The sequence below is a fragment of the Pseudophryne corroboree genome, chromosome 4 (assembly GCF_028390025.1).
Source record: "Pseudophryne corroboree isolate aPseCor3 chromosome 4, aPseCor3.hap2, whole genome shotgun sequence".
Taxonomy (NCBI): Eukaryota; Metazoa; Chordata; class Amphibia; order Anura; family Myobatrachidae; genus Pseudophryne; species Pseudophryne corroboree.
Window position 1 is genome coordinate 918,487,845 of NC_086447.1, and position 119,621 is coordinate 918,607,465.

Here is a 119,621-nt window from a genome sequence, read left to right on the forward strand (position 1 = left end):
CATACTTGGACGATCTCCTAATAAGGGCAAGGTCCAGAGAACAGCTGGAGACAGCTTTAGCACTATCTCAAGAGGTGCTAAGACAACACGGGTGGATTCTGAATATTCCAAAATCCCATTTAATCCCGACAACTCGTCTGCTGTTCCTAGGAATGATTCTGGACACGGTTCAGAAAAAGTTTTTCCTTCCAGAGGAAAAAGCCAAGGAGTTATCCGATCTGGTCAGGAACCTCCTAAAACCAGGAAAAGTGTCAGTACATCAATGCACAAGAGTCCTGGGAAAAATGGTGGCTTCTTACGAAGCAATTCCATTCGGCAGATTCCATGCAAGAATATTCCAAAGGGATCTGTTGGACAAATGGTCAGGGTCGCATCTGCAGATGCACCTGCGAATAACCCTGTCACCAAAGACAAGGGTGTCACTTCTGTGGTGGTTGCAGAAGGCTCACCTATTAGAAGGCCGCAGATTCGGCATTCAGGATTGGATCCTGGTGACCACGGACGCCAGCCTGAGAGGCTGGGGAGCAGTCACACAAGGAAGAAACTTCCAGGGAGTATGGACGAGTCTGGAAAAGTCTCTTCACATAAACATTCTGGAACTAAGAGCAATCTACAATGCTCTAAGCCAGGCGGAACTTCTCCTGCAAGGAAAGCCGGTGTTGATTCAGTCGGACAACATCACGGCGGTCGCCCATGTAAACAGGCAGGGCGGCACAAGAAGCAGGAGTGCAATGGCAGAAGCTGCCAAGATTCTTCGCTGGGCGGAGAATCACGTGATAGCACTGTCAGCAGTGTTCATCCCGGGCGTGGACAACTGGGAAGCAGACTTCCTCAGCAGACACGATCTTCATCCGGGAGAGTGGGGTCTACATCCAGAAGTCTTCAACATGTTAATAGACCGTTGGGAAAGACCAATTGTAGACATGATGGCGTCTCGCCTCAACAAGAAACTGGACAAATATTGCGCCAGGTCAAGAGATCCACAGGCAATAGCTGTGGACGCACTGGTAACTCCTTGGGTGTACCAGTCAGTGTATGTGTTTCCTCCTCTGCCGCTCATACCAAAGGTATTGAAGATCATACGGCAAAGAAGAGTAAGAACAATACTAGTGGTTCCGGATTGGCCGAGAAGGACTTGGTATCCGGAACTTCAAGAGATGCTCACGGACGAACCGTGGCCTCTACCTCTGAGAAGGGACCTGCTACAGCAGGGTCCCTGTCTTTTTCAAGACTTACCGCGGCTGCGTTTGACGGCATGGCGGTTGAACGCCAGATCCTAAAAGGGAAAGGCATTCCAGAAGAAGTCATTCCTACCTTGATTAAGGCACGGAAGGAAGTCACCGTGAAACATTATCACCGCATTTGGCGAAAATATGTAGCGTGGTGCGAGGATCGGAAGGTTCCGACGGAGGAATTCCAACTGGGTCGTTTCCTACATTTCCTGCAATCAGGATTATCTATGGGTCTCAAATTGGGATCCATTAAGGTTCAAATTTCGGCCCTGTCAATATTCTTCCAAAAAGAATTGGCCTCTGTCCCTGAGGTCCAGACTTTTGTCAAGGGAGTACTGCATATACAGCCTCCTGTGGTGCCTCCGGTGGCACCGTGGGATCTAAATGTAGTTTTAGATTTCCTCAAATCCCATTGGTTTGAACCATTGAAAAAGGTGGATTTGAAATATCTCACATTGAAAGTGACTATGTTACTAGCCCTGGCCTCTGCCAGGAGAGTATCTGAATTGGCGGCTTTATCTTATAAAAGTCCTTATCTAATCTTCCATTCGGATAGGGCAGAACTGCGGACTCGTCCGCATTTTCTCCCTAAAGTGGTATCAGCATTTCATCTGAACCAACCTATTGTGGTGCCTGCGGCCACTAGCGACTTGGAGGACTCCAAGTTGTTGGACGTTGTCAGAGCCTTAAAAATATACATTGCAAGGACGGCTGGAGTCAGAAAATCTGACTCGCTGTTTATATTGTATGCACCCAACAAGTTGGGCGCACCTGCTTCTAAGCAGTCGATTGCTCGTTGGATTTGTAACACAATTCAACTTGCACATTCTGTGGCAGGCCTGCCACAGCCTAAAACTGTAAAAGCCCACTCCACAAGGAAGGTGGGCTCATCTTGGGCGGCTGCCCGAGGGGTCTCGGCATTACAACTCTGCCGAGCAGCTACGTGGTCGGGGGAGAACACGTTTGTAAAATTTTACAAATTTGATACCCTGGCAAAGGAGGACCTGGAGTTCTCTCATTCGGTGCTGCAGAGTCATCCGCACTCTCCCGCCCGTTTGGGAGCTTTGGTATAATCCCCATGGTCCTTTCAGGAACCCCAGCATCCACTTAGGACGATAGAGAAAATAAGAATTTACTTACCGATAATTCTATTTCTCGGAGTCCGTAGTGGATGCTGGGCGCCCATCCCAAGTGCGGATTATCTGCAATACTTGTACATAGTTATTGTTAACTAATTCGGGTTATTGTTAAGGAGCCATCTTTAAGAGGCCCTTTCTGTTGTCATACTGTTAACTGGGTTTAGATCACAAGTTGTACGGTGTGATTGGTGTGGCTGGTATGAGTCTTACCCGGGATTCAAAATGCCTCCCTTATTGTGTATGCTCGTCCGGGCACAGTACCTAACTGGAGTCTGGAGGAGGGTCATAGGGGGAGGAGCCAGTGCACACCACCTGACCTAGTAAAGCTTTACTTTTTTGTGCCCTGTCTCCTGCGGAGCCGCTATTCCCCATGGTCCTTTCAGGAACCCCAGCATCCACTACGGACTCCGAGAAATAGAATTATCGGTAAGTAAATTCTTATTTTAAATTACCTGCTCGTTGCATTGGGTTTCATGATCTTGGTTCCATGCACGGTGCCAGGGTTTTCATGCTCAGGGTGTCGTGCTCGTTGCCAGGGGTTTCATGCGCTGGGTGTTATGCTCGTTGCCAGGGGTTTAATGCGCTGGATGTTATGTTCGTTGCCAGAGGTTTCATGCACTGGGTGTCAAGCTCGTTGCCAGGGGGTAATGCTTGTTGTCAGGGATTTCATGCACTGGCTTTCATGGGGAGTAATGCAGCCTAAACCGCTCCCCGCTGTTTAGTGTGCCGCGGGCACCGCTGCCTGATCCCCCGTTGTTGCTGCTGCCGCCGCTGCACCAGGGTGGCAGGGCTGCAGGGTGCCACCGGCCCCGGCCAGCGCTATGTGCTCCTGCGGGTCCCAGCACCTCCTAGACGCTAGAGGTCAAGTAGACATCTAGCATGTCTCCTCCATGGTGGCTGCCATTTTGGAAGGGAAATTTAGTAGATTGACATGCGGACGACTAGTCCGCATGTCAATCTGTTCTGAACCAGTGGCGGCGCCACCGCAGCTCTGCGCCTCCAAGCCTCCACAGTGGCTGCGGGGGCAGTAGTTACGCTACTGGATATAGGCATTGATACATAAGAGTAGGTGTTATCTATTGCATAGTTGTCCACCAGATTGCAAAGGTTCTTGGTGGGCTGCATATGATGAACCAGGGTCAGGAGGAAGGGAAAGTAAAGAAAGAGAAAATAATTTGGGGGGTATTTGTGGACTGTACAGAGATGTAACTGGATAGGAAAGCTTATGAAGATTATGTGAGCGGTTCCGGAATGTGATAAACTGTCTGAAGAGGTGAGTTTTTGAACTTGAAGATTTGGAGACTAGAGGAGAGTCTTATGGTGTGCGGGAGGGCATTCCACAGAGTGGGTGCAGCCCAAAGAAAGTCCTGCAGTCATGTGCATGGGAACAAGTAATGAGTATAGATGAGAGATGTAGATCTTGTGCAGAACAGAGAGGCCGGGTTGGGAGATATTTTGAGATAAGATAAGAGATGTACATAGGTGTAGTTTGGTTAATGGCCTTGTGTGTGTGTAAGTATTTTATATTGAATACGGTAGAATACAGGTAGCCAAAAGAGGGACTGACAGAACGGATCTGCAGACTGTGAATGTCTAGAAATGGCAGAAAGGCATTCAGGCATTGACACGGCCCAATACAGATGGTGACACATCATGGGAGGATAGGTAGATTTGAGTTTCATCTGCGTACAAATGATACTGAAATCCAAAAGAGCTGATTAGTTTACCAAGAAATGAGGTATAGACTGAGGAAAGCAGAGGACCTAAGACTGAGCCTTGCGGTACTCCAACTGAGAGAGGTAGCGAAGAGGAGGCTATCACATACAGCCCTGTGCCTATCCTGTACCAGCCACATGGCTACCACATACAGCCCCATGCCCACCATATACCAGTCACATGGCTATCACATACAGCCCCATAGCTACCACATACAGACCCATGCCCACCGTATACCAGTCACATGGCTATCACATACAGCCCCATGCCCACCATATACCAGTCTCATGGCTACCCCATACAGCCCCATAGCTACCACATACAGACCCATGCCCACCATATACCAGTCACATGGCTATCACATACAGCCCCATGCCCACCATATACCAGTCTCATGGCTACCCCATACAGCCCCATAGCTACCACATACAGACCCATGCCCACCATATACCAGTCACATGGCTATCACATACAGCCCCATGCCCACCGTATACCAGTCACATGCCCACCATATACCAGTCACATGGCTACCACATACAGCCCCATGCCCACCATATACCAGTCTCATGGCTACCACATACAGTCCTATGCCCACCATATAACAGCCACATCGTCAACACATAGTCTCATGTCCACAATATAACATGTACACGTTATTGTTAACTAGAAGCAGCTGATGACCCCATACCAGTGGTGCAAGTAGAAAAAATGTCTTACAGGTACTGTGTGCACACGCCTTCGAAAAAATGGATGTGGCCAAATGCCACATGGGGCGTGGCCAATGAAAATTAGGGCGTGATACACATATGGGGGAGGGGCAGATACACATATGACCCCAATAGTGCCAGATACACGTTGCCCCACAGTGCCAGATATACATTGCCTCACTGTGCCAGATACAAATTGCCCCACAGTGCCAGATACACATGTCCCCACAGTGCCAGATACACATTGCCCCACAGTGCCAGATACACATTGCCCCACAGTGCCAGATACACATTGCCCCACAGTGCCAGATACACATGTCCTCGCAGTGTCAGATAGACATTGCCCCACAGTGCCAGATACACATTGCCCCACAGTGCCAGATACACATTGTGCCAGATACACATTGCCTCACTGTGCCAGATACACATTGCCCCACAGTGCCAGATACACATTGCCCTGCAGTGCCAGATATGCCCCCAGTGCCAGATACACTTTCCCCCCAGTGCCAGATAATTTACACATGTCCCCGCAGTGCCAGATATCCCCCAGTACCAGATATGCCTCCAGCACCAGGTAATTATGCACCCCCAGTGCCAGATATGCCCCCAGTGCCAGGTATACATGCCCCCCCCCCCAGTGCCAGATATGCCCCCAGTGCCAGGTATACATGCCCCCCAACAGTGCCAGATATGCCCCCAGTGCCAGGTAATTATGCCCACCCAGTGCCAGGTATACATGCCCCCCACAGTGCCAGATATGTCATGGAAACATGTTTGGGTTTGCACAGCCTGTGGTGGACATGCCTGGCTGGCTGGTTGGCTGCTCATCCTGGACGCCTGTCCTGCTGTTATTTACAGATACTTGAGCTGAGAACAAATGGGGGTCATTCAGATCTGATCGTAAGATCAGTTTCTCAGACATGCGGGGGGGGGGGACGCCCAGCACAGGGCTAGTCCGCCCCGCAGCTCCCTAGTCTGCCCCGCAGCTGCTGCGTGCCACGATGAGATAGATATGAGATAGACAGATAGATAGTTAGAGTATATAGATACGGTAGCTATCTATCTATCTATCTATCTATCTATCTATCTATCTATCTATCTATCTATCTACTGTATCTATATACTGTATCTATCTATCTCATATCTATCTATCTCTCTATCATCCATCTATTTATCTATCTATCTATCTATCTATCTATCTATCTATCTATCTATCTATCTATCTACTGTATCTATATACTGTTTCTATCTATCTCATATCTATCTATCTATCTACTGTATCTATGTACTGTATCTATCTCATATCTATCTATCTATCTATCTATCTACCGTATCTGTTAGGAGCGGCGGCTCGCGCCAGCACCCAACCATTGATAAGCAATGGTCCCGGCGCGTTGCGTCCGCCGCGCCTCCTCCTGCTCCCCGCTCGGTGCCTGGCAATGCCAGGACGTTGAACGCTCTGAGCCGCCGGGTCCTTGGCAATGGAGACGCCACAGGCGGACCGCGTTCCCCGTTGCCATGTAAGTAATTATCACCTGGCAGCATGTGGTCGTGCAGCAGGGTAGCTGCATGACATTATCTACTTAGGTGCTCCTTAGCTATTGGTGCAGACACCTGTTATATTCTCCCTCAGTGCCTTACACTGACGCCGGTGATAGCTTCCTGTGAGCTGTTCCTGCTCTGGAGAATTCCCTGTTCAGTGTTCTGTTATCTGGTCTACCCTGTTCCAGTGATCCTCAGTCCTGGTGTTCGGCAGTCGGTCATTGGAGTCCTTCCAGCCCTCCAGTCGTCTGTAGCCTGTGCCTGTTATCTCAGGGTTCTCGTTCACTTGAGGTTACCTTTCCGGTGTTGTGAGTAGCGGCTTCTGCCACGTTTTGCGGCCTAGGCCGTAGTATTCTTTTGTTTTATTTGTTGCTGGTGTTTTGGCAGAGGTTTCCACCCTAGCTGTCCTCCCCGGTACACGACGGTGCCGTGTAGGGTGTGCACAGTATTACCTTTGTTGTCCTTTTCCCTTGGCAGCGTGCCACACATACGTTTTATTTGAGTTTAGTAGTAGCCCCTAGCTCTTTATTTAGTTAGAGGTCCCCTTGTTCTCGCCCCGTTTCAGTTTACGCCTTGGCTCCAATTAAGACCGGGGGGGGCATTAGAGTTGGGCAGACTTAATCCACCCTTCAAACGCGGCTGCCGTGGGCCCAAGATCACATAGTCTCGCAGGCGTAGACTGACCACGCGGGTGGAACAACGGAGTTAAGTTCCTAGGGGTACTCTTGAACTCCGCTATTATTACAGCGTCACGCAGTGGGTGTGGTTCGTTTTATTGACAGTGTCTAGGTTGACAATGTTTAGGTCGACAACTATAGGTCGACAGTCACTAGGTCGACATGGATGGAAGGTCGACAGGGTTTCTAGGTCGACATGTGGTAGGTCGACAGGTCTAAAGGTCGACATGAGGATTTTTTTTTTTTTTTTGTCGTTTTCTTCGTAAAGTGACGGGCATGGTGCCTTCAATCCGCTACCGCTTACGTGGATCGTTAAGTATGAAAAAATACACAAAAATAAAATAAAATGTGAAAAACTCATGTTGACCTTTAAACCTGTCGACCTAGCACATGTCGACCTAGAAACCCGGTCGAACTTCCATCCATGTCGACCTAGTGACTGTCGACCAATAGTGTTCGACTTAAACACTGTCGACCTAGACACTGTCGATCTTCAGACCGGATCCCCACGTTTCTGTGCTCTTAACTAACCCACTCAGTATCTTACGTTCTGAGCACAGAGAACGTAACAGTATCTATATACTCTATATATATATATATATATATATATATATATATATATCCATCTCATAGATAGATAGATAGATAGATAGATAGATATCTACTGTATCTATATACAGTATCTATCTATAAATCTATCTTTCTATCTATCTATCTGTCTATCTATCTATCTATCTATCTATCTATCTATCTATCTATCTATCTATCTATCTATCTATCTACCATCTCATGAACACTGATCAGTTCCATTGCTACTATGAGTGCCAGGTTTGTGTGTACCCCTATATGAGGTCATGTTGCTGTGTATATATATTTATATGTATATGTCCTGAGTGGGGAGTCAGGGCCCCGCACTGAGATGAGACGGAACACTGTACATTACTTCTATCAGGACACAGTGATACATTATAACACTGCCCATACATAGTATGCATGCTATGATATGAGATGGATGGATAGATAGATATATACATACATACATACATACATACAGTATATAGATACAGTAGATAGATAGATAGATAGATAGATAGATAGATAGATAGATAGATATCTACTGTATCTATCTATCTATCTATCTATCTATCTTTCTATCAATCAATCAATCAATCAATCAGATAGATAGATAAATAGATATGAAATAGATAGATAGATAGATAGCTAGAGTATATAGATACAGTAAGTAGATAGATAGATATGAGATAGATAGATACAGTATATAGAAACAGTAGATAGATATCGACTGTATCTATATACTGTTTCTATCTCATATCTATCTATTTACTTACAGTATCTATATACTCTATCTATCTACTTACTCTATCTATCCATCTATCTACTGTATCTACTGTATCTATATACTGTATCTTTCACACACTCTTTCATCTATCTATCTATCTATCTATCTATCTATCTATCTATCTATCTATCTATCTACCATCTAATGAACACTGATCAGTTCCATTGCTACTATGAGTGACAGGTTTGTGTGTACCCCTATATGAGGTCATGTTGCTGTGTATATAAGTAATATTATTTAACGAGGCTGAAGTTAGCTTCTTATTCAGCTCCAGCTTCTTATTCACTTCTTATTCACTTCTTATTCGGCTCCAACTTCTTATTCAGAAATTATTATATTAAAATAAATTAAATAAGGATAGATCACTAAGTTAACATTGCATAAACTTAAAATAGTGTCCCTTACACCAATTTACATGACATTTTGCATTAAACAAAAATGATTTAGGCAGGCATGAAAATGGTGGTAAAGCGGGCACAGACACCAGAAATCATCATTTTGAATAAGAAGTTGTAGCTGTGCAAGGGTTAAACAGCGTTAGTCAACAGATTTGACACTTGAAACTCACACAGGGTGGACACTTACATATCACCCACTTGCAAGTTGCCTTGACCAACAAGCATTTGGGCATGAAAATGGTGGTAAAGCGGGCACACACACCAGAAATCATCATTTTGAATAAGAAGCTGTAGCTGTGCAAGGGTTAAACAGCGTTGGTCAACAGATTTGACACTTGAAACTCACACAGGGCGGTCACTTACATATCACCCACTTGCAAGTTGCCTTGACCAACAAGCATTTGGGCATGAAAATGGTGGTAAAGCGGGCACAGACACCAGATTTCATCATTTTGAATAAGAAGCTGTAGCTGTGCAAGGGTTAAACAGCGTTGGTCAACAGATTTGACACTTGAAACTTACACAGGGTGGTCACTTACATATCACCCACTTGCAATTTGCCTTGACCAACAAGCATTTGGGCATGAAAATGGTGGTAAAGCGGGCACAGACATCAGATTTCATCATTTTGAATAAGAAGCTGTAGCTGTGCAAGGGTTAAACAGCGTTGGTCAAAAGATTTGACACTTGAACCTCACACAGGGTGGTCACTTACATATCACCCACTTGCAATTTGCCTTGACCAACAAGCATTTGGACATGAAAATGGTGGTAAAGCGGGCACAGACACCAGATTTCATCATTTTGAATAAATAGCTGTAGTTGTGCAAGGGTTAAACAGCGTTGGTCAACAGATTTGACACTTGAAACTCACACTGGGTGGTCACTTACATATCACCCACTTGCAAGTTACCTTGATCAACAAGCATATTGTCAAAGTCGGAAAAATATAATTCTACAGGTTGCCATATATTCACCCCATGCGCTTGCCCGCTGCACGTGCGCATTCTCTCCCGTGCGTGCGCATATTCGCAGTTGCGTGACGGCGCCTCCTCGGCCATGCGCTCGGGCGCGTGTTATGTGCATTTACGGTAGAGTTTGTGTGCGTCTGGCGGGCGACTCAATCGTTACATAATAAATCCAAATAGTATGTTTTATAGATAATGTTCCCCTTAATAATAACTGTAAGTTTGTTTAATGTGACTGGTCCCTGGACAGAGGAATTCCTCTTTGTATGATACGAAGGGTCAGACAGGGTCTGAGCGGTGGTGTTTGGTACCTAACTAAAGAACATTTTATTAGAAACAATCCGGTGCTGGTTAGGTAAAGATTAATCGCTACTGCGTATAGTTATGTCTATTAGTAGTTTCTGGACATTTACTATATTTGCGGTTCATTATCAATGCGGCGGGAATCCTGAGATTCCCTCCCACCTGAGCAGTTCGATATAGTCACAGCCCACCTGTTCAAACCAACCTATGACCTTTTGTTATAATTCAGGGAGACATTCCTGTGTCCAATGAACAATGAGATTATAGGTCCCTTTGTAGTATACTGTATGCAGGGTATATAAGAACAGGCAGCCTGGCCCATCTCAGTCTTCTCCCCACAACGGTTTTCATCATTGACTAACCAGGAGCTGGTAACCAGGACTGCGCTGCGAATCATTCCCCAGTGTGTAAGTACTCTCTGTGACCATTCTTAATCTCTGACTGTATTTTGCCACGTTCTCTCTCTCTCTCTCTTATTGTGTTATTGTTTGTGATTGTGCCGCTATTGTATATTTATGTGTAGTTATACTGTTTAGATATTGATGTTAGCCTGTAGTGTATAAGCTGTTAACTGTATTTTCCCTTTTGATATAACTAAATCTCGTGAGTAAAGGTTTTGGAGCCTTAGCAAGGTATTGTGTGTTTATTACATTGCTGAGGGTATTCGGAGCGTCTCAGTCGCTCAAGCAGCTTTATATTAACAAGGTTAAGCAGCGTTATATCGCTACAGTATTTCAGTAGTAAGGTTTACAATACAAACTCAATCTTTCAGTGTGTTGCATACAAGGTTTACTGAGTGTCATCCCGTGAGCGTCTGCGCCGCTCGTGTTCCCCTCGCGGTCACAGCGTCCGCTATGCTAGTAGCGTAGCATTACGGTAGTCGGCCGCCTATAGCGTGTTCGATACCAAGCGTAAAGCTGTGAGCGAGCGTGCCGCTCGTGCGTCTCGACCACGGCTGAGCGACTGCTACGCTAAGTGCGTACCCTTACGGTACCTCATACGCCAATTGCGTACTGAGTCTCTTACCCTCATATAGCGAATGTTATAAGGTAATAAATCAGCATTATCAATATGAGCATGAAAATGGTGGTAAAGCGGGCACAGACACCAGATTTCATCATTTTGAATAAGAAGCTGTAGTTCTGCATAGTGATGAGCGGGTTCGGTTCCTCGGAATCCGAAGCCCCCCGAACTTCACCCATTTTACACGGTTCCAAGGCAAACTCGGATCCTCCCGCCTTGCTCGGTTAACCCCAGCGCGCCCGAACGTCATCATCCCGCTGTCGGATTCTCGCGAGATTCGTATTCTATATAAGGAGCCGCGCGTTGCCGCCATTTTCACTCATGCATTGGAGATGATAGGGAGAGGACGTGGCTGGCGTTCTCTCAGTTTGTTCAGTGTGCTGCAAATATCTGTGCTCAGTGAGCTGCAAATATCTGTGCTCAGTGAGCTGCAAATATCTGTGCTCTGTGTGCTGCAAATATCTACGTTCTCTGCCTGAAAAACGCTCCATATCTGTGCTCAGTGTGCTGCAAATATCTGTGCTCAGTGTGGTTTATTGTGGGGGCTGGGGACCACCAGTATTATATAGGAGGAGGGGTTCCGGTATGAATGGTCGACCATGTTATGAAAAGGTCGACATGAGTTTTTTTACTTTTTTTGGTGTCGTTTTTTGCGTAATGTGACTGGGAACCCCAATTAGTGCACCGCGTCCCCTCGCATGGCTCGCTTCGCTCGCCATGCTTCGGGCATGGTGCCTTTGCTCCGCTACCCCTTCGCTCGGCACAGATTACCGTTCCAATCGTAGTCCACGTGGATCGTAAAGTATGGAAAAGTTCCCCAAAAGAAAAAAAAGGTAAAAAAAGGCATGTCGACCTTTTCATGTGTCGACCATTTTCATGTGTCGACCATTTGTCCATGTCGACCAAGTCAATGACTGTCGACCATAACATGGTCGACCATCTGAACGGATACCAGGAGGAGGACAGTGCAGAGTTTTGCTGACCAGTGACCACCAGTATTATACATTCTCTGCCTGAAAAACGCTCCATATCTGTGCTGTATTGTAGTTTATAGGAGTACAGTGCATAATTTTGCTGACCACCAGTATATAATAGCAGTACGGTACAGTAGGCCACTGCTCTACCTACCTCTGTGTCGTCAAGTATACTATCCATCCATACCTGTGGTGCATTTAATTTTTTGTGCGCAGTATATATATAGTAGTAGGACAGTGCATCATTTTGCTGACCACCAGTATATAATATATAGCAGTACGGTACAGTAGGCCACTGCTCTACCTACCTCTGTGTCGTCAAGTATACTATCCATCCATACCTGTGGTGCATTAAAGTTTTTGTGTGCAGTATATATATAGTAGTAGGACAGTGCATCATTTTGCTGACCACCAGTATATAATATATAGCAGTACGGTACAGTAGGCCACTTCTCTACCTACCTCTGTGTCGTCAAGTATACTATCCATCCATACCTGTGGTGCATTTAAGTTTTTGTGCGCAGTATATATATAGTAGTAGGACAGTGCATCATTTTGCTGACCACCAGTATATAATATATAGCAGTACGGTACAGTAGGCCACTGCTCTACCTACCTCTGTGTCGTCAAGTATACTATCCATCCATACCTGTGGTGCATTTAAGTTTTTGTGTGCAGTATATATATAGTAGTAGGACAGTGCATAATTTTGCTGACCACCAGTTTATAATATATAGCAGTACGGTACAGTAGGCCACTGCTCTACCTACCTCTGTGTCGTCAAGTATACTATCCATCCATACCTGTGGTGCATTTAAGTTTTAGTGTGCAGTATATATATAGTAGTAGGACAGTGCATAATTTTGCTGACCACCAGTTTATAATATATAGCAGTACGGTACAGTAGGCCACTGCTCTACCTACCTCTGTGTCGTCAAGTATACTATCCATCCATACCTGTGGTGCATTTAAGTTTTTGTGTGCAGTATATATATAGTAGTAGGACAGTGCATAATTTTGCTGACCACCAGTATATAATATATAGCAGTACGGTACAGTAGGCCACTGCTCTACCTACCTCTGTGTCGTCAAGTATACTATCCATCCATACCTGTGGTGCATTTAAGTTTTTGTGTGCAGTATATATATAGTAGTAGGACAGTGCATAATTTTGCTGACCACCAGTTTATAATATATAGCAGTACGGTACAGTAGGCCACTGCTATTGATATATTACTGGCATATAATTCCACACATTAAAAAATGGAGAACAAAAATGTGGAGGGTAAAATAGGGAAAGATCAAGATCCACTTCCACCTCGTGCTGAAGCTGCTGCCACTAGTCATGGCCGAGACGATGAAATGCCATCAACGTCGTCTGCCAAGGCCGATGACCAATGTCATAGTAGAGAGCATGTAAAATCCAAAAAAATAAAGTTCAGTAAAATGACCCAAAAATCTAAATCAAAATCGTCTGAGGAGAAGCGTAAACTTGCCAATGTGCCATTTACGACACGGAGTGGCAAGGAACGGCTGAGGGCCTTGCCTATGTTCATGGCTAGTGGTTCAGCTTCACATGAGGACGGAAGCACTCATCCTCTCGCTAGAAAACTGCAGTGCCACTCCTAGATGGGCCAGGTGTTTGTGTCGGCCACTTGGGTCGCTTAGCTTAGGCATCCAGCGACCTTGGTGCGCCTCTTTTTTTTCCTTTGCATCATGTGCTGTTTGGGGGGAAAAAAATGTATTCTGCCATCCTGTCTGACACTGCAGTGCCACTCCTAGATGGGCCAGGTGTTTGTGTCGGCCACTTGGGTCGCTTAGCTTAGTCACACAGCTACCTCATTGCACCTCTTTTTTTCTTTGCATCATGTGCTGTTTGGGGACAATTTTTATAATCTGCCATCCTGTCTGATACTGCAGTGCCACTCCTAGATGGGCCAGGTGTTTTTGTCGGCCACTTGGGTCGCTTAGCTTAGCCATCCAGCGACCTTGGTGCACCTCTTTTTTTCTTTGCATCATGTGCTGTTTGGGGACTATTTTTTTAAGTGCCATCCTGTCTGACACTGCAGTGCCACTCCTAGATGGGCCAGGTGTTTGTGTCAGCCACTTGGGTCGCTTAGCTTAGTCATACAGCTACCTCATTGCGCCTCTTTTTTTCTTTGCATCATGTGCTGTTTGGGGACTATTTTTTAAATCTGCCATCCTGTCTGACACTGCAGTGCCACTCCTAGATGGGCCAGGTGTTTCTGTCGGCCACTTGGGTCGCTTAGCTTAGTCATCCAGCGACCTCGGTGCAAATTTTAGGACTAAAAATAATATTGTGAGGTGTAAGGTGTTCAGAATAGACTGGAAATGAGTGGAAATTATGGTTATTGAGGTTAATAATACTATGGGATCAAAATTACCCCCAAATTATATGATTTAAGCTGTTTTTGAGTTTTTTTTTGTAAAAAACACCCGAATCCAAAACACACCCAAATCCGACAAAAAAATTTCAGGGAGGTTTTGCCAAAACGCGTCCGAATCCAAAACACGGACGCGGAACCAAAACCAAAACACAAAACCCCGAAAAATGTCCGGTGCACATCATTATGCACAACTACAGCTTCTTATTCAAAATGATGAAATCTGGTGTCTGTGCCCGCTTTGCCACCATTTTCATGCCCAAATGCTTGTTGGTCAAGGCAAATTGCATGTGGGTGATGTGTAAGTGACCACCCTGTGTGATTTCCAAGTGTCAAATCTGTTGACCAAAGCTGTTTAACCCTTGCACAGCTACAGCTTCTTATTCAAAATGATGAAATCTGGTGTCTGTGCCCGCTTTACCACCATTTTCATGCCCAAATGCTTGTTGGTCAAGGCAACTTGCAAGTGGGTGATATGTAAGTGATCACACTGTGTGAGTTTCAAGTGTCAAATCTGTTGACCAACGCTGTTTAACCCTTTGCAGAACTACAGCTTCTTATTCAAAATGATGAAATCTGGTGTCTGTGCCCGCTTTACCACCATTTTCATGCCCAAATGCTTGTTGGTCAAGGCAAATTGCAAGTGGGTGATATGTAAGTGACCACCCTGTGTGAGTTTCAAGTGTCAAATCTTTTGACCAACGCTGTTTAACCCTTGCACAGCTACAGCTTCTTACTCAAAATGATGAAATCTGGTGTCTGTGCCCGCTTTACCACCATTTTCATGCCCAAATGCTTGTTGGTCAAAGCAACTTGCAAGTGGGTGATATGCAAATGACCACCCTGTGTGAGTTTCAAGTGTCAAATCTTTTGACCAACGCTGTTTAACCCTTGCACAGCTACAGTTTCTTATTCAAAATGATGAAATCTGGTGTCTGTGCCCGCTTTACCACCATTTAAATGCCCAAATGCTTGTTGGTAAAGACAAACTGCAAGTGGGTGATATGCAAGTGACCACCCTGTGTGAGTTTCAAGTGTCAAATATTTTGACCAACGCTGTTTAACCCTTGCACATCTACAGCTTTTAATTCAAAATGATGATTTCTGGTGTCTGTGCCCGGTTTACCACCATTTTCATGCCCAAGTGCTTGTTGGTCAAGGCAAATTGCAAGTGGGTGATATGTAAGTGACCACCCTGTGTGAGTTTCAAGTGTCAAATCTTTTGACCAACGCTGTTTAACCCTTGCACAGCTACAGCTTCTTACTCAAAATGATGAAATCTGGTGTCTGTGCCCGCTTTACCACCATTTTCATGCCTGCCTAAATCATTTTTGTTTAATGCAAAATGTAATGTAAATTGGTGTAAGGGACACTATTTGAAGTTTATGCAATGTTACTTTAGTGATCTATCCTTATTTAATTTATTTTAATATAATAATTTCTGAATAAGAATCTGGAGCCGAATAAGAAGTGAATAAGAAGTGAATAAGAAGCTGGAGCTGAATAAGAAGCTAACTTCAGCCTCGTTATTATTTATATGTATATGTCCTGAGTGGGGAGTCAGGTCCCCGCACTGAGATGAGACGGAACACTGTACATTACTTCTATCAGGACACAGTGATACATTGTAACACTGCCCTTACGTAGTACGCATGCGCAGCACTCCCAGCCACTGCCGAGTTGTGCCAGTCAGCAGCTCCTCCCCCGCCCTCTCCCGGCAGCAGCACCAGCGCCCAGGAACTCCGGGAGTAGCAGCAGCTGCGGACACAGGCAAGAGAAACTTTACTGCAACTTCCCTGTATTGTGTTACTGTTACCCTGTGCCTGAGACCCCCGGCCCCCCCTGCACCCAGTGCTGCCTGTATACACTGTATACTGTATCACTGCCCGGGGGAGCTGCTTACAGGGTGTCTCTTGTACTCACTAGCTGTGCATGTGACCGTGCTGCAATGTGTTCCCAGCGATCTCACATATGTTGTGCTGGGCTGGGGGTGAGACGCTTATATATTCCCTGCAGATTGCAAGTTGGGTGATGCATTTGCCAGTCAGGACACTGCAGGCAGCACTGGTGCAGTTCCCTGGCAGAACATACAGTTTAATCATCTGATCTGGGCTTTCCTGTCAGTGTTTGTTGATATTGGGGGATTCAAGTGTAAAGGATATTTTGGTGTGATTACAGCCACTTATAATACCAGTACACCCTGTACATATAAGTGGGTGCACTGACCCTTATACCGGGGGCAGCCACCTGTAGGTACACCCTGTACATATAAGTGGGTGCGCTGACCCTTATACTGCGGGCAACCACCTGTAGACACACCCTGTACATATAAGTGGGGGCACTGCCCCTTATACCGGGGGCAGCCACCTATAGGAACACCCTGTACATATAGGTGGGTGCACTGACCCTTATACCGGGGGCAACCACCTGTAGGTACACCCTGTACATATAAGTGGTTGCACTGCTCCTTATACCGGGGGCAGCCACCTGTAGGTACACCCTGTACATATAAGTGGGTGCGCTGACCCTTATACTGCGGGCAACCACCTGTAGACACACCCTGTACATATAAGTGGGGGCACTGCCCCTTATACCGGGGGCAGCCACCTATAGGAACACCCTGTACATATAGGTGGGTGCACTGACCCTTATACCGGGGGCAACCACCTGTAGGTACACCCTGTACATATAAGTGGTTGCACTGCTCCTTATACCGGGGTCAACCACCTGTAGGTACACCCTGTATATATAAGTGGGTGCACTGACCCTTATACCGGGGGCAGCCACCTGTAGGTACACCCTGTACATATAAGTGGGTGCACTGACCATTATACCGGGGGCAGCCACCTGTAGGTACACCCTGTACATATAAGTGGGTGCACTGACCCTTATACCGGGGGCAGCCACCTGTAGGTACACCCTGTACATATAGGTGGGTGCACTGCCCCTTATACCTGCGGCAGCCACCTGTAGGTACATCCTGTATATATAAGTGGGTGCACTGACCCTTATACCGGGGGCAGCCACCTGTAGGTACACCCTGTACATATAAGTGGGTGCACTGACCCTTATACTGCGGGCAACCACCTGTAGGTACACCCTGTACATATAAGTGGGTGCGCTGACCCTTATACTGCGGGCAACCACCTGTAGGTACACCCTGTACATATAAGTGGGTGCGCTGACCCTTATACTGCGGGCAACCACCTGTAGACACACCCTGTACATATAAGTGGGTGCACTGCCCCTTATACCGGGGTCAGCCACCTATAGGAACACCCTGTACATATAGGTGGGTGCACTGACCCTTATACCGGGGGCAACCACCTGTAGGTACACCCTGTACATATAAGTGGTTGCACTGCTCCTTATACCAGGGTCAGCCACCTATAGGAACACCCTGTACATATAAGTGGTTGCACTGCCCCTTATACCGGGGGCAGCCACCTGTAGGTACACCCTGTACATATAAGTGGGTGCACTGCCCCTTATACCGGGGGCAACCACCTGTAGGTACACCCTGTATATATAAGTGGTTGCACTGCTCCTTATACCGGCGGCAGCCACCTATAGGAACACCCTGTACATATAAGTGGTTGCACTGCTCCTTATACCGGGGGCGGCCACCTGTTGGTACACCCTGTATATATAAGTGGGTGCACTGCTCCTTATACCGGGGGCGGCCACCTGTAGGTACACCCTGTATATATAAGTGGGTGCACTGACCCTTATACCGGGGGCAGCCACCTGTAGGTACACCCTGTACATATAAGTGGGTGCACTGACCCTTATACCGGGGGCAGCCACCTGTAGGTACACCCTGTACATATAGGTGGGTGCTCCTTGCTCTTCAGGGTGCTGAGCTGGGCCCTAAAGTGGCAGAAGTTTCTATACAGCATTGCATGTACACTGTAGTTATATGGAGTGAGTGCAAGCTCTTGTGCTTCGTTACTAGACGTTTCTGGCTGCGGCAAGCTCTGTGGGCTTATATACCAAAAAGTGAGTTGTAGGAATACTTGCTGCCACTATTCCAAATATAAAGGCGATCTCTGCCCAAAATCTCATTGTCATTTTTAGTTTAACGTGAAATTTGTGGTGGCTTCTGTCTTACAGTTTATAAGACATGAACATATGTATCAGTGTGTTACATTCCGGAGAGGTCAGGGCCGAGAAACCTGCCGCAGTCCGTGTGTTTGGGTTCCTATTTGCCCCAGGGCAGTCTTAACAGCAGTGTGGGCCCCTGGGCAGAGCAATGCACTGGGGCCCTTACCCATCCTCCAGCGGTAGGGCTGGGGGGTGCTATTAGCGGCAGCTATGATGTCCCGCGGGCGGTAGAGGGTGTTCTATCTTCTGCTCAGCATGTAGGACTTGGAGCAGTAAATCCTGCTAATTACCCCTTTACTGCCCAGATGGGGCAGGAGGGAGAACACAAAGCTGTAGAAGGGTGCATTGGGCTGAATGAAGGGGCCCCCGTTACATAACTACCAGGGTGGTAGGGGGTGTTTAATACACAGGGGAGGGGTGATAGTGAAGTGGGGTTAATATTCATCATTTTCTGGTGGGAGGGCAACTTGCTTGACTTCTGATATCTCCAGTTCCTGGAAATAGATTTTTTTTACACTTTTCAATGGGGTAAAACATTAGAGAGCCCCTCCATTCAGGAGGTGCTGGGGACACCTTTCAGGAGATGCTGGGGACACCTTTCAGGAGATGCCGGGGACACCTTTCAGGAGATGCCGGGGACACCTTTCAGGAGATGCCGGGGACACCTTTCAGGAGATGCCGGGGACACCTTTCAGGAGATGCCGGGGACACCTTTCAGGAGATGCCGGGGACACCTTTCAGGAGATGCCGGGGACACCTTTCAGGAGATGCCGAGGATACCTTTCAGGAGATGCCGGCGACACCTTTCAGGAGGTGCCGGCGACACCTTTCAGGAGGTGCTGGGGACATAGGGATCAGAGTTCAGGAGCCAGAGAAATCCACCGACGAATATATAAACCTGCATACCAGGCATGTGAAGCTGGAGCAGGGAGCAGCTGCTGGAAGGCTGATATCTCTGGTTCTTGGCATAGTAGAGACAAGCTGCCAGTGTCCACAGAAAGGAGATAGTCCCAGCTTTTGGAGTATACCCTCAGGAAAACTCTAAGTCAGACAGAACCCGAGATATCTGTCTGGGAAGAGCAACAGGCTTGGATGGGGACCACTGATTTGAAGTCGGATTTCTCCGGTTCCCAAGGGCTGATTTTAAAAAATCTGTAACCCCTGGAAAGAGGGGACCCTCAGCTTTCAGACTAGGGCCCTTATACTCCTGGGGCCCTTGAGCAAGTGCCCATTGAGCCCATACGAAAAGACGGTCCTGATTTGCCCTGATATACTGTACTCGCTACTGGGACCCTGATGAGAGTATTGATGATATATATATATATATATACATATACATACATTAACCAATGTCTTTCTATAAAACCACACTTTATACAGTATTATTATTATTACATTTTATTTATAAGGCGCCACAAGTCTTTTGCAGCGCCGTACAAAGGACAGTACAGGGAGACAAAACGTAGCATTACAGTAAATAAATAACAGAAATAGAGAACAGGTAACAAAGAGCACCACACGTTCTCATACATAATACAGCTAAGATGTAAGTAGCGAGGGAGTAATCATTGTACTACTTGGGGCTGGCGGTCATAGATGGAGATGAGCCTTTACCAGCAGGAGAAAAAGCGGGTAAAGAGTGTCGCTGAGTAGAGGAGAGCTGCCAGTGACATGTGTCAAGAAGAGGGCTTAGATAGCAAGATACAATAGTATAAGAAACAGATTTAATACTTACACATGTTAAAGTATTCTCACTAGGGAACTGATGGGTTAAATATTGGTACATGCCAACTAAGGGCTAGTGTGACTAGGTGAGGTGTACGCTTGTAAAGGCGCCACCTTACATAGAATTGTTTTATATTTTTAACAGCAAGTATTGTACCTTCTTATAACATGAAACTGATGGTTTTACTATAACTCCGCTTCCTCATTGCAAAATCAGTCTGTGGGGAAATGTATACGACCGTTGCAAAAAGGAAAGAAAAAATGTTTCCTAAGCCAGTCAGTCTGGAAGTTCCCAATTGGTCACATAATGGCAGAAGACACAGGAGGCGGGGTTTTATGCTCTTAATATACTAAAGTGCCTCTGCTCACCGCATCATATAGCGGGACTGTAAATTGGAAAGTATTAGTATCCGCTTGAAGCAAGACCCTATGGCAAAATATACCACACCATTGGCCAAAAAGAATGCCCCTCCTCCCAGTTTGCAGGATCCACCCAGATAGTCACTAGATTTAATGTCGCAATTAGTTTAACAGCAAAACCAATTTGGTTTTGCCTTTAAATTAATTTATAAATCTAATGACTTTCCTGGTGGAATTGCGCCGGCTCCCGCAAATCGCAGAGTGTTACATTTGGCGCCATGTGTCTTTCTACCTCACCTCATTTTTTTAGAGAGCATGGCAGCCGTAAATTTCAGAAATATGTACGACTAGTAAATGGACCCAGCATCAGGGCTCTTATCGTAGCTGTGGTGGGAGCCTGCCCTGGCTCCGACTGTGTGCAATGTGCACGTCAGACGTGACGTGTGCGCAAATGTTATGGCGTCACTTCTAGCACCCTTCAGTTTGATATCATAGTGTATGTGAGTGATACTAGTAGCTCTTCTATGTAAAGCGAGGTGGTTCAGTGACTCTTCAGTTGACAAGAAAGGGTAGTGGATAAGTGGAATAGCCTCCCATCAGAGGTGGTAGAGGCTAAGACTGTAGAGCAATTTAAACATGCATGGGATAGGCATATGAATATCCTTACAAAGAGTTAAAGTTCAAAAAGGGTTGCGATTACCTAAAGGTTAAAAAAAGATCAGTCTAGATGGGCCAAGTGGTTCTTATCGGCCGTCAAATTCTATGTTTCTGTGTAAGATTGCAAACGTGTCTGCCATTTGTCCTAGCTCTGACTTCACCCATGAAGATGGGAGCTCGTATGGCGGTGATTGTACTATGAGGAGATTTCCTGTAACATTATTCCAGAGACGACAACTGTAATCAGGTTTAACTGGCTAGATCTCTTGTGTACCGGCACTGTGAGAGCTGGAGGGATAGTCCGTCGGCCGGACGGGCAAGGCTAAATGTATCCTTCCACTTAAGTTATGTGTAACTAATTAATTGCATCCCAGTTATTATGCTGTCCTGGAAGTTTCATATTAGGCTTAACGAACCGTGGTCTAAATTTACTGATATTCAGCAGTGTGACAAAAGGCTATCCGGCTGACATGGACATAGAAATGGCAGCATTCACAAATGTCTACATTATTAAAATGTCGACATATTAACATGTCAACAGAATGTCGTCAGTACATTGTTGTGTTATTTTCAGGGTTAAGCTAAAATGTGCAAAAAACTATGTTGGTATTCTGGTGTTGACATGACATTTTAATCATGTTGACAATTTTCTTGTTCTATTGACCATGTCGACATTCTGACCGTCAACATCCATATGTAATTAAATTCTGGTTTGCTATTTCACTAGGTGCTCATTAATTAGTATGCCTGGGTAAGGTTCTGTCTCTTTAAGCCGATGAGCTGGTAGTATGATGGTGCCCATACACTTGTGCGATGCCCCGCGACGCAGCATCGCACCGGCAGTTCAGGTGCGATGAAATCGCACCTGAACTGCTAAAGTGATTACCATGCGATAGATCAGATGGTAATCACGTGATGGGCACGTCACCGCCGAGTGGGGGCGGCCTCGGCCACTCCCGACGGGTGCTCATCGCAGTGCTTAAAAACACATGCGATATATCGCATGTGTTTTTAAAAACACATGCAATCACACTGCGATGCCATAAATATTAAGTGCAGCACTTAATATCTTGAGACGCGTCATTCGACCGGCGTGTCCGCGCATCGCGTCACATGGTACCTAAAATGTGCATACAATCTTATTTCACAGATGCGGTCAAAATCGAAGGTTAGTACCTGATATCTCACAAGGGGTGGTCTTCAGGTTGCCGAATGTCGGGATCCCGGCGCACAGTATACCGGCGCCGGTATCCCAACACCCGGCATACCGACACATGTTCTCCCTCATGGGGGTCCACGACCACCCTGGAGGAAGAATAAATAGCATGGGCGCGTAGCGCACCACCGTGCCCGCAGCGTGGCTAGCGCAGCGTGTCGAGTGCAGCGAGCCCGCAAGGGGCTCATTTGCGCTCGCTACGCTTTCGGTATGCCGGCGGTTGGGCTCCTGGCGCCGGTATGCTGGTCGCCGGGAGCCCGGCCGCCGGCATACCATACTACACCCCTCACAAGTGTATGAGGTATATTAAACCCTGGGGAAAAAAAGCATATTGGGGTCGATTTGAATTGTTTTTCACCACGGATACCACTAGGGGGCACAAAATGGAGCAATTCAATTGTTGGTCCATTTAGATGCCCAGTAGCTGCTGGGATGACATATCTTCTCGCAGCCTCCTGCACTTTGGACGTCCGAACGGCATCAGGCAGTGGGATTAGGATTAGGCTGTGGGGGATTGGGGTTAGGCAGCAAGGAGGGATGGTTTGGGCTAGGCACCACCGAGTAAGGGGATTAGGCTGTGGGAGAAGGAAGGTTAGGTTTAGGCGGGGGGAGTTAGACACTAAGGGCGGAGGTTAGGGTTAGGCTACGGTTAGGTGGGGTGGGGCGAGGGGAGAACACCCCTTACTCACCCCTGTTGGTCTTTCATCAGGGAGATCCCGGCATCTGTATTACGATCGTCAGAATCCCGTGCGCTGGGATCTCCTACTGATTCCATTGTGTGTTATATATTATTTATTTCCCTCAAACACATCAAACAAAGAAAAAAAACTTTGTTTATAAAGCCTGGTGGCATGTTAGCTGACTATTTACTAGTCATTCATCGTTATGCCCTTGAATTAACTTTCTCTTATCTATTATTACATATCCTTTATTTATATAGTGCGTTGCTGGCAGGGCTCACATGACACTGACGCTGTACACATTTCCAACACATGACCTCCCAGAAAACGTCCACGTTGGTGATGCCAGTGGGCTGAGGGCCGTCCTGGACAGTGTTATCCATAAGTCAGAATCCTGCAACTTTTATTATTCTAGTAAAACAACATAATGGTGCTGGGAGGATTGTAATATGCAGCTAGGGTGGCCAATCTCGGGCCATTTTTTCAATCCAGGGATTCAAAAATGATCAATCGCGGGATACCCAGGATTGGTTCCTTTTCAATGTCCGTCAATTGAATTGGTGACACTTTCGGACTCTCCGCCAGTTGTCATCACTCCATTACCACGTTTGCTATCTTTGGCTGCTGAAACGGACATTGCATTGGATGTTAAGTATTTTAATGGGGTTGTCTACCTGTCGATAGTTTGGGCGGCCCCATAACCACTGCCTAATTATTGTTGGTGCACAATTCTGGTACTTGTGGCCCCATGGTCTATATTGGAGAGAATTAATAAGGTCCTTTCCGTCAGTTATTTGTTTTTGAATTCCATTTTTTTTTTTTAATCTACAAATTTAGTCAGGAACCCTTGGTAGAGCCCACAGCACAGCCCCCACCGTCAAAGGAGCGAAGAAAGGCCATAGCACGCTGACGGACCTAATCAATCTTTTCCAGCAGCTATGGCTGGGTGTGTGCAGAAACATGGTTTGTGATTGGTCAGAAGGTCTGGCCTGGCCTTTTAAACCAGGGGTGTAGTTTGGGACCATGTGGGAGTTTGGATCTCTCATCTGGTTTTCTCAAACCATGTTCTTTCCTGGCTGTGAGTGTAGGCCCTGCTGACCTGCGATTACATTGGAGTCTGAGTGGGAGAACGTGAGGGGGTGTACTTTAGTAGCAGGTGACAACCGCCCTTTAAGGTGTGCGTTTCGGCTACGTATAAAGGAGACAGATTTCTTTGTGGGTTGAACCAGTATTCACTGGGACATTTATCCCCCCAAAAAACCTAATCAAAAGTCATTACTTGTCAATTAGCAGTGCAGCCTTTGTTAAATAGGATGTGGCCTTGGTGGATTGGGTGGGGGGAACAAACTTTCAAATCAGCGCAGTGATCTGATTTATTTTCCCTATGGAATGTTAAAAGATATGTAGTAGTAACGGATCATTCCCAGCTGCAAACATACCGTGGGGTGATGTATCAAGCAGTGGAGAAGTATGTTTAGATTTATAAATGGTTTCTGGCCCGAGGGGATAAATCTGCATTCATTGTGGACTTGGTGGGTTCTGCTGGCATTTTACCAGCGCTGGGAATCTCCCTGCTCTCCGATAGTCCCTGAGCTATACCCGGGCACCTGTCTACAACAAGGTGTTACTGTTGTGTGTTTTAAAATTCTTAACGGTATTTAATAGTGTGCAAGGATTACGTGTCTCCTGCTGGTATAGGAAGGAATTGGCACGCACGGTACCACCCTGCGACCTGGGCCGAGCAGTCACGCCTCTTTATGAGGTCACCTTCCAACCGCATGTGTTAAAATGGTAAATACCGATCCCATCGATTTTTATCCATGTAATGGTGTAGCAGCATCGATTCCGCAATGGGAGGAGGGTGAGGAACGGGAGTCAGGACAGCCTCTGCAAGCTGAATGAATATCTCAGACGAAATCGCCGGCTCCGAAGTAGAAAATGTTATTCCATTCTAATTGTATCCGCTAGAAAGTGACAGAAAACGTAATTCTTCGCAGATCATCAATTTGTGGCATACAAATGGGCGTCTTTAGTGTTATGTTGCTGTCCGCACTTTAATTAAGAACTTTTAATAACGTGGTATTTGCGTTGTTTATGGTTTATATCCTTGTAGTTTGGGATCTCTTGTGCTGATGAATTTTCTGCTTTTTGTGAGATTTCTTAATGCATATCAATTTCTTTTAATCTGATTTGATGTCCTGACTTTCCAATCGTCTGGATTGCGGTGCAAAGTCATTTGGTGTGTCCTTTTTATGGTGCAAGCACTACCGTAGCGGCTCAGCTATCTACCAATATAATCCCTAATGCACAAAAACCGCCTTAGTGTGGATGATGACGGCATTTTCATCCCAGAATCGTCCTCTGAGGTGACTCTCTTAACACTCTCTCTGCAGGTGACCTTGTATGTCACTTACAGTACTGTGTAAGTCCGCACCCTGGATCAGTGTGGCTGCCCTTGGCCATACGAGATGCCATTGTATTTGCTGCTGTGTAGCCAGGCCTGATAGCTTTTAGTGGCTTATGTTATGCGGTTGCAACTGCAGTTTGGTATTTGTCTGTAGGGGATTGCAGAACATGGTTGGGTACTAGAGATGAGCGGGTTCGGTTTCTCTGAATCCGAACCCGCCCGAACGTCATGGTTTTTTTCACGAGTCCGAGCAGACTCGGATCCTCCCGCCTTGCTCGGTTAACCCGAGCGCGCCCGAACGTCGTCATGACGCTGTCGGATTCTCGCGAGACTCGGATTCTATATAAGGAGCCGCGCGTTGCCGCCATTTTCACACGTGCATTGAGATTGATAGGGAGAGGACGTGGCTGGCGTCCTCTCCATTTAGATAGATTAGGAGAGAGAGAGAGAGAGATTGACCTGAGGCTGAGCCTGATACTGTAGAAGAGAGTGCAGAGTTTAGTGACTGACCACAGTGACCACCAGACAGTGCAGTTGTTTTATTTAATATATCCGTTCTCTGCCTGAAAAAAACGGTACACACAGTGACTCAGTCACATACCATATCTGTGTGCACTGCTCAGCCCAGTGTGCAGCTTATAATTGTGGGGGAGACTGGGGAGCACTGCAGTGCCAGTTATAGGTTATAGCAGGAGCCAGGAGTACAAGACAGTCACATACCATATCTGTGTGCACTGCTCAGCCCAGTGTGCTGCATCATCTATGTATATATTATATATCTGACTGTGCTCAGCTCACACAGCTTATAATTGTGGGGGAGACTGGGGAGCACTGCAGTGCCAGTTATAGGTTATAGCAGGAGCCAGGAGTACATATTATATTAAAATTAAACAGTGCACACTTTTGCTGCAGGAGTGCCACTGCCAGTGTGACTGACCAGTGACCTGACCACACTGACCACCAGTATAGTTAGTAGTATACTATATTGTGATTGCCTGAAAAAGTTAAACACTCGTCGTGTGACTTCACTTGTGTGGTGTTTTTTTTTTTATTCTATAAAAAACTCATTCTGCTGACAGACAGTGTCCAGCAGGTCCGTCATTATATAATATATATACCTGTCCGGCTGCAGTAGTGATATATATATATTTTTTATATCATTATTTATCATCCAGTCGCAGCAGACACAGTACGGTAGTTCACGGCTGTAGCTACCTCTGTGTCGGCACTCGGCAGTCCGTCCATAATTGTATACCACCTACCCGTGGTTTTTTTTTCTTTCTTCTTCATACATACATACTACGACATCCCTTTATCAACCAGTCTATATTAGCAGCAGACACAGTACAGTACGGTAGTTCACGGCTGTGGCTACCTCTGTGTCAGCACTCGGCAGTCCGTCCATAATTGTATACCACCTACCGTGGTTTTTTTTTCTTTCTTCTTCATACATACATACTACGACATCTCTTTATCAACCAGTCTATATTAGCAGCAGACACAGTACAGTACGGTAGTTCACGGCTGTGGCTACCTCTGTGTCGGCACTCGGCAGTCTGTCCATAATTGTATACCACCTACCCGTGGTTTTTTTTTCTTTCTTCTTCATACATACATACTACGACATCTCTTTATCAACCAGTCTATATTAGCAGCAGACACAGTACAGTACGGTAGTTCACGGCTGTGGCTACCTCTGTGTCGGCACTCGGCAGTCCGTCCATAATTGTATACCACCTACCCGTGGTTTTTTTTTCTTTCTTCTTCATACATACATACTACGACATCTCTTTATCAACCAGTCTATATTAGCAGCAGACACAGTACAGTACGGTAGTTCACGGCTGTGGCTACCTCTGTGTCGGCACTCGGCAGTCCGTCCATAATTGTATACCACCTAACCGTGGTTTTTTTTTCTTTCTTCTTCATACATACATACTACGACATCTCTTTATCAACCAGTCTATATTAGCAGCAGACACAGTACAGTACGGTAGTTCACGGCTGTGGCTACCTCTGTGTCGGCACTCGGCAGTCCGTCCATAATTGTATACCACCTAACCGTGGTTTTTTTTTCTTTCTTCTTCATACATACATACTACGACATCTCTTTATCAACCAGTCTATATTAGCAGCAGACACAGTACAGTACGCTAGTTCACGGCTGTGGCTACCTCTGTGTCGGCACTCGGCAGTCCGTCCATAATTGTATACTAGTATCCATCCATCTCCATTGTTTACCTGAGGTGTCTTTTAGTTGTGCCTATTAAAATATGGAGAACAAAAATGTTGAGGTTCCAAAATTAGGGAAAGATCAAGATCCACTTCCACCTCGTGCTGAAGCTGCTGCCACTAGTCATGGCCGAGACGATGAAATGCCAGCAACGTCGTCTGCCAAGGCCGATGCCCAATGTCATAGTACAGAGCATGTCAAATCCAAAACACCAAATATCAGTAAAAAAAGGACTCCAAAACCTAAAATAAAATTGTCGGAGGAGAAGCGTAAACTTGCCAATATGCCATTTACCACACGGAGTGGCAAGGAACGGCTGAGGCCCTGGCCTATGTTCATGGCTAGTGGTTCAGCTTCACATGAGGATGGAAGCACTCAGCCTCTTGCTAGAAAACTGAAAAGACTCAAGCTGGCAAAAGCACAGCAAAGAACTGTGCATTCTTCGAAATCCCAAATCCACAAGGAGAGTCCAATTGTGTCGGTTGCGATGCCTGACCTTCCCAACACTGGACGTGAAGAGCATGCGCCTTCCACCATTTGCACGCCCCCTGCAAGTGCTGGAAGGAGCACCCGCAGTCCAGTTCCTGATAGTCAGATTGAAGATGTCAGTGTTGAAGTACACCAGGATGAGGAGGATATGGGTGTTGCTGGCGCTGGGGAGGAAATTGACCAGGAGGATTCTGATGGTGAGGTGGTTTGTTTAAGTCAGGCACCCGGGGAGACACCTGTTGTCGGTGGGAGGAATATGGCCGTTGACATGCCAGGTGAAAATACCAAAAAAATCAGCTCTTCGGTGTGGAGGTATTTCAACAGAAATGCGGACAACAGGTGTCAAGCCGTGTGTTCCCTTTGTCAAGCTGTAATAAGTAGGGGTAAGGACGTTAACCACCTCGGAACATCCTGCCTTATACGTCACCTGCAGCGCATTCATAATAAGACAGTGACAAGTTCAAAAACTTTGGGTGACAGTGGAAGCAGTCCACTGACCAGTAAATCCCTTCCTCTTGTAACCAAGCTCACGCAAACCACCCCACCAACTCCCTCAGTGTCAATTTCCTCCTTCCCCAGGAATGCCAATAGTCCTGCAGGCCATGTCACTGGCAATTCTGACGATTCCTCTCCTGCCTGGGATTCCTCCGATGCATCCTTGCGTGTAACGCCTACTGCTGCTGGCGCTGCTGTTGTTGCTGCTGGGAGTCGATGGTCATCCCAGAGGGGAAGTCGTAAGACCACTTTTACTACTTCCACCAAGCAATTGACTGTCCAACAGTCCTTTGCGAGGAAGATGAAATATCACAGCAGTCATCCTACTGCAAAGCGGATAACTGAGGCCTTGGCATCCTGGGTGGTGAGAACCGTGGTTCCGGTATCCATCATTACTGCAGAGCCAACTAGAGACTTGTTGGAGGTACTGTGTCCCCGGTACCAAATACCATCTAGGTTCCATTTCTCTAGGCAGGCGATACCGAAAATTTACACAGACCTCAGAAAAAGAGTCACCAGTGTCCTAAAAAATGCAGCTGTACCCAATGTCCACTTAACCACGGACATGTGGACAAGTGGAGCAGGGCAGGGTCAGGACTATATGACTGTGACAGCCCACTGGGTAGATGTATGGACTCCCGCCGCAAGAACAGCAGCGGCGGCACCAGTAGCAGCATCTCGCAAACGCCAACTCTTTCCTAGGCAGGCTACGCTTTGTATCACCGGTTTCCAGAATACGCACACAGCTGAAAACCTCTTACGGCAACTGAGGAAGATCATCGCGGAATGGCTTACCCCAATTGGACTCTCCTGTGGATTTGTGGCATCGGACAACGCCAGCAATATTGTGTGTGCATTAAATATGGGCAAATTCCAGCACGTCCCATGTTTTGCACATACCTTGAATTTGGTGGTGCAGAATTATTTAAAAAACGACAGGGGCGTGCAAGAGATGCTGTCGGTGGCCAGAAGAATTGCGGGACACTTTCGGCGTACAGGCACCACGTACAGAAGACTGGAGCACCACCAAAAACTACTGAACCTGCCCTGCCATCATCTGAAGCAAGAAGTGGTAACGAGGTGGAATTCAACCCTCTATATGCTTCAGAGGTTGGAGGAGCAGCAAAAGGCCATTCAAGCCTATACAATTGAGCACGATATAGGAGGTGGAATGCACCTGTCTCAAGCGCAGTGGAGAATGATTTCAACGTTGTGCAAGGTTCTGATGCCCTTTGAACTTGCCACACGTGAAGTCAGTTCAGACACTGCCAGCCTGAGTCAGGTCATTCCCCTCATCAGGCTTTTGCAGAAGAAGCTGGAGACATTGAAGGAGGAGCTAACACGGAGCGATTCCGCTAGGCATGTAGGACTTGTGGATGGAGCCCTTAATTCGCTTAACAAGGATTCACGGGTGGTCAATCTGTTGAAATCAGAGCACTACATTTTGGCCACCGTGCTCGATCCTAGATTTAAAGCCTACCTTGGATCTCTCTTTCCGGCAGACACAAGTCTGCTGGGGTTGAAAGACCTCCTGGTGAGAAAATTGTCAAGTCAAGCGGAACGCGACCTGTCAACATCTCCTCCTTCACATTCTCCCGCAACTGGGGGTGCGAGGAAAAGGCTCAGAATTCCGAGCCCACCCGCTGGCGGTGATGCAGGGCAGTCTGGAGCGACTGCTGATGCTGACATCTGGTCCGGACTGAAGGACCTGACAACGATTACGGACATGTCGTCTACTGTCACTGCATATGATTCTCTCACCATTGAAAGAATGGTGGAGGATTATATGAGTGACCGCATCCAAGTAGGCACGTCACACAGTCCATACTTATACTGGCAGGAAAAAGAGGCAATTTGGAGGCCATTGCACAAACTGGCTTTATTCTACCTAAGTTGCCCTCCCACAAGTGTGTACTCCGAAAGAGTGTTTAGTGCCGCCGCTCACCTTGTCAGCAATCGGCGTACGAGGTTACATCCAGAAAATGTGGAGAAGATGATGTTCATTAAAATGAATTATAATCAATTCCTCCGCGGAGACATTGACCAGCAGCAATTGCCTCCACAAAGTACACAGGGAGCTGAGATGGTGGATTCCAGTGGGGACGAATTGATAATCTGTGAGGAGGGGGATGTACACGGTGATATATCGGAGGGTGATGATGAGGTGGACATCTTGCCTCTGTAGAGCCAGTTTGTGCAAGGAGAGATTAATTGCTTCTTTTTTGGGGGGGGTCCAAACCAACCCGTCATATCAGTCACAGTCGTGTGGCAGACCCTGTCACTGAAATGATGGGTTGGTTAAAGTGTGCATGTCCTGTTTTGTTTATACAACATAAGGGTGGGTGGGAGGGCCCAAGGACAATTCCATCTTGCACCTCTTTTTTCTTTTATTTTTCTTTGCGTCATGTGCTGATTGGGGAGGGTTTTTTGGAAGGGACATCCTGCGTGACACTGCAGTGCCACTCCTAGATGGGCCCGGTGTTTGTGTCGGCCACTAGGGTCGCTTATCTTACTCACACAGTCAGCTACCTCATTGCGCCTCTTTTTTTCTTTGCGTCATGTGCTGATTGGGGAGGGTTTTTTGGAAGGGACATCCTGCGTGACACTGCAGTGCCACTCCTAAATGGACCCGGTGTTTGTGTCGGCCACTAGGGTCGCTAATCTTACTCACACAGTCAGCTACCTCATTGCGCCTCTTTTTTTCTTTGCGTCATGTGCTGATTGGGGAGGGTTTTTTGGAAGGGACATCCTGCGTGACACTGCAGTGCCACTCCTAAATGGGCCCGGTGTTTGTGTCGGCCACTAGGGTCGCTTATCTTACTCACACAGTCAGCTACCTCATTGCGCCTCTTTTTTTCTTTGCATCATGTGCTGATTGGGGAGGTTTTTTTGGAAGGGACATCCTGCGTGACACTGCAGTGCCACTCCTAAATGGGCCCGGTGTTTGTGTCGGCCACTAGGGTCGCTTATCTTACTCACACAGTCAGCTACCTCATTGCTCCTCTTTTTTTCTTTGCGTCATGTGCTGATTGGGGAGGGTTTTTTGGAAGGGACATCCTGCGTGACACTGCAGTGCCACTCCTAAATGGGCCCGGTGTTTGTGTCGGCCACTAGGGTCGCTAATCTTACTCACACAGCTACCTCATTGCGCCTCTTTTTTTCTTTGCGTCATGTGCTGATTGGGGAGGGTTTTTTGGAAGGGACATCCTGCGTGACACTGCAGTGCCACTCCTAAATGGGCCCGGTGTTTGTGTCGGCCACTAGGGTCGCTTATCTTACTCACACAGTCAGCTACCTCATTGCGCCTCTTTTTTTCTTTGCGTCATGTGCTGATTGGGGAGGGTTTTTTGGAAGGGACATCCTGCGTGACACTGCAGTGCCACTCCTAAATGGGCCCGGTGTTTGTGTCGGCCACTAGGGTCGCTTATCTTACTCACACAGTCAGCTACCTCATTGCGCCTCTTTTTTTCTTTGCGTCATGTGCTGATTGGGGAGGGTTTTTTGGAAGGGACATCCTGCGTGACACTGCAGTGCCACTCCTAAATGGACCCGGTGTTTGTGTCGGCCACTAGGGTCGCTAATCTTACTCACACAGTCAGCTACCTCATTGCGCCTCTTTTTTTCTTTGCGTCATGTGCTGATTGGGGAGGGTTTTTTGGAAGGGACATCCTGCGTGACACTGCAGTGCCACTCCTAGATGGGCCCGGTGTTTGTGTCGGCCACTAGGGTCGCTTATCTTACTCACACAGTCAGCTACCTCATTGCGCCTCTTTTTTTCTTTGCGTCATGTGCTGATTGGGGAGGGTTTTTTGGAAGGGACATCCTGCGTGACACTGCAGTGCCACTCCTAAATGGGCCCGGTGTTTGTGTCGACCACTAGGGTTGCTTAGCTTACTCACACAGCTACCTCATTGCGCCTCTTTTTTTCTTTGCGTCATGTGCTGATTGGGGAGGGTTTTTTGGAAGGGACATCCTGCGTGACACTGCAGTGCCACTCCTAGATGGGCCCGGTGTTTGTGTCGGCCACTAGGGTCGCTTATCTTACTCACACAGTCAGCTACCTCATTGCGCCTCTTTTTTTCTTTGCGTCATGTGCTGATTGGGGAGGGTTTTTTGGAAGGGACATCCTGCGTGACACTGCAGTGCCACTCCTAAATGGGCCCGGTGTTTGTGTCGACCACTAGGGTCGCTTAGCTTACTCACACAGCTACCTCATTGCGCCTCTTTTTTTCTTTGCGTCATGTGCTGATTGGGGAGGGTTTTTTGGAAGGGACATCCTGCGTGACACTGCAGTGCCACTCCTAAATGGGCCCGGTGTTTGTGTCGGCCACTAGGGTCGCTAATCTTACTCACACAGTCAGCTACCTCATTGCGCCTCTTTTTTTCTTTGCGTCATGTGCTGATTGGGGAGGGTTTTTTGGAAGGGACATCCTGCGTGACACTGCAGTGCCACTCCTAGATGGGCCAGGTGTTTGTGTCGGCCACTAGTGTCGCTTAGCTTAGTCATCCAGCGACCTTGGTGCAAATTTTAGGACTAAAAATAATATTGTGAGGTGTGAGGTATTCAGAATAGACTGAAAATGAGTGGAAATTATGGTTTTTGAGGTTAATAATAATATGGGATCAAAATGACCCCCAAATTCTATGATTTAAGCTGTTTTTTAGGTTTTTTTGAAAAAAACACCCGAATCCAAAACACACCCGAATCCGACAAAAAAAATTCGGTGAGGTTTTGCCAAAACGCGGTCGAACCCAAAACACGGCCGCGGAACCGAACCCAAAACCAAAACACAAAACCCGAAAAATTTCAGGCGCTCATCTCTATTGGGTACCCAGTAGTATGGGATCATCTGCGGTTACACCAGCCGGGCCTCTTGCCTTCCCACTCTATTCCCCATACCCTGAGGTGAGAGGGACTGTGCCACAGCTGGGAGGTTGGTGTGTGGCCATCACTAGGTAGGTGTCATGGAGGACACTGACCGCCTGACCTCTATATGAAAGCACAGATATTCTGCAGCGCTTTGAAGAGAATTTATAGGGGGAGATGTCTCAAACCTAAAGAGGGCAAGCTTCTAGCTATTATTAAGTACGTCCTATAAAGTATTAAGTAAAATCTGACTGGTTGCGAAAATCCTCTTGAGGAGGTTTGATACATGTCTCCAATATAATCACTCATATCAGTCCCTGCACCAGTAAAGCTTACAATCTATATTTCCTACCACATAGAGACACAAACACTAATTTAGAAGTCAATTATCCTACCAGTATGTTTTTGGATTGTGGGAGGAAACCCACGCAAGTATAGGGAGAATATGCAAACTCCACACATATAGGGCCATGGTGGGGATTGAACCCATGAGCTCAGTGCTGTGAGGCAGTTTGCTAACCGTTGCTACCCACCCTGCTGCCAAACCATGTTTCTACCTGTGTGAACACATGAGTCTGCTAAAGTGGAGGTCGAGGTTCTGCAGCAGCCAAAATCCTATGTTATATCTCGCATAACAAGTGATGCAGCAAACTGAGCCACCTGTTCAGCCGGGCCTGCCTGCCGTGCGGACCACTGTTGCTGTGATCCCAGATGGTACGCCGATATATCAGCTGTGAGGGGACAGTTGCTACGGTTACACAGGCAAAAAGGGGGATCTGGGCAATTGGGGACTTGGGGAGATCATATCATGACAACAGATCACCGAATGGAGGGAGATAGTGAAATCCCGATATACTTTCCCCATTGGGCATCTTCTGGAGGCGTCATGGCCGAGCCTCACTTGGAATTAGGCTGATCGTCTGTATTCATGTAGGATTTTGAAAGTGTATCAGGCCAACCACACACATTGGAGAGAGGCATTGTGTGGGCCTAAGCAATAATATGGGGAAATGGCCTGTGTAAGCAGGAGAGTAGTGTCTCCGTGGGGAGCGACTGGCAGCACTGAAATAAAGAATTGCACAAAATGGCTGCCGTGCAACACAGTGATTACTCCTGTGGCCTCTTCCTTTATGAACGTGGCCGTGTGTAATATATGAGGTACTGTGGTAGATGTATCACAACTTGGAGAGAGAAAAAGTAGGAAGTAGGTTCTCATGTTACAGGCTGTGTTTGAAAAGTGACAGAAACTGATAAGTCCCTCACTGACTCGACGCATCACAATGGCTTGTGATGTAGAGAGTCTCCCATTATGTGCTGCATGCATCTCGTCATTACGACAGCAGTAATATAATCACACGGGTAATTACAGGGTCTCCGCTTCACTAACAGAAAACATCCCGTCCTTCATTTGGCCCCGATATCAAAGGACGCTTTGTATTCTGCCTTTACGTGGCACAGTTGGCCTTGTGTGGCCGCTCTGGTGTTAACTCATGTTGACCGGTTTTTTTTTCCATTACAGATCCAGTGAGATGATGCATTTCTTCTCCTTCCATTATGGTGACCGCTACTCCGCCTTCTCTCCCTGGAGTGAGCTACGAGTAGGGAATACCTCCAATGGATCCCAGCCTTATTGTTACAGCGGGCACCAGGGGAGCACGGTGCTGCAAGGGGTGTCGTTCGGTGGCATCCCCACAGTTCTGGTGCTAGATGTCGTTTGTTTTGTGGTAAGTCCTGTTATTGGTTACAGTTTTCCGCTTTTGTTCTGTTCCCAGTCATCAGGCGTGTTTTCCAAATTCCGCCATTACAGTACAGGTTTAAAGGATATATATCCATCCTTGAGCACAGGTGACCTCGGGCAGTTTGATTTAACCATCTGAACTGTAATGGTGGCGTTTTGGAAACTCTGCATTGACCAATCCTGTAGTACAGGGGTTCTCAAACTCAGTCCTCAGGACCCCACACAGTGCATGTTTTGCAGGTAACCCAGCAGGTGCACAGGTGTATTAGTTACTCACTGACACAATTTAGAAGGTCCACAGGTGGAGCTAATTTTTTCACTTGTGATTCTGTGAGGAGACCTGCAAAACATGCACTGTGTGGGGTCCTGAGGACCGAGTTTGAGAACCTGTGCTGTAGTACATCATTTTGTAGGCGGATTTAAAAAATAAGTATTTATTCTTATCGGTTGTACATGAGAAGGAATATTTTATTTGCTGCATTAGAAATTTGTTTTTTATTTCTTTATAAGTGAAACCAAATCATGAATGTTTTTTGTTTTTGTTTTTTTCGGCTATAGAATTTGATAGCAGCATTATTTTGCATTAGAATCTTTTAAAAATGTCTTTATAAAGTTTAAAAGAGTAATTTACCTCAGCATAGATGTTTAGTGCATTTACTTTGCTATAACATGACCGCAAATGAACAGCTCCATAGACATCTGACGTATTTGCTGTGCGCTTGATTCACAAGCCGGCATCTCTTAGGCTACTAAATACGGCCTTATGGGGTAGATGTATCGAGCCTTGGCGAGAGTGGAGAAAATACGCAAAGCATCCTGTCCAGTGGCAGGGGGTGTGCCCCCTCCCCGCCCCCATTGACCGCCGCAACAGTTCACAGAATATAACTGATGGCAGTAGGGATCAGCCCTGTGGCCAAGTGCCACCGCTTCACTCAGTGGACCACAAAGGATTGCAGACCCACCTCTGCTCAATGGAGCCTTGGTCTGGGCAGATGTGGGGCCAGAGAGCCACAGCCTCCTGAGGGTGCCCAACATACCACTATAAAAACTATAATTACACCGGTGTTATGTGTGTATGGGCAGCTGCGCGGTAGCGCTTTCACTTTCTGTATGTGATTATCTGTTCTCAATTATAATATAATGTAGTAAGCTGGGCATACATTATGCGATTATCGGCCTGATCCACAGATAATGTGGGGGGGCAATTGATCATCGATGATCGGACAGCCTGGCATGCAAAATCTTCTAACATGCCCAACTGATCTGATCATCTGTTGGCCACATCTGGCAGTGCAGGCGATACTACCTGTCTGACATTCCCACTGTTCCTTCACAGAGATGTCTCCTCCCAGGTCCGGAGTGCAGATATTGCATGGCCGTATACTGTGAGAGATTTCACAGGGGAGGAGCGGGGAGATGTCTACTCCCAGGGGCGGAGTGCAGATATTGCATGGCCGTATACTGTGAGAGATCTCACAGGGGAGGAGCGGGGAGATGTCTACTCCCAGGGGCGGAGTGCAGATATTGTATAGCCATATACTGTGAGAGATCTCACAGGGGAGGAGCTGGGAAATGTCTCCCCTAGGGGTGGAGCTGAGATATCGTATTGCCATACACTGTGAGAGATCTCACAGGGTAGGAGCGGGGAGATGTCTCCTCCCCAGGGGCGGAGCTCAGATATTGTATGGCCATATAGTGTGAGATCTCTCTCTAAGCACTAACTTTCCCTATTCTACCCACCTCCCGTCCGGTGTTTAGTTGAACTCTGGCTTGCTTTCCGGCTGGTCCCCGCTGCGGCCGCAGCCTGCATGGGCTGTTCAGTGTGATGTGTAAGTGTCCATCCTGGTCTCCTGTTCACTTGTAAATAGCGCACCAACGCGTTTCAGGCTGCATGCTCTTTTTGAAAGGGCGTGCAGCCTGAAACGCATTGGTTCTCTTGCAATAAAGTAACAACTGTGGCAGGTGATGTATAAGATACAAATAGAGCGCAATAACTGGAAAAAGAAATTGTTAGTGAGTTAAAATGTTCACAGCGCTTTCTGAAAGGGCGTGCAGCCTGAAACGCGAGGGCCTTTTTTACAAACGCTCTGTAACTGTTCCTTTGGGTATGGGTCGTTGGGTCGACACAACTTAGGTTGACAGTTATTAGGTCAACCCCTGAAGGTCGACATGGGCATTATGTCGACTTGGGAAATAGGTCGACATGGGCAATAGGTCGACATGTACTAGGTCGTCAGGTGAAAAGGTCGACGTGAGTTTTTGGACTTTTTTTGTGTCCTTGGTAAAGTGACGGGGAATCCCAATTATTGCACCGCGTCCCCTCGCATGGCGAGCGAACTTCGGGCAAGGTGCCTCGTTCTGCTACCGCTGCGCTCGGCGCAGGTTACCATTCCCAATTGTAGTTCACTTGGATCGTAAAGTATGAAAAAGTCTGCCTTTTGACCTGTCGACCTAGTGCATGTCGACCTAATGCCCATGTCGATCGTAAGTGGTCGACTTAATGACTGTTGATCTAACGACCGTATCCCGTTTCGTTTGTTACTTTATATTGTATCCAGAACAGCTTGCACATATTGTACATAGGGGGTCATTCCGAGTTGATCGCTAGCTGCCGTTGTTCGCTGCTTAGCGTTCAGTGAAAAAACGGCTAATCTGCGCATGTGTATGCACCGCAATGCGCACGCGCGTCGTACGGGTACAAAGTCTTTTGTGGTTTTGCACTGGTTCTAGCGACAATTCCAATCGCACAGCCGAACGCAAGGAGATTGACAGGAAGTGGGAATATCTGGGTGTCAACTGACCGTTTTCTGGGAGTGTTTGGAAAAACGCAGGCGTGGCCGGGCGGGTATCTGATGTCGTTACCGTGTCACTCATCGCAGCAACCATCGCACAGGATAAGTAACTACAGGGCTGGTCTTGTTCTGCACAAAATGTGTTTGCAGGCGCTCTCCTGCACAGGAGTTCGCACTCCTGCAACGCGAAAATACACTCCCCCGTGGGCGGCGACTATGCGTTTGCACGGCTGCTAAAAACTGCTAGCGAGCGATCAACTCGGAATGACCCCCATAGTCCCAGCAGCAGCGCAGTTTTTTTATCTTTCATTTTAAGATGGACATTTTCACTGTTGACCTTTTGAATGTGTCAAACTTTTAACCCTGTGACCTAATTGCAGTCTGTATAGACACTATCGACCCAATGACCCTGCTGACCTTTCTGGTGGCGATCTTCTGATTGTAGACCAGTCACCCGGATACTGTTTGTTTTCATGTTGACTTTACGTATCTATTGCACTGGTGTACTCTATACTCTGCACTAATGACCATGGGGGTGATTCTGAGTTGTTCGCTCGCAAGCTGCTTTTAGCAGCTTTGCACACACTAAGCCGCCGCCTACTGGGAGTAAATCTTAGCTTATCAAAATTGCGAACTAAAGATTAGCAAAATTGTGAATTGACACTTCTTAGCAGTTTCTGAGTAGCTCCACACTTGGCATCTGCGATCAGTGCTTGTCGTTCCTGGTTTGACGTCACAAACACACCCAGCGTTCGCCCAGACACTCCCCCGTTTCTCCAGCCACTCCCGCGTTTTTTGCAGAAATGGCTGCGTTTTTTCACACACTCCCATAAAACGGCCAGTTTCCGCCCAGAAACACCCACTTCCTGTCAATCACAATATGATCACCAGAACGAAGAAAAGTCCTCGTAATGCCGTGAGTAAATTACCTAACTGCATAGCAAATTTACTTGGCGCGGACATTGCGCATTAGCGACTAATCGCTCCGTTGCGAAAAAAAATTAACGAGCGAACAACTCTGAATGACCCCCCATATACTGAAGCCACGATCATTATTAATATACACGTTTACGTCTTGTGTGTGCTGCACCTAATGCACAGTGACATGCTGTAAGTATTACTCAGTCTTTGCTCTTATTTTGTGACATTCTCAGTATCTGTTTCTATTGTGATCTGGATGTGGGGGATATTGTGTAGCATAATCCGGGGTGCTGAGAGATTTACATACCGGATTTATGTAGATTTAATAGATTTAGATTTCTTTAAGATCTTTGTCATTTTATTGAAAAAAAAAAAAAAGTGTGTGTGTATATATATATATATATATATATATATATATATATATATATATATAAAAATTATTCCTATCCTTGTTTCAGCTGTTGCTGTTGACGTTCTCCATCATCAGGAAGAATTTCTGGGATTACGGCCGCGTAGCCCTGGTGTCTGATTCTGACAGGTATCTCATCCTATTATGTTTGCTCATATAATGTGAAGGTTCCCTCCCTCCGATAAAGCTGTGCAAATACCATCTATTGTTATGTTCAAAAGACGTTGCTGATGGATACAGTCTTTTAGATTACACACCACATGCAGCCACTAGTAATATCCCACGGCCCGCTCTTCTGCCTTCACCTCTCCCCTCCTCCCAGTAAACACATTGTGGGCAGTGTGCCTCTCCACCTGCGGACGGCGTTCCTCTCCACCTGCGGACGGCGTTCCTCTCCACCTGCGGGCGGCGTCCCTCTCCACCTGCGGGCGGCGTCCCTCTCCACCTGCGGGCGGCGTCCCTCTCCACCTGCGGGCGGCGTCCCTCTCCACCTGCGGGCGGCGTCCCTCTCCACCTGCGGGCGGCGTCCCTCTCCACCTGCGGGCGGCGTCCCTCTCCACCTGCGGGCGGCGTCCCTCTCCACCTGCGGGCGGCGTCCCTCTCCACCTGCGGGCGGCGTCCCTCTCCACCTGCGGGCGGTGTGCCTCTCCCACTGCGGGCGGCGTCCCTCTCCCACTGCGGATGCAGTCCCTCTCCCACTGCGGATGCAGTCCCTCTCCCACTGCGGATGCAGTCCCTCTCCCACTGCGGATGCAGTCCCTCTCCCCCTGCGGATGCAGTCCCTCTTCCCCTGCGGATGCACTCCCTCTCCCCCTGCGGATGCACTCCCTCTCCCACTGCGGATGCACTCCCTCTCCCACTGCGGATGCACTCCCTCTCCCACTGCGGATGCAGTCCCTCTCCCACTGCGGATGCAGTCCCTCTCCCACTGCGGATGCAGTCCCTCTCCCCCTGCGGATGCACTCCCTCTCCCACTGCGGATGCACTCCCTCTCCCACTGCGGATGCACTCCCTCTCCCACTGCGGATGCACTCCCTCTCCCACTGCGGATGCACTCCCTCTCCCACTGCGGATGCACTCCCTCTCCCACTGCGGATGCACTCCCTCTCCCACTGCGGATGCACTCCCTCTCCCACTGCGGATGCACTCCCTCTCCCACTGCGGATGCACTCCCTCTCCCACTGCGGATGCAGTCCCTCTCCCACTGCGGATGCACTCCCTCTCCCACTGCGGATGCAGTCCCTCTCCCACTGCGGATGCACTCCCTCTCCCACTGCGGATGCAGTCCCTCTCCCCCTGCGGATGCAGTCCCTCTCCCACTGCGGATGCACTCCCTCTCCCACTGCGGATGCAGTCCCTCTCCCACTGCGGATGCAGTCCCTCTCCCACTGCGGATGCACTCCCTCTCCCACTGCGGATGCACTCCCTCTCCCACTGCGGATGCACTCCCTCTCCCACTGCGGATGCACTCCCTCTCCCACTGCGGATGCACTCCCTCTCCCACTGCGGATGCAGTCCCTCTCCCACTGCGGATGCAGTCCCTCTCCCACTGCGGATGCAGTCCCTCTCCCCCTGCGGATGCAGTCCCTCTCCCCCTGCGGATGCAGTCCCTCTCCCTCTGCGGATGCAGTCCCTCTCCCCCTGCGGGCGCCGTGCCTCTCCCCCTGTCTGTAGCCTGTTGGATTTATATCCTACGCTTACATGGGACTCCACTTTCTATGCTAGATTGTTTAGCCCCAGCCATAATTATTCCAGGCATGTTGGATCCCTGTCTTCTGTGTTCTATATGATCCAGAAGAACACTGCCGCACAGAATCCCTACCTTTACGTAGACGGTATTTCAGTTTCTACTATCCCCCTTTTCCAGAAGTATAACTATATCTTTGTCTTCCAGCCCCAAACGCCGATTCCAAAGATCAACTTCATTTAATGAGGAATTAGAAAGGGACAAGGTATGTTTAATATGTAATGAATTGTGTGTGTGTGTGTGTGTGTGTGTGTGTGTGTGTGTGTGTGTGTGTGTGTGTGTGCGTGCGTGCGCGCGCGCGCGCCGCTGTCTAACTGTAGGGACCCTGACCATATTCCCCCATTATATAGCGCAGGGTCTGCCTAGACATTGCTAATAAGATTGTATAATCTATTCCGGCAGCCACGAGGATGGATGCTGAGGTGCAGGGTCTACACCAGGGATAATTAGCTATTCTTGGTGCCATCTGTCCTCCTTGGAACAGTGAGACTGACGACGTACGCTGGCAGCCCACTTCCGCCGCCCTGACTGGGAACACATATAAGGCAGCATATGTTCCCTAATTGAGTGTCCCGTATAGATAATACTACAGTATACACCAACACCCCACAATATGTACTACACATAATAATGTATGATAGTATGCTGCCGCTGATCAAGGCTAGCCAACATGCATCACTCCAGCTGCTGCTGGACTACACATCCCAGCATGTCCTGCCACAGTTTTAGCATGCCCAAATATCAACGCCATGGAAGGGCATGCTGCAATATGTAGTTCCACTGCTGCTGGAGGGCATCATGCTTGAATAACCTGGTAAATACTGGCTTTCAGGGGAGGTACCATTTTGATATTGGGCTGCAGAGGTCTGCCCTGCCTTTCAGGGGTGCGGTCACTTTGATTCTAAGGTGCTATAGGCTGCTCTGACATCTGTGGGGGGGCGTTCAGGTCTGTCGCTGTTATACTAAGGTATAAGGGGCTGACACTCAGGCGGGGCTGATGATGTGAAGTGAGGGTGCAGGTGACTGTTCAGTAACTTGTAGGACGCTGTGTACAGTGATGGTCATTCCGAGTTGTTCACTCACTAGCAGTTTTTAGCAGCCGTGCAAACGCTATGCCGCCGCCCACTGGGAGTGTACCTTAGCTTAGCAGAAGTGCGAATGAAAGGATCGCAGAGCGTCTACAAAGTTTTTTTGTGCAGTGTTAGAGTAGCTCAAAACCTACTCAGCGCTTGCGATGACTTCACACTGTTCAGTTCCTGTTTTGACATCACACACCCGCCCAGCGTTCGCCCAGCCACGCCTGCGTTTTCCTGGTACGCCTGCGTTTTTTTGAACACTCTCTGAAAACAGTCAGTTGACACCCAGAAACTCCCACTTCCTGTCAATCACTCTGCGGTCAGCAGTGCGACTGAAAAGCTTCGCTAGACCCTGTGTGGAACGACATTGTTCGTTGTAATAGTACGTTGCACGTAAGCATTGCGCCGCATGTGCAGAAGTGACGTTTTTTTGCCTCATCGCTGTGCAGAGAATGAATGCAGCTAGCGAACAACTCGGAATGACCACCGTTGTCATGCGCTACCATTGCGGATTCAGGGAAGTTATACATTTATATTCTGTTATTGTTTTTCAGGGTTTTTGCTCATGGATGTCTGCTGCTTTCCAAATGAGGTAAGTCCGTGCTCTCCTTTTGTGCGGTAGATGGGAGTAATTGGTGCCGCTGACTCCTGAACGTTGTATAACACATTTGTCATTCCAAACACGCAGAACAGTGCTAAGGTTTTGTGACTACAAGTGAGTGTAAAATGTAATACAGGTTGAGTATCCCATATCCAAAATGCTTGGGACCAGAGGTATTTTGGATATGGGATTTTTCCGTATTTTGGAATAATTGCATACCATAATGAGATATTATGGTGATGGGACCTAAATCTAAGCACAGAATGCATTTATGTTACATATACACCTTATACACAGCCTGAAGGTCATCTAATACAATATTTTTAATAACTGTGTGTATTAAACAAAGTTTGTGTACATTGAGCCATCAAAAACAAAGGTTTCACTATCTCACTCTCAGTCAAAAAAGTCAGTATTTCGGAATATTCCGTATTTTGGAATATTTGGATATGGGATACTCAACCTGTTTAACTGTAACGCATGGTGCATTTATGGCATTAAGTACTGTATGTAATATTGTGTGTGACCTTTTGTAGTGCCACAGGTTGTGTGCCTACCCCTGAGTTAACCAATCACATCACATAACTGTATATTCTGTGGCTGTAGGGACGTGGCCTGGACAGGCATGGAGAAAGAGAATAACAGCGCTAACAATTCATAAAACACATTTTAATTCATTAGATTAAAAAATAAATAAAAAAAAATATATATGTGTGTGTGTATATATATATATATATATATATATACACACAATTGTATAAAAAAAACTTATAGACATGTAGAGATATTTGTCAATTGACAAAGGATGGGGATAAGAAAGTTCAATTTGATACTTTTTATCTGCTGAGTAGCACCTGGAGACCATGTTCCTTAATAATAAATACAGTTCACAATTGTGAGCAGGTGAACGTGTGGATGTCCATAAAATTGGACCAGCCTTGTGTTCCTAATAGAGGGATCCGTAGCAATGGTTCCTGATGGCAACGGGTCTCCATGCAATATTAATGGTATCCTGGTCCACAATGAGGCTTGGAATGGCTTGTAAGCAACTACCGGATGGATGAATGACCGGCAGGGTTCTCCACACTCCTGTCAGATGGACAAGGATCACACAGGTCTTTTTAGGTGCAGCGTGTGTAGTATCTCTGACGCATTTCGCTGCTCCAGGCAGCTTTGTCAAAGGTCGTTAGAGGTCTCCAGCCTGATTATCCTGTAAAGATCTCCTGCAGCCGCCTGTGGTCTTGTTGCCTCTCCTAGCTGACTCTGCTTGTCTGTCTGGTGTTCTGGTGGTGTTCCCAGCTGGCTGGATTTGGCTCCTGTGAGTCCCACGCTGCCTCCAGGCTTTGGTGTCCTCCTGGAATGGGTCTGCCATTACTTTCAACCCAGTCTTCTGGACAGCTCCTTCCCTGTGCTGGCTGTTCTGGGATGCATCGCTGGTGCTGATCCCACAGCGTCTCCTCTCATGCAGTGTTGTGGCTTGTCTCCGGTTCCTCCGGCAATGTGTGAGAGCCGGGTCTCCCTCTCCTCCCACCCACCGCCATCTTGTAATTGGTGTTTTGACTCCCCTGTGCCAGCAATTGCTTGGGACCTGTACTGCCTATATCCCTGCTCCTGGAAATAAAATACCTGAAGGTGCACGTTCCCTCCATGGTGCTGTGCTATATTTACAGAAGGAGGACAATGGGAATTTTTCCCACTCTGTGCCCTCACTGGACTCTGGGTTGGTTCCTGCAGAGACTGCGTTGCCTTCATTGCATTTACAACCCTCTGACTTCCCTCTCTGAGGGGTAGATTTATTAAGCTCGGTGAAGTGATAAAGTGGAAGGTGATAAAGTAACAGCCAGTCAGCTCCTAACTGTCAATTTTCAAACCCAGCCTGTGACATGGCAGTAAGGATCTGATTGGCTGGTACGTTATCACCTTCCACTTTATCACTTCACCGAGCTTAATAAATCTGCCCCTAAGTCCTCTGCTGTTACTATGGAGCAGCTATTACCAATTTGGAAAACGTGTGCCAGATTGATTGGCACTGGTGCATATTGACCTGTCGCTTATTCAGCATGACGTGCAAAAGATGAGAGACCGTCTCAGTGAGACTGAGATCCAAATTTCCAGTTTGGAGGATAATAGCGCTCCTGTTCCTGTTTAGCTGACTTCCTGTCTCAGATGACAGCAGAAGCTTACTGATTTGGAAAACCATCTCCGTCTCAATAATATCCGTCTGGTTGTCCGAACCGAGAAGAGGGAAGTCACTGCTCCTGAGCCATTCTTGGTGTCCTTTTTAAAATACTACATTTGGCTCATTGTATGCCAACTAGGGACCTTCTTCTGAGGGTTTGGCTCATTGTATGCCAACTAGGGACCTTCTTCTGAGGGTTTGGCTCATTGTATGCCAACTAGGGACCTTCTTCTGAGGGCTCCACCGAGGGCGTTCATTGGTAAGATTCTACAATACAGAGATTTTTATGCACTGCTACATCTTGCCAGGCTAAAGGGTACCCTGGAATTTAATGGCTAGCAGGTGGTGGTTTTCCAGGACTTTTCTTCTGCAGTCCAAAAGTCTCGACCCCAATTGCTTCAAGTCAAGAGGCGCCTCAGGGACTTACAGCTTCCTTACTCCATGTTGTTACCTGCCTGATACTACTTCAATTCTCCTCAAGAAGCAGTGACCTGGCTTGATATTTATGGTCCCAGATACAATGGACCCCTGGACTCCTGTTCAATCAAGCATCATCTTTACCTGTTTTATATTTGCCACTTTTCCCAGACTGATTGATACGTGGACCGTTTTCCATTATGCTGCTTTCTGCTCGGAAGATGTCTTTGTTTATCTTGTTCTAAACCAGGGGTGGGGAATGTCCGGCTCACGGGCCGTATAAAGCCCACACAGCCTCTTCACCCAGCCCGTGGCTCACCTTACCCAGGAGGGAAATGCTGGGCGCCCGCTGAGATTGTGTTACCAGCGGGTGCCCGACTCCTTCCCCACTCCTGAGCTCCTGCTTCCAGCTCAGGCAGTGTGCGGCTGTGCGCCATGACGTCTCTCCCATAGTTCCGAGGAGCGGGCGCCCAGACGGAGGGCAGCATGGTCCGGAAGCAGGAGCGGGGCTGGTGAGTATTGTGGGGTGGGTTTTTTTTTGTGTGTTTGTAAGCTGCGCTTCCAGGGGGGCACATCTACTGACTGGTGTCATAACTACTGACTGGGGGCATATGTACTGGGGCATAACTACTGGGGGCAGGCTAATTTTTAAGTTCTTTTTGTATGGCCCCCAAAGGGTTTTATAAATATCAAAATGGCCCTTAGTAGAAAAAAGGTTCCCCACCCCTGTTCTAAACTGTCTATTTTGTCTTTTTATGTGGGGTTTAGTGCTTGAGCTTTGATGTCTGACATTAGCTCATTTAATTAGTCAGTTTGTTGAGGTTCTTTTTAGACATTGGCCCAAATGTATTAAGCCTTAATAAGAGATAAAGTGGAAATGGATAAAGAGTGATAAATGACCAGCCAATCACCTTCCTAACTGCCATGTCACAGGCTGTGTTTGAAAAATTACAGTTAGGAGCTGGTTGGCTGGTCCTTTATCACTCCTTATGCGTCTCAACTTTAGCTCTTCTTAAAGCTTAATACATTTGGGCCTTCAGGTGGTATGATACTCCTGGGCTGGTAGCGCCATGACCCTAGAGTATGTGAAAGTAGCTTCCTCTTCCCCAGATTAGCTCTTCTTTACCTTAGTGCAGTGGTTCCTAAATGTGGTCCTCACGGCACCCCATCACTCCAGGTTTTAAAGATATTTATGCTTAGGCTCCTCATTCAGTTTGATTATACCATCTGTGCACAAGCAGGGATATCCCTAAAACCTGGATTGTTTGGGTGCCTTGAGGACACTCATTATGAGGTTAAGGGGTGTCACTTAGTTTCTAGGAATTAATCGTACCTATGTGGCGTTCGGTATGCAGGTTGGGTGGGCGGGGGATAGTGTTAGGAATTTTTTGTTACGTTTTGCAATGTACTGCTAGTTTTTATTGTCCTACCACACTCTCAGTATTACATTTCACAATTTTTTATTGTGTTTATTTGTTTTATCCTGTTGATGCACAAAATATTTTCTGTACTGAGGTTGGCGGAGCTCCTGTGGCACGTGATACTATTACTTCTCTGGTAATTAGGCAGGGCAAGGCTCAGTCCCCTAGTTTGATTTGATTATTGGAGACCATTTGGTAGGCAGTAGGGTTCTTTCCCTCAGGAAACTTGGGTGTTGGTCCTTTCACTCCAACTCTAGGGGGGATCTGTTTCCTGATAGTCCATGTGTTTTGTCTGTCATAATGTTCAAGCGGACCCTCTGGGACGTTTTATTTTCCTGACCGGCCAGGTAAACGCCTCTCCTTTCATCTTATTGGCTGTATATACCCCCCATCCCCCCCTGCGCCTTTAGCTTTTATGTGTTATAGAAGTGCTGTGCCTTCCTCGCTGGGTTTCTTAATGTACCAGTTATTCACATAGGGCACTTTAATGCGATATTTGACAAGGTATTAGATGGTGGAGGGAAGAATCTGAGTCCTGCGAGAGATGGGCCCGTCTCCTTGTCTCTCCTGATTTTTTAAATCCGTTTAGTGGCGCCAGCGACACCCTGCTGTTGCTATTGGCAAAACCACCACTTACCTGTTTTTGAAGCTTTAGTAAATCTCCTGCATGTTATCTTTTTCCCATTCTGTACTCTCATGCGGTTGACACTCTCCTCTGTTGTTGGCGCTGAATTTATATTCCCTTAAGAGAGCATCCTTTGGGAAGTTTAATCCTTGTTGGCTGACACAGATGGGGACATCGTCTGGACTACTTGTGGTCCGGGAGGCATTCTTTACTGCTAATCCTGTTGGGTCTACTGCCCCTCTACTCTGAGATACTTCTAAGTCTTCACTCTGGGGTACCTTAATCTATTAGGTGGCACAGTTTAAGATTTTCCATAGGACGGTGGAATCAGAACTGAGATGTGGAACCCTTGAGGAGAGGTACATTGTTAGTAGGCTTCCAGCAGATAGGGTTGAGTGGTTGATCATTCATAAGAAATGGTATGATTTCTTGCTTGACAAATTGAAGTGCTGTCTTGTCTTTTTGGCCCATGGTGGTTATGTACAAGCTGGTAGGTTTATGGCTTACATGGCCAAAGTTAATGTTGCTCGAAGCATTATGCACCAGTGATATGTGGTATGGCTGGGGAGGCATTGGCTAGTATCACAGCCAGATATACACACAGTCACACACCACATACTGTATATATGATCCTGATGGTTTATGTAGTCATACACAGGCGCCGCAGTATACACATATTGCAGAACCTCTGCAGAAGCATCCTAAAACTTGTTGGGCACTATCTGCTTCCTCCCCATGGCAGGCGGGGTATGTTGCCCGTGGATCGCTGGCGAGGGATTGGAAGATGCTCTCGTTGTGTCCTCGGATGCAGCACAAGATGCTGGATTCTGCAGAATTCCTGTTTCTCTGACGTCCTAGTGGATGCTGGGAACTCCGTAAGGACCATGGGGAATAGCGGCTCCGCAGGAGACTAAGCACAAAAGTAAAGCTTTAGGACTACCTGGTGTGCACTGGCTCCTCCCCCTATGACCCTCCTCCAAGCCTCAGTTAGATTTTTGTGCCCGGCCGAGATGGGTGCAATCTAGGAGGCTCTCCTGAGTTTCTTAGAAAAAGTTTAGTTTTAGGTTTTTTATTTTCAGTGAGACCTGCTGGCAACAGGCTCACTGCATCGAGGGACTAAGGGGAGAAGAAGCGAACCTGCCTGCTTGCAGCCAGCTTGGGCTTCTTGGCTACTGGACACCATTAGCTCCAGAGGGACCGAACACAGGCCCAGCCTCTGAGTCCGGTCCCAGAGCCGCGCCGCCGGCCCCCTTACAGAGCCAGAAGCAAGAAGAGGTCCGGAAAATCGGCGGCAGAAGACATCCAGTCTTCACCAAGGTAGCGCACAGCACTGCAGCTATGCGCCATTGCTCCTCAGGCACACTTCACACTCCGGTCACTGAGGGTGCAGGGCGCTGGGGGGGGCGCCCTGAGCAGCAATAAAAAAAACCTTGGCTGGCGAAAATACATCACATATAACCCCCAGGGCTATATGGATGTATTTTAACCCCTGCCAGAATATAGCAAAAAGTGGGAGAAAAGTCAGCCGAGAAGGGGGCGGAGCCTATCTCCTCAGCACACGGGCGCCATTTTCCCTCACAGCTCCGCTGGAAGGACGTCTCCCTGACTCTCCCCTGCAGTCCTGCACTACAGAAAAGGGTAAAACAAGAGAGGGGGGCACTAATTAGGCGCAGTATTAACATAACAGCAGCTATAAGGGGAAAAACACTTCTGTAAGGTTATCCCTGTTTATATATATATATAGCGCTCTGGTGTGTGCTGGCATACTCTCCCTCTGTCTCCCCATAGGGCTAGTGGGGTCCTGTCCTCTATCAGAGCATTCCCTGTGTGTGTGCTGTGTGTCGGTACGATTGTGTCGACATGTTTGAGGAGGAAAATTATGTGGAGGCGGAGCAATTGCCTGTAATAGAGATGTCACCCCCTAGGGAGTCGACACCTGAGTGGATGGGCTTATGGAAGGAATTACGTGACAGTGTCAGCTCTTTACAAAAGACGGTTGATTACATGAGGCAGCCGGCTACTCAGCTTGTGCCTGTCCAGGCGTCTCAAAGGCCATCAGGGGCTCTAAAACGCCCGTTACCTCAGATGGCAGACACAGACGCCGACACGGATACTGACTCCAGTGTCGACGATGAAGAGACAAATGTGACTTCCAGTAGGGCCACACGTTACATGATTGAGGCAATGAAAAATGTTTTACATATTTCTGATAATACAAGTACCACTAAAAAGGGTATTATGTTTGGTGAGAAAAAACTGCCTGTAGTTTTTCCTGCTTCTGAGGAATTAAATGAAGTGTGTGATGAAGCGTGGGTTTCCCCCGATAAAAAACTGATAATTCCTAAAAGGTTATTAGCATCATACCCTTTCCCGCCAGAAGATAGGGCACGTTGGGAAACACCCCCTAGGGTGGATAAAGCGCTCACACGCTTGTCTAAACAGGTGGCACTACCCTCTCCTGAGACGGCCGCCCTTAAGGAACCTGCTGACAGAAAGCAGGAGAATATCCTAAAATGTATATACACTCATGCGGGAGTTATACTGCGACCAGCAATCGCCTCCGCCTGGATGTGCAGTGCTGGGGTGGCTTGGTCGGATTCCCTGACGAACAATATTGATACCCTAGACAGGGACAGTATATTACTGACTATAGAGCATTTAAAAGATGCATTTCTATATATGCGTGATGCACAGAGGGATATCTGCCGACTGGCATCAAGAGTAAGTGCGCTGTCCATTTCTGCCAGAAGAGGGTTATGGACGTGGCAGTGGTCAGGTGATGCGGATTCCAAAAGGCATATGGAAGTATTGCCTTATAAAGAGGAGGAGTTATTTGGGGTAGGTCTATCAGACCTGGTAGCCACGGCAACTGCTGGGAAATCCACATTTTTACCCCAGGTAGCCTCTCAACATAAGAAGACGCCATATTATCAGGCGCAGTCCTTTCGGCCCCATAAGGGCAAGCGGGCAAAGGGCTCCTCTTTTCTGCCCCGTGGCAGAGGGAGAGGGAAAAGGCTGCAGCAAACAGCCAGTTCCCAGGAACAGAAGCCCTCTCCCGCCTCTGCCAAGTCCTCAGCATGACGCTGGGGCTTTACAAGCGGACTCAGGCACGGTGGGGGCCCGTCTCAAGAATTTCAGCGCGCAGTGGGCTCACTCACAAGTGGACCCCTGGATCCTTCAGGTGGTATCTCAGGGGTACAAATTGGAATTCGAGACGTCTCCCCCTCGCCGTTTCCTAAAGTCTGCTTTACCGACGTCTCCCTCCGACAGGGAGGCGGTATTGGAAGCCATTCACAAGCTGTATTCCCAGCAGGTGATAATCAAGGTACCCCTCCTGCAACAGGGAAAGGGGTATTATTCCACGCTGTTTGTGGTACCGAAGCCGGACGGCTCGGTGAGACCTATTTTAAATCTAAAATCCTTGAACACTTACATACAGAGGTTCAAGTTCAAGATGGAGTCACTCAGAGCGGTGATTGCGAACCTGGAAGAAGGGGATTATATGGTGTCTCTGGACATCAAGGATGCTTACCTCCATGTCCCAATTTACCCTTCTCACCAAGGGTACCTCAGGTTTGTGGTACAGAACTGTCACTATCCGTTTCAGACGCTGCCGTTTGGATTGTCCACGGCACCCCGGGTCTTTACCAAAGTAATGGCCGAAATGATGATACTCCTTCGAAGGAAGGGAGTTTTAGTTATCCCTTACTTGGACGATCTCCTGATAAGGGCAAGATCCAGGGAACAGTTGGAAGTCGGGGTAGCACGGTTGGATTCTCAATATTCCAAAATCGCAGCTGATCCCGACGACACGTCTTCTATTCCTAGGGATGATCCTGGACACAGTCCAGAAAAAGGTGTTTCTCCCGGAGGAGAAAGCCAGGGAGTTAGCCGAGCTAGTCAGAAACCTCCTAAAACCAGGCCAAGTCTCAGTGCATCAATGCACAAGGGTACTGGGAAAAATGGTGGCTTCCTACAAAGCAATCCCATTCGGCAGATTCCACGCAAGAACTTTTCAGTGGGACCTGCTGGACAAATGGTCCGGATCGCATCTTCAGATGCATCAGCGGATAACCCTGTCACCAAAGACAAGGGTGTCTCTCCTGTGGTGGTTACAGAGTGCTCATCTTCTAGAGGGCCGCAGATTCGGCATTCAGGACTGGGTCCTGGTGACCATGGATGCCAGCCTGCGAGGCTGGGGAGCAGTCACACAGGGAAGGAATTTCCAGGGCTTGTGGTCAAGCCTGGAGACATCACTTCACATAAATATCCTGGAGCTAAGGGCCATTTACAATGCTCTAAGCCTAGCAAGACCTCTGCTTCAAGGTCAGCCGGTGCTGATCCAGTCAGACAACATCACGGTAGTCGCCCACGTAAACAGACAGGGCGGCACAAGAAGCAGGAGGGCAATGGCAGAAGCTGCAAGGATTCTTCGCTGGGCGGAAAATCATGTGATAGCACTGTCAGCAGTGTTCATTCCGGAAGTGGACAACTGGGAAGCAGACTTCCTCAGCAGGCACGACCTCCACCCGGGAGAGTGGGGACTTCATCCAGAAGTCATCAACATGATTGTGAACCGTTGGGAAAAACCAAAGGTGGACATGATGGCGTCCCGCCTCAACAAAAAACTAGACAGGTATTGCGCCAGGTCAAGGGACCCTCAGGCAATAGCTGTGGACGCTCTGGTAACACCGTGGGTGTACCAGTCAGTGTATGTGTTCCCTCCTCTGCCTCTCATACCCAAGGTACTGAGAATTATAAGACGGAGAGGAGTAAGAACTATACTCATGGCTCCGGATTGGCCAAGAAGGACTCGGTACCCGGAACTTCAAGAGATGCTCACAGAGGAACCGTGGCCTCTACCTCTAAGAAGGGACCTGCTCCAGCAAGGACCCTGTCTGTTCCAAGACTTACCGCGGCTGCGTTTGACGGCATGGCGGTTGAACGCCGGATCCTGAAGGAAAAAGGCATTCCGGATGAAGTCATCCCTACCCTGATCAAAGCCAGGAAGGATGTAACCGCAAGGCATTATCACCGTATTTGGCGTAAATATGTTGCGTGGTGCGAGGCCAGGAAGGCCCCTACAGAGGAATTTCAACTGGGCCGATTTCTGCATTTCCTGCAAACAGGAGTGTCTATGGGTCTAAAATTGGGGTCCATTAAGGTTCAAATTTCGGCCCTGTCGATTTTCTTCCAGAAAGAACTGGCTTCAGTTCCTGAAGTTCAGACGTTTGTCAAGGGGGTGCTGCATATACAGCCTCCTTTTGTGCCTCCAGTGGCACCCTGGGATCTCAATGTAGTTTTGGGGTTCCTAAAATCACATTGGTTTGAACCACTCACCACTGTGGACTTAAAATATCTCACATGGAAAGGGGTAATGCTGTTGGCCCTGGCTTCGGCCAGGCGTGTGTCAGAATTGGCGGCTTTATCCTATAAAAGCCCTTACCTGATTTTTCATACGGACAGGGCAGAATTGAGGACTCGTCCTAAATTTCTCACTAAGGTGGTTTCAGCGTTTCACCTGAACCAGCCTATTGTGGTACCTGCGGCTACTAGGGACTTGGAGGACTCCAAGTTGCTGGACGTAGTCAGGGCCCTGAAAATATATGTTTCCAGGACGGCTGGAGTCAGAAAATCTGACTCGCTGTTTATCCTGTATGCACCCAACAAGCTGGGTGGTCCTGCTTCTAAGCAGACTATTGCTCGTTGGATTTGTAGTACAATTCAGCTTGCACATTCTGTGGCAGGCTTGCCACAGCCAAAATCTGTAAAAGCCCATTCCACAAGGAAGGTGGGCTCATCTTGGGCGGCTACCCGAGGGTTCTCGGCTTTACAACTTTGCCGAGCAGCTACTTGGTCAGGGGCAAACACGTTTGCTAAATTCTACAAATTCGATACCCTGGCTGAGGAGGACCTGGAGTTCTCTCATTCGGTGCTGCAGAGTCATCCGCACTCTCCCGCCCGTTTGGGAGCTTTGGTATAATCCCCATGGTCCTTACGGAGTTCCCAGCATCCACTAGGACGTCAGAGAAAATAAGAATTTACTTACCGATAATTCTATTTCTCATAGTCCGTAGTGGATGCTGGGCGCCCATCCCAAGTGCCGATTGTCTGCAATTATTGTTAACTAAATCGGGTTATTGTTGTTGTGAGCCATCTTTTCAGAGGCTCCTCTGTTATCATGCTGTTAACTGGGTTCAGATCACAAGTTGTACGGTGTGATTGGTGTGGCTGGTATGAGTCTTACCCGGGATTCATGAATCCTTCCTTATTGTGTACGCTCGTCCGGGCACAGTATCCTAACTGAGGCTTGGAGGAGGGTCATAGGGGGAGGAGCCAGTGCACACCAGGTAGTCCTAAAGCTTTACTTTTGTGCCCAGTCTCCCGCGGAGCCGCTATTCCCCATGGTCCTTACGGAGTTCCCAGCATCCACTACGGACTACGAGAAATAGAATTATCGGTAAGTAAATTCTTATTTTTTTATGGGGAGTGCTGTCTATATTCAGGGTGGGTCCTGGGTTTCTGGCTTGGGTTCAGCTCCTCTATCCTTGTCCTGGTGTCAGGGATTCTATGAATGATTTGGTTATGGGTCTGTTTACGCTTGGTAGGGGCATCGGACAGGGGTCCACATTATTGCCATAGATCCAATGGCCTGTGCCATAAGAGCAAACTTTATCCCAAGTTTCCAACATTCCTCGTTCTATCCTCCTCAATCTCTCTCTTCTACTATTGTCCATTATGGTATCCGGTCTCTAGGTCGACCACACTTAAGGTGACAATGTCTTGGTCGACAGTATCTAGGTCGACAGGGTCTCTAGGTTGACATGTTCTAGGTCGACAGGTCAAAAGGTCGACATGAAATTTTCACAATTATTTTCTTTTTTGAACTTTTTCATACTAAGCGATCCACGTGACTACGATTGGGAATAGTAACCTGAGCGAGGCACCCTGCTCGAAGCCGCGAGCCATGCGAGGGGACACAGTGCACTAATTGGGGTTCCCGGTCAGTGTACAGAGAAAACGACACCTGTTGACCTAGAACATGTCGACCTAGTTACTGTCGACCTAGACACTGTAAACCTAAGGGTGGTCCCTCCATACCACACCTGTCCATTATGTGACCTCCTTCAATTGGGTCCTGTATTACCTCTAAACGCTGGGCTGGGGTGGGGAGGGGGGGAGGTGTTGATTCTGCCGGACACGAGACTGTATAATTTATCTGCGCAGTTTGTTCATCGCCGCTTACCTGCTGCCTGGTCCAGGGATGTAGAGATTGACTGTCAGCAGCCAAGTTACTGAAGGAGTCTGGGATTGAGCCCTGTTCACCACCATTGGACAATGCCACCTCCCTGAACTTCACACTCTTGAGGGACCATCCCTCTGGCTGTCCTGTGGGGCGCATTCTTTGGGTGAGCTGTATCAGAATGGGGTATCACACTCATTTGCTCAGTTGAATCTAGATTTTGACCTCCCACCCCCCCTGTTGTATAGGTACCTGCAGCTCCGACACGCTCTCTGTGCACAGTGGGAGAAGCTGTCTCTGCTCTGCTTTGGGCCCTCTCTAGCCAAAAGTCTATTTAACATATTCTACATTGTTATTGCATCTGGGGACTGTGTTCCCTTAGGTTACAGTGGGAGGAGGACATGGGTCTTCTGTTCGATGAGGATTGGGCGGTTCTGTTGGAGTCACCTCATATAGCCACTGCATACGCCAGATCTCAGAAGATACAAGTGACTCTCCTTCGGACCCCCGTTGGGCTCAATGTTTTTGGCTGTATGTCTGCTGACTCCTGGCTTATGTGTGGAGCCATCTCGGCTGATTCTGGCACTTGCTCTGGTCTCATGTCTGATTTGGTTCCTGGTTGAGGCATTGTGGGTAGGACTGGGGTTTAAGATAACATTATCTAACCCATGTCTATATATTTTTTGGACTGGGCCTGGCTGACTCCCTAAACTTATACCTGCAGCTTTACTTCGGCAATCTACTTGTGGTGAGAGCTGGGGTCTGGCTAGGCCGGACCTGGATGGCTCCGCAAGCTCCTATTGGCTGAGTTTGGTTAATGGTCCCATCTCTCCCACATCTGATTCAAGTACCTTGAAAAAGACCATGCTCCCTCAGCTGTGCTAGGGTTTGCTCCAGGCTCGCACCGTATGGTGTCTCTGTGTCCTGAGGGTGTCTCCGATGCCTCAGTTCTGCCTCTTTCCTCGGTGAATGATGATTTGTTTTATTTTCTTACTTGGTGTGTACATAGTGGTCATGCGCTTGTCTGCTGATTGTTCCCGATAATTCCTTATCCGTCATTACGTTTTATGTTTGTGCTTACGATACTGTTACTGACTTGGGGTCTTTAATTTTGTGACTTTTTATATGTTCTCTATCGTAAAAAATAAATAAAAAAATTCAGAGGTTATGAATGAAATAAAGTATTTGAGCTCTTTTCTCCCGCAGGACTCGGAATCTCTTTACAAACATAAATACATAGAACAGTGTTTTAGTGATACAGAAAAGAACAAAACAAAATAACGATGGATACAATAGGCACAGTAAACATAATGCAGGGTTGGTGCAGCCATTTTGGGTTATACACAGTGCGGCACGGGGCGGCACTGCGTACCGGTAAGAAACTGCCAGCCTGTACGCAGTACCGCCGGCCTGACCACCATGCTTGCAGCCGCTGCTCTGCTGTGTGTTGAGGGGAGGGGAGCGCAGCGCGTGCCTCTCCTGCCCCTCTGTGTTCAGTCCGGTCTCCGGCGGCGTGTATCTCTAATGAGGCGCCGGTTCGCTAGCAAGTCAGAGCTCACAGACTGGCAGCTGTGGATCCTGATTGTCTGCTGGACCCGCAAGCTTTGATTGGCTCACAAACCGGCACCTGATTGGAGATACACGCCGCCGAGACCAGACTGAACACTGAGGGGCAGGAGAGGCGCATGCTGCACTCAGCCCCCCGTCATACACAACAGCCAGGGGCAGCAGCGCATTTAGCATCACTGAGGGAGGGGTGTACCTGGCACTGTGGGGCAGTGGGGGCGTATGTGTAACTGGCACTGTAGGGGCATATCTGGCACTGTGGGGGCATATGTGTATCTGACACTGGGGGCATATGTGTATCTGGCACTGTGGGGCATGTGTATCTGGCACTGTTGGGCATATGTGTATCTGGCACTGTAGGGGCATCCCTGGCACTGTGGGGGCATGAGTATCTGGCTTTGTGGGGACATATGTGTATCTGGCACTGTAGGGGCATCTCTGGCACTGTGGGAGCATGTGTGCCTGGCACTGTGGGGGCATGTGTGTATCTGGCACTGTGGGGGCATGTGTGTATCTGGCACTGTGGGGCATATGTGTATCTGGCACTGTGGGGCATATGTGTATCTGGCACTGTGGGGCATATGTGTATCTGGCACTGTGGGGCATCTGTGTATCTGGCACTGATGGGTGCATAGGTGTATCTGGCACTGTTGGCGCATAGGTGTATCTGGCACTGTGGGGGTATAGGTGTATCTGGCACTGTGGGCGCATAGGTGTATCTGGCACTGTGGGCGCATAGGTGTATCTGGCACTGTGGGGGTATAGGTGTATCTGGCACTGTGGGCGCATAGGTGTATCTGGAACTGTGGGGGCATATGTGTATCCTGCACTGTGGGGGCATATGTGTATCCTGCACTGTGGGGCGTATCTGGCACTGGGGGCGTATGTATATCCTGCACTGTGGGGGCGTATCTGGCACTTGGGGCGTATGTGTGTCTGGCACTGCGGGGGCATATCTGGCACTGTGGGGGCATATATGTGTCTGGCACTGCACTACTAGGGGCAAGTGGCACTATTTGGATCATATGTGTATCTGGCCCCCCATATGTGTATCATGCCCCCATTTTATCTAGCCACGCCTCGTGTGGCACGTGGCCACACCCATTATTTGGTGTGCGTGCCCAATCAGCACGCGCACACAGCACCAATAAGAAATTTTGTCTACTTGCCCCACTTGTTAAATATCCCATCCCCAAAAAGTACCAGATGAGGCAGCCAATTTGGGCGCGCTACTTAGATTTCCCCGGGTGGAATAGACAACCCTGGAAGAGATGACACAAAATGGGGAAGTTGCAAAGCTAGACACCAGGGCCCTTACACAATAATCAGTCACACTCTCCCAGCCTCTCAGTCACACGCTGATGACGTGGATAAATATCTCCGCCCTCAGGCTGTGGGGGGAAGAAGAAGAGCATGATGGAGATATTTAGCTAAGCCTGAACGTCTCATTGATCTCGTGTATTATTCAGCGCCATAATCCATAGCGTTTTCCGTACAATGGGGTTGTACACTGTCTCTATACAGAAAACGCACGTAAAGCTTTGTTTTCCTCTGTCTTAGCGATAACGACATCTATGAGCGATGTGGAGAAGATGCCATCCACTACCTTTCCTTCCAGCGCCACATAATATGTGCCTTGGTCATCGCCTGCGTCCTGTCTGTGGCCGTTATCCTTCCCGTCAACTTGTCTGGAAATTTACTGGGTAATTATTCTCCGTACCAGTAGGCCTTGGCGAGAGTTGAGCAAATTTGGGCAACCAGATGAATCATTTCAACGACTTGCTAGATAAATAACAGAGCCATTAGGTGGGCAACTTCTCCGCATTATCAGTCTCCAAAGCTTGATACACCTCCCCCTTAGAATGATTTGGACATACAGTATCACATAAAGGAAAGTCGGGTATCTTCCTTATCTAGGTAACGTTTGTGGCCACCGGTGCGTTTAATGGTAACCAAAATTTCCTACAGATCGGTGTTTACCGAATTTCTATTCACATTGCTATAATAGCATCTGAATGGTGCAAACATATGACATATATGACCTTTAATTACTGTTGTGAACGCCAATGTAAAACCTATGTAAATCAGCGCTATGACATAAGTGGGAGGAGCCTGGTTGTCAGTTCAGACCGGCCATACAAGGGTAATAGTTTGGCTTTGGCTGTATAATCACAAACAATGGGCAGTAAAAAGATTTGTAGTCATGTAGCGGTCACTGGAGTCCATCAGATGGGTTTCTATTAAACGCACGTCGCCGCAAGTCTGGTGAATGTGATATTACAGTGTAATGTGCAGGGATGTACAATACCCCACACATATTTGTAGTGAGATTTACAGAATAAAAGTATTTGGCTGCATTTAGTTCTTTGTGTTGCATGTAGTTCCATCATGTTTATAAGTGAGGCATTCACGGGCTCTGGAAGTGTGCGTCTCAGGTAGGGTGGATTGGGATCGGCGGGATTCCGGCCTAGAATTGTCCATAATTCAATCCTGGGATTGGAGCTTCCAATCCCGGGGATTTCGGGATTGGCCACCACCTTAGTTTTTTCTATGCCGGGCATCGTTGAGCTTCCTCAGGAGGCCCAGACACTGCCCGGCTCCACCTCACTCCGGCTGTGTGCACTGCGCAGCGTGACAAGAAGTCAGAGGTCACGCTGCGCAGCCAGCTTCCTACCGGACGAACCTCACCGCCGCCCTGCACTGTCTCGCACCTCACAGCAAGTGGCCCACTCTCCCTCCCGTCCAGGTTCGGGTGAGTTATCTGGGCTGGGCAGGGGGGGTGGGACACATTGAAAATATTCCCGGGATTGAAAAAAAATGGCCCGTGGTTGGCCACCCTAGTCTCAAGCGCACGCTAGAACACAAAAGAAAGGCTTAAACTAGTATTGGCATGTGATCGCCTCCATGACTGCGTCAACGGGTGCTAGTGCGGCTAACGCCGCGTACACCCAGAGTCAGGCCCTATGTGTTTCTAAGAGGGTCCTTTTATTTTTAAATTATATACAGGTTTGAGTCTCCCAAATCCGAAACGCTTGGGGCCAGAAGAATTTTGGATTTCATGTTTTTCCGTATTATGGAATATTTGCATTCCATAATGAGATATCTTGGGGATGGAGCAGCCTGCCCTCTTTTGTCCCCACCTACGGGCCGCAGTGTCCTGCGGGTGGGAAAAGTTGCAGTGTAGCGATCACCGCCATCTATTCACAGTGACGGCAGAGCTTGGGGGAAGCCCACCACCTCTAAGTGCTAGGCATGCTCGCAAAAGTGACGCAGACTGGGCCGTGCCCCCTCCCCGGCCAGCCATGCCCCCTTTCCGGCGCGCACAGCGATAAACGTATGTCAGCGCCCTGTCCTGCCTGCATTCTAGCGGGGATACTATGTACAGTCTTTATTTACATATTTTCTTTTTTATTTTAAGACGAGGATCCAAAGAACTTTGGCAGAACAACAATAGCAAATCTGCAGCACCAGTGAGTATTGGATGTTCTCCATGTTCTGTGTATGGAGTGACGTGTTCTGTAGCGGTCTGTAATGTGAAAGAGCAATGAAACACGTTACATATGAGGAGTGATGGAGGGGAGTGTGGTGCGTGACATTGGTCCGGTAGATGTTCTATTAGGCCGGAGGAAGGCTGAATCGGGACAGATGGACTTGTCTATATGGAGCTAGGGGGATCCGTTCAGGATACCGGTGTTCAGCACCCCTCCTTTCAGAGTGCTGGCGCCGGAATGCCGACACTGTGCGGAATGTTGACACCGGCATCCAGACATGTATTGGCGGTATTCCGATCTAGCTCTGCCGGGACTCCTGCTTGGTAAACCAGGAATGGGGGGGCTTTAGGTTTAGGCTGCAGAGAAGGGAGGTTAGGGTTAGGCTGCAGGGAAGAGAAGTTTACGGTTAGGCTGCGAGGAAGGAAGAGAGGGTTAGGGTTAGGCTGCGGGGAAGGGAGGGAGGGTTAGGCTGCGGGGAAGGGAGGGAGGGTTAGGCTGCGGGGAAGTAAGGGAGGGTTAGGGTTAGGCTGCGAGGAAGGAAGAGAGGGTTAGGGTTAGGCTGCGGGGAAGGGAGGGAGGGTTAGGCTGCGGGGAAGGAAGGGAGGGTTAGGGTTAGGCTGCAGGGAAGAAGGCGAGGGTTTGGGTTAGGCTGCGGGGAAGGAAGGGTTTGGGTTAGGCTGCGGGGAAGAAGGCGAGGGTTTTGGTTAGGCTGCGGGGAAGGAAGGGTTTGGGTTAGGCTGCGGGGAAGGAAGGTTTAGGGTTAGGCTGCAGGGAAGAAGGGGAAGGTTTGGGTTAGGCTGCGGGGAAGGAAGGGTTAGGCTGCGGGGAAGTTAGGTTTAGGCTGCAGGGAAGTTAGGTTTAGGCTGCAGGGAAGGGAGGGTTAGGGTTAGGCTGCGGGGAAAGGAGGGTTAGGGTTAGTCTGCGGGGAAAGGAGGGTTAGGCTGCGGGGAAGGAAGGGAAGGTTAGGGATAGGCTGCGGAGAAGGAAAGTTTAGAGTTAGGCTGCGGGAAGGGAGGGTTAGGCATCACCAGGGAAGGTTAAGTTTAGTCTGCAGGGGTGGAGGTTAGGGTTAGGCTGTGGGGAAGGGAGGGTTAGGGTTAGGCTGCGGGGAAGGGAGGGTTAGGGTTAGGCTGTTGGGGAGGGGGGATAGGGTTAGGCTGCGGGAAGGGAGGGTTAGGCATCACCAGGAAAGGTTAAGCATAGGCTGCGGCGGGGGGGGGGAATAGGGTTAGGCTGTGGGGGATAGGGTTTGGCTGTGGGAAGGGAGGGAGAGGGGAGCATGGGGGAGGGTTAACATACTTAGCTGACTCCTGTAAAGTCCTCTACTTCGGGATGCTGGTGTCAGTCATGTGCCCGCCGCCATCCATCTGCCAGGATATCGTATGTATGCCCCAAGGATGCTACCTACGTTACTTGGCATGATTCCCATCATCACAGCATTGTGCCTTTTGTGTTTACAGAGACAGCCTGCTATGGCTCCACACTGTCGTGGGCGTAATTTATCTCATCGCCATTGTCCTGCTCATGCGACATCATACATCCGCCATCAAGTACAAGGAGGAAAATATGGTAGGTGCAGAAATGGGGTCTGACCTCGCGCCCTCCCTCCCCCATTCACATCAGACCTTCTAGAGAGGACCAGTGGAGGTGTTGCCTATAGCAACCAATCAGATTCTAGCTATCATTCTATAGAATGTCTTCGCTAAATGAGAGCTGGAATCTAATTGGTTGCTGTTGGCAACTTCTCCACTCATCCTCGTTAGTAGGTCTGATACAGCTTCCTCTGTGTGGTTTATAGCCTCCATCATACAACCTAGAGATATCGGTGTGGTATCTGTTGTCTGGAATGTTTGGACTTGACATTGTCTGGATAAGGTCTGCATTTGCGAATATAGGGAGACATTCAGACCCTGCCGCACAGCGGCTGCACGGCTATACAAATTGCGGTCGCATCCCCGATGGATGTGTACCACAATGTGATTGAAATCGGCGGGCGGAGTTACGGTGTTGCGAGGGCGGTGCCGTGAAAACGGGGGAGATTTGGTGGTGACGGTGACCTCACATGAAGCCGATCCAATAAAAAAAAACGGCAGTTTACCGTCTGAGCGCTGCCAGGGGTCAACCTCAGATCCAATGCGTTCGCAGCAGGGGACAGCCTCACACATGCTGTGCAACAGGGGGCAGCCTCACACATGCAGTGCCGCCTTGCCCCCAGCTTGTGCAGAGATGAACGCAGATCTGGCTGCTTATGTCTCTGAAACCTCCAAAGTCTTTATTCTTTTATCTTCAAATCAACATTTCGGAGCCCCCACCCATACAAGAGTAAAGACAACAGTGCAACTTACCCATCTAGATACCCGCTCACTCGCCGGGACACCGCATCCACGGCACTACCCCAGCGTCCAACTTCCGGGTGCGGTATCGCGGTAGACTTTCGCTCCCAGCATGCCCAGTTACCAAGACGACCCTCAGCATGCATCTCACCAGGGCCCGGATACCAGAAGCGGCGCTGTCCCCCAGCGCTCCCCAGCAAGCTGACCTGCACGGGATGCCCCCTCCGCAGTGTGCACAACTATAAACTAGAAAACACATACCGGTATATTAAAGTACAAATCCATAATAAATTAAAGTGCAGAAAATATAAATCAACATGGACTCCAGAAACAGAGAGGAATAGAAAATACTCCGCATCAGAGAAAAAGGAAGATAAATGCAGAACAAAGGGAGAGCTTAAAAAGACATCATAAAGCATTCCAGTTAATTTTATCATTAAGACCCTGCGGAAACATAATGTTCACTCGCAGGTTCAGTAATGTCTTGGTCCTGTCACCCTTCCGCCCGTTGTGACGGGAACATGGTCAACACAAAAGTATCTTAACAAATTCAATGTATGACCCGCACTCTAAAAGTGACGTCCGGTTGGTCGACCTCCTTTCTTTCTAAGGTCAGTTTTATCGCCGATCGACGGGCTGCCGTGCGCTCACAAAACTTACGGGTAGTGTGCCCAATGTAGTATAGCCCACATGGGCAAACCATAGCGTATACCACGTGGGACGTACTGCGTGTAATGACGTGTTTAATGGTAAATATTTTAAATGCGGATGTTTAAATTCCTTACGAGCCACCATATGTCTTTTTTGGTCGACAATGTTTGGGTCGACCACTATTGGTCGACAGGGTTTCTAGGTCGACAGGGTCTTTAGGGTGACATGTTCTAGGTCGACAGGTCAAAATGTCAACATGAGTTTAAAAAAAAAAAAAAAATTTTTTAAACTTTTTCATACTTAACGATCCACGCGGACTACGATTGGGAGTAGTAACCTGCCCGAAGCATGGCGAGCGAATACGGTGCACTAATTGGGGTTCCCGATCACTGTACGGAGAAAACGACACACAAAAAAATAATCAAAAACTCATGTCAACCTTTTGACCGGTCGACCTAAACACCCTGTCGACCTATTTACTGTCGACCAATAGTGGTCGACCCAAACATTGTCGACCTATTTACTGTCGACCTTACATACCACACCCGCTGGCATGTGGCACAATTGGGACATCGGTAGCAACCAGGGTGTTGATAGCACACATTGGGGATCTTGCTTATTCCCGCACCGGTAACGTCTGCCTTGACTGCACGATCTGGTAAATTGCTGCCTCTCCTAAAAGCTGCCGCCTTTGTGGTTTCCCAGAAGATTGGCAAGTCGGGATCAAATGCGAACAAATGCAGCTAGCGATCAACTCGGAATGACCACCTATATCAGGCTCTATGTAGTATTTAAGAAGAGTGAGAGTACTGCTGTGCAAAATCCGGTATTTGCCCCCTGTGGTGTTTCCCATTTTACCGTATATTTTGTTTCCTCACCTGACACTAGCAGCAGCCGCTGATGTTATCACTGGTTGGTAAATAATGGACAGTGTTATGTATAATAAAGGGAATATCTGTAATAGAACAATATAGGACTATTATGAAACTTATAAAGACCGACCCTCTTCTTCCACGTCTTCTTCGGCAGGTGAAACAGACGCTGTTTGTGACGGGGCTTCCAAAAGAAGTGGGCAGAGAGACGATCAGCAATCACTTCAGGTAGAAGCGCAGACGCAGCCGAACACCACGCACAGTCTACTAGAGGGGATACGATCATTAGGTCGACCACTATTGGTCGATATGCATTGGGTCGACAGGGTCACTAGGTCGACAGTTCAAAAGGCCGATATGAGTTTTTGACCTTTCTTTTCACTTTTTGGACTTATTCATACTTATTACCAGTTATTTATATAGTGCACGCATATTCCGCAGCGCTTTACAGAGAATATTTGTCCATTCACCTCAGTCCCTGCCCCAGTGGAGCTTACAATCTATATTCCCTATAACATGTACACACAGACACATTCACACTAGGGTTAATTTTGTTGGGAGCCAATTAACCTACCAGTGTATTTTTTGGATTGTGGGAGGAAACCGGAGAACCCGGAGAAAACCCACGCAAGTACGGGGAGAATATACAAACTCCACACAGTTAGGGCCATGTTGGGAATCGAACCCATGACATCAGTGCTGTGAGGCAGTAATGCTAACCATTACACCATCCGTACTGCCCAACTTTACGATCCACGTGGACTACGATTTTGCTCGCCATGCGAGGGGACACGGTGCACTAATTGGGGTTCCCGGTCACTTTACGAAGAAAACGATACCAAAAAAAGTTTAAAAAAAACTAATGTCGATATTTGACCTGTTGACCTAATAACCATGTCAACCTAATGCATGTCGACCAATAGTGGTTGACCTAATGACTGTCGACCTAAATTGTGTCGACCCAACGACCCATACCCCTACTAGAGACGCCGGGCTGCGGCTTTAACGGCGCAGGAATTAGTTCTAAACACTTACAAAGTCGCAGGTGAAGCACATCGGAACTCGGCGTGAGGAAAAGCCGCAGCCGCTGCATCGTACCACTTCTTACACAGATTCAGATGCAGTCGTCTGAGTCACTATGCGCATGCGTCTCGATGGCGCCAACACAGCGGTTGTAGTGAGGATTTGGACTCCCAAATCCCGGTTGACAGGTAGTCAGCGATTGGGGGAGGTAGAGGAGGGGTGGCTAGTCCAACGCAGGCGTATCGTAACCAATTCAGGGGCATGTCACACCCTGCGACCCCTCCCCCCTGTTTTGAAGAATGTTGCTGCCCCCCAAACGCCACAGAATGTCCACCATACTTCGGCTGACGGGGGGCTGCGAGCGATATTGCAATGAAGGTCTTCAGTGGTGATGACGGGCTGATGCGTCATGTAGGAAGAGAGTATGTAAGATGGACTGTGCTGCTTGTGTGTCTTACTGTAATTAACTAAATCTTGTTCCTCTGCCAGTGAGGCGTATCCCACGTGCCAGGTGCTGGAGGTGCAACTGTGCTATGACGTAGCCGACCTCATCCAGATCGACAGCAAGAGGTACTAGAAGGTGTACTGTAACGCTCTGCAACCTCACTTTACATTAACCACCATTATACGTGGCCGTGACGATACTGCGGAGACTGGTGATCATTCCGAGTTGACCGCTCGCCAGCAGTTTTTAGCAGCCGTGCAAACGCTATGTCACCTCATAGGCAAACGCAGGGGGGGTTTCCGGTTGCCTGGAAACCCCCTCCTCTTGACAAGTGGCTCAAATTATGACAATAGCAGTGGTATATAATATGATTACTAGAGCTGCAACCACATCCTGCAGTGTAAGGGACAGAGCGGAGCTGCTAAACATACACAGTGGTAGCAGCTTCTTCTGCCAAGTTATCTGTGTTTGTGGATCTGAGCATCCAATCAGTGCACTGGACCAGAGAGCAGCTGCCATAAAGAAGAGACAGGAGCTTTACCATGAAGTGGGAGAATCTGTGCTTCGAAATTCGCAGTGCTAGTTCTATTATGTTTGCGTATTTATTTATTATAGTATGTTTAACCTTTTTCTGCCCACTTATTTAATATTATTTAAACATGTTTGATACAAACTAAACTATAGACCATCTTTAGTGTTAAATATTAATACTTTATTCCATGTTCCGCAGAGTGGGAGATTGTGGATTGCATTTGGAAACCCTCATCCAGAAATCCTGCGTTTGCCACTGCACCTCCCACTGGGAGTGTGTTTTAGCTTAGCAGAAGTGCGGACGAAAGGATCGCACAGCGGCTACAAAGTGTTTTTGTGCAGTTTCAGAGTGGCTTCAGACCTACTCAGCGCTTGCGATCACTTCAGACTGTTCAGTTCCTGTTTTGACGTCACAAACACGCCCTGCGTTCGCCCAGCCACGCCTGCATTTTCCCTAGCACGCCTGCGTTTTTCCGACCACTCCCTGAAAACGGTCAGTTGCCACCCAGAAACGCCCACTTCATGTCAATCACTCTGCGGCCAGCAGTGCGACTGAAAAGCTTCGCTAGACCCTGTGTGAAACTACATAGTTCGTTGTAATAGTACGTTGTGCGTGCACATTGCGCCGCATATGCGTGCGCAGAACTGGCGCTTGTTTAGCCTGATCGCTGTACAGCGAACAAATGCAGCTAGCGATCAACTCGGAATGACCACCACTGACATTCTAAGTAGGCATTACTGCTATATAATGCGCTCACTTCTGCTGTATAATGCGCAATCTGTAGGTCTTCCTCCATACGTCACAGCTGTATGATACAGGCTCTGTGTAGTTGATGTCTTCTATGTTAGAAAGTCCTCTGTTGCAATCAGTCATTATCGTAGGTACAAGTGAGAGAAGGCCGGCAGATATACTGCATAATATAATCCTGCTGTTCCGACCAACTGCCAAGTATGCGGAACCCTCCAGTCCATTCATTTTACAGAGTTATGCCCAGATTTATCAAGCCTTGGAGAGTGATAAATTACCAACCAATCAGCTCATAACTGTCATTTTTCAAACACATCCTGTGACATGACCGTTAGGAGCTGGTTGGTTGGTACTTTTATTACCAATATCACTCTCAAGGGCTTGATAAATCTGCGTGCTAAAGTGTTACCGTATGAGGCACCTTCCGTTCTAACGCCATCAGCCGCACTTCTACACACGTGATGTAAAAGTATTACTACACAAGCGTTTATCACCTGACACATAATATCCAGGAATGATTGAGCAGCTGCCACTGTTTGTCTACACAAGCGTGGTATCAGATTATATTACAAGTTTAAACAAGATTATCAGCAATTAGATATGCATATTAATTATCAAACTATCTAACAGTTATATGTATTTTTTTTTCATATTTGAAGGAAAAAAGCGGAGAAGAGTCTGGCCTATTACAGGAGACTGTACAACAGAACGGGCGAGCTGTTTTTCATCAACCCCAAACCTTGTGGGCAGCTGTGCTGCTGCGTAACGCGCCACTGTCCGAGGGTAGGTACCGAGTTACCATGTTGGACAGATAGTGTACTGTAGAGCTTGTATTATGTGTTGCTGTGTAACGCGGCACTGTCAGACGGTAGGTACCGAGTTACCATGTTGGACAGATAGTGTACTGCAGAGCTTGTATTATGTGCTGCTGCGTAACGCGGCGCTGTCAGAGGATAGGTACCGAGTTACCATGTTGGACAGATTGCGTACTGCAGAGCTTGTATTATGTGCTGCTGCGTAACGCGGCACTGTCAGAGGGTAGGTACCGAGTTACCGTGTTGGACAGATAGCGTACTGCAGAGCTTGTATTATGTGCTGCTGCGTAACGTGGCACTGCCAGAGGGTAGGTACCGAGTTACCATGTTGGACAGATAGCGTACTGCAGAGCTTGTATTATGTGCTGCTGCGTAACGCGGCACTGTCAGAGGGTAGGTACCGAGTTACCGTGTTGGACAGATAGCGTACTGCAGAGCTTGTATTATGTGCTGCTGAGTAACGCGGCGCTGTCAGAGGTTAGGTACCGAGTTACCATGTTGGACAGATAGCGTACTGCAGAGCTTGTATTTTATGTGCTGCTGCGTAACGCGGCACTGTCAGAGGTTAGGTACCGAGTTACCATGTTGGACAGATTGCGTACTGCAGAGCTTGTATTATGTGCAGCTGTGTAACGCGGCACTGTCAGAGGGTGGGTACTGAGTCACCATGTTGGACAGATTGTGTACTGCAGAGCTTATATTATGTGCTGCTGTGTAACGCGGCACAGTCAGAGGGTAGGTACCGAGTTACCATGTTGGACAGATTGCGTACTGCAGAGCTTGTATTATGTGCTGCTGCGTAACGCGGCACTGTCAGAGGGTAGGTACCGAGTTACCATGTTGGACAGATTGCGTACTGCAGAGCTTGTATTATGTGCTGCTGCGTAACGCGGTACTGTCAGAGGGTAGGTACCGAGTTACCATGTTGGACAGATAGCGTACTGCAGAGCTTGTATTATGTGCTGCTGCGTAACGCGGCGCTGTCAGAGGGTAGGTACCGAGTTACCATGTTGGACAGATTGCGTACTGCAGAGCTTGTATTATGTGCTGCTGCGTAACGCGGCACTGTCAGAGGGTAGGTACCGAGTCACCATGTTGGACAGATAGCGTACTGCAGAGCTTGTATTATGTGCTGCTGCGTAACGCGGCACTGTCAGAGGGTAGGTACCGAGTCACCATGTTGGACAGATAGCGTACTGCAGAGCTTGTATTATGTGCTGCTGCGTAACGCGGTACTGTCAGAGGGTAGGTACCGAGTCACCATGTTGGACAGATAGCGTACTGGGAGCTTATGTTACGGTATCTGGTGTTCTAGCTGTGTGCGCCATTTACACACCAGTTTATGGTGGGTGGGAGATGGCAGCCCCTGGGAGAGACCAAACAAGTAAGTAAGCATGGGAAGCTTAGGGGCTAAGTGGGCAAATTCCTAAAAACTCCTATGGCGCGTGCGTCACAGAGTGGCACCAGCATAGGAGGCCGTGGTCAGACGGAGACGCTGCACTTGCCCATGGTGCAATCAATGGTGGTGTATAAGGATGGACCAATTGGTAATGAGAATACAATTGGAGGTACACGGTGGATGGGGAGTTAGGAGGAACATGAGAATACAGTGGTGGTGGTGGGGAGTGTGTGTGTGGGGTGGGGGTGGGGGGGTGTCCTGCCATTAGGGGAGATGCTGCCAGGAAGAGGAGATGAGAGTAATTGTGAGGGTAGTTCCAGTGTGCACCCAGGGAAGTGAGGAGGGTGGGCTAGGATGGGGTAAGTGACTGTTACTGGGAGGACGTCAGAAGGGACAGGTGAAGCTGAGACTTTGGAGAGAGGTAAGTGGTGACAAGGCGCATTTGGAGGGGTGGTGAAGGGTAAGTGGGTGTAGTTTACCAGTGACTCCAATATAATAAACAACTTAGAAACGTTTGTGCCAACATCAAGGCTTTACCAGCAGGGAGGCTAATTTAAATCGAGAAAATACATATTTTGACATCTGTTACTGGGAATATAAATGATTGGAAAAGATGTTGAAATTGGTGTGGAAATCTACTGTACTTACCTCTGTAGCAGTACACCTGCTACCTACATAATGGTGTAATGGCTGGTGTTGCTGCCTCACAGCACTGGATCTAGGGCTCTACTCTAAATGTGTAGAGTTTGCATGTTCTCCCTGTGCTTGTGTGAGTTTTCTCCAGGTGCTCCGGTGGTTTCCTCCCACACTCCCAAAATATACTGGTAGGCTAATTGGCTACTGACAGAAATGTATCCTGTGTTTATTTTAGAGGTGAGCGGTCCGGATTACCTGGAATCGGACGCTCCGAACACAGTCATCGGAGCTTCCTGCCTGACTTAGATCTGACTTCAGGACCGAACGGCATCTTCCTGGCGTAGGATTCTCGCGGGACTTGGCTTCCATATAAGGAGCAGTGCCTGAGACTTGGTGCCCCCCAGCGGTCCGGCCACGCCTGGTTGGCCGGACCGCGCCCCCCTAAACGACGGCTTGACACCGCCGTCCAGCCGCCTCCCGCCCAGCTACCGCCTCTGCCTGTCAATCAAGCAGAGGCAATCGCTAGGCAACAACGGCCTTCGGCCTGCGCAGTTCCGACCCGATCGCTGCGCTGCGATAAACTGCAGCGAGCGATCAGGTCGGAATGACCCCCAATATACTATCTATCTAAGGGGCTGTGTCCATCTAAGATTACTGTTCTGCTGCACTCTATACAATTAAAGGGGCAGACTAGATGGGCCAAGTGGTTCTTATCTGCCGTCAAATTCTATGTTTCTATGTATATTTTTTTAAAAATGTAAAAATAATTGTTGTATTTAATTGGATTGTGCGCCACATCCCAGTACTCTGTGCCCTAGAGCGTTGAGTAAAAGCGGACTGACACCAGGTTGTGTGAGCCGAGCTCCTGCCCAGATGTGTTTAAAAAAAAAAAAATTAAAAATTGTATTTTATTGTGCAACGCACCCCGGTACACTGTGCCCCAGAGCGTTGTGTAAAAACGGTCTGATGCCAGGCATTGATCTGCAAATTGAAAAATGGATAATGATCAGTTTACAGAAGAGCAACCAAATAGCACTCCAACTGCTCCCACCAGTCATGATGATGATACTAGTCCTTCTACTAAAGCCGATGCTCAAGGACATAGATAATTTACGACATCTGGGCATCTAAAATAAACAATATACAGTGGTGAAGAAAAAAAAACCTCAGGCTCTAATAAAGGGAACGTTTGCTTCTGCAGAAAAACATAAAATTGGCAACATGCCATTCACCACACGCAGTGGCAAGGAAAGACTCAGGCCTTGGCCTTTATTTTTGAGTGGTGGTTCTGCAACGGTCAGTGAGGCATCTTCATCTGGCTCTCATGACGATGCAAGACCCTTTTGCTGAGTCTAGAACAGGTGTAAAAAAAATGTAAACCACTAAGGCAGTAGAACAGACTGTGCATTCAGAAACAGAAATGTCACAAATCCCTGAGGTGAGCCTAAGTGTGTGCTTGAGTGCTGTGTGTGATCCTGTCTTTTCAGAGAAGCTGCCTTCCACCATTTCCGCTCCCTCTGTAAATGCAGGGATGAGCAGAAGTATAGCTGATAACATTGAAATTAAGGATGCCACCATAGAATTGCAAGAGGATGATGGGCATATTTGTGTAGCTGGCGCTAATGAGAAGGATGAGGATATTGTTTGTGTAAGTCAGGTACCAGTGGAAGTCCATTTTTATGCCTGGGCATAAGACCAACAAATCCACCTCTTATGTGTGGAATTATTTTTACCCAAATTCTGACATTTGGTAAGCCATCTGTAACATTAAGCATCTAGGAACCTCCACCCTATTACGTAATGTGCAGCGAACTCATGACAAGTTTTTGATAACATCAGAAACTGGTGCTAAAATAATAACAATAAGCAGTCCAGCATCAGCTAGCTCCCTTCTTTCAACTAAGATCCTAGCACCTGCAATCTCCACTGCCAACACCTTCATCCTCGATATCCTCAGTAATGATCGGTGGTAGTTCTGCATCCAGTTTGTTAAGGATAGCTAACTCCTCCCCTTGAGCTCTAGGCCTGCTGTATTAAAAGGGGAATAGAGTCAAGGGAGGAAAGTGTAATCCTGCCACTGTATAAATCATTGGTACGATCGCATCTTCAGTATTGTGTTCTGGGCACCGCACTATAAACGAGATGTTAGAACTTGAAAAGGTTCAGAGGCGAGCTACAAAATTGATTAAGGGGTTGGAGACACTGGACTTTGAGGAGTGGTTCTCTAGGTTAGATATGTTTACACTAGAAATGAGATGACTAAGAGGGTATTTGAGTAATATTTACCGGAATATAATGGGGCAATATGTGGAGATATCAGGTGATTTGTTTATTAGGAGACCTCTACACAAAACGCGCGGATACCCGCTAAGGCTTGAGGAGAGGAAATTTCGCACTCAGTGCAGGAAGGCATTCTTCACTGTAAGGGCAATCCGAATATGAAATACACTGTCAGAGAAGGTTGTAATAGCGGACTCAGTCAATACGTTTAAAAATGGGTTAGATAAATTTCTAACGGAAAAAAATATACGAGGATATAGCCTTTATCCAGAATAGAATAGGGAATATAATATAATTCAGGTTGAACTCGATGGACTACTGGTCTTTTATAAACCTCACCAACTATGTTACTATGTTATTGTACAAATAGGCGTATCACATTGTCCCTTTGAGTACTGGAAGGAAAAAAAGGCTATTTGGAGGCCTTTGTTCAAACTGGCTTTGCATTAGTTAAACTGCCTATCCTCCAGTGTGTACTCGGAGAGAGTTTCCAGCGCGCCGGGAATGGCATAGGAGGCTAGTACCTCAAAATTTGGACAAGACAATGTATATCAAAATGAACTGGAAATTCCACGAAGAAGACCTTTTACGGGAATTACGTCAAAGTACGGAGACTTCTGTAATGGTACATTCCAGCTGGGATGAATTAATATTGTGTGGGGATGATGTATACACTGTAGAGGTGTTGCTTTAAGCCGATATGTAGCTTGTTTTGTGGAGGCCCAAACAAACCAAGCACTTCAGCCACAAAAGTAGCAGTCCCTATCGCTGAAGTGCTTGGTTTGTCAAAGTGTGCATGTCCTTTTTAATATCCAACCTAAGGGTGGGTGGGACATAGGGCGGTAGGGCCCAGGGACCATTCCATTGAAAAAAATTCAAATCCAAAACCAGTCACAGCGATTTGGCAAATCCAAATCCAAAGCCTGACGACGAATCAGAGCCAAATCCAACAAAAATGGTGTGGCACAGTTTAATTAGATTCCAATGAAACTAAAGGAATATTTTTGGCCAGTGGATTGCAACTATAGCATCCGGAGACATCCCACATGGATAGAGGGAGAGCACACAGATGGTGTCAGACCGGGACCCAGGGGCCGATTGTCCCATAGTTTTGTCCATGTGTACGGGAATTGTCTTTTTTACAAAAAACAAAACAAAACATTTCTGCACCCAGTGCAGAACCGCTTAACCTGAGTTTCCAATTTATTCCGTGACCCTCCTGTAATCCCTTCGCCTCTATAATGCCTGTCCTCTGCCTGTGAGATCCCTCCTATGCTGCAAAGGTTTTATATCTGTCCTGTGATGTCTTGTACACCTAGGTGGAAGCTATGGAGTATTACAAAAATATGTCCGATTTGCTGGAGGAAGAATTTACGGCGATGCTGGAGCTGTTCCGCAACGTGTCCATTGGAATCGCTTTTGTCACGTTTTCTGAAAAATCCATGGCTACCTTGTAAGTACTGGACAGCCACCAGGAAATCCTGACAGGACCCATTTGTGGGGCTTTTGGTGAGACCTTGTTCTTCCTTTTACAGCATCCTCAAAGACTTCAATGTCCTCAAGTGTCACGGGTGTGAGTTGGTCACAGAACCGCAGCCATCAAGATTGAGCGCACTGCTTGATCTCTCCCGCTTGTCTGTCACCTACGCCACCTATCCGGAGAATATTTCATGGTAAACTGAAATCACGTCATTAACATATTAAATAATACATATGTACACTAGTTGTATTTCCAGATCGGACATTTCTCAATCGTCCGCAGTATGAGGCTTCTTCTCCCACTGCCGATACCGCAGCACTAGTGGCCCGTGTTACCCACCAATGAACAACTGTCACTCAGCAGCTGCCTCCCCTCTCAACGGTGATCATCCTCTTGACCACAAATAGTCCAGCAATGGCGCCATCAATACTTTTTGTTGATGGCAGACAACCATCAATGGTTTTAACCACCAGTGGGCTTCCCTACCGTGGACACATGACAGTGGCTGATCCAATCAGAAGGAGGGCGGGACTAAGGTGTAATGATTCTCAAAAAGGCCACCATCTCCAGACCTGCCCATTGATGGTGGGTAAATGTGTGCAAACCATCAATGGCCATCCCTAGTCCAGTCAGAACCATAATCCATCTTGGCTAGTTTAATATGCCTAACCCAGTAATGATTTATTATAGTCTCTATAGTTATTATAGTCTCTCAATCCTTTGACACTTGAGGCCAGCAGGAGGCGCTGCAAGAGCACCGCTTGTACACCTATAGAAAGTCTGAGCACACTTTCCTTCAATATCCATACATAGGGTCTATTCATGAAGCAGTGAAAGAGTGGAGAAGTGAGCCTGTGGAGAAGTTGCCCATGGCAACCAATCAGCTGCTCCGTACAATTGTATAGTATGCAAATTATAAATGTTACTTCAATGCTGATTGGTTGCCATGGGCAACTCCTCCAATGGCTCACTTCTCCACACTTTTCACTGCTTCATGAATAGACCCCATTGCCACTTAAGGGGAGAGATGTATGTAGCCGTGAAAAGAGTGGAGAAGTTGCCCATGGCAACCAATCAGCTGCTTCATATAAGTTATAAGAATGCACTCGATGAATGTTACTTCAAAGCTGATTGGTTACCATAGGCAACTTCTCCACTGGCTCACTTCTCCACTCTTTTCACTGCTTCATATAACTATCCAGCACATGATGGATCACTACAATTGTCCAGCATATTAAACATCCTATAGGCAAGGTGTATTACATGTGGGTACTGCCTACCTCACCAGCAATCATTGCGGTTACATTGCCGCTAGATGTTAGCCAGACACTATGGGTACATTAAGCTGTACTCCTATTGGGGCATAATATTGTGGTTGCGGCTTGCGCAAGCTACTGATTGGCTGGCTGCCCACTCAGAACCACTCTAGTACCTGATCCCTGGTGAGTGCTGGCAGCCGCACTATGGTGTTGTACAGGGTGCGGTGCGGGTCACCAGGGACAGGATAGCTGGGTGTTACTGTGATGCAGATAATAAGAGCATTAAATCTGCCATTTTCCCCTGTACATAAGGCAAACCAGATGCCAGTATTTACCAGCGCAGTGTAATTTATATTGTTATTCTTGTATCCGATCTTCATAGTGTTTGTTTTCCCTGTGCTTAGGGGGAATCTCTCGGTGCAGGGAATAAAATGGTGGGTCCGGTTCCTGGGGATTAATTTTTGCCTCTTCATCGTGCTCTTCTTCCTGACGACCCCGTCCATTATTATAACCACGATAGACAAGTTCAACGTCACCAAGCCTATCTACTACCTGAATGTAAGTAGTGTTCTTAGAGCTTGGAGTTGGTGATCAAGGAGACTTAGAAGGCTTTGGCCATTGGGAATTTTTGCCCTTATTTATCAATGAGTGATAAATTTCACTGTGAGTGATAAACTGCACCAGCCAATCAGCTCCTAACTGTTACAGACTGTGTTTGAAGAATGACAGGAGCTGATTGGCTGGTGCAATTTATCACTCATCGATAAATAAGGGCATACAGTGTATGTGAGCAAGTATAGAGGCCAGGACAGCGGACTTCAAACAGTTTATAATAAATATATATATATATATATACACATTTCCACAGAAGAAGCCACATATATATATATATATATATATATGCCATATTATGATTACTATCATTATCCAATACCGCCCCCCCCCCCTCCATATTTTACTTTTAATACTAATAGCCATTATATTGAAGATGATATATGGAATCATGTACAGAGCAACATAGAAAGATGTATTAATCCGAGACAGCAGACATAGGGAAGCAGTGCGGGAGGAGACATTGGCTGCAATGTAGAATAAGATGGTAGCTATAATACATAGTGTGGAGAGGTAAAATAGCCTCTATGGTACAGATGTTATATGGAATCGTGTACAGAGCAACACATAGCTTTATTAAACAGAGTTCAGAGAGAAGCAGCGTGGGAGGAGAAATCGGCTGCCATAGCGAGCAATGTCTTGGGATTAGATTGCAGACATAAGTGGCAGTATGGAGGGAGAATAATGCAGCAATTGCTATCTTACAGAACCCAATCATCAGCCAGTTCTTCCCCACACTCCTGCTGTGGTCGTTCTCAGCGCTCCTTCCCACCATCGTCTACTACTCCACCCTATTCGAAGCTCACTGGACAAAGTAAGATATCCATTTGACTGTAGTTGGTTAAATCTATTAGGAAGTAAAATATAGATATTAAGAATTCACTCTTTTATAGTACAGCCTTCCTTGCTATACCCAGAAACGCAAAGATAAATGTGATAAACCCCTTCCCCTACTATAGTCCACACTGGTGCGATCTGTTCCTTGTTGCCATATCTAGGCTGATGATGTCTGTAGCAAGGCAACGAAACAGGTCGTGGAGAAGTGTAGACAGGATACATTCAGTATGGTGGTGTCACACAAGCTGTTCACTCAGCGGGAAAATATTAATAAACCTTTTATTAGAGCTTTTCATGCTGGCAGCAAAAGTGCTGTATGTAAATCTCTATATCATAGCAGTTTTTCAGTACTGAGAGATGCGGGAGAAATTAAAAGCATTTTGCTTGAGTTGTTTTCCTGCTGGCCCGGAACACTAGCACTGTGGCATTTCAACAGCTGTCTGAGCGTAAAATGTACTCGTGTGACACTCGCTTGGAAAACTCCTTCAGTCTGTGTTTCCCTGGTAAAATATCCGCATAAAAGCCTGTGTGACACCACCTTAATGGAACAAAAGCCACTGCTGTGAGGCAGGAATACCGACCACTGTGCCGCCAAGCATCATTCTATGTAGAGTGCATCTGACCATATGCATGGGACAGCTTGATGCCCAGTATGCCCCCAGCTTGGTATATGATTATTTATTTTTATGTAGCGCCACTGTGCAGAGAACACGTCATTTATCAGCCCCTATCCCAGTGGAGCTTACTATCTGCATTCCCTAACGTACAGTGCCACTCACACACTATGGTCAGTTTTGTCAGAAACCAATGGTGTGGGAGGAATTAGGAGCACCTGAAGGAAACCCCTACAAACATGGGAGAACATACAAACTCCACACAGCCGTGTAGGGCAGTAATGATAACTACTGTACCATGGGAGTCATTCAGATCTGATCACTGATGTGCGTTTTCGCACAGCAAGCGCTCAGGTACTAACGGCGCATGCGTATGCACCTCAATGCGCACGGTCGTCAGACAACAACAACGGTCAGCGACGGGATGGTGCCAAAAATCCATTCGCATGGGCGATCGCAAGGTGATTGACAGGAGGAGGCCGTTTGTGGGTGGTAACTGACCCTTTTTAGGGAGTGTCGGGAAAAACGCAGGCGTGCCCAAGCATTTTCAGTGAGGGTGTGTGACGTCAGCTCCGGCCCCGATCAGCCTGTTCTCATCGCACTGGAGGAGTAAGTCCTGGGCTGCGCACAAAGTGGATTTTTGGAGCTCGGCGTACACATGGGATCGCACACTTGCACGGCGAATATACACTCCCCCTGGAGGCGGTGATTATCTGAATGCAGGGCAGAAAAATTAGCAGCCCAGCGATCAGATCTGAATATCTGAATGACCCCCTATGTTACCGTGCAACCCTGAAACATTTTGTTTGTTTTTATTAATGGCAAATATAAAATTAGGATTTGTGCAGCGGGGTACACTGGGATTCTACAGGGAATACATCGGGTGTAGAGTTGGACATTGATCCGAGGCACCAACAGGCTAAAGCTTTGACTGTTCCCATGATGCATTGCACCGCCTCCTCTATAACCCCGCCTCCGTGCACAGGAGCTCAGTTTGTAAGTTGGTGCCTGCATAGCAGGTCACTTATACCCCTTTTCCACTAAAGCACGGGTCGCAGCCGTGTCACCTGACACGGCTGCGACCCGTGCTACAGCCCCCTTTTGAACAGGCACGCCACCGCTGATGCTTTCCTGGATCGCGTGGCTGCGCAGTGGGGAGGAGATAAGAGAGTCCCCCAGGCGGGACCCGCCAGTAATTCGCGGTCTAGTTCCGGTCCCGGGAGACGGACCGCGCCGCTGGCGTGGACACTGTACTGCACAGGGACCCCACTATATCCACCAGGGCAGGGAGCACAGGTCGGATTTTAAACAAATCCGTTTTGCATAGGCTCCACAGTACCCGGTGGTGAGGACCAGCATAGGAGATAAGGCGCTGACCTGTAGCCCCTCCCCCAGCTCCGGGCGCCATCTACTGCTGGTGTTCCCGCTCTGGAGCTGCATTTCACTCTCCCTCACTCCCTGACAGAGATTCTGGCGCCATCTTACACAAATAGCTGAGCTGATCTCCAGGACTGCAGGGCACTGTCTCCTCTGTAAATCCGCCTGCCTCATCAGCGCTGTGCATTTACAGGCACTTAAGTATTCTACATGTCATTTTAGACTGTGTTAGTTAAGAACAAGTGTACTGATACCTGAACATTTAGTGCAAGTATTCTGAGATATACATCCAGTATCTACTGTGCATTGTTGTGTGTGTGTGTGTGTGTGTGTGTGTATATATATATATATATATATGTAATTTTACTAGTCCAGTGCAGTTTTATTGTGTATCTGAAATAGCTTCTGCATTGTACCTGTGACTGAGTGTGCCTGTAGCTGCTGTGTGGATTTCATTCTAGTGTATCACACTTATTGCCACCACTATATTCTGTACCCTGGGGGGCTAGGTGTGTCAGGGTCTCATATATATATATATATATATATATATATATATATATATATATATTTCTCTATCGTCCTAGTGGATGCTGGGGTTCCTGAAAGGATCATGGGGAATAGCGGCTCCGCAGGAGACAGGGCACAAAAGTAAAGCTTTTCCGATCAGGTGGTGTGCACTGGCTCCTCCCCCTATGACCCTCCTCCAGACTCCAGTTAGATTTTTGTGCCCGGCCGAGAAGGGTGCAATTCTAGGTGGCTCTCCTAAAGAGCTGCTTAGAGAAAGTTTAGCTTAGGTTTTTTATTTTACAGTGAGTCCTGCTGGCAACAGGATCACTGCAACGAGGGACTGAGGGGAGAAGAAGTGAACTCACCTGCGTGCAGGATGGATTGGCTTCTTGGCTACTGGACATCAGCTCCAGAGGGACGATCACAGGTACAGCCTGGATGGTCACCGGAGCCGCGCCGCCGGCCCCCTTGCAGATGCTGAAGTTAGAAGAGGTCCAGAATCGGCGGCTGAAGACTCTGACAGTCTTCTAAAGGTAGCGCACAGCACTGCAGCTGTGCGCCATTTTCCTCTCAGCACACTTCACACGCTGTCACTGAGGGTGCAGGGCGCTGGGGGGGGGCGCCCTGGGAGGCAAATGTAAACCTATATACTGGCTAAAAATACCTCACATATAGCCCCCAGAGGCTATATGGAGATATTTAACCCCTGCCAAACTTCACTAAAGAGCGGGAGACGAGCCCGCCGGAAAAGGGGCGGGGCCTATCTCCTCAGCACACAGCGCCATTTTTTCTCTCACAGAAAGGCTGGAGAGAAGGCTCCCAGGCTCTCCCCTGCACTGCACTACAGAAACAGGGTTTAAACAGAGAGGGGGGCACTAATTGGCGATATAAATATATATATAAAGATGCTATTAGGGAGAAACACTTATATAAGGTTGTCCCTATGTAATTATAGCGTTTTTTGGTGTGTGCTGGCAAACTCTCCCTCTGTCTCTCCAAAGGGCTAGTGGGGTCCTGTCCTCTGTCAGAGCATTCCAGGTGTGTGTGCTGTGTGTCGGTACGTGTGTGTCGACATGTATGAGGACGATGTTGGAGGAGGCGGAGAAATTGCCTGTAATGGTGATGTCACTCTCTAGGGAGTCGACACCGGAATGGATGGCTTATTTAGGGAATTACGTGAAAATGTCAACACGCTGCAAGGTCGGTTGACGACATGAGACGGCCGACAAACAATTAGTACCGGTCCAGGCGTCTCAGAAACACCGTCAGGGGTTTTTAAAAAAACGCCCATTTACCTCAGTCGGTCGACACAGACACAGACACGGACACTGAATCCAGTGTCGACGGTGAATAAACAAACGTATTCCTCATTAGGGCCACACGTTAAGGGCAATGAAGGAGGTGTTACATATTTCTGATACTACAAGTACCACAAAAAAGGGTATTATGTGGGAGTGAAAAAACTACCTGTAGTTTTTCCTGAATCAGATAAAATAAAATGAAGTGTGTGATGATGCGTGGGTTTACCCCGATAGCAAATATTGGCGTTATACCTTTTCCCGCCAGAAGTTAGGGCGCGTTGGGAAACACCCCTTAGGGTGGATAAGGCGCTCACACGCTTATCAAGTGGCGTTACCGTCTCCAGATACGGCCGCCCTCAAGGAACCAGCTGATAGGCAGCTGGAAAAATATCCTAAAAAGTATATACACACATACGGTGGTTATACTGCGACCAGCGATCGCCATCAGCCTGGAGATGCAGTGCTGGGTTGGCTTGGTCGAATTCCCTGACTAAAAATATTTTATTGATATAGAGCATTTAATAGGATGCATTCTATATATATGTATGCGAGATGCACAGAGGGATATTTGCACTCTGGCATCAAGATAAGTGCGTTGTCCATATCTCCCAGAAGATGTCATGGACACGACAGTGGTCAGGTGATACAGATCCCATACGGCACATGGAAGTATTGCCGTATAAAGGGAAGGAGTTATTTGGGGTCGGTCCATCGGTCCTGGGGGCCACGGCTACAGCTGGGAAATCCAACCTTTTTACCCCAAGTTACATCTCAGCAGAAAAAGACACTGTCTTTTCAGCCTCAATCCTTCCGTTTCCCATGTGGGCAAGCGGGCAAAAGGCCAGTCATATCTGCCCAGACATAGAGGAAAGGGAAGTAGACTGCAGCAGGCAGCCCCTTCCCAGGAAAAGAAGCCCTCCACCGCGTCTGCCAAGTCCTCAGCGTGACGCTGGGGCCGTGCAAGCGGACTCAGGTGAGGTGGGGGGTTAGTCTCAAGAGTCTCAGCGCGCAGTGGGATCACTCGCAAGTTGACCCCTAGATCGTACAAGTATTATCCCAGGGGTACAGATTGGAGAGTCGAGACAATTTTTCCTCGCAGGTTCCTGAAGCCTGCTTTACCAACGGCTCCCTCCGACAGGGAGGCAGTATTGGAAAAAAATTCACAAGCTGTATTTCCAGCAGGTGATAATCAAAGTACCCCTCCTACAACAAGGAAAAGGGTATTAGTCTTCCACACTATATTGTGGTACTGAAGCCAGACGGCTTGGTGAGACATAGTCTAAATCTGAAATCTTTGAACACTTACATAAAAAGGTTCAAATCAAGATGGAGTCACTCAGAGCAGTGATAGAGAACCGGAAAAAAGGGGACTATATGGTGTCCCTGGACATCAAGGATTACCTCCATGTCCAAATTTGCCCTTCTCAACAAGGGTACCTCTGGTTCGTGATACAGAACTGTCAATATCAGTTTCAGACGCTGCTGTTGAATTATCCACGGCACCCCGGGCCTTTACCAAGGTAATGGCCGAAAAGATGATTCTTAAAAGAAGAAAGGCATCTTAATTATCCCTTACTTGGACGATATCCTGAAAGGGGCAAGTTTCCAGAGAACAGTTGGAGGTCGGAAAAGAACTATCTAAAGTAGTTCTACGACAGCACGAGTGGATTCTAAATATTCCAAAAATCGCAGCTGTTTTCCGATGATACGTCTGCTGTTCCTAGGAATGATTCTGGGCATAGTCCAGAAAGAGGTATTTCTCCTGGAGGGGAAAGCCAGGGAGTTATCCGACATAGTCAGAAACCTCCTAAAACCAGGCCAAGTATCAGTGCATCAATGCACAGGAGTCCTGGGAAAAATGGTGGCTTCTTACGAAGCGATTCCATTCGGCAGATCTCACGCAAAAACTTTTCAGGGGGATTTGCGGGACGAATGGTCCGGATCGCATCTTCAGATGCATCAGCGGATAACCCTGTCTCCAAGGACAAGGGTGTTTCTTCTGTGGGGGCTGCAGAGTGCTCATCTTCTAGAGGGCAGCACATTCAGCATTCAGGACTGTGTTCTGGTGACCACGGATGCCAGTCTGAGAGGCTGGGGAACAGTCACATAGGGAAGAAATTTCCAAGGAAGTGTGGTCAAGTCTGGAGTTTCTCTCCACATGAATATACTGGAGCTAAGGGCAATTTACGATGCTCTGAGCCTAGGAAGACCTCTGCTTCAAAGTCAACCGGTGCTGATCCAGTAGGACATCATCATGGCAGTCGCCCACGTAAACAGACGGGGCGGCACAAGAAGCAGGAGGGCAATGACAGCAAGGATTCTTCGCTGGGCGAAAAATCATGTGATAACACTGTCAGCAGTGTTCATTCCGGGAGTGGACAACTAGGAAGATTTCCTCAGCATGAATGAATTCCACCCGGAAAAGTGGGAACTTCATCTGGAAGTTTCCACATGTTTGTAAACCGTTGGGAAAGACCAAAGGTGGTTATGATGGCGTCCCACATGAAGCGCCAGGTCTGGAGACCCTCAGGCAATAGCTGGGACGCTCTGGTAACACCGTGGGTGTACCAGTCGGTGTATGTGTTCCCTCCTCTGCCTTTCATACCCAGTGTATGGAGAATGATAGGAAGGAGAGGAGTAAGAACTATACTCGTGGCTCCGGTTTGGCCAAGAAGAACTTGGTACCCGGAACTTCAAGAGATACTAGAAAGGATCTTGATTCAGCAAGAATCATGTCTGTTCCATGACTTACCGCAGCCGCGTTGACGGGTGAACGCCGGATCCTAAGGGAAAAAGGCATTCCGGAAGAGGTCATCCCTACCCTGGTCAGAGCCAGGAAGGAGGTGACCGCACAACATTATCACTGCTTAGGTGAAAATGTGTTCCATGGTGTGAGGCCAGGAAGGCTCCACGGAAGAATTTCAACTAGGTTAATTCCTACATTTCCTGCAAACAGGAGTGTATATGGGTCTCAAATTGGGGTCCATTAAGGTTCAAATTTCGACCGGTCGATTTTCTTCCAGAAAGAAATTGGCTTCAGTTCCTGAAGTCCAGAAGTTGTTAAGGGAGTACTGCATATACAACCCCCTTTTGATGTCTCCAGTGGCACTGGGCGATCTCAACGTAGTTTGGGATTCCTAAAATCACATTGGTTTAAACAACTCAAATCTGTGGATTTGATATATCTCACATGGAAAGCGACCATGCTGTTGGTCCTGGCCTCGGCCAGGCGAGTGTCAGAATTGGCGGCTTTATCTCACAAAGCCATATCTGATTGTCCATTCGGACAGAGCAAAGCTGTGGACTCGTCCCCAGTTTCTCCCTAAGGTGGTGTCAGCGTTTCACCTGAACCAGCTTATTGTGGTACCTGCGGCTACTAGGGACTTGGAGGACTCCAAGTTGCTGGATGTTGTCAGGGCCCTGAAAATATAGTTTCTCCTTCATCCACTAGGGGCCACTGGAGTGTAGTTACAATGGGGGAGATAGTAGGTGGTATTGGTAGCTGGCACTTTAAAAATTCTCACACTGTGGCTAGCTCCTCCCCTACTATCTCCCCTCCAAGCCAGTCTTAGTTAAGTGCCCGAGGTAGCTGGTTCACTTGGGTTTAGCTGAAGAATTTTCTTCTTTTTTCTTTATTATTTTATTTTTCTTACACACACTCACAGACTGGCAGCTCTGCCACTGCCAGTCTGCACCGTGGGAGCTGCCGGCGGGGTCCCATCGCAGCTGCGTGCGGCTAGGGATGGGCCCCGGCTGAGGGAGACACTGAGCTCTCCTGAGTTGGCGGACACCGCTGCGTGCGGCGCGTGTCGCGGCCACTCCATCCAGCAGAAGATTCCGGCAGCATGGCAGCGGTGAGTATCAAAAATGGTCGGACACCGCTGCGTGCGGCTTGTGTCGGGACCACCCCACCACAGAAGATTCCGGCTGGACGCCGCGGCGTGTGTCGGGGCCGATCCACCAAGAACACAGTGGTGAGTGAAGTATACTTTATTTGTGGTGGCTATGTATGTTTTTAGAGCAATCTGTTTATTGTTGTACAACCCACTCCAGAAGGGCTCTCTGGGGCTGTAATGTACTTTATTGTATCCTTACCTGTCCTCCTCATGGAGAAACAGACAGGATGATTGGGGGAGGCTGAGTATGTGTTTATACAACCCTGACTGAAAAACGGGTGTGTGTCATTCTGATAACCCTCTGCTCCCCCAGCTCCCCGCACCCCCCGCACCCACTCAGCGCGACTCACAGAGCCGGCACAGGGATCCCGCTCGAGCGCAAAGCAATGTTTAAATTTGGCGCCTTGTACGGAGGGGGCGGAGCTAAGTCCCGCTCTGTAGAGCGAGCTCAGCGCTCCCTGCTCCCAGGCGGCGACTCGCGCTCTGTTCAGCGCAACACTCCCCGGCGGCGGCTAGCAGATACAGGGCTCTACTAGCGCTGTATAGCGGGCTCAGCGCTCAGCGCTCCCCGGCGGTGACTCGCAGGCCCAGCGGAGGGTACAGCTCGCTTCCCGCTTAGTTTTGCAATAAGGCGCCATAGCCGGGGGGCGGAGCTAACTCCTGCTCTGTACAGCGGGCTCAGCATTCTCCGCTCCCCGGCCACTGTTATAGTGTAATAGGCATTTATGTGAGTTTAATGCACATGGTGCTGAGGAGAATGTGATATAGTCAGAGTGGCTCAGCACTAATCCAGTTATCCACTATATAGATTTTATCGCATAGCCCAGAGGAGTTTCACTCTGGCGGCCATTTCCTCCCTGCACAGACCTGGCTTCATATTTGCAGTGTCTCCTATAGCCCAGTGGGCTAATCTTGCATACTCAGAGACAAATACAAATAAAGTCCCAGGTATATTAACAGTTAACCCGCTTTACTCAGCGGGCTCCCAGGTCTCCCCGTCGCTAGGCAACAGCTCTGGGATTTGTAACTTTTCGATACTTCAGGCTGCTGAAATATAGATACATTCCTCCTGCAGTAGAGTCCTCTACCCAGCATTTTCCTACTTGCAAATCAGGGAACCTGCTCTATTACAGTAGCTGGGACTCAGCTCAATAATAATTAAAAGGATCTACTGTGCAGTATTTATTTACCTACGGTGTGTGTGTATATATACATATATAGTTATGTTTGTGCATGTATATATATAGATATATATATTTAAGTGCGTGTAGGTATGTATATAGATAAATCCATAAAATACCAGATATAGGGGATAAAAGCCTACGGCCACACCACCCTGAACACGCCCGATCTCGTCTGATCTCGGAAACTAAGCAGGGTCAGGCCCGGTTAGTACTTGGATGGGAGACCGCCTGGGAATACCAGGTGCTGTAGGCTACTTCCGCAATGTTTTCTAATAACAACATCTTGCACATAACATTTTCCCCCATCTTTCTCACAGGCTGGTCACCATTTTGAAAAGCCAGCGGAACCTCAGAGAAACATCTGGTGCACCTTAATTAGCGGTACACTAAATACAGGGCGGGGTGTTGCCTTCCCTTTATTATTCCTTGTTGTCACTAGTTACTAATGCTATTTGTAATTGTGGAATGCGTGTAAGGCATCAGACAAATAGCGCTGCGGCTCAGTACGCTAGTAGCGGGTATCTGAACAGGGGTTTGAATCCAAACAAAACTTTAAGGAGAACTCCTATAGCCTAGGGCTAAGACTCCTGTCCCACAGCGCAGCGTTGCTGGTTCAGGTCTCCGCTGCTCCAGAAAGTTTATTTTAATCGTATCGGTCACTACACATTATAGTGCAGACCTTACGTAGGGCTCTGTTTATTTAACCCACCTTTTCTCCTTTCGTTTGTCTCTCCTGGGATAGTCGAAGAATTCCCTCTTAGGTGTGAAGTATGCGGCGGAGCCATCTGCTTCGCCCTCCACGCACCTGCACACCCCTGTTTGATCAATGATGCAGGTAATGTCACTATTAACCAGACAATAGCTCATCAGGTAAGCCCTTGGACTTTGGTTTCCAAGGTCACAGGATCAAATCACAGCGGGACCAAACACACCTTTCCAAAAAGAAACTTTGCTAACATTCCATGCATTACTGATGTCTGTTTTCTGTGGATCTGAACCAGTGTCTCAGAATATACAGGTACATAATACAGCAGTTCATCTGATACTGCAGGTAAAGGAGGAGGACACGTCAAGTCCATCAGGGTTCCACGCCATTGACGAAAATGACAGCGACTGGTTCAGTTTCGGATGAGCTGGGCAGGCTCCGGTAGGCGGCCGACAGACACCCGAATACACAATATCAGGTATCAAACAGGGTTTGTTTTCCTATCTTTTCCCCGCAGATGGCAGGAGATGGTATCAGAACCTCTCTAGGGTATACACCTCGGTGTATCGCCGGTCCATCAAGCCGCCGTTTTCCTGAGGCAACCTTGCTCAGGGATCCATCGACATATGCGGCAGCATGGTTCTACCGTATCCGGAGCAGGTAGGTTGGGGAACAATTGTCCTCTAGGTTACAGGATGCTTCGCATCAGGATCAATTGATACTTTGATACAGGTCAGAATCACGATTCTGCTTTATGTTCCTTGGAGGTCTCCATGTCTACAGACTCGGACCCTGCATCTTCGCTTGGGCTGTCTTAACCCGACGACCTCTGGGGCTGCGACAGTGACAAGTAAACATGAAATCCTACGGGGCAGATGGTTCTGGGGAAGGAACTTTCTGCAGGATTTCTTGAACCAATGGAGGTAGGTCCACTTTGATTTCTCCTACTACTGCCCCAGCTCCAAGACAGACCTTTACTGGTCTTCCCTTTAGATTGTTTCGTGCCCTTTCAGGTTTTTGACTCCACACGGGTGATATCTTCGTCGCCAGGGGTTCTCAGGGTAAAAAGGCTGAAGCAGAGGTTCAACATCCTCAGTCCAGTCTGATTTTATGTCATCCTATACACCCATTACACCTGCAGGGTCCCAGGGTAGGCGCAGGTCGATGGGAGAAGGCTTGGGCGGTTACAACCGTCTCAGGAGTCCCTCGGCATGGGTCGGCTGATTTACGATGACAAGAGAGTCATACTGCAGGCTGCGCTCCATAGGTTTCTAACCGCAAAGGGTGTTGATCCCTGTTTTACACATATCATTTGAATTAGGACAGTTCTCAGGCCTTTGTTTTCTTTTCACGTTCCGAAGCCAAGTGGCTCGGACAGGCCTATTCTGGCCTTACAATCCTTTTAGTCTGTGATTGCTAGTTTAAACAAGAAAGGGAGTTTTACGTGTCCCTTGTCTTCAGAGATGCCTGTTTACTGATTTCCGTTGGACAGGCTTTTCTCAGATTCCCCCTTAACAGGATTCTCATTTTCACTGTAAGTCCTTTACTCTTCTCTCTTCCGCTCCCACAGAGTTTAGGAAGATAACAGAATAACTCTTTTTCAAGGGCAGTGGGTGACGTTGGTTCCCTAATGGGACAATTTACTGCTACTATCCCACTCTGTACATTAGGTGGCTTCTGAATATCCGGAGGATCCACGAGCTTCTGATTCGACACAGATCCAATTTATGCTCCGCATAGACGTTTCTCAACACGGTCCGTCAGAGGTTTTTTCATTCCTCGGCACCAGAGACTCTATTTCTTCAGTCAAGTTGCGACGTAATGAGTGGTCGCCTCCATTCCTCTCGGAACGGGGGACAACAATCTTGTTTCCAGATCAAGCCACCAGGTCAGACTCCTGGGTGAGGGAACATGCCCCGGAGTTTTGTCAGCTGGTCCGCTGTGGGCGGAGATTTCGGATCGACCTCAGGGCGTTCTGACTGACTCTTTAACCCTTTATTACTCTCGGACGGCAGTAGCCGTGGAGGCCCTCAGGGCTCCGGGGAGTTTTCTGGTTATTCTATCCTGCCTCCTTTTCTATTTCTACTTCATGTTCAGTAACACAGGAGGGGATTATGCGTGCTAGTCCTCTCGGTGGCGCTGGTTGGGCCACGCATGACTTGAAGATACAGATACGCCTGTTGTCAGTAGAGGAGCCTTGGCTCCTACCTCGACGGGACTGTCTACTTCAACAGGCTCCTTTTTTTTTTCTCCTTGTTCAATTTTACACTGGTTTCGGTTACCCGTGTGACTGTTCACGAGACCTCAGAAGGGAGGAGTTCCCTAGTTCGGTTAGGCCTACTGGGCTCCGATTTCAGAAGTCTATTACCTCTTCTCGCTTTTGCCACTTTGGGAAAACTTTATGGAACATAATGAAGATAAAAGGGGGTTTTTCCCCCTTCTTCCAGTTACCATTCATCTTTGGTTTCTCTGGGAGGTTTTTTGCTCCGCTGCGCTTCAAACCACACTGACCGGAATTTTAGGTCTCTGCCTTTTTCGCTTTTCTTCCAAATGAGATTAGCCTAGCGGCCGTAAGTTCGGCCTCTTGTTCAGGGAGTACTCTATTGGCAACTCCCCGGGCTCGGCTTCGGCCTCAGCGGTCGTTTCTTCCAGAGGGGAGGTCCATTTTTCATATAAATCTGACACTAGTGGTTTTCAATCCTCTCTGAATGTTGTCAGGGCTCGTCAACTCTCTCTACAGAGGTCTCAGGCTATTCGATGAAGTGTTTTTTCTTCTTTGCTCTGGACGATGCTCCCGTACTAAATAGCCGGGGCCCCAGCATATGCTGGACAGTTGGATACATCTGATCATCAGACAGTCTTCTTGGCGGTTACTAGGGAACCTCCGTTTTCCAATTCAGCGCGCTTTACGCGCATTGTAAGACCTTCGTGGGCAGCCGCCCGCGGGGTCTCCATGAATATTTTGTCGGGCGGCTACTTGGTCAAACCGACATTCGTTTTGTCAAATTCTACAAGTTTGACACTTTTACGACCTCTGCATCACTGTTTGGCCGAGCAGTTTTTACAGGACTCTCAGCGCTTTCCCACCCGTTTTTTGGGAGCTCTGGGACGTCCCCATTGTAACTACACTCCAGTGGCCCCTAGTGGATGAAGGAGAAATCAGGATTTTGGTACTTACCGATAAATCCCTTTCTCCGATTCCACAGGGGCCACTGGACGCCCGCCCAGCGCTGTTTCTCCTGATTTTTGTTTGATTAACGATTGCAGATCACCATATGACTGCTTGTTGGGTTCAGGCTAGCCTGGTTTTTTGTCAGGTTCTGTTCCAGGTTTAGTTTGTGTTCGCCTGGTTTACAGGGCGTCGTTAACCTCCTCTACCTTACGGTTTGTTTATTACAGCTCTCCTCGGGCACAGTTTAACGTAGACTGGCTTGGAGGGGAGATAGTAGGGGAGGAGCTAGCCACAGTGTGAGAATTTTTAAAGTGCCAGCTACCAATACCACCTACTATCTCCCCCATTGTAACTACACTCCAGTGGCCCCTGTGGAATCGGAGAAAGGGATTTATCGGTAAGTACCAAAATCCTGATTTCCAGGTCGGCTGGAGTCAGGAAATCTGACTTGCTGTTTATCCTGTATGCACCCAACAAGCTGGGTGCTCCTGCTTCTAAGCAGACTATTGCTCGTTGGATTTGTAGTACAATTCAGCTTGCACATTCTGTGGCAGGCTTGCCACAGCAAAAAATATGTAAATGCCCATTCCACAAGGAAGGTGGGCTCATCTTGGGCGGCTGCCCGAGGGGTCTCGGCATTACAACTCTGCCGAGCAGCTACGTGGTCGGGGGAGAACACGTTTGTAAAATTCTACAAATTTGATACCCTGGCAAAAAGAGGACCTGGAGTTCTCTCATTCGGTGCTGCAGAGTCATCCGCACTCTCCCGCCCGTTTGGGAGCTTTGGTATAATCCCCATGGTCCTTTCAGGAACCCCAGCATCCACTAGGACGATAGAGAAAATAAGAATTTACTTACCGATAATTCTATTTCTCGGAGTCCGTAGTGGATGCTGGGCGCCCATCCCAAGTGCGGATTATTCTGCAATACTTGTACATAGTTATTGTTACAAAAATCGGGTTATTGTTGTAGGAAGCCGTTTTTCAGAGGCTCCTTTTGTTATCATACTGTTAACTGGGTTTAGATCACAAGTTGTACGGTGTGATTGGTGTGGCTGGTATGAGTCTTACCCGGGATTCAAAATTCCTCCCTTATTGTGTACGCTCGTCCGGGCACAGTACCTAACTGGAGTCTGGAGGAGGGTCATAGGGGGAGGAGCCAGTGCACACCACCTGATCGGAAAAGCTTTACTTTTGTGCCCTGTCTCCTGCGGAGCCGCTATTCCCCATGGTCCTTTCAGGAACCCCAGCATCCACTACGGACTCCGAGAAATAGAATTATCGGTAAGTAAATTCTTATTATATACACTGCTCAAAAAAATAAAGGGAACACTAAAATAACACATCCTAGATCTGAATGAATGAAATATTCTTATTAAATACTTTGTTCTTTACATAGTTGAATGTGCTGACAACAAAATCACACAAAAATTATCAATGGAAATCAAATGTATTAACCCATGGAGGTCTGGATTTGGAGTCACCCTCAAAATTAAAGTGGAAAAACACACTACAGGCTGATCTAACTTTGATGTAATGTCCTTAAAACAAGTCAAAATGAGGCTCAGTAGTGTGTGTGGCCTCCACGTTTCTGTATGACCTCCCTACAACCCACACAAGTGGCTCAGGTAGTGCAGCTCATCCAGGATGGCACATCAATGCGAGCTGTGGCAAGAAGGTTTGCTGTGTCTGTCAGTGTAATGTCCAGAGCATGGAGGCGCTACCAGGAAACAGGCCAGTACATCAGGAGACGTGGAGGAGGCCGTAGGAGGGCAACAACCCAGCAGCAGGACCGCTACCTCCGCCTTTGTGCAAGGAGGAACAGGAAGAGCACTGCCAGAGCCCTGCAAAATGACCTCCAGCAAGCCACAAATGTGCATGTGTCTACTCAAACGATCAGAAACAGACTCCATGAGGGTGGTATGAGGGCCCGACGTCCACAGGTGGGGGTTGTGCTTACAGCCCAACACCGTGCAGGACGTTTGGCATTTGCCAGAGAACACCAAGATTGGCAAATTCGCCACTGGCGCCCTGTGCTCTTCACAGATGAAAGCAGGTTCTCACTGAGCACATGTGACAGACGTGACAGAGTCTGGAGACGCCAAGGAGAACGTTCTGCTGCCTGCAACATCCTCCAGCATGACCGGTTTGGTAGTGGGTCAGTAATGGTGTAGGGTGGCATTTCTTTGGGGGGCCGCACAGCCCACCATGTGCTCGCCAGAGGTAGCCTGACTGCCATTAGGTACCGAGATGAGATCCTCAGACCCCTTGTGAGACCATATGCTGGAGCGGTTGGCCCTGGGTTGCTCCTAATGCAAGACAATTTAGACCTCATGTGGCTGGAGTTTGTCAGCAGTTCCTGCAAGACGAAGGCATTGATGCTATGGACTGGCCCGCCCGTTCCCCAGACCTGAATCCAATTGATGAGCACATCTGGGACATCATGTCTCGCTCCATCCACCAACGCTACGTTGCACCACAGACTGTCCAGGAGTTGGCGGATGCTTTAGTCCAGGTCTGGGAGGAGATCCCTCAGGAGACCATCTGCCACCTCATCAGGAGCATGCTCAGGCGTTGTAGGGAGGACATACAGGCACGTGGAGGCCACACACACTACTGAGCCTCATTTTGACTTGTTTTAAGGACATTACATCAAAGTTGGATCAGCCTGTAGTGTGTTTTTCCACTTTCATTTTGAGGGTGACTCCAAATCCAGACCTCCATGGGTTAATAAATTTGATTTCCATTGATAATTTTTGTGTGATTTTGTTGTCAGCACATTCAACTATGTAAAGAACAAAGTATTTAATAAGAATATTTCATTAATGCAGATCTAGGATGTGTTATTTTAGTGTTCCCTTTATTTTTTTGAGCAGTATATATATATATATATATATATATATATATTAGTGCTACACAGTATATACTGTTTTGTGTTTCTCACTGTGTGTTTCAGTCACCTCATACCGCTTTAATTCTCTGGTTGTGTCCTGTATTTACGGTCACATAAATTAGGCGGTTATTTGCAGGTATTGTATTTGTCTGGCTATATTGTACTGTTATGCTCTAAGGCCACATTCACTACAATGTCTGCCACACAGGGCGGGAAATCTGCGGACGCTTCTGCATCATGCAGTGCTTGCACCACTGATTTACGTAAGGGGGAACGTTTAACTGATGGTTCAGGTACTGGGTGTTATACATCTCCCAGTCAGCCCGCAGCACCTGTGGTCAATCAGGAACCACCTTGGGCAACGTTCTCAAGTATGCTGAATACGCTTGTGACACGTCTTACGCCCCCTGTGGGACCTCCCATGCCATTACAGCCTAATATTGTCCCTGTAGTTAATCCGCCCTGGGCGGTCACTTTGTCTACCCAGATACAAGAATTAAATCAATCTTTGGTTAGACAAAAGTCAACCCCACGCCTCTCTGGGGTCAAGGGGTCATCTAAGCGGGCCGCTTCCTCCTCACAATCCACTAATATTTCAGATAATTCTTCTGATGAGGATGGGGAATATACTGATCCGTCAGACACTGATACAGTCGCTTCTGACGATGAACCTGCAACTCAGGTTAATGTTCCTGACCTAGTGGAGGCTATTAAGCTGATTCTACAAATTGATGATGAGGTAGATCCCACTACTGCGTCTAAGAAACCTGATAAATTAAAAAGTCAGAAGGTTACTAAAATAGTTTTTCCACATTCTTACCATTTAATTGACATACGTCAGGAATCCTGGTCGTCTCCAGGAAAGAAATTCTCCCTGTCTAAAAAGATGCTAGCTCGTTATCCTATCCCTGCGGAGTTGAGTAACAAGTGGGAAACTCCTCCGCCGGTGGACGCTCATGTAGCCCGTCTTGTAGTGTCATCTACTCTGCCTCTCACCACCGTCACCTCACTGAAGGAACCGACGGATAAGCATGTGGAGGGATGCCTGAAGTCTGTTTATTCCCTTACAGGTGCTGTACATAGACCCACCATAGCAGCCTCCTGGGCTGCAAAAGTAATTGAAGCATGAGTTCAGGCATTAGAGGATGAGCTCCTCAGGATATCTCTGACACAGCCAGACAATATCTGTCTCATATTACCACAGCCTCCCACTATATTCAGGAGGCGTCCTCTTAGGCAGGTGTAATGGCGGCCAAGGCGTCTACTACGACTATACTGGCTCGCCGAATTCTGTGGTTAAGGTCCTGGACGGTGGACCTAGACTCCAAGAAGACCTTGGAGGTGCTCCCTTTTAAGGGAGACATCCTATTTGGAGAGGATCTGAATAAGATTGTGACTGACTTGGCATCTGCTAAGACTGCGTTCCTCCCAAGTATTAATCCTTCTGCACCGAAGGCAAAGAGTACTGCTTTTCATTCCTTTCGTCCTCCAGGAAAAACAAATGGTCAGGCGTACCCGAGACAGGCTCGTACTTCCAAATCCACTAAGCCCAAACCTAAACGATCTTGGGCTGCCCGTCAGCCTGCTTCCAAACAAGACAAGCCTGCTACATGATGGGACGGGCCTCCCACTGGGGGATCCCAGGGTGGGGGGCCGACTTCTGCAGTTTGCCCGGGCCTGGTTAAAGACCACTTCAGACGCCTGGGAGCGGAAAGTTGTCTCTCACGGGTACGCAATCTCTTTAAAGAGACGTCCTCCTCGCCAGTTCTGCTCGACGGTTATCCTTTCGGATCCGTTAAAAGCGCAGGCTCTACACTTGGTTGTGCATTCCCTCCTGGATACAGGAGTGGTAGTGCCGGTACCTCTGTCCCAGAGAGGCGGAGGATACTATTCACCCTGTTTCTAGTACTGAAAGCAAATGGGTCTTTCCGGCCTATACTCAACCTCATTGAACAAATTTGTGAGGGTGTCCAAATTCCGTATGGAAACTCTGCACTCTATTGTACTGGCCATGGAACCTGGAAGACTATATGGTATCCCTGGACATACAGGATGCTTACCTGCACATTCCTATTGCCATATCGCATCAGCAATATCTGCGGTTTGCTATTGGCACCCTACAGTATCAATTCCAGGCTCTGCCATTTGGATTGACCACAGCCCCTCGGATCTTCACCAAGGTAATGGCCGTGATGACAGCCCATCTTCGTCATCAGGGAATCAGGATCCTGACGTATCTGGACGACTTGTTGATCCCGGCGAACTCCCAAGACGTTCTCCTCAGTCATCTGGAACTGACGGTCCAATTACTACAAGACCACGGGTGGCTCATCAACTGTGAAAAGTTCTCTGTGGTCCCTGCTCAGAGCATGGTGCACCTGGGGGCACTGCTGGACACACACAGCCAAAGACTGTTTCTGTCTCCGGAGAAAGTCCTGAAACTTCAGGACAGGATCAGATACTTCCTTTCTCGCCCAAGAGTGTCGATGCACTCGGCGATGCAAGTTCTAGGCCTCATGGTGTCGGCTTTCGACATGGTAGAGTACGCTCAATTTCATTCCCACCCTCTGCAGAGGTTAATTCTTCCCAAGTGGGACGGCCTGCCTCATCTGGCCGGTCTCAGATGATCTCCTTGACTCCGGAGGTTTGTCTGTCACTGAGCTGGTGGCTACAGGACCAACAGTTGAGCAGGGGCCGTCCCTTCTGAATCCCCAACTGGGTCCTCCTGACTACGGACGCCAGTCTGAGGGGTTGGGGCGCGGTGTTGGAGCAACACTCTCTCCAGGGTCGGTGGACCACAGAGGAATCTCTCCTCCCGATAAACATTCTGAAATTGCGGGCAGTGTTCAATGCTTTGACTCTTGCCCTGCCTCTGATACAGAACAGGCCTGTTCAAGTACAATCAGACAATGCCACCACGGTGGCTTACATAAATCATCAAGGCGGCACTCGAAGCTACATGGCAATGATGGAAGTGTCAAAAATTATTTGTTGGGCGGAACGCCATCTGCCAGCAGTATTGGCAGTGTTCATTCCGGGAGTCCTCAACTGGGAAGCAGATTTCCTCAGTCGCCAGGACGTGCACGCTGGAGAGTGGAGTCTTCATCAGGAAGTCTTTCAACGCCTAGTGGACAAGTGGGGTCTACCAGACGTAGGCCTGATGGCGTCTCGACACAATCACAAAGTTCCGGTCTTCGGATCTAGGACAAGGGATCCTCAAGCAGCGTTCGTGGATGCACTGGCAATTCCATGGAACTTTCGGCTGCCCTATGTGTTCCCTCCAGTGTCACCCCTGCCCAGGGTACTACGGAAGTTCAAGCAAGAAGGAGGAATACTACTTCTAGTCGCTCCAGCATGGCCCAGACGGCATTGGTTCTCAGACCTACAAGGTCTATCGATAGAGCGTCCTCTTCTACTTCCTCATCGCCCAGACCTTCTCGTTCAGGCACCTTGTGTCCACCCGGATCTGGCCAGACTGGATTTTACGGCGTGGCTCTTGAAGCTTCACTCCTGACATCCAAAGTATTTTCTGAGGCGGTTATCCAAACTATGCTAAAGGCCTGCAAACCGGCTTCTGCACGGATTTATTATAGGGTCTGGAATTCTTACTTCACCTGGTGTACTGCTAAGAATTATGACGCATACAAATTCAGAACTTCCAGGCTTTTGGCTTGTCTGCAACAAGGCCTGGACTTAGGACTTCGTCTGGCCTCCCTCAAGGTTCACATATCTGCCTTTTCGGTGTGGTTTCAGTGGAAAATTGCGTCTATTACTGACGTTCATACATTCACTTAGGGCGTATTGCAAATTCAACCTCCCTATGTCCCTCCTGTGGCTCTGTGGCTCCATGGGGTCTGTCTGTTGTCCTGCAAGAGTCTCCATTTGAACCTCTTGAGACGGTGGACCTTAAATGGCATACTGCCAAGGTCCTCTTTTTGCTCGCTATTACCTCTGCTAGAAGGGTTTCGGACTTAGGCACTTTGTCCTGTCGTCCACCCTTTCTGATTTTTCACTGTGACCGGACAGTTCTTAGAACTCACCCAGGTTATTTGCCTACGATGTTGTCATCTTTTCACCTTAACCAAGAGATTGTGGATCCGTCCTTCATCTCTTCTGACTTGTCCTCCAAAGAGCGGTCTTTGGATGTGGTACGGGCTCTCCGTATATATGTGGAAAGGTCTGCCTCTATTAGGAGGTCAGATTCCCTTTTTGTCCTTTTTGGTTTTTACAAACGTGGCTGGCCTGCGAATAAGCAAACTTTGGCCAGGTGGATTAGAATGGTGATTGCACAAGCTTATGCGCAGGCCGGGCACCTGGCTCCTGCTGCTATTAAGGCCCATTCTACTTGGTCTGTTGGACCTTCTTGGGTGGCCCGCCGTGGCGTGTCCGCAGAACAGTTGTGCAAGGCGGCTACGTGGTCTTCAGTGAACACGTTCATTAGGTTCTATGCCTTTGATACTTCCGCCTCCCAGGATGCTTCCTTTGGACGCCGGATTCTTGTGCCCGCTACAGTGCATCCCCTCCCATGAGGAACTTCTTTAGGACATCCCCGATGTATTTCCTGTGGAATACCAGTGTACCCCGCTGCAGAAAAGGAGATTTATGGTAGACTTACCATGGTTAAATCTCTTTCTGCAAGGTACACTGGATTCCACAGGGCCGCCCACCCTGACGCACTTAGCTTCTTTGGGTTTGTATGGCATTAGCCGCTGGTACTTTCTCCTGTCGTGAGAATGTGGTTCTATGTGACTAACATCTGCCGTCTCTCTTGGACTGGTTAACAAAACTGAGCTCCTGTGGATGGAGGCGGGGTTATAGAGGAGGCTATGCAAAGCATCCTGGGAACAGTCAAAGCTTTAGCCTGTTGGTGCCTCGGATCAAGATCAAACTCTACACCCCGATGTATTCCCTGTGGAATCCAGTGTACCTCGCAGAAAGAGATTTAACAAGGGTAAGTTCTTACCATAAATCTCCTTTTTATTTTTATTGTGAACAAACATTGCCGTTCACAGATACAGTATTTGCGCGGCTGTTATGCAGCGTACATAACCTGCCTTCCATAGTAGTGCTATAATGTTTATAGTTCTAGCGTTTAGTACTCAGGAGTTGTGCTATTTATGCCGCATGCACTTGTCTCTATACAGATCTGCAGAAAACAGAATTATGATGCATAAACTGTACATCTTTCTGATTTTTATGGTGCTCATTTTGCCTTCACTTGGACTCACCAGGTTAGTTATATTTGGTATGTCTACTGCCAGCCCCACTTTCTGCCTGAAGTGTTTGCAGACTACCTACCTTTTCTGCTTGCCTGCTGCTTACACTTCCCATCTTCCACCCTGTTTTCTATCTTGCCTGCTTACTCTACTTTCTGTCTATCTTTCTCCGCATACTGCCTGCTGATGTGCTTGCTGGCTACCTGCCTGCCCCTGCTTTCTGCCTGATGTACTTGCTGGCTACCTGCCTGCCTGATGTACTTGCTGGCTACCTGCCTGCCTGATGTACTTGCTGGCTACCTGCCTGCCTGATGTACTTGCTGGCTACCTGCCTGCCTGATGTACTTGCTGGCTGCCTGCCTGCCTGATGTGCTTACTGGCTACCTGCCTGCCTCCGCTTTCTGCCTGCCTGATGTACTTGCTGGCTACCTACCTGTACCCACTTTCTGCCTGATGTGCTTGCTGGCTACCTACCTGCCTGCCGCTGCTTTTTGCCTGATGTGCTTGCTGGCTATTTGCCTGTCCCTGCTTTCTACCTGCCTGATGTGCTTGCTGGCTACCTACCTGCCCTCGCTTTCTGCCCGATGTACTTGCTGGCTACCTGTCTGTCCCTGCTTTCTGCCTGCCTGATGTGCTTGCTGGCTACCTGCCTGCCCCCGCTTTCTGCCTGATGTACTTGCTGGCTCCCTGCCTGATGTGCTTTCTGCCTGCCTGATGTACTTGCTGGCTACCTGCCTGCCTGTCTGATGTACTTGCTGGCTACCTGCCTGCCCCTGCTTTCTGCCTGATGTGCTTGCTGGCTCCCTGCCTGCCCCCTGCTTTCTGCCTGCCTGATGTGCTTGCTGGCTACCTGCCTGTCCCTGCTTTCTACCTGCCTGATGTGCTTGCTGGCTACCTACCTGCCCTCGCTTTCTGCCCGATGTACTTGCTGGCTACCTGCCTGTCCCTGCTTTCTGTCTGCCTGATGTGCTTGCTGGCTACCTGCCTGTCCCTGCTTTCTACCTGCCTGATGTGCTTGCTGGCTACCTACCTGCCCTCGCTTTCTGCCCGATGTACTTGCTGGCTACCTGCCTGTCCCTGCTTTCTGCCTGCCTGATGTGCTTGCTGGCTACCTGCCTGTCCCTGCTTTCTACCTGCCTGATGTGCTTGCTGGCTACCTACCTGCCCTCGCTTTCTGCCCGATGTACTTGCTGGCTACCTGTCTGTCCCTGCTTTCTGCCTGCCTGATGTGCTTGCTGGCTACCTGCCTGCCCCCGCTTTCTGCCTGATGTACTTGCTGGCTCCCTGCCTGATGTGCTTTCTGCCTGCCTGATGTACTTGCTGGCTACCTGCCTGCCTGTCTGATGTACTTGCTGGCTACCTGCCTGCCCCTGCTTTCTGCCTGATGTGCTTGCTGGCTCCCTGCCTGCCCCCTGCTTTCTGCCTGCCTGATGTGCTTGCTGGCTACCTGCCTGTCCCTGCTTTCTACCTGCCTGATGTGCTTGCTGGCTACCTACCTGCCCTCGCTTTCTGCCCGATGTACTTGCTGGCTACCTGCCTGTCCCTGCTTTCTGTCTGCCTGATGTGCTTGCTGGCTACCTGCCTGCCCCCGCTTTCTGCCTGATGTACTTGCTGGCTCCCTGCCTGATGTGCTTTCTGCCTGCCTGATGTACTTGCTGGCTACCTGCCTGCCTGTCTGATGTACTTTCTGGCTACCTGCCTACCCCCACTTTCTGCCTGATGTGCTTGCTGGTTCCCTGCCTGCCCCCTGCTTTCTGCCTGCCTGATGTACTTGCGGGATGCCTGCCTGCCTGATGTACTTGCTGTCTGCCTGCCTGATGTGCTAGCTGGCTACCTGCCTCTCCCTGCTTTCTGCCTGCCTGATGTGCTTGTTGGCTACCTGCCTGTCCCTGCTTTCTGCCTGCCTGATGTGCTTGCTGGCTACCTGCTTGTCCCTGCTTTCTGCTTGCCTGATGTGCTTGCTGGCTACCTGCCTCTGCTTTCTGCCTGATGTGCTTGCTGGCTACCTGCCTGTCCCTTCTTTCTGCCTGTCTGATGTGCTTGCTGGCTACCTGCCTATCCCTGCTTTCTGCCTGCCTGATGTGGTTGCTGGCTACCTGCCTGCTCCTGCTTTCTGCCTGCCTGATGTGCTTGCTGGCTCCCTGCCTGCCCCCTGCTTTCTGCCTGCCTGATGTGCTTGCTGGCTACCTGCCTGATGTACTTGCTGGCTACCTGCCTGCCCCCTGCTTTATGCCTCCCTGATGTGCTTGCTGGCTACATGCCTGCCCCCGCTTTTTGCCTGATGTACTTGCTGGCTACCTGCCTGCCCCCTGCTTTCTGCCTCCCTGATGTGCTTGCTGGCTACCTGCCTGCCCCTGCTTTCTGCCTGATGTGCTTGCTGGCTACCTGCCTGATGTGCTTTCTGCCTGCCTGATGTGCTTGCTGGCTACCTGCCTGCACCCGCTTTCTGGCTGATGTACTTGCTGGCTACCTGCCTGATGTGCTTTCTGCCTGACTGATTTATTTGCTGGCTACATGCCTGATGTACTTGCTGGCTACCTGCCTTCCCCCCGCTTTCTGCCTGATGTGCTTGCTGGCTACCTGCCGCTTTCTGCCTGCCTGATGTGGTTGCTGGCTACCTGCCTGCCCTTGCTTTCTGACTGCCTGATGTACTTGCTGGCTTCCTTCCTGCCCCCTCTTTCTGCCTGCCTGTTGTGCTTGATTGCTGGCTACCTGCTTGCCCCTACTTTCTGCCTGCCTGTTGTGCTTGCTTGCTGGCTACTTGCCTGCCCCCCCGCTTTCTGCCTGCCTGATGTGCTGGATTCCTGCCTGCACCCACTTTATGCCTGCCTGATGTTTTTGCTGGCTACCTCCCTGCCCCACATCTTGCCTGCTTCCTGCCTTCCCACACTGATTTCTTTCTTGTCATAGTCTCTTTCCCTGTGTCCGTTCTGTCAATGTATTGTCACATGTGTCTGTGTAAAAATAAATGAGGATTGTAGTATTTTACCTGCGGCTTATCTGATACTGACTCGTCTGAGCTGCTCCAGACATCATTTCCAGCCAGGACCAGTCACTCCCCTTCTTTCTCCCTGTGTGCAGTTTAGATGTCTTCTTCCGTTGGCTGTTTGACAAATCTCTGGATACTAACGGTCCTCTGAGACTGGAGTAAGTAGAATAGTTCTTTGTGCATCTCTTAGCATTGCTATTACACAAAACTACTAGGGATTTTTATCTGCGCAGCCGGGAGAGCGATGGCTTATTACTCGACATATCCATTTCAGATGCGTCTTTCTCCCTGACCAAGGAGCCTTCTTTGTGAATTACGTGATTGCCTCGGCTTTCGTTGGGAACGTGATGGAGCTGCTGCGCCTTCCGGGGCTCATTTTATACACTTTCCGCATGTTGACGGCCAAGTCTGCCGCGGAGAGGCGGAACATAAAGCAGGTACACGGTGCATTCTAGTGACCTATGCAAAGCTGCAAGCATTCTAGTGCAGCGAGCATCGTGATGAACAATATATAATACAGAGAGCATTTTAGTGACTGCTATAGAAAACAGCATTATAATTACCTATATACATAACAGAGGTCTTTCTGTGTGATGCACAATATAGAGAGCATTCTAGTGCAGCGAGAATCATGATGAACAATATATAATACAGAGAGCATTTTAGTGACTGCTATAGAAAACAGCATTATAATTACCTATATACATAACAGAGGTCTTTCTGTGTGATGCACAATATACAAAGCATTTTAGTGAATGTACAATGCACAGAACATTCCAATGAATAATCTACAATACAGATAGAAACTCAATGAGTGGTATATAATATAGATAATGTTCTAGTGATTTCTGTACAACACAGAGAGCTTTCTAGTGACTGATATTTAATACACAGCACATTCTGGTGATCTCTATACATAACACGGAGCAATTATAGTGATCTCTACATAATGCACAGAGCACCAATATTTTTTATAACTTTGTGCATTAAACAAAGATTGTGTACATTGAGCCATCAAAAAACAAAGGTTTCACTATCTCTCACTCAAAAAAGTCAGGATTTCGGAATATTCCGTATTTCAGAATATTTGGATATGGGATACTCAACCTGTGTGTGTGTGTGTGTGTGTGTGTGTATGTATATATATATATATATATATATATGTATATTTCTCTGACGTCTTAGTGGATGCTGGGAACTCCGAAAGGACCATGGGGAATAGCGGCTCCGCAGGAGACTGGGCACAACTAAAGAAAGCTTTTAGGTCACCTGGTGTGCACTGGCTCCTCCCACTATGACCCTCCTCCAAGCCTCAGTTAGATTTTGTGCCCGGCCGAGGTTGGATGCACACTAGGGGCTCTCCTGAGCTTCTAGAAAGAAAGTATATAATTAGGTTTTTTATTTTACAGTGAGACCTGCTGGCAACAGGCTCACTGCAGCGAGGGACTAAGGGGAGAAGAAGCGAACCTACCTGCTTGCAGCTAGCTTGGGCTTCTTAGGCTACTGGACACCATTAGCTCCAGAGGGATCGACCGCATGGAACTGGCCTTGGTGTTCGGTCCCGGAGCCGCGCCGCCGTCCCCCTTACAGAGCCAGAAGCAAGAAGAGGTCCGGAAAATCGGCGGCAGAAGACATCAGTCTTCACCACTGCAGCTGTGCGCCATTGCTCCTCATGCACACTTCACACTCCGGTCACTGAGGGTGCAGGGCGCTGGGGGGGGGGGCGCCCTGAGCAGCAATAAAAACACCTTGGCTGGCATATATATCACAATATATAGCCCCAGAGGCTATATATGTGATAAATACCCCTGCCAGAATCCATAAAAAAGCGGGAGAAAAGTCAGCGAAAAAGGGGCGGAGCTATCTCTCTCAGCACACTGGCGCCATTTTCTCTTCACAGTGCAACTGGAAGACAGCTCCCTAGGCTCTCCCCTGTAGTTTTCAGGCTCAAAGGGTTAAAAAAGAGAGGGGGGGCACTAAATTTAGGCGCAATATTGTATATACAAGCAGCTATTGGGAAAAATTCACTCAATATAGTGTTAATCCCTAAATTATATAGCGCTCTGGTGTGTGCTGGCATACTCTCTCTCTGTCTCCCCAAAGGGCTGTGTGGGGTCCTGTCCTCAGTCAGAGCATTCCCTGTGTGTGTGCGGTGTGTCGGTACGGCTGTGTCGACACGTTTGATGAGGAGGCTTATGTGATGGCAGAGCAGATGCCGATAAATGTGATGTCGCCCCCTGTGGGGCCGACACCAGAGTGGATGGATAGGTGGAAGGTATAAACCGACAGTGTCAACTCCTTACATAAAAGGCTGGATGACGTAACAGCTACGGGACAGCCGGCTTCTCAGCCCGCGCCTGCCCAGGCGTCTCAAAGGCCATCAGGGGCTCAAAAACGCCCGCTCCCTCAGATGGCAGACACAGATGTCGACACGGAGTCTGACTCCAGTGTCCTACAATCCACTAGGAACATCCCTTACATGATCCCGGCAATAAAAAATGTGTTACACATTTCTGACATTAACCCAAGTACCACTAAAAAAGGGTTTTATGTTTGGGGAGAAAAAGCAGGCAGTGTTTTGTTCCCCCATCAAATGAGTGAATGAAGTGTGAAAAAGCGTGGGTTCCCCCGATAAGAAACTGGTAATTTCTAAAAAGTTACTGATGGCGTACCCTTTCCCGCCAGAGGATAAGTTACGCTGGGAGATATCCCCTAGGGTGGATAAGGCGCTCACACGTTTGTCAAAAAAGGGTGGCACTGCCGTCTTAGGATACGCCCACTTTGAAGGTACCTGCTGATAAAAAGCAGGAGGCTATCCTGAAGTCTGTATTTACACACTCAGGTACTAGACTGAGACCTGCAGATAGTGCTGCTGCAGCGTGGTCTGTAACCCTGTCAAACAGGGATACTATTTTGCGAACATAAGACATCGTCTTATATATGAGGGATGCACAGAGGGATATTTTGCCGGCTGGCATCCAGAATTAATGCAATGTCCATTCGGTCAGGAGGTTATTAGAGACCCGACACTGGACAGGTGATGCTTACTTTAAAAGGCACATAGAGCCTTATAAGGGTGAGGAATTGTTTGGGGATGGTCTCTGGGACCTCGTATCCACAGCAACAGCTGGGAAGAAATTTTTTTTACCTCAGGTTTCCTCACAGCCTCAGAAAGCACTGTATTATCAGGTACAGTCCTTTCGGCTTCAGAAATGCAAGCGTGTAATACGAGGGAAGAGGGAAAAAGCTGCACCAGTCAGCCAGTTCCCAGAATCAAAATTCTTCCCCCGCTTCCTCTGAGTCCACCGCATGACGGGGGGGCTCCACAGGCGTAGCCAGGTACGGTGGGGGGCCGCCTCAAAAATTTCAGCGATCAGTGGGCTCGCTCACAGGTGGTTCCCTAGATCCTTCAAGTAGTATTTCAGGGGTACAAGCTGGAATTCGAGGCGTCTCCCCCCCGCCGTTTCCTCAAATCTGCCTTGCCGACAACTCCCTCAGGCAGGGAGACTGTGCTAGAGGCAATTCACAAGCTGTATTCCCAGCAGGTGATAGTCAAGGTGCCCCTACTTCAACAAGGACGGGGTTACTATTCCACACTGTTTGTGGTACCGAAACCGGACGGTTCGGTGAGACCCATTTTATATTTGAAATCCTTGAACACATACATAAAAAAATTCAAGTTCAAGATGGAATCGCTCAGGGCGATTATTGCAAGCCTGGAGGAGGGGGATTACATGGTATCCATGGACATCAAGGAGGCTTACCTACATGTCCCCATTTACCATCCTCACCAGGAGTACCTCAGATTTGTGGTACAGGATTGCCATTACCAATTCCAAACACTGCCGTTTGGACTGTCCACGGCACCGAGGGTCTTTACCAAGGTAATGGCAGAAATGATTATACTCCTTCGAGAAAGGAAGTTTTAATTATCCCGTACTTGGACGATCTCCTTATAAAGGCGAGGTCCAAGGAGCAGTTGTTGGTCGGAGTAGCACTATCTCGGGAAGTGCTACAACAGCACGGATGGATTCTATACATTCCAAAGTCACAGCTGGTTCCTACCACACGCCTACTGTTCCTGGGGATGGTTCTGGACACAGAACAGAAAAAAGTGTTTCTCCCGCAGGAGAAAGCCAAGGAGCTGTCATCTCTAGTCAGAGACCTCCTGAAACCAAAACAGGTATCGGTGCATCACTGCACACGAGTCCTGGGAAAAATGGTAGCTTCTTACGAAGCAAAATTCCACTCGGCAGGTTCCATGCAAGACCTTTTCAGTGGGACCTCTTGGACAAGTGGTCGGGATCGCATCTTCAGATGCATCGGCTGATAACCCTGTCTCCAAGGACCAGGGTATCTCTACTGTGGTGGCTGCAGAGTGCTCATCTTCAAGAGGGCCGCAGATTCGGCATACAGGACTGGGTCCTGGTAACCACGGATGCCAGCCTTCGAGGCTGGGGGGCAGTCACACAGGGAAGAAATTTCCAAGGACTTTGGTCAAGTCAGGAGTCGTCCCTACACATAAATATTCTGGAACTGAGGGCCATTTACAATGCCCTAAGTCTGGCAAGGCCTCTGCTTCAAAACCAACCGGTACTGATCCAATCAGACAACATCACGGCAGTCGCCCATGTAAACCGACAGGGCGGCACAAGAAGCAGGATGGCGATGGCAGAAGCCACAAGGATTCTCCGATGGGCGGAAAATCACGTCTTAGCACTGTCAGCAGTGTTCATTCCGGGAGTGGACAACTGGGAAGCAGACTTCCTCAGCGGACACGACATACACCCGGTAGAGTGGGGACTTCATCCAGAAGTCTTCCAACTGTTGGTAAACCGTTGGGAAAGGCCACAGGTGGACAGATATTGCGCCAGGTCAAGGGACCCTCAGGCGATAGCGGTGGACGCTCTAGTGACACCGTGGGGGTACCAGTCAGTTTATGTGTTCCCTCCTCTGCCTCTCATACCAAGGGTACTGAGAATAATAAGAAAACGAGGAGTAAGAACAATACTCGTGGTTCCGGATTGGCCAAGACGAGCGTGGTACCCGGAACTTCAAGAGATGATCTCAGAGGACCCATGGCCTCTGCCGCTCAGAGAGGACCTGCTGCAGCAGGGGCCCTGTCTGTTCCAAGACTTACCGCGGCTGCGTTTGACGGCATGGCGGTTGAACGCCGGATCCTGAAGGAAAAGGGCATTCCGGAAGAAGTCATTCCTACGCTGATTAAAGCCAGGAAAGATGTAACTGCAAAGCATTATCACCGCATATGGCGGATGTATGTTGCTTGGTGTGAGGCCAAAAAGGCCCCAACAGAGGAACTTCAACTGGGTCGATTTCTGCATTTCCTACAAGCAGGAGTGACTATGGGCCTGAAATTAGGCTCCATTAAGGTACAGATCTCGGCTCTGTTGATTTTCTTCCAGAAAGATCTAGCTTCACTACCTGAAGTTCAGACGTTTGTTAAGGGAGTGCTGCATATTCAGCCCCCTTTTGTGCCTCCAGTGGCACCTTGGGATCTCAACGTGGTGTTGAGTTTCTTAAAATCACATTGGTTTGAGCCACTTAAAACCGTGGATCTAAAATATCTCACGTGGAAAGTGGTCATGTTATTGGCCTTGGCTTCAGCCAGGCGTGTGTCAGAATTGGCGGCTTTGTCATGTAAAAGCCCTTATCTGATTTTCCATATGGATAGGGCAGAATTGAGGACTCGTCCCCAGTTTCTCCCTAAGGTGGTATCAGCTTTTCACTTGAACCAACCTATTGTGGTGCCTGCGGCTACTAGGGACTTGGAGGATTCCAAGTTGCTGGACGTAGTCACGGCCTTGAAAATTTATGTTTCCAGGACGGCTAGAGTCAGGAAAACTGACTCGCTATTTATCCTGTATGCACCCAACAAGCTGGGTGCTCCTGCTTCTAAGCAGACTATTGCTCGCTGGATTTGTAGCACAATTCAGCTGGCGCATTCTGCGGCTGGACTGCCGCATCCTAAATCAGTAAAAGCCCATTCCACAAGGAAGGTGGGCTCATCTTGGGCGGCTGCCTGAGGGGTCTCGGCTTTACAACTTTGCCGAGCTGCTACTTGGTCAGGGGCAAACACGTTTGCAAAATTCTACAAATTTGATACCCTGGCTGAGGAGGACCTTGAGTTCTCTCATTCGGTGCTGCAGAGTCATCCGCACTCTCCGGCCCGTTTGGGAGCTTTGGTATAATCCCCATGGTCCTTTCGGAGTTCCCAGCATCCACTAGGACGTCAGAGAAAATAAGATTTTACTCACCGGTAAATCTATTTCTCGTAGTCCGTAGTGGATGCTGGGCGCCCGTCCCAAGTGCGGATTGTCTGCAATACTTATACATAGTTATTGTTAACTAAAGGGTTATTGTTGAGCCATCTGTTGAGAGGCTCAGTTGTTTTCATACTGTTAAACTGGGTATGGTATCACGAGTTATACGGTGTGATTGGTGTGGCTGGTAAGAGTCTTACCCGGGATTCAAAATCCTTCCTTATTATGTCAGCTCGTCCGGGCACAGTGTCCTAACTGAGGCTTGGAGGAGGGTCATAGTGGGAGGAGCCAGTGCACACCAGGTGACCTAAAAGCTTTCTTTAGTTGTGCCCAGTCTCCTGCGGAGCCGCTATTCCCCATGGTCCTTTCGGAGTTCCCAGCATCCACTACGGACTACGAGAAATAGATTTACCGGTGAGTAAAATCTTATTATATATATATAATTAATTAATTAATACAGAGAACATTCTAGCGATACAGTACACAGAGCTTTCCAGGGAGCAATATTCAATACAGTGAGCATCTAATATTTGGTTTTACAGTGCAGATGCCCCACCTTCTCCCCACAAAAAATAATAATAATAAAACATATATATTTTTAAATCACTGGTTGCTTTATAACACAGACCATCCCAGTTCTATATGGCAGTGGTTCTCAAACTTTTCTGAATCACGGTGCACTAGAGTATCAGAATATTTTTCACGGCACCCCTAGGCCAAAAGTTTCTCACTGAGAGATTTAGAAGAAATATAAAATTACGTAAATTGTGTTTATATGTCATCCTTAGGTTTAATTGAATGGTGAGGGACAAAATTTGCTTCTATTTGTCCACATATTTTATGATTGGCAGCCACCAGCACTGGTTTTGCCTATTACATTGACCGTAAATAATATGAATTGCTCCTGGACCTCCAACCCAGGGAACCCTTGAAAGTGACGTGAGGCATCCCAGGGTGCCACAGCACTCAGTTTGAGAACCACTGCTATAGGGACTTCACTGGGCAAATCCCAAATTTGTGCTGGCTTTATAATGCAGACCGCAGATCGCTGTAAGTGACATATATACCTTTATTGGAGTCTACCTACCTGCATGCTGCTGATGAAGCCTGGCTGTCTGGGGATACCATCAGACCCAGTAGGCAGCACTTTGATTATTGGATAGTTCCGCCCCATCATCAGTTGGTATGAGGACCTAAGACTGGTGAATTTCTGCACTTACTGTTTAATCTGTCTACTAACTGTACAGCTGCCCGGTTCTTGGCCATGCCTGGTGCAGAGGTAGGCAAAAGCTCCTTAGCTGTCTAGCATGTATTTTCGAAACGTCACAACTGGAACCGTTTGGGGGCATCTGGTGCCAGTCGCTCCACCAGTCCTGTCCAGTGTCTCCACCATTTGCAGCCATGAACGAATTGATTGTACCAATCAGAGTGAAGATGCCCTGCTGTCCCCCCATCCCAGCCCGTAGGTTGGAGAAAGAGAACATAAGTTAGGAACATGATGGGAGATGAGGAACGTGTAGAGTAGGCACCGTATACTCATGGAGTTCATGTATACTATAATGGTTATCATATGTTGTCTTGCAGCACCAGGCTTTTGATTACCAGTATGGCGCAATGTACGCCGGGATGCTTTGTGTATTCACCGTTATCATGGCGTACAGCATCACGTGTCCCATCATTGTGCCGTTTGGTAAGTTACAGAACAATCCATAAATAATAATTGCATTTAAATAAGTATCAGTGTGAAACTCCTGCGGCTTATCTCGGAGATTACAGCACAGACCAGTTACTTTAAATATACATTCTTGCATATACACAATTGTAGCCGGTTGTCCGTCATGTAATGGGTACATTTTAGAGACCGGTTGTGGATGACCATGGAGGCTAACAGCTGCATTGTGGTGTGGGCTCTGACGTCAGCGGTTTATAGGGTATCTGGTCTTTAGGTCGACCACACTTAGGACAGGAGTTATTAGGTTGACCACTATTGGTGTTGCGTTAGGTCGACATGGCAATGGTCGACACATGAAAAGGTCGACATGAGTTTTCCAAAATAAAAAACATATAATTTTTTTTTACTTTTTCTTACGATTGGAAATAGTAAGCTGAAGCATAGCAAGCGAAGCGAGCCATGTGAGGGGACACGGTGCACTAATTGGGGTTCCCGGTCACTTTACAAAGAAAAACGACACCAAAATAACTAATAAAAAAAAAACACCTCGTGTTGACCTTTTTCCATGTTGACCTTTTCCGTGTCGTCCTCATGGCCATGTCGACCCATTTTATATATCGACCTACTCGCTGTCGACCAATAGTGGTCAACCTAATGACTGTCGACTTAGTTAGTCGACCCAATGAGCCACACCCGTTGTCTGCAGTGTCCTCTGTATGCGCTGATGAAGTCGGTATTAATTCATCCATGTTTATGCTTTTACCATCCAGGTCTAATCTATATGTTGATGAAGCACGTTGTTGATCGCCACAACATATACTACGCTTATCTGCCCACGAAACTGGACAGGAAAATCCACTTCGCCGCTGTGACGCAGTCAATGGCCGCCCCCATTCTGTGCCTCATGTGGATGTTTCTATACTCACTTTTACGGATGGGTAAGAGGGTTCCTTCTGCTGATTCTTTTCGTGTTACTTAAAGATGATATAAAAGCAGTTTTTTTTATGCTGATAAGTATTGAGGGAAATTAGGTCTCTACGGTGGGTAGAGAAAACTTAGGAGGAGAGAAATGGAAGATGGAAACAATTAGATTGGTACAATCAGTCTGAGTGTCCCGTAAAGAAATTATTGAATTCAGCAAAGGCGGATCTATATCCAGTGAGGGCTCAGATAAACGTTGGGGAGCCGGGACAGATTTCTCATTATTTTAGTAACTTTTTTTGTATTCTAATGATTTTGAAAGAATCAAAAGACCAATTTGGTGATTTCCATTGATAGTTAAACTCTGACTAATGGTTTGTTCAAATATATTCTGATGTGCTAAGACAGCAATGTACCACATATTTTCAGCAAAGCTTTGCATGTACAAAGATATATATACAAATGTAGCAATGGATTCAATGGAATGTTACTATTAGCATTTTCTCATGGACAATGAGCAAAAGCTCTTTAAAAGTACAGTATAAAGGTGTAGAAATCTGTCATTTGGTATAACTAATTTAGGCAATACTGCCTCCTGCTGCTAATACAAGTAAAGCTTACAGTATGTATATGATTTGGATAATACTTTTGGCAAAAGCTTACACATGCTCTGAATATATGATATGATCATTAATGACCAAGCTATATGAACCACTGAACGCCTAATAAAAGACAGGGTATTGGTCGAAGCAACATGATTGTGTGTGTTCACTTACTCTCCGGACGCAATAATCTTTTCTTTTGCAGATAGCCTGGTTACTTGACAACTTACATATGACACCATGTAGTTGGTAATTTTAAATTGGTTAAAACGTTAAACTTTAATGGATATACACAATGCATCGATTTCTTAAAATATTGTGAAATCACAAAAAATGTATCACTAAACAAATGAAAGGTGCAGCCACTAAATATGGAGCATCAGCTTCCACTGAGAATAACACACATCTTATATTCCTATCAAACTGTGTAACAATCATAATATTGCTACTGACATATTCCAGACTTCCAGCCTGTGTGATCTTCTGGTTGTCTGTAGGCAATAGGAAGTTCCTGCAGGTAATTGCGATTCTTAATAAAGACTTTTTTTGGTTTCCATAGGATTCAAAGCCCCAACGGTCTTCACGCTGGTTATTGTGACCATTACCATCCTGGTCAGTGTCATGTACTCCTGTTTCGGCTTCTTCAAACATCTCAGTCCGTTCAACTACAAGGTGGGAGTTTTGTCTATAAATGAATCTAGAATGCTGGGAAATAGGAACTTCTGCAAGAAAAGCAGATTCTTTGAGAAGTGATTTTTTTTTATTTACAAAAAATATACCTTTATAAAATAGTTTTTTGTGCTGAAGTACCGCCAAGAGCCAGGTGTGGCGCTGTAGTTTGCTTTTATTGGTGGACAGCTTTGTTGCAAGCGTGCTACAACGGGCATATAATACAATACTTCTACAACAGGGAGAGACTGAATGACGAGTAATATGCTGGATGGAGGAATTCCTTTTGCTTTTAAAACATCGATTTTTCCTTGTTTGATTATTTGCAGATACTGGAATCTCAGCCGGGGACAGAGACACCAAGTGAGGACATTGCCCCCCGGAAATCACAGGTGAGTTGTGAGACGGTAAGAGCGCCACCTGCTGACACAGACTGTACATACATGGGAAAGACACTCATACATATATATATATACACATATATAATATATAAACAATGCAATGAGGCGGCACTCAGGAGACTTCTTAATGGTGCTGTTTAATCTGTGTCTATGTTTCGGGGACGCAGCCCCTTCGTCACGATCCTGACGAAGGGGCTGTGTCCCCGAAACGTAGACACAGCATTAAACAGCACCATGAAGAAGGCTCCTGAGGGGTGGTCTTCTGTATGCCGGCGGTCGGGCTCCCGGCGCTCAGTATACCGGCGCCGGGAGCCCGACCGCCGGCATACCGACACTTATTTTCTCTCGTGGGGGTCCACGACCCCCATAGAAGGAGAATAAAATAGTGTGGCGCGCCACCGTGCCCGTAGCGTGGTGAGCGCAGCGAGCCCGCAAGGGGCTCATTTGCGCTCGCCACACTGTCGGTCAGCCGGCGGTCGGGCTCCCGGCGCCGGTATGCTGGTCGCCGGGAGCCCGACCGCCGGCCAGCCATAGTGAACCCCTCTTGAGTGCTACCTCATTGCATTGTTTATATCCTAGAGGATTGCCTCTACGAGGAGGGCACCGTGAGCAGCTATTCGTTTGCGGAGGGGACCGCTGGAGTGCCGGGTCATTTTGGAGGTTTTATATATATATATATATATATATATATATATATGTATGTAGCAGATGATTCTGCATTCACTTTAGTGATGTGCTCCGTTGCCTTCCCAAATTGATGCATAGAAACACAAATGTCCAAAGGAACAGGCGGCACTCTGAGACTTTCAAATGAAGGAAATTTATTCTCTACGTTTCAGGGGACAAGACAGGTTTAAATAGGTTACCACGCAAAAGGATGCATAATACACAAATTAACAATATGATAATTGGTTTATAAACAGTAGCTATTGTTTAACAAAACCGACATTATCTTACAAAAACCACTGCAAGCCTAAAGAGTCATTTAACCCCTTAGGTGAAACGGTGTCTAAAAGGAAAATCCATTTGGACTCACATTGCCGCAAACGTCGATCACGATCCCCGCCGCAAATAGAGGCCGATATAGGGTCAATCATTCTATAGCGGATAGAGGATAAATTGTGTCCAGCAGACACACAATGACGTGCCACAGCTTGATCACTAGAACCAGAAGTTAAAGCGGCTCTTAATTGCTGAACGGTGCAAATTCATTCTTTCCTTAAACTGATGACAAGTTTTGCCTATATAATATAACCCGCATGGGCAGGAAACAATATATATGACATAAGATGAGGTACAAGTTAAACTGTGTCTAATTTTAAATGTTTTGCCTGTGTGCGGATGACAGAATTTATCACCTGTTAATAAATATCCACAAGTTGTACAACCCAAACACTTATAACAGCCTGTTTAAGGCGGTACCATCCAATTTAATAACAGAATCCTCTATTTTCCTTCCCCTTTGGAAACTAGGAAGCAGGCTGCTATTTTTTAACAGGGGCAAATTGTCATCTGAGTTTACAATAGGCCATCATTTTCTGATGTTATGAACCAAAGCCGGAGATTTAGTATTAAATTGATTAACCCAAACCCCTGAATTCTGGATAGACTTTTTAGGTTGTGGGGTTAATAAGTTTGCACGAGGCAAACGTAATGCTTTGTTTTTAGCTACGATAAGGTCCTTACGTTTATAACCACGATCAAGAAATTTGTTAAACATAATATCCAAATGGTGCATAGCATCATCATTGTCACTACAGATACGTCTAACTCTCAGAAACCGGGAGTATGGAAGACCTCGTTTGGTAGAGGTAGGGCGGTGACTATCAAACCTAAGCATAGTATTCCTATCTGTCGGCTTCACATACATAGATGTAGACATTGTTTAAAGAGACACATACATCCAAGAAATGTACAGTCTGCATATGTAGAGTAGCAGTCAATTTGGCAGAAGAAGTGGAAACATTATGAATGTCAGTCAGCTGAGGGAACATTTGTTGGCTGCCAGTCCATATAATAAACAAGTCATCTATAGATCTGCGGTATGCAAAAACAAACTGAGTGATGTTCGGATCAGAAAAAAATAGTTTTGCTTCTACCGCATACATATAGGCATTGGCGTACGATGGGACCACAGAGGACCCCATTGCGCAGCCAGCCAATTGCAGAAAAAATTGCTTATTAAAATAGAAATAATTTCTTGTCAATATCAAATGAAGTAGTTGTAAGAACATTTCTATTGGACGGCCAGTGTACAGAGGGTTATCAGTAATAAGTGATCTAACCGCTGACAGCGTTTCCTCGTGCTGTATACACGTATATAAACTTACTACGTCCACACAGCACAAGATACTTCCCTCGGGTATGGTAGGCAAAGTATCAAAAAAAGACCGTAAGGAAGAGGTATCCTTTAAATGTGTAGGTGTGTCCTGTATACAAAGCTGCAATAAAGAATCTAACCATACTGAAATAGGTTGGTACAAAGACCCTCGCGCCGAAATAATCGGGCGTCCGGGTGGATGTAACAAATCTTTATGAATCTTGGGCAGCTTGTACAGTAGTGGAACCACCGGACACGCTACCTTCAATGCTTTTACAAGATAATTTCCAATATCAGCCTGCAACAGAAAATCATCAAGTTCTTTCTTATATAACATTGTAGGGTCATCAGATAAAAGTTTATATGTAGCAGACACCGATAACTGCTTATCAATCTCTGCAATATAATCTTTAGTATTTTGTACAACGACAGACCCTCCCTTATCAGCATTACGTATAATAATATCTGTACGTTTTTGTAAGCTATGTAAGGGCCGATAGTTCATCATTTGATAAATTATGGTAAACAGTTTCTGGGTGTTAAAGAATAGAAGAAGTAGACTTTTCCCATAATCTATTAAATGTTTTAATGGTTGGAATATATAGTGAGGCAGTGACGTGCTACTCCCCTGTGTCATAGTGAGGCAGTGAAGTGCTGCTGCCCTGTTACACAGTGAGGCAGTGGTATGCTGCTCCCCTGTGTCCATAGTGAGGCAGTGACGTGCTGCTCCCCTGTGACATAGTAAGGCAGTGATGTGCTGCTCCCCTGTGTCCATAGTGAGGCAGTGACGTGCTGCTCCCCTGTGACATAGTGAGGCAGTGACGTGCTGCTCCCGTGTCATAGTGAGGCAGTGATGTCCTGCTGCCCTGTGACATAGTGAGGAAGTAATGTGCTGCTCCCCTGTGTCCATAGTGAGGCAGCGACGCGATGCTCCCCTATGTCATAGTGAGGCAGCGACGTGCTGCTCCCCTGTGTCATAGTGAGGCAGTGACGTGCTGCTCCCCTGTGACATAGTGAGGCAGTGACGTGCTGCTCCCTTGTGACATAGTGAGGCAGTGACGTGCTGCTCCCCTGTGACATAGTGAGGCAGTGATGTGTGGCTCCCCTGTGACATAGTGAGGCAGTGACGCGCTGCTCCCCTGTGACATAGTGAGGCAGTGACGCGCTGCTCCCCTGTGACATAGTGAGGCAGTGACGTGCTGCTCCCCTGTGACATAATGAGGCAGTGACATGCTTCTCCCCTGTGTGATAATGAGGCAGTGATGTGCTGCTGCTCTGTGACATAGTGAGGCAGTAATGTGCTGCTCCTCTGTGACATAGTGAGGAAGTGATGTGCTGCTGCCCTGTGACATAGTGAGGCAGTGACATGCTTCTCCCATGTCATAGTGAGGCAGTGACGTGCTGCTCCCCTGTGACATAGTGAGGCAGTGACGTGCTGCACCACTGTGTCATAGTGAGGCAGTGACGTGCTGCTCACGTGTCATAGTGAGGCAGTGATGTGCTGCTGCCCTGTTACACAGTGAGGCAGTGACGTGCTGCTCCCCTGTGACATAGTGAGGCAGTGACATGCTGCTCCCCTGTGTCATAGTGAGGCAGTGATGTCCTGCTGCCCTGTGACATAGTGAGGCAGTGACATGCTGCTCCCCTGTGTCATAGTGAGGCAGTGATGTCCTGCTGCCCTGTGACATAGTGAGGCAGTGATGTGTGGCTCCCCTGTGACATAGTGAGGCAGTGATTTGCTCCTTCCCTGTGCCATAGGGAGGCAGTGACGTGCTGCTTCCCTGTGTCATAGTGAGGCAGTGACATGCTGCTCCCCTGTGTCATAGTGAGGCAGTGATGTGCTGCTCCCCTTTGTGATAGTGAGGCAGTGATGTGTGGCTCCCCTGTGACATAGTGAGGCAGTGATGTGCTCCTTCCCTGTGCCATAGGGAGGCAGTGACGTGCTGCTTCCCTGTGTCATAGTGAGGCAGTGACGCGCTGCTCCCCTGTGACATAGTGGGGCAGTGATGTCCTACTGCCCTGTGAGCAGTGTCTCACAATGTACACTGGCGGAGTGATTCAGCTGTGGCTGTGTGATTAGGTTAAAATTATAGTTGGAAGTAGATCAGGCCTGAGGTGTGCGGTCGTTGGGAAATAATACACGGTCATGTGAGCTAATGTGTCCAATCATGTTGGTGAAATCTGTCTCAATATACCACACCATTTTATAAATATATATAGTGATATAATGTGTACTTAACCCCCTAGCACTTACAGCGTAATGACGGCGTGTCAGAAGCAGGTCTCCAAGCTTGAATCTTATTTGCTCTGCCAGTTTCTTATCCATTGGGTCGTGAGTGTGGGCATCCTCAACAACTACCAAGTACCCCAAATCTAAGGTTTATGTGTAATTTATAGATAGATAGGTGTGTAAACATAGCCTATAGGAGCGTCTGAGCAAGGGGCACTAAAACGGCGTCATCTAGGTGGTTACAACAGACGGTACAAGTCAAGGGGCGAGATTTACACTGCTACAGATTGGGAGCTTTTAACGGGAAGCGGGAAATATAAAGATGCAACCGAAGTAAATGCTAATGGTTAGGCTATGCCCGGGGAGGTTTAGGGGTTTGGCACTAGGAGGAGGATTAGCGATACCATCATAAGCACCGCTAGATCCACCGAAAATTAGATTTTATCGACATCGTCAATTATACTACACCATAAAGAAACGTGCCTCACTGTAAATACGGGACTGTGAGTTACCAGCATCTGCTGCAGAGCAGTATACGGTGTACTATATATTGGTGCTCTGTGTAAATATTATGTAGTAACAGATTATCAGGCGCCATTTCTGTGACTGTGGAGGTCTCATAAGTACAATTATTTATATAGGCCCATTTTAATGTCTTTTCAGATGTACGTGCCCAATGTGTTGATTCCTGTTTTTTCTGAGGACACTGCTGCACTGGATAAGGTATCCCCCCAGTCATATGGATCTACAGAAATGACGGACACGCCTGTTATAACTCCCAGCGATTCTGTATTTAATTCTCCTAAAATGGAATGACCAGGAATAGCCACAAGGGGGAGACATTGCACCAGAATTATGTCAGTAATGATGACCAGGAATAGCCACAAGGGGGAGACATTGCATCAAAATCATGATGTCAGTAATGATGACCAGGAACAGCCACAAGGGGGAGACATAGCACCAAAATCATGTCCGTAATGATGACCAGGAACAGCCACAAGGGGAAGACATTGCATCGAAATCATGAAGTCGGTAATGATTATAGACTCATGAGAGAGAACTGATTCAGGATACCATGCAGCTGTTTCGGGGGCATCTGGTCCCCTCATAAAAAGGACAAGGTGGTGCATGGGGACTAGGCATTTGTTACTTTTGGACGTATTGGAAGATGTCCACACGACAGCGAGCGGCGCTTGCAGCTGTTCACCACAAGGGGGAGACACATGACTGTATTACCTCTGAATATTTATACTTTAGGATATATAGGAAGGGAAGAAACTGGCCACGTGGACCCACATGAAATGGGAAGACACTTTTGTGTGTGTTTTAATGAAGGCATCACTATGTACATGTCTCACATATTGCAGATCATGAAGGATTGCTGGAATTACCATTTGCCGGGCTGCGGAGGCCTACAGCAAAGACTCACTGAAGTATTTAAAATGTTACAATGGACTCATTAAATGCACCTTTTCTCACTGTATGTTTGGAGATTTAGAAGGAGCAATGTATGTACAGCCAGCGCTGTCGGATCATCTCTTTATTTGGAATTTGTGAAGGGGGCATGGGGGGCTTGTATGTCTTCAGAAGAACCACAGTGAGCATTAAGGTGGTTCTACACATCTGGAAGCAGGATGTGGAGGGGGAACTGACTTAATATACAGGGCAATGGAATCTATAGACATTAGTGCTGTTCGGCAGCCTCAGTACTGTAACACCTCCCTGTATAATAGGCAAGATCTCCCTGCCTAGGTCACTTGTTACTGAGCTTCTCTCCTGATCATTATTTCTGGTTACTACTGAATGGAGCTGCTACATTCTCCTCAGCACACAAAATGGCCGCCCCACTGTTTGCATCACCTGGAGGAAAACATGTCTGCCTGCTCATAATGAGCTGCTGTCCTGTTGTTGGATACAAGGACAACAGGAGACTAAGAATTGTGTGACCCCTACGGAGCCACAACATCACAGGCCAATGGTTTTATCCATAAGGCGTAGCTCTGAGGTGACTTGTAATCTGCAATGCAGCTCTGAGGTGACTTGTAATCTGCAGTACAGCTCTAGTATTAATTGTAGTACAAATCTTCCTTCAGCCAGAAGCTGAAATCTAACGTATATAAATATACTTGTTACAGGCCTTTAGTATTCCTGGGGCGCTTATGAAGACTGTTGTACGGGCAGCTGTTTGCCTTTTGTTCAGCTGTATCAGACAATGACGGACTGCTGCGGACAACACGTTATAGTTTTTCTAAATGTCTATTTTGCTCTATATTTCCCATCGCTAGTATTGAAGACTTTACTATGATCTATTATTTATTAGTTGCCACAAGGTGTCTGCTGCGCCCAACATGGGGTAGACCTAAAAACAATCGTTTTTGACTGGAGCGAACAAAGGTTTAACCCTGTGATACTGTTTTGTGAGCAGTAATCTCTAAAATGAGACTTTTGTAAGGATCCATCCAGTAGTAACCCCACAGTAGCTGTACTGATGTGTTTTGTTGTGCAATAACCACAACTTTGTCAGATGAAGTTGTGGTATTCCACAATGAAACGCGTCAGAGTTGCTACTGGACTCATCATTAGAAAATCATTGGCTTAGTAATACCCCACTGGAGATGCATTTGGTCAGGCTGAGTTCCTTGTGCACGTCTGACGTATAATACTGAGGTGCAAAGAGTCTACCGCTAACCATTTTACACGCGTGCAGTCCAAACATGGAGCTTTTCACATCTATGTAGGACACTGTGGTGGCATTGCTCCCAGGTCTGAACTCTTTGTCCAGAGAATATACAAATGTTGTGTTTATGTCCTCAAGAGGCATCCTAAGGCATTTGATAGAATGGGCTATATATCAGTAGCGGACCGGCTGGTGTGTACACCTGATACGTCTGTCGGCCCTACAGCAAAGTCGCTGCCTATAGATCTTGCAAATACATTGGCGCATCTGGCTGTATATACCCGCAGACTGCCGAAACAGCTGGGCGGGCAAATTCAAATGCCTGCCCAGCTCTCATATTAAGGGCCGACAAATCACGCGGTGGCTCAGTGTTTATAGCTTACCTAATGGGCCACTAAATCGACACGAAGGCCTGTCGGCAGAGACATTTTTCAGTCCAGGTTTTAAGGCTATCCACGCTTCAGCACAAAGGATTAACACAAAATGACTGAAGTAATAATTAAGCCATCACTTCTCGGGTGTGGAAATCCTTAAGACCTGGACTGCACAAGTTCCTCGAGGACTGAGTTTGGGAAAGCCTGATCAAGTCTACCTCACATTCAGCTGCTGCTTATGGCCAGAGCTACGTCCAGCAGTGGGACATTCGGCTGTAACACAACGCTGGTCTGTACGGGGACTGTGCTCAGTGCTGCCTCTTAGTGGTCACAGGCAGCAGGGGGGGAATTAAAATTGTTCTTTTCTTTTTTGTTTTATAAAGGATATTAAATTGAGTTTCCTACTTGCAGATATTTTGTGGAATGAATAAACGAGAATGTAACCGATCACGTGACAACAAACCTGGAATATTTCTTTGTTACAACAGCTGATCCCATGTAATGTTATTCTCTGTGTCCCTGGAATCTGTTACAGAACTTTGCACACATGGGAAATGCGGCAATGAAATGTATACGCTGCACTCGGACTTTGTAAGTGGGTGAGATACTATTTATAGGACTATGCTGGGCGTGGAGCACAGCTCCCCCCGGTGGAGAACAGCTGCCGGTGACAGATGCAAATACTTCAAAGACAACTGGCAGAGCCTGTAGGGCGCTCGTGGGACAGCTGTAAGACTGCGGCACACTCTCCTGTCTCAGCGCCACATGCTGAGGACATTAAGGCAGACGGTGATTCCCAGGGGGAACGCAGAGCCCTCGCTCCGCTGTCTGGTGGCGTCGTCCTGTTATCCCCTATACAGTCTCCCCCGACACCTCCAGCTGTTGTGTAACTACAACATACTCCATTACCCTCAGCGCACAGATTCTCTATGGTTTTACTAGTCATTGTAATGCTTAGTTTGCACTTTAAGAGAGATTTTTTTAAAGCAATATTATGGGAGAGATTTATCAAAGGTGGAAGAGAGATAAAGTGCCAACCAATCAGCCCCTAACTGACATGTTACAGGCTGTGTTTGGTTGGTAGTTTATCTCTTCCAAGCTTTGATATATCTCCCACTATGGGGGCAATTGAATTGTGCCCCAAAAAATTTAAGGGAGAAAAAAGTACCGTTTTTTTTTCGGTCGAAAGTGCACCGTTTTCGGGTGAAGAGGCATCCATTGGTTGATGATACGTTCCCAGACCTATGTGTTTTCACAATCATGGCCACAAAAACAGGTCACTTATTAGGGATTTTTTTTTTGGGGGGGCCTCATCAGGATAGGTAATTGGATAGCTCCCAGAGGATAAATTAGCCACGGTATATTACCGCTGTTAAATTCCCCCCTAGAAGTGGAACCTTTAATGGTGTTTGAACAAACCAAGGTTCAGTTTTCCTAACTGCAAAGACCTAATGTCCGGTTGATGTCTGTGGACAGTAATTAGGGACGCTGTGTAATTATGGCTCAGATATAAATACGTACAGGCCCCGTCTCCGTTATGGAACACTGACCAGAAAAATCAAGTTGGCTGATGTAACCTTTTTATATTATATGTAAATGTTATTAGCGGAAGATTGAGGAGAGTATCAGAAACTGACGGAAGATGATCATCGTTAAATTACCAAAGAAGCTTAAGTATAATATGCAAATTGTTTTATTTTCTCATGTAATCCACTTAAAACACCCTGTGCCTGGTTTTTCACACGTCAGTCTGAGGGGGCGCTGGTGGGTGATGCTCATACAGTTACTTGCCGGGG

General features: G+C 47.8%; 1 protein-coding gene and 1 non-coding gene across 2 annotated transcripts; both read left to right on the forward strand.

Moving 5' to 3' along the window:
• Positions 1-16,077: 16,077 nt before the first annotated feature.
• On the forward strand, positions 16,078-118,273 carry TMEM63A (transmembrane protein 63A). Its single transcript, XM_063918985.1, has 23 exons — positions 16,078-16,214; positions 35,197-35,401; positions 39,587-39,666; positions 41,432-41,489; positions 42,915-42,952; positions 57,973-58,115; positions 59,831-59,882; positions 61,364-61,472; positions 63,917-63,987; positions 65,272-65,352; positions 67,166-67,289; positions 72,956-73,089; positions 73,172-73,309; positions 74,780-74,933; positions 75,695-75,801; positions 96,618-96,704; positions 99,771-99,836; positions 99,953-100,115; positions 107,544-107,649; positions 108,402-108,569; positions 109,714-109,826; positions 110,153-110,215; positions 115,438-118,273. The coding sequence occupies exons 2-23, from the start codon at positions 35,207-35,209 to the stop codon at positions 115,588-115,590; spliced, it is 2,403 nt and encodes an 800-aa protein (XP_063775055.1). The 5' UTR covers positions 16,078-16,214; positions 35,197-35,206; the 3' UTR covers positions 115,591-118,273.
• On the forward strand, positions 84,838-84,956 carry LOC134912091 (5S ribosomal RNA). The gene has a single exon (XR_010176967.1). It is a non-coding gene; the product is annotated as a 5S ribosomal RNA (ribosomal RNA).
• Positions 118,274-119,621: the final 1,348 nt, after the last annotated feature.

What these genes read in the sequence shown, in the direction of transcription:
- TMEM63A (XM_063918985.1), top strand. Translation starts at nt 35,207, where the DNA reads ATGATGCATTTCTTCTCCTTCCATTATGGTGACCGCTACTCCGCCTTC. An exon ending in AGTACAAGGAGGAAAATATG is followed by an intron (nt 61,473 to 63,916) that starts GTAGGTGCAGAA and finishes CTTCTTCGGCAG; the next exon opens with GTGAAACAGACGCTGTTTGT. An exon ending in TCAGTCCGTTCAACTACAAG is followed by an intron (nt 109,827 to 110,152) that starts GTGGGAGTTTTG and finishes GATTATTTGCAG; the next exon opens with ATACTGGAATCTCAGCCGGG.